The sequence below is a fragment of the Anser cygnoides genome, chromosome 4 (assembly GCF_040182565.1).
Source record: "Anser cygnoides isolate HZ-2024a breed goose chromosome 4, Taihu_goose_T2T_genome, whole genome shotgun sequence".
In the NCBI taxonomy this organism is placed as follows: Eukaryota; Metazoa; Chordata; class Aves; order Anseriformes; family Anatidae; genus Anser; species Anser cygnoides.
Window position 1 is genome coordinate 68,353,613 of NC_089876.1, and position 121,896 is coordinate 68,475,508.

Consider the following 121,896-nt stretch of genomic DNA (forward strand, 5'->3'; position numbering starts at 1 on the left):
TAAAGGCTGACAGTTTTAGAAATAACATCCATTAGGCAGGTCCAGATAAGTCCCAATTTTTTATTTTTATTTTTTGCCTCAAACTGCTAACACATCCAAGAGGTTTAGGCTGCTTTGTCTCCACTACAAGTTGTGAAAACAACTTGGTTTAGAGTAGATACGCCTAACGGGGGACAGCAGTAATGGGGGGAAGGGAAAAGGATATTCTCAGTTGTAATATTACTCAAGGCATACTCAGCATTACACCACAGCAGTTTGCTACATCAATCAAAGCATACAGCCAATGTCCTCCCCAAACCACTGAGATCCAGACATCAGCAAAAATCCTGTACACAGCCTATGCGTTCGCTTTCAGAGAGTAGTTTTATCTGTAGCAGCAAAGATCTCCATCTGCCAGTATAGGACGTGAGGCTCCGCTGCTGGTCTTTGCTGAACTAGCAGTAGGAGCAGTCTTTGTAATGCAGACAAATCCGCCCCCCCTTCCTTCCTCCCATTAAATCATTTGGATTATCACTCTTGTTTGTATCAGCAGCTTAAACACAAATTCACCCCAACAATCATAGCCTCCTGCACCACACAACCTCGTCCCCCCCCCCAGATTTCCAGTTAAGACAAGGTTAAGTCATGTACAAGGGACGGGTAGGGCTTTTGTCACACAGAAATGGTTGTGGCTTTCAATGAGGCTTTATGCCTGGCTACGCCACAAGGGCTGTTTTATAAAGTGCTATTCGCCAAATATTGTGATTTTACAAGCTCATTATATGCAAACAAGCCACCAAAAAACTCTCTACGAGACACTCAGAGAATAAACCCCGACCTGGCAAAAGCTGAAGCAGACACTCAGCTCTATGCAAATGAACAGGCAGAACGACGTCAGTGAACAAGTTCAAGATCACCTCCTTACTAAAGCTTTTCTTCCTGTGCTACTGAAAGCTGTGCTTGAAACAAAATTGCTTCCATCAAACTTCCAATCCAGTGTTGCAAACAAGAGAGATCTCCTATGGCAAACAAAGTAAAAATACAGCAGTTCGAAGCTAGGCACCAAACACTGGGACTGCCTGAAGAAGGCACCTTTTTTATATAGCCCTGTAAATGACTTTCGGTTAAGTTTCCTAGAAATTGTTTCTGGTAAGTAAAATAGAAAAATAAAATAAAATAAAATAAAATAAAATAAAATAAAATAAAATAAAATAAAATAAAATAAAATAAAATAAAATAAAATAACATAAAATAAAATACTGCATTCTGTCTTGCACTTAAGACAGTTCCAGGATCAGTAGTAGGAAGTAGGTGAGGGGGGTAAATCAAGTCCAAACTTGCTCTAATATATCTAATGAGCTCAAATGAGTCAAGGTGGCTCTGTCCCTGACACACAGGAGCCTTTCTACCCCATCAGCAGAGGAAGGGATGGCCTTGAGTATCTCCAGACACCAGGCTCTTCCAGGTGTAGCTTTCCCAGCAGACAAGCTTATGACCTCCTGCGGGATCCTTAAACCACCCCCTGCCCAACGTCCCCCCTGTCTGTCAGCAGCCTATCCCACAGTTTTTAGCTTTTAGTCCAGGACAGACTCACACACACCTGCTTTTCCACAGAGATGCAAGCACAAGGCACGCAGATAACATCCACCTGCTTTCCTGAGGTCCCCAGACACAGAATAGATGCTTCCACCGCCATGCACTGCCCTAGCTTGCAGCCCCCTTCCCTCCTCTGGCATTTGTGTGTGTCCTCATTAAGTCAATTCAGTTCACTACCCAGCAGAAAACAAACTTGGGGGTGAAGAGAGGGATATTTTACTGACATTTTGGTAAGCTGAATCTATGAGAACTGTTATTGCAAACAATGCACATTTACAAAGGAACCCACTTATTTGAAAGATTTTTAGTCAGGTGAGAACAGGCAGAAAGATCTGCATTTGCCAGCTTTTAACTAACAGCTAGCAAAGAGAGTAGCTACCAGAGTGAACTAAAAAGTGCTGAAACCATAATTATTCATTTTCAGCTTAATTAAAACAATGAAAGGACATGACAAACCAAACCAAAAAAAAAAAAAACTTTTTTAAAGGAGAAAAGGGGGACTGGACAATATTCTACATAGTTTAACTTGCCTTTTTCTTTTTTTTTAAATACAGCTCACCAGTAATGAAAAAACAGCAGCACTTGTCTGCTGAAAACTCTCAACTTCAGGGAACTCTGCCTGCAGCTTTGGGAAATTAGGATTGTATTGAATAGTTTCCGCCCCTGATTTTCTTAAGATTGCAGTTCTCAGAGCATGCAGAAAGTTTCTCAGCTCTACAGTTGCTGCTATCACCCTCTACTGCCTTCTCCAACTGCAGTGATAACAAGGTGCTTCCTCGACAAGCACGCATTCAGGGTTAGTTCCCCTAAAACTCAATGAGGGCTTTCAGAGATCGGAGTGGGAACCTGATGTCACACAAACACAAGCAGGGATGAATCTGAAGTCGAGACATATGTAGAACAGGCACCACAGCATGAGCTCACACTTGGCAATGAATTCCTGGGATGATTTATTTAGTTTTCTCCTACATTTTGTCATTTTCACCTGGTCTCTTTCCTGTTATCTCCCACAATACATACAATGAAAACACACTGGAGGACAAAAGGTACCATTTTCCTAACACCTCCTAAAATAACCTTTGTTTACTTGTTTAGGAAAAAATATTGAGACAAGACTGATCTCTAAACAACAGCACACAGCTATTGTTAAGAGAATAGTATGTCTTAACGTATCAAAAATCAAAAGAGACCCCCAGACCCTTTGTCAAAGCAGACACTAAGGCATGCTCCTGAACCCAAACCGCTCCACGGTGCTTCACCACACTTCAGCTCAGGCCCAGCTCCAAGGTCTCAAGCGTGCAGCCCTCCCCTTCCAGACAGCTGCAGAAAACTAAGCAGAAGCCTCGAAACCACTCATGTCAGCAATGCGAAATGTAACTTCAAAGAAGCAATTCGACAGTGTTTTTGTTCACCTCCAGTAAAGGGAACCGAGCCAGGACATCACACAAGAAGCTAGTTAGCGAGTCTGCTCTCCGAAAACCTGCAAGTAAAGTATGAATGGCCCCTCCCCACCCACAAAAGGCATCAGGAGGCAAAGCGATTGTGCCTCGCTGCCCTAAGAAGAGGATGTGGCTGCGACATCCCCTCTCAGACTTGAGCCTTTAGTCAGAAAGGAGTCTCGAGTTTGGCTGCACTTCAGCACTTCCCATGTCAGGGGCTGCGGAGGCTCGCTGATACAAAGCAAGGTATTTCCTAATCAGCTGCAGCCCCAGCTCACACCGACAGCTGCACGACTGAAGGCCCTCTGAATCCATTTGGTATAAATCAGAGCAGAAAGGGGCCTCATACTTTTCCTGGAGATTACAAACTGACGTTAGGAGAAGACAAGAAAACAAGCCAAAGTCTCGCTTGAGGGTTCCCTGTAGGCCAACATTAGTATGCATCTACTTTTGGCTACTGCAGTGATGCAGATCTTAGAAAAAAGTAAGGGCCATTAAGGGAAATTTATTGCCTATGAACACTACTCAACATTTACTATGACTTTGTAGATAGGAGAGAGCACTTTCGCATGTGTGCATCATCTTTGTTCTAGTTACAACTTAGTCAAGATTCAGCTTGGTCTCAAACCACAATTTTCAAAACCACCTATGTGATTTAGGCATCTTTTGTCAACCTACTTGTTTTCTTCTCACAAAACATCAGGACTTTGCAGACCCTGGCAATCATCACACGCACACTTTGTCATGCCCTCTTCAAAAAAGCTGTTTACAATTAATAAAAAGGATGCTCTCCATCTCCCTTTGGGCCCCTGACATTGAGAGATGTCAGAGCCTTCTTAAAATTGCAGACTGGAGCTCAAACCAAACCCCCAATTCACAGGCTACAACCTGGTAGCACCAAGTACAACAAGAGAGCACAGAGTCTTATGAGGGTGGAACAAACTCTGCAAAGAGAAGAATCATGGTTTGCTTCATCCGTTCAGTTTCACAGTACTTACCAAGCTTACATCAAAAAAAGATTAAAGACTTACCTGTGTGAGTTCTAATATGTTGAATATAGTTGTTTTTCCTGTCTGAAAAATAGGAGCATTGCGAGCAGGTATACACTTTCCTAGGAAAGTGATTTCTTAGGTGTTTCTTCCAGTGATATTCACTGACAGTAGTATAAGTGCATATGGTACACTTGTAGACTCTCTCATTTTCTCCTGCTTTGTTGTGGTGCTTCAGGTGAGCCAGATAGTGATCATATCTGTTAGTGTTATAGCCACAACGATCACAACGGATCGGGCCCTTGGAGAAATCCACCTCTTCTGTGGTGCAAGAATCAGACTCCTTGACCTGGGCTTGCTTTTCTGCATTTTCTTCCACGAAGAACTTCTTAGCACTGTGAACCCTGATATGATGCACAAATTCTTCTTCAGACTCTGCCTCATACTGGCAAGGCTTACAACGAAATGGCTTGCTCTTTAAGCTCTTACACTTGTCCTCTGTGCTTTCTGGAGTACCTGGTGCTTCCAACGGGGCCTCTTTGTCCACACTAGGAGTCTCAGGAGCAGGGCAAGCAACTGGACCTCCACTTTCCACACTAGGCACTTCAAGAGAGCTTAGTTCCACACCTTCAGGTGCCTCACGGTCACTCTCTGCAGTCTGGGCATCTTCCATACCCTCTCCATCGCTATCTGAGAAGTTGCTGTCCCCCACCGTCGTCAGCTCCGCCATCTGCCTCTCTTCCCCCACCAGGTAATCGCAGCAGTTGCCGTTCACTTCTCCTGTCAAGGCCACGTTCGCCAGCATAATAAGCTGAGGAGCCGCCAGCTCGGCTTTCGAGAGGTCGTGCAAGTCGTACATGTCGTTAGACAACGCCATGCCGATGTTAGCGCTGCCGGGAAACAGGCTGCTCCCACCGGACTGTCCCAGCACCTGAGTTGCCATAGCAGCAGTCCTGCGGGAAGAGAGAAAAGGCACACCTGTAGGCACCCGGCCTGCGAGAAGGCCTCGCGCTACCCGGGCAGCACTGCAGCTAACGCCGGAAAGTGACACCGGAAAGTTAAGGCGGAGGAAAACCAAACAAAGCGGCCCACGAAGGCCCCGAAGGAGCTCCCTCCGCTCCCTCCCAGGAGCTCGAAACCGAGGAGCCCGCGGCGGGGACGGGCCGCCGGCGGCGGGCTCCCACCTCCCCGGTCCCGCGGGGCCCACACGCGGCTCGGGGCGGCCGAGAGCCCCCGGGCCGGGCCGGGCCCGCCATGTCGGACACGGGGGCGGTGCGGACACCCCCGGTGGGTGCCGGTCCCGACCGCCCCCCCCCCCCCCCCGGCCCGGCCGGCCCGAAGCACATCCGCCCCGGGAGGCAGCCGGGGGAGCCGTGCCCCCGCCGCAGCCCTCCCCCCCGTCCCTCCCTCCCTCCCTCCTTCCCTCCCAGCCAGGCATGCGGCCATTTTCTGCCTGCCCACACAAAGCGGCCCTCCCCGCGCCGATCGCCGCCGCCGCCGGGGGAGAGGAGGTGGGGGGGGGGGGGCCCTCGCCGGGCACGGCCGCCCCCACCGGGCCGGGAGGCGAGGCGAGGGCTCCGCTTCCTCCTCCACCCCCCCGCGGCGGCCCGGCTGGGCTCCGCCGCGGCTGCCGCCGGGGAGCCGGGGCGAGCGGCTCGGCTCCGGCAAGGTCACTGCGGCCGATCGCGGCCGGTGCCCGGTGCGGCGAGAGGGCGAGCGGCGCCGCCGGGGCCTCCGCCCGGGGGCCCGCGGCCTGGGGCGGCGGCACTGCCTTCCGCCGCCGGGCCCCGGCGAGCGCCCCCGCGGCCGGCGCGCTGCAGGCGGCAGCCGCGGCTCCTTAGCCGTGGTGCTGATCCCCCCGCGGCCCGGCCGGGCCCGGCCGCCCCCGCCCCGCCGATCAGCCCTGGACAGCGCCTCTCGGCTGTCCCGGCTCGGCTCGGCCCGGCCCGGCTCGGCTCCCTCCCCACCCCCCGGGCCCGGGCGCTGCCGGTCCCCGCCGCACTCACCGGCGGCTCGAGGCCGCCCGGCCGCGGGGCTGCTGCGGGGCGCGGCGCGGAGCCGAGCGGGCGCTGCTGGCGGCGGCGGCGGGAGGCGCCGCGCATTCCAGCACACAGCGCGCAGCGGCGGCGCCGCCCCGCCCCGCCCCGGCACGGCTCGGCTCGGCTCGGCACGGCTCGGCACGGCTCGGGGGCGGCGCGGAGCCGCTGAGGTGGCCCGGGGGGATCGGTGCTGGGTGGGCCCGGTGGGCAGAAAGGCCAAGGGGGTCCTGCGGGGCGGTAACAGGAGCGAGGCCGGCAGGTCGAGGGAGGTGGTCCTCCCACGCTGCTCTGCCCTGGTCAGGCCTCACCTGGGGTGCTGTGCCCGGTTCTGGGCTCCCCGGTACAAAAAAGACAGGGAGCTCCTGGGAAGAGTCCTGCGGAGGGCCACAAAGATGATACGGGGCCTGGAGCATCTCCCCTGTGAGGAAGGGCTGAGAGACCTGGGTCTGTTCAGCCTGGAGAAGACTGAGAGGGGAACTTACCAATGTTTACAAATATCCTTTCAACCTCTTTTCAGTGGTTTGTGGGGACAGGACAAGGAGCAATGGCCACAAAATGGAGCCCAGGAAGTTCCGCAGCAACATGCAAAAGAACTTCTTCACGGTGAGGGTGGCAGAGCACTGGGACAGGCTGCCCAGGGAGGTTGTGGAGTCTCCTTCTCTGGAGATATTCAAGGCCCATCTGGACGCCTACCTGGACAACCTGCTCTAGGGAACCTGCTTTGGCAGGGGGGTTGGACCCGATGATCTCTGGAGGTCCCTTCCAACCCCTACAATTCTGTGCTTTTTAAAACCTGGTCAAAAACCCGTTCGACAGGACAGGTCTTTACAACAGAGTGCAGGAACAGCCGCTCATCCTGTCTGTATCGATGATGAATTTTGATACTAAATGAGCAGACATCGTACAAACCGAAACTCTTCTTAATGGTCCCTTCTTGTCTCAGGCAGTTACCCGGCTCTTATACATTTATACCTGAAAAGTCACCTTGGGCCTGAAATGGTTCAGATCGAACTGATCTGTAAATCTCAAATCTTTAAGCAGTAGAGTACTTAATGAGCAAACGTCACCAGGAGGCTACAAAAACCCTCTTCTTTTTCATCGCACCAACTTCTACGCATGCTTTGCTGCACCACTGCACGTTGGGCATAAAAAAGGGGGCAGAGTCCCCAGCTGGCAGAAACTGGTAGAAACCCCTCAGGAAATGTCAAAAGCAAATGTCAGTTTTCCTAGATACAAAAATCATTGGAGAAGTCAAACTATGCCAGGACTCGCCGAAGAAGCATAAAGCTTTGTCGGGCATTTAAATAAGGTATCTAAAGAGCATCCCTGATCCATTCAGTTTTAGTCTTTATCCCAAGAGGAATTTCAGCTCAGCTGAGCCCAGTTGGCGCTGATACTCCCAGACCGCTTCACGCATGCCAAGCTGTGGAAAATTATTAAGCGTCTCCCACTGGTGGCTAAGGGATTTTGCACGGCGCTTGTTTCAATGCATTTTCTTTCGCTGGGTTTTGAAAACTGCTTTTTTTTCTAACCCTCGTCAGTAGATGGTATGATTGAACCAGTCCACCGAACGCTTTAAAGTAGGGTTGGAAGAGTTCAGCTTCAAAGCAACTGTACAGTGTTTAATTTAATCTCCTCTCAGCAGAATCTGGCAGTGCAACCTGATCCGGGCAGCCAGACATCATCCCCCCCCTCGTCTCCATCCCTTCCAGGGGCACTTCCAGCAGGCAGAAAGGTCTGCTTGTTCGGCCCTGTTTCACTGAAGTCACAGGGGCTTTGTACAGGTGCTGGGGGCAAGCTGCGAGTACCAGGCAGCGGGGTCCAGACCACTGCTTGTTAACTCTTTGAGGGAAGACACATGCTAATATCTCTTTTCAGAATCCAAGTCCACGTAAGTACGTAAAAATAAAAATATCTATACAAATATGTAGGTTTTAGGACTCATTCTGAAAGTGTGATGAATACAGTTACAGATGGCGAGTGATAAAAAAATTCCCCCTTCTCTAAACAGACATTTGCAGTGTACGCAGAACGTGCATTTCCACCCTCCTTGCCAATATACATGCAGCATGCATGCAACACTACATTTCAGTTTAAAGCATGACTGCGTCAGGCATGAGCCAGCTCTCTGGATCTTTTTTTCAGTGTCTGATGAAAAGTTGTGAGGAAAATACAAAAATGGGATCTTTTATCACCTTTCTTTTCCTTCCTTCCTTCCTTTCCTTCCTTCCTTCCTTCATTTTCTTTTCTCTCTCTCTCTCTCTCTCTCTCTCTCTCTCTCCCCCCTCCTCCCTCCCTCCCTTCCTACAGTTGTTCACTGGCAGTTACGTATTTCTGGTTCCTAAGGGCAAACTTATCTGAGCAACCCCTGCAACTACCTGACTGTCATTTTCTTCATCCAAAAGAGGAAGTCTGTAATGCAGTAAATGTTACGGATTTGTGGATGTGATGGATGCTCTAAAATCTTAACCTTAGGTCCTTTGTAAATGCATCACACTTGAAACCTCCAAGTGTATTTCTCTTGTTTAACTGCTCTCAGAATAGTTTCTCCTGCTTTTAAGAGGAATGGTTGGGTGACAGGTATCTGATCTCCACTTTAGACAGAGAAACCTGAGCAAATAGTAGGACAGATTTACAACAAAACTTTGCCCTTCCAAAAGGCATTGATGTGACTGGCTCAGACTACTTAGCTCCCAAAAAATATAGCCCAACTTTTTGTCCAGCTTTCATAAGATACGGCTGTTCTCTACCCCTGCTCCTAGAGAACTTGCCTTATTTGCACATAGTACTTTGGTCAATGCTCTCCTTATTCCCAGACCAACACAAAAGATTTGTTCCCCAGTGAAAAGCTCCTTTGAGCTCTGAGTATAGCCCCTAAGTCAAGTCCGAGCCATTCACAAGCCCCCTTAACTCTAGTGGCTGCCCCATCAGATTTATAGATTAAAACTCAAGTTACACAGCTCACTAGCTGCTCCAGCAGTCAAGTGCTGTTAGTTCTCCAGTGCTTTCCAAAATCCCCACATGTGCACCCCAAGAAATCTTAGTGGCACACGGAAGTGGCTACAGCAAGTATTTTGTGGTTGGGATGCTTTCAGGCAGCTTGAATGTAGATAATTCTGCAGTGAATATGTACCCTGAAAGAAACGAGCCACATCAAAGATTGTAATGTCTGCAGAAAAATGCAATAGTAAATAAAAACTTCTGCCAAAACAAGAAACTTTAAGATGGATTGTTTCCATTCTGGATGAGCAAGGGAGCAGGGAGCTGGAGCTGGGTTTGTAATAGAAAACATACTTGAATATTAGCATCCATTATAAAAATAAAGGCACTGCATTTATAATGGTTAAAGAATTTACTTGAGGTTCCTACGAAAACTTTGCTTCTTTGTGGATAATTTCAGAACTGGTACTGACACAGGTTCACTCCACAGAAGGGTTTTTTTGCACTGTCTGCTTTCCTTTTTTTTTTTTTTTAATGACCAGCTCCCTCAGGCTTCTCTTAAAACACCACTATTAATATTATCTTAATAGTATTTTAGTGTTCACTTACACAAAAATCTCTTTATCTTATTAGAAACCAGTCTGACCAGACTTCTCAACCTTTATAATCTGCAAGTACACTGATCTGTTGTAGCTTCACCAGCAATTTAGCTCCTACTGAACTTCCAACAATATATTCAGAGCATCACAAGATATATAAAATCCGCAGTAATGTGTTCTGATAGGACTCTCTTTCATGGTCAATGGAGAAAAACCACTGCCACTCCATTTGCTTTGCTGTGCTTCATTTGCTACTCTTATCACATCTTGTATGTGAAGGTCATAACGGACAAAATTTCAAGCCCTACGCAGCATCATTTGTGTTACAGAAATTCTGGCTTTAATCAGTTTGAAAAAGCTTTTTCTACAACTTTCAGAATATGCTGGTGTCACGGCGATAGTAATCTAATAAATCGTTGTTTTCAAATAGTGAACTTTAAAATTCAGTGACTGCCCTTTATGTCTTTTGACTTTCGGACATCTGAAATAAAATGGCTGTTAAAAGAAACAATGAGAATTAAACAAAGAGGTAGTTACACTTTAGCTCCGTGTACTTTTCAAAGTAGCCTAAACCAGCTGTGTAGCCAGCACTGGCAGTCATGCTCTCCAGCTCACAGCCGCCGTTACGGAATCTCCTCCCTTGCTCCAACATGAAGGTTTCTGCATCCATGTGGCAAACAGGATCAGGAAAAGAGAACATTAAAAATACTGTCCCCAAAAGCTCCTATCCTGAGGGATAAACTCAGCAGTGTGAGTTTATCCCTCTGCGAAGGGCTGGTTGAACATGCCACTTTAGCTCTTAGGACCTACACGCTCTTCTAAAACAATGCAGCGGCAGTTTGTGTTAAAACTAGTTTACGAATTGGTATCCAGACCTTAGCTACTCTTTACTAGCTCTTTCAGAAAAGCCCACAGAACTGACTGCATTTCGCTGCCCTCCTGGATGGCAGTGGGTACTGTGAAGAGGCAAATTTATTAATTTCAGTGAAGCCATAATTTCACAGAGTATGAAATACCACGCTCAGATAAGACAAAGTCTCTTCAGATAAGCCTTTACTGAAAGTCACTTTCCTACTCGCATGGCAACACATTTCTGTCCAAGCAATTAGGTTTAAGATATCTACATATTTTTGCATAGCACTTTTACAACCTCCTTTGGCTACTACAGTAAGCCTGCTACCAGCTGCTGTGGCTGTGACTTGACCAAGCAGTAAATCCAGTGTTCAAGCCGCCACTGCTGGATCTAAACCACCACAGTCACTTGACTCAAAACATTGTTTTGGCACAAGCTCGTTCTGTCAAGACCAATTTATTTCAAGATGTTCTAAAAGGTTAACTTCATGCCCTCAGACTTTATGCTAGAGAGGGCATCTCCTGTGCGTGCCACTGCACCTGGATCAGGTATTCCTTGTCCTCCTGCAGGCAGCACGAAGCCAGTCCAAAAGCACCAAAGCAGCGCTAACCCCAAAACGTAGGATCTGGCTGATTTGTTAGAAATGCGATCGTACACCCATCGTGTCCGATCTAGTTGAAACATGTACTGTCAGCGGTAGGTGGCCGAACGTGAGCGATCACAGATTCAGATTCATGGCCTGCAGCTGCAATTACGGCACACAGGCAGCTGGGGCCTTGCCTCCAGCACCGGGACAGGTCAATACTCACTGACAGCAGCCTGTGCTGCTTAGCTAGGTGAGCACCTTTAACAGCACAGAGCTAATTTAGATTAGGTGGACCTTGGCACAGCGTAGGGATTTTTTGGATATTGATGGTGGCCCTGACTGAAGCTCTCGGTGCACGTGAGGTGCCTAAGTGTTACCCTCAGATGGAAGAGCTGGAGCTGGGAGACGAAAGGAAATGCTTTCAAAAGCATCCCGGCACCCAGCAGCTCCCATTCATGTTTCTATGGGTTTCCAAATGATTTCAGGCCACAGCAGAGAGAGCCAGCAAGGTGCCGAGTGCTGTAGACAAACTGCTCTCAAATTTGTAGCTGAAAACTCTGCAATTATGTGTCAGAGGCAGGCGTTACATGTAGGAATCGTAACACCTACACCGCAGTTCCCTGCTCCTAATTCCTACAAATAAAGTTGCCAGAGCAACTGTTCCAAGGGGAGGGCAACGTACTTGTGAGTTAGTGCCACAACCTAAACACAAGTGCAGCTGCCACGTGTAAAACCATTTTTAATAGCCTTTCTAGTACAGAAGAGTTGGTGCTGGCGTAACTCAATCCTCTCTACAGCAGCTGTATTTGAAGCAGTGCAGCTTTTTGTCTTGGGCGATGGCAAAGCAGGGAACAGTGCCTCTGGTATTTGACAACATTTCTCTGGACGAGCAGTTGTTTCTTAAGCAATAGCCCTCTTTGTTGTTTACCCTGCCACTGGCTAATTGACAGCGACAGGGATTATGTTGGGAGGAGAGCATGTAATGGTGACATCAAAGCCAATTATTGGGTAAGAGGAACAATAACGGAGGAAGGCTTTATTCAGAAAGAATATGTGTTTATGTAGCGGGGCTTAGCCAGCTGACTGTGGGCCCTGTACCTTGTTTTTGCCTCCATTCCCAGCTCAGGCTGCACGTCTGTTATCAATAACTTTCCTGCTGGGAAAAGTCTGGCTTATTCACATAAGGGTCAGGAATTCCACCTAACTTTCCTAACCGCCTCAGTTTTTAATCCACAATCCTCTTCTCACAGGGCTTCCCATGCCTACCGGCTTGGAATGGTTCTCACACAGATTCGGCGCGTTCACCCCATCTGTAATTGCATGCTTTCTTCTTCCGTCTCCTGCCTCATACCTTCGCCAGCACACGAGCCGCTGCCTGTCCCCTCCACCTACTGCGCTGCAAGCTCACACTGACAACCAGAAAATATTTCACCCCCAGTCTGACCCTGGAAGAGTTGTGCTTTTCTAGTACCGGGGTCAAAAAGGTCAGGAGTTGAACAGAAGCGAGGAGAAGGTACCCTAAATTATACTGCAATGCTGAAATATTTTTTCCATTGAGAATGAGATCTCCTTTTATCAGTTCAAGTAACCGTTTACTCCAAGCCCAGCTTTCCACCCTTTGCTGTTTGCACAAGTGCAACTATACTGGTGGAAAAAAAATGAAAACATAGCCTAGACAAACATATAAACTACATGTCCTTTCCATTTCACCTTCAGCAGTTGCCTAATCAAGAGAAACTACATTTTAACAGCATGAAACGATCCTTAGGAATCAACACAGTGTATGAACACTTTTCTATGTAATTACACTCTTCTGTACACTTCCCTCGAGTTTTACAGGCATTTCTAAAAGATGAACTCTTAGTGATGCTGTGGTTTCTAGCACTGGTGAAGCTGTTCAGAACAGAACAGCAGTTTACCAACTGGACAAATTCCCTGATGATGGTTTTTGCCTGTGTCCAAGGTAAGCTGTGGGGTTGCAGCACAGGTTCAATAGGGGTTTCACTGTTGCAGCCAGACTAGTCTGATACTAGCTAACGCCCAGATTTAAGCAAGGGCTAAATCTTTTCTTTTGAATAAGGAAAATTATGTGTGGACAAAATGGCTCGTTCGTTGAAAGATGTAATCTCGCTGATTGACCTGGATGGGCAGTTAAGTGTCAAAACGCGGTTATGAACGCATTCGTTTTCTTTCTTTTCTTCTGAGTATCTGTTCAGCTCATCTCAGCCTAACAAAACTCTGCCCACAAGGTAAGAAAAGAAACAGGAAAAAACACATCACATTCATCACAGCGCTGTAATCCCTGCCCCCACACTCTGTTTGGGGGCCCATCAGGACGGGGATTGTGTTTTACTCAGGAGATACAGTGCCCAATACAATTGGTTTCCTCTCCCAGTCTGGGCTGGGGCCCTGAGGCACTACTGCAAGTTCAGGGAAATAATGCTGCTCGTGTTAACTCTTCCCCTGCCAAACAGGCACCGTGCTCAGAGCATCTCATCTGGGACAGATGCAGTCATTTGTCCCCACTGGACTTCAGTGGCGAGGCAAGTCGTTAGGGAAAATAAGCTGGCACAGCAAAGAAAAAGCAAAATGCAAGCTCTATTGCGATCTAACGAAATATATTTCTTCCAATTCTCACCTGGCTTATAAAAGGAGACCACCGTGAAAAAGCTATGACAGCAATCCCATCCCAGGTGAAACTTTGCACTAGTGTAATGAGATTTTAGTTGTGAAGGCCCTGGAGGCTGGTGCTGTGGGCCTAAACGTTCACATGACCAGCAATAGCATAGCACTGACTACAACTATATCTCCTGAAACACCAAGGGCATACTGTATACACAGCTTTGTTTTGTTTACTTAGGACACGCAATAAAAATGGCGCAGTTTTCAAAAACGTTGACTAGGCTTTTCCTTTGAATTTCAGTGAAAAATTAGGGCAATTATTGAGATGAAATGATTTGGGGATTTCTAAGCCAAAGCCACGTAATACCTGTCACTAATGTATTTACCTTCAACTCCATCCTGCGTTTTAGCCTTTACAGTGTCCTGTGGTAATGAGCTTCATAAACCAAATGCCGGGCCTGCACTCTGAGGTGCACATAATCCCTGACCTGGTAAGATCAGGAAAACGCATGGTTATGCCAACAGCCATGTTTCTGGGCAAGGGTGGAAAGGAAGAGAACGGCAAGGAACGCCTGACCCAGCAGCTGAATTTATATGTTGCGCCTATAAGCCACATGCGGACATGGGGGGTGCAACTCCTTTGCAGACGCAGGGCACAAGAATAACCTCCAGTACGTTGCCTGACTTTACCAGTGCACCCAACATCGTTTTTCAAAGATCTCTCATGCTTGCCGTTCCTCGTCTTTGCTTCATTTGTCATTCCATAGAATTAAACATTCCTGTAGCTCAGCTGTCTTCCTGGCCCTCCGCAGACATGCTGCCCAGAGTTTACTGAATGTAATCTTCTCTCGCCCACATTCTCTTCTCTTGGAGGTCTGCCAAGTTTAGGCTAAGCGGTAGCACTCATTGCTCCATAGGAGCTATCAGGTGCTTGGGCAAACAAAGGATCAAGGCAAACAGACGCCCCAATAGCATATCTCAGGCTAGAAGTACTTACCAGTTCCTGTTTGGGATTCCTTTCTCTCCTGCTCTTTTCAGACTGAATGCTTTTGGAGACGGTTTGCATTGTGTCTCTCTCTCTCAGCTGGTGCAGAAGGGGAAAGTTCTGTTTCTCAGTTATGCTCAGAGAAGCTCTGCAATATAAATTAGCAGCTATCCAAATCCTAATTTCTCTTCAGTTCATTTTATGCTGAATTGATAAAGGGCACATATTACTATCTTGGACAAAACTGTTTTCGAGGTTCAAACGTGGTCCTCCTTTCATGATTTATGTTTGCACTGTTTCATCTCTGTTGCTGTTACAGCCTAATCCCTGGCTACTTATTAAAAAGGAAAGAAATCCTCCACCTGTTATGAAGGAAAGCATGTAGAATTATCCAACCAAGTTTGCCAAGAAAGAATCAAACTGCATTGCAACCCACAGGGCCTGGCTGGTTTTGTAATACTACTTCGGAGGATGTGGGATTTGTTTACATAAGGAAAATTACACTTCACTGCTGACAGTAGGTGTCATCAGCAGGTGCTGAACAGGATCTCTGACTTGAAAGCAAAGCCAGAAGCAACTTTCTGAGCTACTTCAGCCTACTTTGAACAGATTTTGACCTCAATTTCTGAAACAGCACAGTTATGCTAGTTCATGCTAGTGACCACATGAATTTCTCTACTGATCCATCTTCATCTGTTATCGCTATGAGCACTCGATTATCAAAGATAATTGATATTGATCAATTGATAAACAAGTTGATTATCAAACTACAGTGAGCTCTAACCTAACCAGACCTTTGTTGAACACCAAACCTGTTACAGATCTAAGTCTCCCATTCTTGATGAAGTGGTGCAAAACGCACTGGTAGCATTATTCAAATCCACTACAATAAAGTACTTCTCCTCCTGTGGGGAGGGGAATAAAAAAGAATGCTGATAAAGTATTCCCAGTGTGAAGATCAGCTCTGCAGTGTTGTCCCACTTCAACATATTCAACCTACACTCATTACACTTTCTTTTCCCCCTCTCAACTATCATCTCTGTGCGTTAAACTAAATGTGATGAATTTACATTGCTAAAGGTCAAACCAAAAGGTGACTGGTAGATGGGTCACTCCCATTACTCAGTAGCAGAAAAAAAAGGTGTTTTGCATATTTCCAGTGCCTCCGCAATAAATACATCCCCACATGCTGATACAAGGGTACAAGTGGCCTACAGAAGATGACTAGAAGTGACCATAGTCAGAAGATCCTGTACAAAGATAACAAAATAAGCAGACTGCAAGTGCCTCAGTACCAGGAGAGTCAAGGCAAATCCAGAAACAAAATTCCTTGTGCAGTAACTCAGGGAACCAGACCCTGGTCTTAAAGAAGATTCTGACAGTATCGTCTTCACCAAATGTCACATCGGATGGCTTGAGGACTGAATTTATCTACAGCTCTTATGGTCCTCAGATAAAAACATACATATCACTGATAATCACCCCTAGGACTTGTTTAGGGATGCAGGATGAACCTTTCAAGCCCAATAAGAATCCCGACACTGCCGCTATTAGAACTACCTAGTATTTCCTGCTGTTGCGTGGCAAGGGAAGGCTCCATCTGTAATCCTGGCTTTGGCTATTGCAGGCGTAAACTTGCCATTTTTCATCATGCTTGTTTGCTGCCCTTTCCATTTCTGTTCTCAGTTCATTTCAGGACACATTCCAGTAGGGAAAAAATACAAACGTGGGGCCAAGTTCCCTTCCTTATGCTTGGTACTTACATAGTGGCATTTTCAGAAGCATCTGAAATCTTAAAAAAAAAAAAACAAACCTGGCCTGAAGCCACTATGTATAGCTGAGCTAGCACATCCTAGGCCAGCTACCTGGTTTACAAGCCTTAGTCATTCCCAAGGTACAATGGAGAGCATGTTTTCAGGTCTTCTATATGCTGCTAGTTCACCAGCCCTTAATCTGCTCCAGTTGCCATCCTTGACAAAATCACTTATCTACCAGAAGGCTGAAAAAAGTTATTTTCAAAGCCATAATGACCACAAAGGTCAATTCACAGCCTGTCAGTTTAGTGTGTTGATTTCCTCTCAACCTATGACAGCCATTCCCAGCTCAAAGTACTTTTTTGCAAGTACTTGTCGCTTCATTACTGAAGAAACATTGACACATAGCATGAAAAAGAGTCAACTATGAGATAGAAGACAGTGGGAGATAAAGAAATAAAGTAACTTTAAAGGGAATCCGCTGATTATTTTCAGTAGCCCTATCAAAACACAGCTGCAATAGAAAAGATGTCAAAAAGTAAAAACTACTGTAATCAGTCAGAATACTGGGAACGCAAGAGAATCAGCTGCAGAAAAAGGTTTCAGCAAAATATACTGAAGGATATTTGAGCTTCTCCCAAGCAGCCCTTTACCTTGGACCACCCTGGTACATATAGAAGAACAAGGGGCCTGAATGTTTCATTACATGCAGCATGAGACAACAGCACTGTCTGTTGGCACCGACCTCTTGTCGTTTTGCTTATGTACTTTAGTTTATAGACAGCTAAGCTACTTCTGTGCCAGAACCACTGGTTGATAGATACTCTGCAAAATATTTAGAACACCAAGTTGCTTTAGTAAGGAGGAAGAAATGCAACACAGCTGATGCTAAGCTCAGTCCCTGTGCACAGATACTGCATTTTCAGCTTTTAGGTGGCTGCGCAGGCAGGCATTGCTTGCTACTTTATTCTAGCAATCATGCTTTGAAACAACTCCCAGTCCTAGTGCTGGAAAGTGTGCCACCTAGCTTTATTTCTGTTTTGCAACTCTGTGATATGAAGTGATGATCATGGAACATTAAACAAAACTTAGAGGGCTTTTGTTTGTTTAACGCATACTTTGCACCAAAAGGAAGGAGAAAGCTGTAGAGCATGAGTCTGCTGAACTAGCTGAGATGTGACCTAGGAGTTGAGTCACAAGACAAAATGGCATAGAGAAAGCTTATCTCTGTGTCTTTTTTCTTTCATCACATGCTTCAGAACAAGTCAGCTGTAAAACTGGGAGTTTCATGCCTGTAATGAGCTTTAGTTTTGTGTGAGGGTATAAGGCATTTTAAGAGTATGAGCAGAAATATTCCTAAGTGCAAAGCAGAACTGCAATTACCACACAAAAGCAACTGAAAAACAGACAGTGCCAGCCCTGCAGGCCTCAGGATAGTGTTTTAAAGGAAGGAATACCCTCTACTCACTTGTTTTTATTACTATGACAAACAGAAGGGCAAAAATATCCAAAACCAGGTTCAGCAGACTACTGTAATTCAAGTTCATGCATCAAAACAGGTTTCATGCAGGATATAAATACAAATGAAAACATTGTCTAAAAATGTATAGCACTTCATTATTTAGACCACTTCAAACTACCCAACCTGTAGAAGTCCAGTTTCATTGTTATGTAATTAGTTGGTGAGTGGAATATTGACTGTAATATGTTTCAACCTGTATATACTTACAAACAAGTAAGAACTCCACCACTGAAATTCATTACTATCCTTGGCTATAAAGATTTCTCATATACTTCCCCTCACAAAACCAAAAACTTTCTAATAGCCTGGTTTCTAGGTTATTAGAACAGGCTGTTTATTAGGCTGTTTCCCCTTAATCCTCCAACAGCTCTCAGCAGCAAAACACTATCAGTTACCAATTTTACCATGACTTTGTGTTTTCATTGAGAGCACCACGCTTCTGTAACTTCTGTTGGCTTCTTAAAGATTCTCATATGTATTTAATGTCTGGCTTAAGCAACAATATAAACTCAGGCATTAACATTTCAGCCAATTATTTTTGCGTACGCGAATGGACCCAGTTGCTTTCTCGATGAGTAACACTGAAGTCACTCACCTAGACTAAACATACCTGCTAAGCCTCCTCGGGGAGGTGCAGCTTGTATCAATAAAGCAGGGCTGTGCTTTCGCTGGAATACTTTACATCAATTCCCACACACTATTATCTCAAGGGTGAAAGCTATGCTTCTCAGGCTGTTGCCAGCATAGAAGAGCTGTGTACGCACATGCTTCTAAGCTGTGCTATGATAAAGGTACAGCCTCTGGAGAAAGTTTAGTGTTCAAGCTGCCCATTGTTCATTTCTGCCCAAATCGAGAATTTTTTTTTCTAACAACTTCTTTCCCATGGTACTGTCAATAATCTAATAACTACATGACACTCTTCTCAGAGCCCCAAAAATATCACAGACCAAAGCAAGGCATCCCTGCTTCCCATTAAAAAAAAAGCACTGTCAAAGGAAGCGCATTCTAGAAAGTTTGTCCTATCAGACAGTGAATTTCCTCTCTCTGATTAGTCTCAAGGCCTGATACGCTCTAGAGATACTACCAGCTTTGGATTAAGAATGTTCCATTTCCATTCACAACAATCACTTTTGGTTTATTGAGTCCTGGACAGGTCATCAAGCAGAGAAGTCAAGGGCTGAGATTTAAACTAGTCTGTATCAGACATTTTCACAGCATTACTAACACCCACAGTAAAAAGAAGAGGGCAATGCAGGCAAAGTGTCCGCAGACATCTTTATTTAAATTACCTTAGTCCCCCAGAAAAAGGCCCAAATTACACATGATCTTGTCTCACTTCAAGTTACTTATGCATTTTTTCATAATTTATAAAAAACAGATTTCCATGGCCACTTGGATAAACTCTAAAGCATGGTGTGGCCTCATAACTGCAAGTCTTGTCTCCAACCATCACACAGCACAGAGACAAACATTAGATTAATGTTATTCTCTATATATATTTGATTTTGCCCTTTTTCACTATGGAAAACCCCATCTGACTGCCTGACAGCACCTACAGTAATATTCACATGAATTCTACACAGACAAACAACAGTAGTTTCAAAGAACAGCAGCCCTTAGGTATCAGGTACATTATACATCAGGCATTTCAGATGCTGGACCACTAAAAACAAACCAAAACAACAAACCAACCAAACCCAGAACCACAAAAAATCTGGGTGAAATGAAACTGACCCCAGAACAGTAAACCACTTGCTCTGAAAATCTGCTGAGGCTACTATTGCATTAATCCATCAAGTATGTGCAACTGTAACATTGTTCTTCTCCACATGGATGAGTTTATTTTGTATCTTATGAGAAAAAGCCATTGTGGTGAAACAGTGGATGTTCCAGCACCTGCAATACCCTAAACCAGAGTGAAGGTCCACATTTCCACGTGAGAAAGAGAGGGATTCTTTGTCTAGTTCTTTACACCTCTTTTCACAACTGCTTTTGAAGCCTACTGCTAATAAAAAAGGGGCTAGTACAGAGAAAGACAATTTAGTTCAATAACTTAGATGTAGTAGCGTCAAGGATTTCATCTTCGTTTTGTGCCCCCAAAGCCTGCAAAGAAGAAGAAAAAAGGCTCAGCTCCATTACGTACTTTCCACTGGGCCCTCTCCAGTTCTAAAGTCTAAAACTTGTGAGATGAGTTGAATATAAAGTACAACGTCAAGCAACAGCTGTGGACTGACTGGCCTGAAGAATGTTCTTTATAGTTGTTTTTTTTTTTTTTTTTTTACAAAGAAGTCACATTTGCACATTTTCTAGAGAAGGTCATGTGTAGCACACAATGAAGGGGAAAGTCTTAAAATAATGAACCTTGCCAATAAAGAAAAACCCACTACTCGTTGGTACCATGCTCCCTGTAGGCCTGTGACGGAGTTTCAAGCCCAGCAACGGTGCTCTGTTTCCATAAGAAATAGAGATATGGTTACACGCTCATCTGTACCCAATTCCTGGCCAAAATAAAGGCAGGAATACTTGCTGAACCTCAACTAATATTCCATGCATTTTGGACAGGTCCAAATTTCTTGAGTTTCAGGAGATTAAAAGGTCTCGTGCCTTACCAGAAGCAGTTCTTGTTCCTGTACTGCTACCTTGCGTAGAATTGCTCGACTGCCCATACATTGGAGGTGCAGCTGGGGGATCTGTCCACATACTGAAATGTGATTGTGACCGTGCTCTGCTGAGAGAAAGAGTAGGAAGACTTCATTAGTAACCTTATGAATAATTATGGTATTACCACTCCAAACAACAAGGGGAATGCATTTGAGGGAGAACTGTAAGCAGGCATTTTTTTCAAAACACAGAAGCTTCTCTATTTAAAAGAATTAACAGCAAGGATGATCTTTATATTTAAGTGCAGCTGTTTGACAAATACAGGAAACTGCTTGGTCTCTGAGAAGTCCCTGCAGAGGTCATATTTTCTCTAGTGAAGACTACGACAGCAACAATTTCCACCCTTAAATAGCTTAAGAGTGATGCATTTTTAAAAGTTTAAAAGTGTTTGGCAATGATCAGATGACCAGTAGATATTTACTCCAGCACTGAAACGGCTTCATTTGTATTATGTCTTTCCAAAAATGCAACTTATGACCTACAAGTCCTTTGAAAAAACTCACAACTCTTGGATTTCCATACATGGGACATTAGGAGACTGCAGATTAAAGGCTGTTTAGTTTGACTGCACTGAGTATCACACAAGAGCAACTGCCATCCATACTAAATTTAAGAGAGATGACACTAACACAAGACAAGCATAAAACTATCTGTAAACAGCTAATATTTTAATCTGTATTTTAAAGCAGTCTGTAGAGAGATTGTTTAAATGCTCATTTTAAATTTGCAGGCCACCAAGCCAGATCTGAGTATGTACTTCGAGCAGAATGAAGAACCTTAGTCTTCCCAGTTCTTCTCCCTGAAAAAGACATTCAGAATATCTTCGCTGCTGGAGTTACAGATTGCACTTCAAAGTTGTTCTAGGAGGGTTTTAGAGCTTGAATGAGACAAGTCTGAAAATTTACAAATAATATAAACGTAGTATATGGTATACCCCCTGAAATCTTGAATACTTAAAATCTGACAGTATGCATATTTTACCTGTGACTGCCAGCCAAGTAGCCTAGCAAGCCTCCTGCTCCTAATCCAGTCCAAAATCCTGGTCCTGAATTGTTTTCATGACTGGACCAAGCCCCAGATCTCTCACCTCCTTAAACCAAATGGAAAAAGGAAAACACATTGGTTAATGGCACCTAATTCTCCAGCCAGCTGTTGCAACAAAATTCTCCCATTAAACATAATGGAAAATTAGACACTGTGTTCCTCTGGATTTCAGTAGATTCTTGATCAAGTTTATCTTGAAAGGCCTCACAGTTTGAAAAGCAGGAAGAAACATAGAAACAAATAGTAAGAACAGTAGTTTTACATTAGCAATTAGCTTCCACCCCATCTCATAGTCTTGATGTTTCCAAAACAGTGCAGAGTCCCTGCCTGCAGATTTTATAAGCAGGCAGTTTAGATTAAAAATAACAGAGGAACTGAAGAAAAATTGATCTGCTCAAGGTCACACAGCAGGCAGACTAAGGCATAAAGTATTATAAAACTTAACAGCGACCCAATCACTAACACACACTGCATCTGACCTCACTGAAAACATCTGCTCGTTTTGAGTAAGAGTGGCTCAGTTTAGCAGCTAACATTACCCCATATTGTTTCTGGTAATTCTAGTCTTGTACTTGGTATCAGAAGAGAGGATAAAAACTTTGCAGTGTGATTGCAGTTATTATGCATGAGTCACTAAGACTGACAAATACCTTGATAAAAATGAAAGCAAATAAAGTGCACTGGGGGGAGGAGAGTCACAGGTTTTATATCTGAACTAATAACGTGAGGTTCTGTCTCTGAACCAGATGTCTTCCATTTATAATTAAGAGAAGGTGCAAAACCAAAGTAAAATAACTTCCTGGTCTAGAGAAAATCGGGGATACAAAAATAAGCTCAACCACAGGTTTAACGCATAAGGAAGCATAAAAAGGCAAGAACTGAAAGCAATGTTACAGTCTCTCTGAAATATGGCATGGGAGAAAAATCTCAACTTGAATCATCAGTTTAAGTCAGACTTCTACATGTAATTTGATGTTGAATTTCATTTTCAATGATTTGGGAGAAAGAAGCTCTCGTTGGGATGATACACCTGTTAAACTACGCTGATACAGGATCCAAAATAATGCTTAATTTACTGTAAAGAACTACATTAATCAGGGAGATGAACAAACTCATTTGTCCAAAAGCACCATGGCTGAACACCAACTCCGAAAGCAATCTTCGTGGAAAAATCCAAGTAAACATTCAAGATGTCAAACCACTAACAGAGGAAAAGTCTAATTTAATTAAGATAGACCAGCTAAACAAGTTTCACAGGACACATTCTGCATGCTAGGGGAATTTGAAATGAGGCAAATTAAATATTAACAGCAATAAGTGAACTACACTGCTTTTTATTACCATTCAGAATTTCAAAGACAAATACATTCTTAATATGCAAAGCCATATGCACTCAGAGACACGCTTTCCTCTGCTGTCAAAACTGAAGGCAGATACTAATTAATCCCTACGTGCTTTAAGTTTTTCAGTTTTCAGAATCAATGAAGAAATTTTCGAAGTCCTACTCCCGCTAGATTTCAGATTCCTCCCCAGTAAAAGCACATTTGTGCAAGTAAACAACAAGGAACAGGACAGAAATAATAAAGCAACCCTTTATTCTGTTTCGACTGTGCCCAGTGGGACAGAACCCTGAAACTGCCACAGTAATACCAGAGGCAAGTGGCATGCACACACAAGGTCACTAGTGCACACACAGCATGAAAGAACTTCCCAAAGTCTGAAATAACCACAGCAAAATCAATTTGCATAGCCACTAGCTAGTAATAGTGAAGCACAACCCTTCTAATCTTCTGCAGCAGGTACATACGAAGCATTTCTGCTGCAAATGCCCTGCACAAGGGTACCTGAAAGAACTAGATTGGCAACCCCTGTTGGCCAAGTGGTTTGAGCAAGCCTGGAAGAAACCAATGTTTGTTTTAACATTACTAAAGCATAAACTTTTGACCAAGTACATTTAATCCTTGCTATTTAATACTTGATTGGACCCCTTCTGTCTCACCAGAGAGACAGAGGGTTAAATGAGTGGGTCAGACAGCAGATCAGTAACATTTCCTTGCCTTACATACTATGACTATCTATTTCAATCCATTATGTGATGGAAAAGTCATCTGTTTTCACGCTTCTTTTGATGTTGCCCAGGATACAGTTGGCTTTCTGGGCTACAAGCACACACTGCCTGAAAGACCCTTCTGTAGATTTTTCAGAGAGCTTCTTTGGCATTACTTTGTTTCTGCCTTTACAATCTCATCTCATCTGGAAGAGATAACAGTAATTACTCTTCCCCTGCTACAATCCTATCCTACAGGGTATGAAAACAATGTTTGGAGAGCACTGCAAGTTGAATTTTCCCAGATTCAAAGAGCAGTTTGCTTCAGTCTGCCTTGAAAGCCAGTGAGAAACAGAGCTCTTATTTTTGTTTTTGAACAAATAGCAGTTGAGTGTTGGCTGGAGGTTTGCAGCCAGTTAAACATAACACCCTAACGATGTATTGGTTTCAAGCCTGTCCCACAGGCACCTATTGCATATAACACAGTACAATCCTGCTTGCTTGCTAGCATTATAATGGCTTGGAGCCCCACCTGTGAAGCTGGGCTTAAAACCAGGAGGAGGAGGTGCCTGATGATTCTGCCAGGAAGGACGAGCGAATCCATCACCATCACCAGACGTCTGCTGAGGCTGCTGGTTACTGAGGAAGAGCTTGTATACTCCAAAAGCAAGAACCAGAATAACAATTATAACAATTGCTCCGGCACCAGAATCAGAAGAATCCTTCCTTGTCTGATAAAAGCCAGAACCGAAGCTTTCAGAGTTCTTCACTTTCCTTTCACCTTCCTCAGTCAGCTCTAACCTGAACAGCAAACTACAGGATCCTCTTAAGATGTAAGGATCATCTGGATAATCATAGCCTTCACAGCTCACTTCAATTTGTCCAAAGCGATAGGTGTTCTCCAAGTCTGCTTTGCACTGCCACTGGAAAAATAAACACAATATAAAATAGCAGCTACTTCTCCAGAGATGAGAATACCTCTCTGTTTTCCCAAACATGCTCAGAAATGCAACTATCATTGCCAAGAAATCATTTAAAAGGCCAGAGCATAAGGAATTTCTAAGTTCTCCTATCCTAAGGACTAGAACTTTGGAATTAACTTAGAATGATTTAAAAAAAACTTAAAAGTTAATATAATCTCAACATTCAGAGCAAAGAAGAGTTACAACTCTGTGAGATTTTCTGAACAGGTTTTTCAAGTATGCCTTATTTAGGTATAACATTTCTGAAAATAATCTGTATTCTGCATAATGAAGTGCACCATTAATAAACACCTGTCCAATGCAGAGTGGAGAGCAGATACAAACATAGCCCATGGAAGTCTGAAAAGCAATGCACACAATTATATTTGTGTTCAGATATGAAAAGCAATTGGGACAGACATGATAAGGAATTCATATGTGATATTTAATAATCAGATTGCGATTCTGTAGGTGAACATATACAGATTTGTCAGTCTCACAATTCTTTGAAGTATCTGAATTTAGGTGTCAACTCTAACTGTAACTGACATACTTTAAAAGAAGTAATTTCCAAATTAATAATTCAGGATAGCAGTGCCCACTGCCAATTCAAATTTGACCATACTTTTACAATACCGTATCAATTTTAATAATAAGCTTCAGCTTGGATTCCTGTTTATTCTATTGCCAGAAGCATAGGTAACAGATAAAAAAGCTCTGTCTTGAAATACCTGACAAAAATACTAACGTGCAAGAGGAAGCCCTAGAAATCTGAACTAAAAGTTTTAAAAGTTAAAGCTGAAGTGCTGAAATATCTATGGTAATTTCTATTTTAAGTATGATGAATCACTGAATGGCTCAGGTTGGAAGGGACCCTAACGATCATCCAGTTCCAAACCCCCTACCATGGACAGGGATGCCACCCACTAGATCAGGTTGCCAACAGCCCCATCCAGCCTGGTCTTGAACACCTCCTGGGATGGGGCATCCACAGCTTCTCTGGGCAACCTGTTCCAGCGCCTCACCACCCTCTGAATAAAGAATTACCCTTTCCTCTTTCAGAAGCTACCGAGTCAGCAAGAGAACTATTTCATTAAGGCTTAACGCCAACTTTAAACACTTACCTGCACGTCGTACCCATCCCAGCCTTTGTTGTAACACTGAACAACCTCAGGGACGCGGGAGCACCCAGCGCTGCCTCCCGTGCACTGCAACTGCGGGACGGCCGCCGTGCGCCGGGACGTGGTGTACTGACCCCTGTGCAGAGTGAGCGCCTGCACCTCCCTCAGCAGAACCCTGCCTGCAACGAGAAGCACGGCGATCAGCACGGAGCGCAGGCCCACCGTAACCACGGGGCAACCGGGAACCCGCCCCCTTCCCCAGAAGGGCCTCCCCGGGCGCAGGAGCGGCTCCGCAGGCCTCACCCGGCTGGGCCCAGCCCCGCGCGGGGCCGGCGGCAGCGCTGAGGAGGAGCAGCAGGAGCACGGCCCCGGCACCACCGGCCGCCATGGCGGCTCCCCGCTAACTGAGCTCTTCCGGGTCCGCGCGGCGCTGCTCATTGGCCGCCCGGCCGGAAGGAGCGGGGAGCAGCCGGGGAGCACGCGCACTGCGCGCTTCCCGCGAAGCCTCGCCCTAGCAACGCGCGGCGCCTTCACTTCCGGGAAAGGGCGGGGCGCGCTCCGCGCATGCGCGCTGCCTTTTCCCGGAAGCGGCTGCTGGGGCTCCGCCGGTGCGCTCCGCGGGCCATGGCCGGCATCAAAGGTGCGCGGGGAGGGGGGGGCGTTGCCACGGCAACCGCGGCGCGGGAACCCCGCGTGAGGGGCGGGGGGGGGGGAAGCCCCTGAGGGGCTGCGGAGGTGCGGTTGTGCCCGTTGGAAGCCTACGGGCGGCGTTCTGTGTCGTGTCTCCAGCCGTTTATCTGTTTTCGGTTTGCTTCCTTACAGCGCTGATCAGCCTGTCCTTTGGGGGAGCGGTCGGACTGATGTTCCTGATGCTGGGATGCGCCCTCCCCCAGTACAAGTAACGTAACGCTTGGGTTGGGTTCAACCTCGGGGTTTCCCTGCCGATACCTCCCCAGGCTGGGTCATACCCACCCGGGAGGCTCTCGGCAAAGTCATCCTTCAGATAACGTAACAAATTTTCCCTTAATGTGCCTGAGGAATCTTGTCTAATTAAGCCACGAGCAACGTAGGAAAGCATGGCTAAGTACGGCGGTGTAATTTTTGTAACGTTGATTGCACTGACATTAAACAAAAAACGTATCAAAGGTTTTGGTGCTCCATGGCTCCTGAATATCAGCTGAGAGCAATACTCTTGTGCTGTGTGCACTGAAAGCTTGCAGGCAAAACGAGGTGAGGACTACGCAAAGATAGCTCTGCAATTCTTGAGTAAAGCCGACAGGTTAAATTTAAGAGTTAAGATCATCTTCTGCTGGGTTTCGGCTTGCTTAGCGAAGCCTTGCTTTATGAACATCCTCTTAACTAGGTCTCTGCTGAAGCAGCTCACAAACATGGTGGGTTGGATTAATGTCATCTTGTTCCAAAGTAAAGGGCTTGCTTTGCCTGGGCTTGTCTTTTCCAAATGTGTATATTGGATGCAGAAAATACCTTATATTGATTTTCAGGAAGAGCAGGAAGTAAATTAACTTTTCTTCTCCTTTCTTTTTCAGCCAGTACTGGCCACTGTTTGTTCTGTTTTTTTACATCCTTTCTCCTATACCATACTGCATAGCAAGAAGATTAGTAGATGACACAGATGCTACAAGTAACGCCTGCAAGGAGCTAGCCATATTTCTTACAACAGGCATTGTTGTCTCAGCATTTGGGCTACCTATAGTGTTTGCCAGAGCAGAACTGGTCAGTACTATTTCAATCTCTGAAAATACTCTTTGCTAGAAAACTTGTTGTTGTTTAAACTGAAGGTAGAGCTCTCGTGCATTAAGTGACTTTTATGAATACATACTTAAAATGCTTGCAGTGGAAGCAGAACAGGAATTCTTTCAGGGGGGGGAAAAAAAAACAAAACAATGGAAGCATGGCAAAAAGTCATGTTTGCCAATTGCCTTACATGGTCATGGAATAAACCCTAACATCCTAGGATCCTATGTGTGATACAGAAAAAATGAGATAGAATATAGCATGAAAACTTAACAGGCAAGTAATCAAATGTACAAGTTTACATCATACCTTGAAGGTAATTTGTAGAATAGTTGGGTTAAAGAAGTATGAATAAACAGTGAATTTTTGCACTCGCTGTGAAGGACATGTGATCTTGTTTTTTTTTTAATCTTCTGAGTTATCATTATAACCTTCCTGGTGTAGGACTTCCCACTAACATCCTGTAAAAGATGACCTTGTTTGTGTGAATTTCAATTTCAAAGAATACCAAATCAAAAAAAAAATAATGGGTGTACTTTCATAACACCTCTTTAGGCAAGAACATTTGAGATGGTCAGTTTGAATGCCTCTCAGCCTTTGACTAATGCACTTAGTCTCCTTGGAAAACATTCGCCTTTGTTTTTTGTTGTTGTTGTAACTTAGTTATCTGCTGACATTTTAAAGGCCTCCATCCTTGGCTGTCTGTTTAAAAACTCCTACGGCTGGCAAGCGTAGCTGGACTGCACGTATGTTTGATGCTGTTGCGTAGCCTTACTGTACTATTGCTGGATGTTAAGTAAAACATCCGTGCCTGCTAGCCAGCACTTAGACTAGAAAAAAACTTCAGTACTGCTTGGCTGACTATTTTTAGGCAAAGCCTTTTTGGGTAAGCCTAACCAGCCTTCCAAGCATAACAAATAATGAGATACTGTCTTCTTTTATCGCGTATCTGTTGCTGAACTTTGTCTATAACATGACATCGAGAGATTACTTTTTGTCTTGTTCAGCTCAGGATGTATCTAACTAAATTCCCCTTGTTCGCAGATTTACTGGGGCGCGTGTGCACTTGTTCTCACGGGGAATACAGTCATCTTTGCTACGATCCTAGGATTTTTCTTGGTCTTTGGCAGCAATGACGACTTCAGCTGGCAGCAGTGGTGAAAGGAAGATAAAGAACTATCACAGACATCTTGTCGTTCAGTGGCCATGCATACAAATGAGAGAATGGGCAATAAGAGAAGTAGTGTAGCAAGCCTCTCGAGTATTCTAGATACTCCTTTTTTTCCTCCTTGTTCATTCTGAATGTACTACTGTTTTCCTGATGGGTTTCTAGGTTTTTATGAAGTGAAGAGATGGTTGATTTCATTTTTACCTTTGGTATATTTTTAGGTGCTGTATTTGTTTAAAATTTTCATTCTTGTTCTGCTCAGTGTGTATGTAAAGCTTTAAAGCTGGAACAAGAATGTTAAAAACAAGGTTTCAAAGAAAATTTCAAGTCTTTTTGTTGTTTAGCATTAATACAGTGCTTCAAAATAACTTTTTTTTAAAATGGCGATTATATACAAGCTGAACTGACATAAGCAATTCTACACCACCATTGTCAATTACCAGATATAAAGACTGTAGTTATATTTTACCAGAGGCAAGGGTGGGGGAGTACCAGTAGCAGATTTTTCTTCTGCCCATACCTAAAACTGGGTGATGAATGTTGATAGCCTTCAGTTAAGGAAAAGGCTGAGAAGCAGGTAGAGTTATTTGGGAAAAATCCTGAATTTAAGCACTGTTAGCACTTTTACCTGCTTCCTTATCAAATTTTGTGTGGATGTGACATTCAAATTCTCTGTAAATGTGTTGATGCTATGACATACAAAACCAAATTGCGTTGTAGGGGAAGAGAAAAATGATGTTTAAATTCCATTTTTAAAATCTTTTTTTGAACTGTATTTATAAGTATTGTATGGTTTTGAGCTTTTATGTCAACTTTTTACCACAAAGAGGGTAAAATGTTCACTTATGGAACTACTGGTCTGAGTTAATTTGAAGCATGTACGAAACTTTTTCCTCATTCCCCTTTTTAATTTATTTTATACATAAATAGAATAAAGCTTTTCAAATGTAGATTAAAACCATGTTAAACTTGCCTAAGAATGATTCCCTCCACCCCTTTTTTTTCCTTTGCACAATGCAGTTGAGCCATGACTTTTTTGGAAGTCACTGGCTGAACTGATTTCACTGACTGTTTTTAAGTTCTTATGCACTATGGGTTAATAAGATTTAATGTTTTGTCTGTAACTGTAGACTTGTGTTCTGTAAGTTTACACATATAGCTTCAAATATTTCAGTCATTTCTGCATACCTCTCAATTGTCTGTATTTTTCATTTAAAGAAATCTGTCATTAGACATTCCATTGTGAAATAGCTGATGAGGGCCAGTTAAGCAGGTTTGGCTGTACCACATACAGTGATAAACCTCTAGACTACATTTTTACTCACTTCTTTAAAAGAGGTGTTTAATTTAAAAAATGTACTGTGCATAATTAAAAGGTGGTGATTGCTAAGATCTTACTTAACAGTGGAGTGGTATGAAAAGGCACAATATCAGGCCTTAGCTGTAATGTTTGTGCACAGATGTAAATGAAACACAAAGCTTGAATATTTGAAGTCAGACAGTAATAGTAGCTACTTACGTGATGTGCTTATGGAACTTATGGGGCAGTGGGGGTGTAGTTACCTACAAGTGCTGCTTCATTAATGTCCTCCTGTGCATAAAATAAGAACTCAACATTATCCACACTGGTAGAGGAACAAATGGTTGTCAAGACCATAGTGCAGAAGCCAGTAGGTAGCATTTCAGCCCTAAGTGCTTCACCAAACTTGTCTGCGATCGTTCAAAGATGCCTAAGAGCTGTAGAGCTGCTCATTTCATGATGGTTTTCAGTGAGATGTCTGCACCCCTAGCCCCAAAATGATGGATTCTTCAGAAGATTTTCTAAACCAATGGTTACATTTGCGCTCTTTGCCCTTGTGAAGGAAGAACAATGAAGACTCGTACAAATCTGAATCTGTTACCAGCTCATTTTTTTTTTTTTTGTGGTCCGAAGCTGTGGTAGTTGGTCCCCATCCCTTGCTCCCCAACTCCTGTGCTGCTAGCCTACTTCTCAATTTGATGCTACTCTGAAACACCAGGACACTGAACTGCGCGTGTATGCATTGGCTATGTATGTTAATTGCGTTACAGTGTTACATTCTTTCCCTTGCACACCAAGCACACGCAGTGTGGCTCTGGTTTGAGCTAGACACTTGGGAGGTATGAACTTTCCGTGTAATAGGCATTGAGACAACATTGCCATCCTATAGAAGAGAATTTTGAACAATAAAAATTTTAAATAGCAATCCCAGTTCTGTACGTTTAATCAAAAATACTCTAATAAAAGAGTACTTTGTTTAAAGTATTATTTTGTTCATTTAATATGATTGTTGTTCCTGTTGGGGAGAGATGTCACAAGGTCATTCAAGTCAGTCCTTCAGTGCGCTTGCTTCATTTACCTCAGATTATGGGCAATACCATTTTCTAAGGGTCTGGTTGGCGTGTGTGGCTATTATACCAAGACAGGGCTGGTATTTATGTATATTTTTGTTCAAACGCGTTCTTTACGAAATTTGGAGCCAGCCCCCGCGCTCCTGGCACCTGGAAGCCGTTGGCAGACGGAGGAAGGGAGGGGAACCGTAAGCCGTAACCCCCCCTAACCCGGGACCGACCGCCCCCCCGCTCCCCGAGCGAGGCGGCCGAGGCCCGGCCCTGCCCGCGGCTGCGGGGCGGAGCGCGGCGGGGCCCCGGTGCCGCCCCCGGGACGTGGCGGGGCGGCCTCAGGGCCCTTCCTCTTCCGAGGGCAGGGCGGAGGGCTCCCGCTGACAAGATGGCGGCGGCGACCAAGGCGGCCACCGCGGCGGCGGCGGCGGCGGCAGCGCTGTGGAGCGAGGTGAACCGCTGCGGGCAGAACGGCGACTTCGCCCGCGCCCTCAAGTCCGTTAACAAAAGTGAGTGCCGCCGCCATGGCGCCCTCAGGCGCGCGGCCGGTGCCCGGTGGGGCTCCTCAGGGGGTGTCGTTGGGCTAGGAGGGGGTGAGGAGCCGGGTGGGGGGGGGCTGAAGGTCCCGTGTCCTGCCCGGGTAGGTCTGAGATTTGGGGTCACGTAATAAAATCGTCAGAATTTCTCCTCGGTCTTTCTCTGTGTCTTTTTTTTTTTTTCTGGCAGGAAGTGTTAGTATGTAAAACGTGTGCTTGTCTAGAGTCGTGCTGTTCTTCTACGTCAGGCGCTTTTCTTCCTGCGTGTGCTTTATGTGGCGCCGAGACAGGTTTTGGCACCGTGTCTTCTGTCTGGAAGCGAAGTGCCAATGAAAGGTTTGTTCAGGTGCGCGCAGCTCCTTCGGTGCAGCTCTGTTCCAGGCATATTAGCAGAGCGGTCATTTCCAGTAAGTTCAGTGTTTACACCAGATTCTTTTACATTAGCAGGATTTCGTTCATGGTCTGAACCAAGGCAAGCCCTGCCAGGACCCATTTAAAATGATGTGACTGTTTTCTTTAAAGATTTTTTTTTCCAACTTTAACAATGTATGTCTCTTATAAAGCACTAATGTGTCTGATAACGAGTGAAATCATCGTGTTTAAACTGTTTTATTTTCCAGTACTGCAGATTAGCAAAGACGATGTGACTGCACTTCATTGTAAAGTGGTGTGTCTTATCCAGAACGGGAGTTTCAAGGAAGCCCTCAGCGTAATCAACACCCACAGTAAAGTATTGTCCAGGTGAGTTGTGTCTTGCTGTGGCCTACAAGACATGAAACTGTAAGTCCCTGAGAAGCTGCTTCAGCTGGAAGGACTGATTGACAGCAAAATCAAGAGCAGGAGGTGCTCAGAGCCGTTGGAACTGGGGTTCTCAGTGAGACACTGATTTGCTATGGGTGTGAGAGATGGTCTTGATCGGTTTGAGACAGGCTAATGGCTTGCTTTTTCTGTTGAAGAGATTGGTCGTGGAGGTAGCTGAAAACTAGAAAAAAGACAAATTATCCTTGTTGACATGGGTGAGTTCCGTAGCTGGGACAAGGGAAGAAGACATATTTCATGGGAGTGAAGAGAGGCAGGAGAAGCCCTTGCCAGTGGGAGCAAGCTGTTAGCTTTGCATGGCTTTCTCATCATACTGCTCCGCAGGGACCTTTTCTTTGCCAGCCTGATAGTATTCAGCTTTTGAGGTGGTGCAAATGGTTTGTGCGTGTTAGCAAAAATCAGGACCTTGAAGACAACTTGTGTTTTAGAACAAGTCAAACTTCTGTATTCCCTTTTAAGTCACTAAGTAGATTTAATTCTCTTCCTAGTAAAGATGCTCTTAGTGCAATGACTAAGATAAAAATTGCTACCCAAGAACTGCCTGGCAGCAACATTTTTGTATTTCAGATGCTATTGTTAAGAAACGTCCCAGAGGAGTGCCTTTTAGTATCAGAGCAATGAAGCTCTTCCATGTTTATATAAGATAATAAATATTATTACCTTGTTCACAAACTCCTTCTTTCCTGGGATGAAAGGGGTTTAATTTAAGTTTGTAGCTTGTTTTTTAGTATGTGATGGGGACAGGAGAAATTTCTCTGAATGTAACTGGCTTCAAGTTTTCTCTTCAGCTTGGCAGTACTGTGTGTCTCTCTGTCCTGCATAGCGGGGAAGGTGGTGGTTCTTGTTCTGTCCTGAAGTTGTCTTGTCCTTTACTTATTTTTTCACTCATTGTCCCACTCATTTGTTTTAATTCTTAAAGCCATTTGTGTTTTTTTCGTGTTTTTTTTTTTTTCAGACTCCCCTAATACTCAGCTGGGCTGAGATCATTTTAAATAGGGAGAGAAATGGCTGATCACAAGTGTCTGTCGCTGCATTTGTGGCACTAGTGATGAACTGAGGGAATTGCTGATTAATTTTCTTTTGGCTTAAGCGGTAGCTCAGGGGATAGCTGGAGCAGAGCACTCAAGGCTCTGCTTGCTTGATGATATTTCCCTGCTGCTGTGAGCTTGGCTTTGAAGCTGATTTTATGCTGACATCAGCAAACACTTTTGCTGCAATTGCACTGTGCTGATATTTCAAAATAGGTTACTGTTAGCTTAATATCTAACAGCTAGGAGGAGCTGTGCTTTATACCACTTCCTTTCTCTCTCTGTGGGAGTAGATTATGTGTCTCTGACAGTTTGCAGTGACAATCTTCTGCTGTAGTGATATGCCTTCTCCTAGGGAAGGAGTCGCATAATGAAGCTTGCTGTTGTTTTGCCTTTAAACTTGTTTCACATCACCAGTAGGAGGTCTGGGGAACTGCTGACTGTAAACATCTGATTTGAAATGGCGCGTCAGGAGACACCAGAAAAAAAGAAGGCTCATCTTTAAGATGAAGTTTTAGTATTTCTTCTCTGGTGGATACCGTGTAGGTTAAAGATAGTTACAGCACTTGACAGATGAATTATTCAGTAATCTGGGATCATGCGCTCACCTCTGGTGCTTGGCTGTTTGGGAACAGTGCCCAATTAGGGCTGCAAGTGTGTTCAGGTGGGTGAATGCTGTTGAATGAAGACTCCGTGTCTGCTATCAGCCTTTGTCTTGTCATTGCAGTGATGTTATTGCCTTCGAGAAGGCCTACTGTGAATACAGGTTGAATCGTATCGAAAATGCTCTCAAGACCATTCAGAGCGCCAGTCAGCAGACGGACAAACTGAAGGAGCTCTATGGACAAGTGGTAATTACAAGCTTTTCTTCCTGGTGGCAGTTTCGTATGGATGCCTTGACTTTAATGTGGGGCAACTGTGGAGACAGAATTACCTTCTCTGTCTTAAAGGTATGGAGGGGTACATTTTCCAGCTGCTCCAGTTTGCGCGAAGCCTCAGCTGTCTGTAGAAGACAGACTAATTTTCTGACTGCCACTGAGCCGAAGCACTACATTCGTGACTCCCTCTCCCTTCCTGGGTCTGGCCTGATCTGGTTTTAAAAGCTGAGAGAATGAAGGGTGGAGGTTGACTGATCAATTTTTTTTTTGTGATTAAGCCCTCTTAATCTTTGCCATCAGATAGTTGTCCAGGAATGGTTTGTGGGACCTGATGTCTCAGGCATTAGAGGCGAAGCAGAAGAGCTGTTTCTCCCAGGTTGATCAGAACAGTTTTGTGAAGACAGTTTTTGGCTGTCTTCTCTCAGTTGCATGAAAGGCTGGTCATTTCTCTTTTCTTGTAGAGAGATTGATTAATTTGAAAAAAGGCTGTCTGAGAACAAAAGCTTATAAAATGCTGCTTCTAAAGAAGCTCCTTCAGGAGTTACAACTCTGCAGCCTTTATGTATATCTGCTCTTATTGCTTGAGTCCTAGCAAATAGAATTTGCCCATACGGGTAGATGCAAACGTTAGTAATGCTCAGCCTAAAGTATATGATGCTGTGCTTCTGTCGATCCATGAGGAGGGAGAAAGGAGGCTGCAGTTACTGGCATAAAAAAAGGCAGGGAAATGCTGTTCTGAAGGCTAACCCCCTCCTGTTCTCAGCTGTACAGGTTGGAGCGTTACGATGACTGTCTGGTTGCATACCGGGATCTCATACGCAACTCCCAGGATGAGTATGAGGAAGAGAGAAAAACCAACCTCTCTGCGGTTGTGGCAGCACAAAGCACGTGGGAGAGAGTGATGCCAGTAAGTGTGTGCTTGTATGCGTGTAAGAGTGGCAGCCAGGGAACAAAGGATCTGGAGTCTTAGATCTCTAAAGGATGGAAATGCATTTCTGACTCTTAATGACTTCTGTGTATATTCAAGATCATCTAGTGTTTTCTCCTCTAGAGGAATAAATGCAGTTATTGTTCATCGGGCTAACAAGTTATACTTCATCTTTGATTTCTAAGAACCTTGTTAGTAGATGACACGGTAGAGTGGGTGCATTTCCCTGAGCCTGCATTAAGCAGAACACCTGTGACAAGTAACATTTTCCTCTGTCTCATTATGCTCTTGTCCAGGGTAAAGCTAACCGCCTAGACCACCCTGTCATGACTGGGAATATTTTTGTTAATGAGTAATGCAGATAGTGATGTTCTTGTTTTTCAGAAGTCTTTGTTTTGGAGATGTGCATGGCACGCTCAATTTTCTGTTCAGTGTTTCGGATCCTCTTCCTAGTTCTCTAGGGTAGTGGTTCTTACTCATCCTCTTCCAGCAGCATAAGCAGTCCCCAGGTTCAGGCTGGAGTTCAGTTGCTGCCTCGTTGATTGTGTCTGACTTCACTGTGCAGTATGAAGGAAGATCCTTTGCACTGTGACTTAAAATCTGCCGGTTGTAGCCCCTTTGAAAATTGCCTCTAAAGTATAGGTTTCTGTAGAAAACTTATTTTGCAAGGAATGTATGTGAAGACTATAGCTTGTGTCTGCAGCCTATCGAATCTGTATAGATAGTTACTGTTTATGCTGTGATATGTCTGTTTTTCATGCTAGGAGGATCTGGGCCTTCGAGAAACTACTTACGAGCTGTGTTATAACAGCGCATGCGCGTTGATCGGGCAAGGAAAGCTGAACGAAGCCATGAAGAAACTACGGAAAGCAGAAGGTAAAATCACGGTGAGGTGTGAGAAGCTGTGTGTGATAGAAGTAGTTACTTGCTCTCTTGACACACTTAAACAGAGAGAAAGAGGTTTGGACTGTCAATTTAAAAACTGATCAAGAGCAGAATTTTTTGTAGGTGTCCAGGTGATTCTGGGCAGAAGTGGTGTTTTTGTAGAAGCGTTCTTCTGCAGCTCTCTTCCAGAGCCGCACTGCATGTAGCATCTCCTGGCTCTTTTCCAGCCCCCTGATTGGGGTGGAATCCCTTCAGCAGTTTTTTTTTGAAGTGGGAAGCACACGTGAATGTGATTTCTTCTTGAAAATGTTTAATCTATTCTAACTCCTGGTTTTATTAGTCTGTATGCATATTTGTGTGTGTGTGTATATATATATATATATAAAACGCTGAGGAAAAAAATATTTTTCTTTCCAATCTGTTTGTTCTTGCACATGAATGTCAGTTCTATCCTCATTTTGATGATAGAATAGCAGCTCCCCCTTACAACTGTTTTGAGCATGTGTAATTTTGGGGGAGTTAGTGAATCAATGTGCTGTTTATGGTAGTCCTTTGGAGAGGAAAACAAGTGGTTGGTTTGAAGGCTGGACCGTTCGGTGGATAAGGAGCTGGCTTGAAGGCCTAACCCAGAGAGTGGTGGTCAGTGGCTCTTGTCCAGGTGGAGGCTGGTGACGAGTGCTGTCCCTCAGGGGTCTGTCCTGGGACCAGTACTGTTTAATATCTTCATCAATGACATAGACAGTGAGATCGAGTGCACCCTCAGCAAGTTTGCAGATGACACCAAGCTGGGCGGTGCAGCTGATAGACCAGAAGGAAGGGATGCCATCCAGAGGGACCTGGACAGGCTGGAAAAGTGGGCCCATGGAACCACAAGAGGTTCAACAAGTCCAAGTGCAGGGTGCTGCACATGGGCTGGGGCAATCCCAGACATGAGCACAGACTGGGAGAACAACTCGTTGAGACCAGCCCTGCAGAGAAGGACTTGGGGGTTCTGGTGGATGAAAAGCTCAACACGAGCCAGCAGTGCGCGCTTGTAGGCTAGAAGGCCAACTGCATCCTGGGCTGCATCAGCAGGGGAGTGGCCAGCAGGTGGAGGGAGGCGATTGTCCACCTTTTCTCTGACCTTGTGAGGCCCCACTTGGAGTACAGAGTCCAGGTTTGGTGCCCCCAGCACAAGAAGGATGTGGGGCTGTTAGAGAAGGTCCAGAGGAGGGCCACAAAGTTGATTAGAGGGCTGGAGCACCTCCCCTTTGAAGAGGGGCTGAGAGAGCTGGGGATGTTCAGCCTGAAAGAGAGAAGGCTCTGGGGAGACCTCATTGCAGCTTCTCAGTACTTAAAAGAGGGGAGATTTAGATTAGATGTTCGGAGGAAATTCTTCACTCAGAGGGTGGTGAGGCACTGGCACAGGTTGCCCAGAGAGGTTGTGGATGCCCCATCCCTGGAGGTGTTCAAGGCCAGGTTGGACGAGGCCCTGGGCAACTTGATCTAGTGGGTGACATCCCTGCCCACGGCGGGGGGAATGGGGTGTTGGAACTGGATAGTCTTTAAGGTCCCTTCCAACCCAAGCTGTATGATTCTGTGTTTTGGTGAGATACATGAGAAAGTTAAGAAGTGACTGATACTTGTACTGAAAGCTTTTCTAGTGATGCGGAAGTTTCAGGATCAGTATCTGCAAGGGATACGTGAAAACAGTATGTGCTCCCACGTGCTTCTAGGCTGTTTTTTTCCCCTAAGCGTTCTAAATTCTGTTCTTCCATTTGTTTTTGCTTCTAGAGCTGTGTCGCCAGTCACTCTCAGAAGACACTGTAAGTTGTTGATGTTGTTCTGGAAAGTGTTTACTTTTCACCAGCATGAATGAGGGTGTGGTCATAAAATGTAAAAAAAAAAATAAAATAGCCAGATGACAGCCATTGCTGCTAACGTGGTATTACCCAGCAAGACACGCCACTGCTGCTGGTACCAGCTGGTGAGGCTGGAGCAGCAGCAATCGTGGTTGTTGCAGAAGTGTAACACCACAAGTTGCTGCTGTGCTTCTTGCACGGTTGCACGTGCTGGTCGAGGCGGGATAGTTACAGGTTGTCTGGAACCTCCCCGTGACCTATGCGTGCTATGGGTGAACATGCTGACTGGGTGATGGGAAACATAGGTGGCTTGCAGCCACTGGTTGGCTCAAGCAGAGGGGTAAATTCAGTGCGTAAACTAAGGGTATCTTCAGACTTAGAGTAGCAGGTGGAGCTTTCTTTTCTCGTGGTTCAACCCAGATGTGCTTGTATTTGTGCTGTGGCTTCACGTGTAGTGGCTGGGGTTCTTTGTTGCTAATGCTACTCAAGACAGCTCATAAACATTTGCCTGCAGAATGCTGAAACAAGGGAAAGAGACTTCAGATTGCAGCTTTTTTTTCCCTTGATTTTCCTTCAGGACGTGACTGAGGAGGACATCGAGGCTGAACTGGCCATTATTCACGGTCAGATGGCGTATATCATGCAACTGCAGGGTCGTACAGAGGATGCCCTACAGCTCTACAATCAAATAATCAAGTTGAAGTAGGAGCTTTTCTAAAACTGGTATTCATTCTTCCATCTGTAGAGAGACCACTGGTTAATAGCAGTGTGTTTTCTCCTTTTTTTTATCTGCAGGCCAACAGATGTAGGACTACTTGCTGTCATTGCAAATAACATCATCACAATTAACAAGGTAAAGAATTACCTTGCTCCTTTCAGCGTGGCCCTTCCTCGTGGCTACTCAAGTCCTCTGTTTCTGTGAAAAGAGGGGGATAATCGGGGAAGACTTTTTCCTAAACAGTAGTTAAATCACAGACCCAGAGAACTTCTCTTGTTGAAGTAATATATTGAAATCATGCTGTGTGATTTTTTTTATTTTTTTTCCCCCCAGGACCAAAACGTTTTTGACTCAAAGAAAAAGGTCAAGCTGACCAATGCGGAAGGTGTTGAGCATAAACTCTCCAAGAAACAGCTCCAGGCGATTGAATTCAACAAAGCTTTGCTGGCAATGTACACTAACCAGGTAGGAGAAACTGATCTGAAGTAGTTGACTACAGACTTAGCACCCTCCAGAGGAGTTTGACTAGGCAAAAATGATGTGCAGCCAGTAGGAGATACAACCACTTGGCTTAGGCACGTAGGTGGGGAAAAATCCCTAAAAAATAGAAGAGCCTGTTGTGTGGTGACTTGAGCGTTGCTGTAGGGAGTACAACGTGGAGATGACTAGGATGAGATGGAATGGGTTTGTGGGGTTCTTAGATGCATCTGAACTGCTACTAAGAGGTTTTGTTCTCGGCTCTCTGTACCTATTTCAGGGAAGCCATTGCTAGCAGCTGATCTAAGGTATAACTGGTAGGTTAGTCCTAAATTAGGTGCTTGCAGAGGTTGAGCAAAGTATATTCTCTTCCCACTCCTCAGGCGGATCAGTGCCGCAAGCTGTCAGCAAGCCTGCAGTCACAGAGCCCTGAGCATCTGCTCCCTGTGCTCATCCAGGCTGCCCAGCTGTGTCGTGAGAAGCAGCATGCCAAGGCCATAGGGCTTCTGCAGGTAAGTTAAGAGAAGTACTCCTTTGGTCTTGCTCCCTTTAAACTTGTTCTGTGTGTTCTCTTGCACGCTCTTACCCTTTGTTTTGTCTCATTTAAATACCCAGGGATATCTGACTGTGCTTATTATGGTTTAGTTTAATGCCTCTGGAAAGCATTTATACCCAAATGAGCCATGCTGCTTTTAAAGGGAGATAGTTCCTTTGCACCTCTGATATTTGTTAGAAAACTTCTTCTAGGGTAAGCAGTGGGCTCTGTGGCTCTAGTCACAAGCAGTTTACAACAGCCTCCTTTTGGAAGGAATGAGCGGCCTGGGATTGAAATCTGAGAGGACACTGGGTCGCTGGCACAGTTTGGGGTCCTTGTCTGCTGCATGCTGAAGCCTGCATGTACTGGAAAGCTTTCCTTGGCTCTTGACAGCTTCCTGGGACTGAGCATGAGGTCCAGTTCCACCAGAGCAGCAGCCTGGTGCCCATGCACGTGCTGAGTTGTTCTATCCTCTGATTCCCAGGACTTTGCAGAGCAGCACCCTGCCAACGCAGCTGAGATCAAACTGACGATGGCCCAGCTAAAAATTGCTCAAGGTATCCAGTGTCTTCCCTTCTTGGGAAACTGCCAATACGTAATAATGGTTTAAGGCTTGGGGGGAAATGGGCTTTAGGGCAATTTCTGCTGCAGTCACTCTTGTGGTAGGTGCAGAGCAGAGATGCTTTCAGTCAGGTATTCTATAGAGAGAGCTATGGCAGGATAGACCTTATAGCTTAGTGCCTGGATGTTAAGGCTCCACAGATCCCTCGCAGAGCTACCCGCAATCTTTGTGAATGAGAGGGCTGAAGCTGTTTTGGGGCAAGGGGTGTCTTGGGAGCATAGTTGGGGCTTCTTGATGGTAACATTCCTGCGTAAAGTCAGAACTTGTTTGCAAAAGGTTGCTCCTGATCCCCTGTAGGATGTGGCAAGGGCAGGAAGGGGGTCCCCTGTGTGAAGGTGTGTCCTTCATTCCTGGAAATGAGGGAGATAGTTTTAAGGAGGGGATTGTTTTGTCCCCATTGTTTACTTTTGGCAGGAAGTAGTGGAAGTTCACAGGCTAGTCCCTTGCCCTGTCCAGCAGCCAGGATGAAGTGTCAGCGTGGCACTAAGGGCATGTCCTTCCCTCTCTTACAGGCAGTGTCACCAAAGCCTGTATGATTCTGAGGAGCATAGAGGAACTGCAGCACAAGCCTGGTATGGTAAGTAAAACTCCTTGCTCTGGGTCACCTCTGGTTGTGTTTAGGGTGTCTGTCCCTCATTTCTTCAGCACTGATTTTTTTTCATGGCTATCGGGGTAGAGATTGGGGGAGAAAAAAAAGTTTCTAGTGAAACTGTGTGCAGTGGCAAGCAAAGGAAGTGCCAAGACAAATTTTTCTGTGAATGCAGTCCTAAGCTTGTACTGTAAGAGAAGGATTGTCGGTGACATTTCTTTGGGAGGGACTTAAGTAGGAAGGTCTTGCCTGGGTATCCTGCCTGTCACCGTAGCTGCTTTTTAGGGACAGAGCAAAAAGCTCACATTGACTCTGTCTTGAGGAAATCTTGTGAATTAAATGCTGACTCTCTGTGTACAGAAAGCTTGTGTGAGGATCTGTTGTAAGCTGCTCTTGAACGTTTGCAGGTGTCTGCGTTGGTGACAATGTATAGTCATGAAGAAGACATAGACAGTGCCATCGAGGTCTTCACACAGGCTATCCAGTGGTATCAGCAATTCCAGGCAAGTCAGTCCTGAGGAGCTAACATAGTCTTTTCTAGGTAGTCCAAGCTCAGCTTTTCCCACTGATGCACAGCCTCAGCAGTTCATCCAGCTGGGGTTTTGGAGAGCTACGAGCTCCTGTTTTGTAAGCATTTGTTTTATCACTGCTGTATTATTTTAGATGTGTTGCAAAGAAGGAGAAGCAGATCCTTGCTTTTCCTGTCAGATTAGGAGAGCAGGAGCTATGGGTGCCCAAATGTAGCAGTCAGGCCTCCTCTCTGATTAGAAAGCACTGTGGATCAATGAGCAAGCTGCCTCATCCCACACAGTCTTGCCTCACGTTCTAGAGTGCAAAGATGGTCGTCTTTCTGTATGACGGTGCTAACTCAGTTCTCCCTGGCCAGGTCTCTGGGGCATTAAAGCCAGCTAGAGCTGGGCTCCATGTTGTGAAATTAAAGACCTAATTACAGCTGCTCTGTCTTTCAGCCAGAGTCTCCTGTTCATCTGTCACTGATAAGGGAAGCTGCTAACTTCAAATTAAAGCATGGCAGGAAGAAGGAAGCAATCAGCGACTTGGAGGAGCTCTGGAAGTGAGTTGTGTGGTTGCTGAACAGGGAGGTCTGCCCACAGACCTCTGCAAGCTGCCTGGTGCCAGGTTGTTTTTGACAATGTTGGTTCACTAGCAGCCCTCCTATAGAGTTGCTTTTGTGCAGAGGTTCCAATGCAAAGCCGTGTTTGTGAAGGCAGGGGATCATTCATTTGGTCTGTAGCTCATGTTCACTTGAAAACCTGATTGACTTGTCCAGGAGGACTCTTACGTGCAGTGAAGGTTACTTAGGTGACTGGGACACGTGTTTTTTTTCTAGTGCTGCATAAACCATGGCTGTCTAAGTTTTCATTTTTTTTAATTCACTTGGTGGGATATGAGGGAGTTCTGTTAATTTGCCTTTGCAACTGGAACTTCAGGGGGTTTTGTCTTTCACTGCCTGCTTTGTGATAGTGTGATATCATCTGCTCCTCTCTCTGCATCAGTGATGTTTGGTGATGGTCTCTGTAGGAGACCACAGACTGGCATACCTGTCCCCACAGATAGTAGCCGTGCTCTGGTAGCATGCAACAGGTGGTGATACCAGGCTTTGGGATGAGTGTATGACTTGATCCTTCGTTTTTTTTTCTTCTCCAAAGGCAAAACCCGAAAGACGTGCACACTCTGGCACAGCTCATCTCTGCCTACTCCCTTGTGGACCCTGAAAAAGCTAAAGTGTATCCTTTTGGTGCCAAGGCATTTGGGCATTGCTTCCTTGGATTTCAGTTGTGTGGGGAACTTGGACTCGTTCTCACCTGAAGAAAGGCAAGGAACATCTCCAGTTGGGTATCCAGGCCAAGATTTCTGGAGCTGCTTTATTTTCTAACTGGTGTGATTACTGTGAAATTCCACGACCATTTTGTCTTTGGCCTCCTCTCTGAGATGTGATAATTTAAGACTATGAGGAACCAAAAATAGGAGCTTCTCCATCTTTTCTGCTGCCGTCTTGGACCTGTGGTAGTAATGCAGAACTGTGCCCAACAGAATATGGCTAAACTCTCCCTGACCCAAAGTGTCAGGTTCCCATACAGCTTTTGCCATCTAGAACAGCTTTCAGAGTAAGTTGCTGCTTCTGTCCCCCACCTCAAAGAAGGGAAAAATGAGGCAGAGGGCAATTAAGCAGCTCACTCCAGGTTGGGCAGGGAGCTGGGGCTGGCCCTGTAGGTCTGCCTGGTATATTGCCATCAGGCTGAATTTGTTCAAGCTGACGTTTTCTTTTGGTACCTGAACAAAGATGGGTGTTTATCTTTGGTTGCTGCTTGCCAGTTGCATGTTACCTGTTGTGGTTTGCATCCCTGAACTCTTCCTTTGCAGTCTCAGCAAACATTTGCCTTCCTCGGACACCATGTCACTGAAGGTAGATGTTGATGCCCTGGAGAACTCCCATGGAGCGACTTATGTTCGGAAGAAAGCTGGGAAGCTCACTGGAGACAACCAGCAGAAAGAGCAAGGGTAGCGTGCTGCTTTGGCTCTGGCACAGTCATTCTTTGGGATGGCACGAGAGCCACACCTGATGTGGTAGGGGTATTGGTGTAGCAGACGTGCTGGTGGAAGGGGAGCCTGTTGTGTAACTGCAAGGAGCTTCGGATAGCAGCAGACCAAGTTTTTGGAGAAATGGGGATGGTTTAGCTTCTTCCAGAACTAGCTTTTGGTTGATTTCTCTGCTGTGTCACAGTGGCTGTTTCCCTGCTTGCTTTTCAGACAAGGGGAGGTGAAGAAAAAGAAGAAGAAGAAGAAAGGTAAGTTGTACTTCCTAGACGTTGGTAAGGCACAGATCCAGGGAGCTGGCCAGATTGTTTCTTCTGGTAGCTAACCTTGAGCTCCCTGGGAGCTGGAGCCCTTTGCTGGGACTAGTGAACTGAGGTGTTCGTGACTGATCGCTCATCCTGTGCGGGGCGTCTCTCCACAGAAGTGAGGGCAGCTCCCTGACAGGACACTTGCAATGTAATGTGTTGTGGCTTGCTGGGGTCTGTGTACTTCCTCTCTGCTGACAACCCCTGTGTGTCCCTTGTTGACGCCTCTCTAGCGTGTTGACCCCCATCTCTCTTCCTGGCACTGGCTATTCTGCAGGAAAGCTGCCCAAGAACTATGACCCCAAGGTAACTCCTGACCCTGAGCGGTGGCTTCCAATGCGAGAACGTTCCTACTATCGTGGACGGAAGAAGGGGAAGAAGAAGGATCAGGTTGGCAAAGGAACTCAGGGTTCAACCACAGCTGGTTCCTCTGAACTGTAAGTACCTATTGCTGGGTTTGGTGTGGGGAATGACTCCTGGGTGGCTCGGAAGTGTGGCTTTGTGCTTTCCTGTGGCTCTGTCGCCTCACCAGCCCTGGGTAGCACAACTGAAGCTGCAGTTTGTCACTTGAACCTTCTACCAGGTGCTCTTCCAGAAGTTCCTTGTAATTAACTGGGAACCAAAATGATATGGTAGGCATGCTTGAAGGTGCCAAGGTGCAAATAAAATCCCAGAAGTCTTTTAATGTGCTTTTCTTAGCTTTGAAGACTAGATGAATTTTGCATGCCCCCTCTCAACCTATTTGCTTTTATCTTTTGGTTACTGGAGAACCGTTAGCCATTATTTGGGAAAATACTATACAACCCTCTAACCTGATCTTGGTTTGAGCTGGAATCAGGGTTTTCCTTTATGTATGAGTCCTCACAGCAAGCTGGTGACTTACTAGCATCTGGGAGAAGGAAGTACGTTTAAAATAATAGCAACATAGGGAACTGATAGTTGTGGATGATACAGCTCTTCTTTATACAGCTGTCTCTCAGAGTGGAAGCGTGAAAAGCCTTTTGTGGTACTGTTAGTTTGAGCAGTGTTTGCATAGAGAGCTGGCACAAAGGTGCCTTTGTCATTAAGGAGAAAAAGATGTTGGTCTGCAACTGCGTATCTGGGGGCCCTAAAAGGGTTTTCTTGCATTTGCATGAGTGTCAACTGTCTGTTCAGAAGTTGAAAGCCTTGCTTTTGTTGTTGGGATTTCTGCTGTCTGATGAGCATCAGTTAGAAGGTGATTGCCTGTCCTTTGAGACAAGTTCCCATCATCCATCAACCCTTCTGTGTACGCTGAAGCTCATTTAAGATGAGCAAGATCTCCTTGCTTGAGTGCTCTCACATCCATGGTGGTGTTGTAATGCTGTTTTATATGATAGCTAAGCTTTTGCTCTCAGCTTCCTGCCCAGCTGTTGCTACAGTGCCATATCTTGCAGGTGTTTGTGAACCCATGCGGTGTGTTTATCTCATGTCCTCCCTGTAGGGATGCCAGCAGGACTGCCAGCAGCCCACCTACCTCCCCTCGGCCCGGCAGTGCTGCAGCTGTATCGGCTGCAAGCAACGTCATCCCTCCCAGGCACCAGAAACCTGCTGGTGCCCCAGCCACCAAGAAGAAACAACAGCAGAAGAAGAAGAAAGGGGGTAAAAGCGGATGGTAAAAAGCAAGATGTGTAACCTCCCTCCCTCAGTAGGTGATGCTGGTTGCATAATAAAGGTCAAAAGCCAGTGGTGGTGAAAGACTCGTGGCATCCAAATCTCTCTGTGCTCTGGGAGGAGATGCGCTGGTATAGACACCATGATATGTCTGCTCACCAAGTTGTCTTCCTTACATTAGTTCCCGCTGTGGCTCATCTTCCTCCAAAACCGTGTTAGTATGGAGCATAAATCAGAATAAGGAGCCCCACTGAGTGTGTTTGGGGGGCTGCTATGCCTCCTGCTCTCAAGCAGGAGGCCTGGGGTGCTACAAGCGGGAGCAGCTGTGGTACTGTCCCAGGGGAACAAGGGTGGGTGAAACAGACGATGGTCTTATTTGGTTCTCTCTTGTGCCTCTGGGGAACTGCATTCCGAACTGTAAATACACACAGAGCTTGTAGCTTATTTCTGGAATGAGATCTGTTCCATATGTGCAGCCCCAGGAGGTGCATGCTTCCCAGCTCCTGCTCCAGCTCCTGTTTTAGTTGTTAGCAGCAATTACTTGCTGGGACAGCATACCGGATTTGCGAAGGCCTGTTTTTGAGAGTAGCAAGCTCCCTTGAAAGTTGGAGTAGTGATGCATTGCATCTCTTCTCTCCAACGCTTTCACCAACTGCAAGTTAGAAGCTGGGTTGTTGGGCTTAATGTTTAGCTACATCCCCCAGTGAGGGTTAGGAAAGTCCTCTTTTCTTCATCAAGCTCTAACAGCCCTCTCTGAAGGCTGATTTTCATGTTTCCCCTTTCAGACTGCAAATCTAACTTCTCTGCTGTTGCACCCCTCCCCAGTCATCCTTGCCACACAGTGCCCTGCAGCCTGGGTAAAATGGTGCTGGTGGCATGGGACAGGGCTTCATACTGCAGCAGTGAGTTTCCTGGAGGTGTTAGGATAAGGAGAGGGGAAAAAAATGATTTTCAAAATATTTAATTTTGCTTTGGGTTGTGTGCTGTATGTATGCCAGGCAGTTCTCCTGGACAACTGCGTGAAGGAACTAAGCAGTTAAGAGCAGTCATTTTTTATCAACAGCTAAGCAAAGAGCAGTCAAATGGGGAAGGAAACTCTGGCCTGGCTATGGCATCTGTCGATTCAGACGGTAAGTATGGAGGGAACTGGCTGTTACCATAAAATTCAAATGCAGCCTGTAGAAAGAAATCTGTCCACGTTGCTTAACTTCCAGAGGCGTGGAATAACCAACAGTGTCTTGAAACATTAGATTTATGCTACTCCAGCATGTGCTAGTCAAAGCATTTAGCAGAGTTATCTGACAGTGTCTCTGCAAGCACTGTCCTCAGTGTTTTGTCCTAGTTAGTAATTGACCACCAAACAGCACAGGCGCAGATGGTCTTGAAAAACAACATACGGACTAGATTACACAGAAGATAATCTGAGGGGGAAGAGCAAGACTTAAGATGAAACATGGCAAAGCGTGTGGTGACTGACCTGGTGTCCCCTTTTCTGCTGCCCTACTACTGGGCACAGCAAAGTGAGAACTAGCTGAAGCGAGGCCTCTGGTTGCGGTGGTTGCATTGAAGAAGCATTGCCCGTTTCCAATGGAGGCCGTCGGTGAGATGGAAGAGGTGCAGCTGCTCTCCTAGCACCCTACCGCTAGCCCCTCAAACACCTCTTGAAACTTGTTCTTTAGCCCGATGCTTGCAAAACCGTTTTTCCGTGCATAGACTCGCAGGGGCTAGAAACAGCGCTTGGGAGCCAGCCGTCAGCTGTGAGCCCAGCAGGTGAAGCCGCCTGTACTGAAGGGATTGAAAGCCCACGCCGCCAGCGCTCCGTGGGTGCGGTGCAAGCATGCGCGCGGGGGCGAGCCGAGGGCGCGCGTGTGCCTGCAGGGGGAGCCGTGTCCCCGCCGGCCCCAGCAGGCTGCGCTCCGCCGCCGTAGCCGGGCCGGCCATGGGCAGCCGCCTGCGGCCCGCGGCGCTCTGCGCGGCCGCCATGGCCATGGCGGGCGGCGCGGCCCTGGCGGCCTGGGCGTGGGCCTGCCTGCGGGGCCGGGCACCGCCGCCCGCCGCCGAGCAGGTACCGGGGGCAGGCCGGGGCGGCGCCTACGGGGCGGGGAGAGCCCCCGAGACCGGGGCCCCTTCCCTTCCCTTCCCTTCCCTTCCCTTCCCTTCCCTTCCCTTCCCTTCCCTTCCCCCCTTCCCTTCCCTTCCCTTCCCTTCCCTTCCCTTCCCTTCCCTTCCCTTCCCTTCCCTTCCCTTCCCTTCCCTTCCCTTCCCTTCCCTTCCCTTCCCTTCCCTTCCCTTCCCTTCCCTTCCCTTCCCTTCCCTTCCCTTCCCTTCCCTTCCCTTCCCTTCCCTTCCCTTCCCTTCCCTTCCCTTCCCTTCCCTTCCCTTCCCTTCCCTTCCCTTCCCTTCCCTTCCCTTCCCTTCCCTTCCCTTCCCTTCCCTTCCCTTCCCTTCCCTTCCCTTCCCTTCCCTTCCCTTCCCTTCCCTTCCCTTCCCTTCCCTTCCCTTCCCTTCCCTTCCCTTCCCTTCCCTTCCCTTCCCTTCCCTTCCCTTCCCTTCCCTTCCCTTCCCTTCCCTTCCCTTCCCTTCCCTTCCCTTCCCTTCCCTTCCCTTCCCTTCCCTTCCCTTCCCTTCCCTTCCCTTCCCTTCCCTTCCCTTCCCTTCCCTTCCCTTCCCTTCCCTTCCCTTCCCTTCCCTTCCCTTCCCTTCCCTTCCCTTCCCTTCCCTTCCCTTCCCCCAGTTGTGTGCCCACATACCGCAGGGCAGGCACAGGGGTCTGAGCGAGCCCTGAGGCACGGCACCACGCAGTACGGCTCGTGTGTCGGAGGCCATACCGCTGAGTGCAGTTTGTTCCTCGTGCATGCGAACGCGCAGCCTCACCCTGAGGCACGCTGCACTTAGCGGGCTCCTCAGATACAGCGAACGATGTACTTCTACCCCAGCGGCCCAGCAGGCATCCTTCCCTTCGGCCTAAAGCGGCTGCCTCTGTTCTCTCCAGACAGGCGTGGATAGATTCCTTGCTGTGCCGCCTCCTTTTTTCCCCGGCCCCACTAAGCTTGGCGTGTGCCCCGGGTGCCTGAGCGAGTGTGCCGCCTCTCGTTTCACAGGGTAAGCGGCAAAGCAAGCAGATACTGGTGCTGGGCCTGGATGGCGCAGGGAAGACCAGCGTTCTCCACTCGCTGGCAACTAACCAGGTGAAGCGCAGCGTGGCTCCCACCCAGGGCTTCAACGCCATCTGTATCAACACCGAGGAGTCCCAGATGGAGTTTCTGGAGAGTGAGTGAACTTATTTTAGTACAGAACGTGGAAGAAGTTCCTATCCTGTGTGCTAGGGATCAGGCTTATATTTTAAAGCCTCATATTTCCTTGTGCCTGCTCCAATAACACAAAACTCTGATTATTTTCTCCTTGGAGATTCTGCTTTCCCACCCTGCTCGTTTAAGAACATTATATGCTGGTGTCAGAGGAGGTCTGTGCTCGTTCAGCTTGTCCTCCAGGGACTTCTGCTCTGAGACAGAGAAGGCTAACAAACCTGATTGTGTGAAACCAGCCCAAAGCAGAGGTGTCCCTGGTAAGGCCTGTGTTGTGGTCTGCAGCTTCTGTTCACTGTTCTGTTCATCGTACAGCTTCTCCTTGGTGCTCATGCCTGACAAGGGCAAGCGTAGAGGAGGAGTAATAAGGTGAAAGAGGAGAATATACAGAGCTTTTCTTTCTGCTTTTTCTTCAAAAACCTATCTAGGGGCCCTGGAGTCAGCTCAGTCCCTGGTATTGAGAGGCTGACATCCTAACCTCATCGGTGTTAGCTTTCTACAGGGACAGAGGCTGCCATTTAGTTCTTCATGTTTCTGTGTTGTGCTGTGCCAGTTCTTGACTGGCTGAGTTGGCAGCTAGCCCAGGAATGCCTCAGTACCTTTGTCAGCAAGCATAAAGCAGTTGTGTTGTTACTAGGCAGATGGTATTTAGGATGTGAGGATGAAGTGTCTAAGGCAGAGTGTCGTTCCCAGTCCTACTGTGGAAGTCTCTGCACCATGCTAGGGAAACCACCTCTTCAGAGATGCTTACAGTCTGTGTCCCTCTCCGTGTTGGTATTAGACACTTGTATGTCTCACTGACTTTGCTGGGAATGAGGTGCTCTCCAAGCTAGAGAAACCCACAGTATTTCTGCTGCTGCCTGGAGGTTGCTTGGGCCCAGTGCAGTGCAGAATTGCTGTTCCTGAGTCATCCTTCCCTCTCTGGTCAAGGTTGGTAGTGACTGAGATGTGTTGGCTGCGATCTGACCCATGGGAGATGAAATGTCTCAAGCCAGTTTCAGACAGGTAAATCCGCACATGGTGCTCTAATCTGTTATTTACCCAGTGTGTACCATTGCCTAGACCAGGGGTTAGCAGCCTGCACTGTGAACGTGTGGCTTATGATGATCTTCAGACAGTAGGGTTTTTATTTTGCTAGCCTGGACAGAAAGAACAGTTCTTTTTCTTTGTACCGTCATGTAAATAAGTAGGTGGAACCTTGCCTCTTCAAGGGATAGGAGCTCCTGGCTTCTGCTGAGTTGCTTCTGGTTTGGGAAAGAAAAAATGTTCACTATGAGGTTGCTGACCCCTGGTTTATGCTATGCATGAATGCACTGAACAAAAAGAACAGCGATGAGCATACAGAACGTCACAGTACAGAGTCAGAGGTATCTGCCCCAAGCGTAATGTCAGTTACAGTGTGTTGGCTCCTTCCCACAGCGGCAGACTTGCATCTGCGGGCAGAACTGCACTGGGGCTCTTGAAGATGAGGCACAAAACCCCTAGCAGGGAATTGTTGTTTCGCTTTGTGTGTTCTTGAAACTGCTAAATAATTTTAACTTAAGGCAAAGTTGCTTTGAAACAACAAATTTACTAAGGGCAGTAAATTTGATAGGCTGGGTAGCAAGTCAGTTTTGAAAAGAGTTCCTAAATAAGACAGGAAACTATTATAGGGAAACCTAAATATATTGCTTTGGAAACTTGCTACAGTTGGAGTCAAGTCACCCCTGTCTCTTGAGCCTGGTGTTGTGCAAAGTACCTTCACACACACACACACCTCCCTGCCTTTGATTGCCTAGAAGTGATAGACCTGGAGAGCTGAAAATATACAGAATCACAGAATGGCCGAGGTTGGAAGGGACCTCTGAAGATCATCTGGTCCAACCCCCTGCCAAGCAGGATCACCTAGAGCACATTGCACAGGACGGCATACAGTTGGTTTTGGATATCTCCAGAGAAGGAGACTCCACAACCTCTCTGGGCAGCCTGTCCCAGTGCTCTGTCACTCTCACAGTAAAGAAGTGCGCTCTCATATTCAGATGGAATCTCCCGTGCTTCAGTTTGTGCCCGTTGCCTCTCATCCTGTTGCCTCCCTGAAATGCTTAATATACTGTAAGCTATTCTTGCTTCTGTTAAACTCAGCACTACCGACGTTCTCAGATGGGAACAGCAATCTGAGCCACATGGCTTCACCACAGAATTGTTATAAGCCCTGGTTTTGAAGGTGAATAGCTTTTTTCCATAGCCAACAGAAAAGAGTCTGGGTAGAATTGTATCCTGTGCAAAGATTTATCCCATCACCTAAGGATAGCTCAAAGAGTCTGCTGGAACTTGATTTTTATCTCTTCCTAAACACCTCTGGTGCTTTGACAGTACGAAAGCTGTGGGAGTTTTGAATTAGTCCATAGCGTAATACAAATCTGATGAGAGCCCTCCCCATGCCAGAATTAAATTTCTCTCTAGGAAATTGTAGGCCTGCTTTGTCTTAAGGTGAGATGGGCATCCCCGTGAAATGGGGACATTCTCACATTGTCCTTCTGGACACTGAACCTTTTTCCACTGTCCCTTCTGGCTTGAGAACAAGACCCATGGGGCAGAAAGCAACCATAAAAACAAACCAAAAAAAATGCAACTCAAGAGCTTGCAGTGGAAAGACTTTTATTTTTTTCTGAGCATACCCATAAGCCTGCCTCAAGTGGGACTTGACTGAGGAAAATAAAGCTATTTCTATTCTCATGTACAGTAACGCAAATTACTTGGGTTTTCAACCCAGAGCCTGCTGTCTGGACCTCCGGGAGCTGTGCTGCTTGGATTATTTGGTGAATCTTGTGTTGCTGTGTTCTCTTCCAGTTGGGGGCGGTGAATCTCTGCGTTCATACTGGAAGATGTACCTGCCCCAAGTGCTGTTGCTGATCTATGTCGTGGACTCAGCTGATCATGCTCGACTGCCTGTGGCGAAAGAGCTGCTTCATCAACTGATCGAGAACAACTCCACCCTGCCAGTGGTGGTTCTGGCCAACAAGCAGGTAGGAGTTCCCTGCCCTTGCTTGAGCTTGGGCTGGCAGCAGCTCCGAAAACAGCAAATAAAGCTTTTCAAAGAAGGCCACATGCTGGGGAGTTTTCTGGGGCACCGGTTGACAGCAAAGGAAAATAATCTGGTGTTGAGTTTTGGATCTGTAAGATGAAGGTCTTGTGCTCAGAGATGGTGCAAAACAAGCTGTGGGTGGAAATAATGGTGAAAACTGCTGTAGAGTTGCAAGGCTTGAGAGCAGCAAGGGAGACCGCAGTTGAACCTGGGATTAGGTTTCTGTTCTGAGTATCTGTCCCTGGGTACTGCTTTACCTAGCAGCCCCCACGTAGCAAAGCACAATTGTTTACTTTCACATTGTCTCTTTAGTTGCTCCTATCGTTGCTTGCTGAAATGTAAGAGAAGAGGAGCTTTCTTCACAAGGCAGTGTTTTCTTCTATGATTTCTGTGAAAGTGTCAGTGACTGATACCTGTAGTAGAACTGCGGTATGGTCAGATGACAGAACAACCCGAAGTCTTTAAGCACTGATTTATTTTCATTTTTATTATTTTTATTTTTGGAGCCACGTGCTTGGTTTGTTCTCTGTTACCACCTAAAGTTCTGGTAACTTAGATGTGTTACTAGCAGTCCTTTGTATTAGTCTTGTAAGTCTTGGCTTCATCAAACAAATGCCACTGCTGATTCTCTAGGTCCCTGAGACAGAAGTGCTGGGGGCTGGGAAGGTAACGAGGGAATGACTGTTGTATATTTGCCCTGTTCTTGTAACTCTGTGTGGAGTGCTTGGGGTCTTGGACCAGCAATACTTCTTTTCTAGCTTGTACAGCTAGTCTTATGTTATTATTGGAAACACTGAAATAACTGGAAGCAGAGCTATACCATTATTTATTTGGGAAGAAGTTAGGTTAAGGATAAACATTTTGGTTCCAAAGCATGTTAGGGCATGGGAACACGATCTCATAAGGGTACATAGAAGAGCAGTGCCCCCAGATATTCTGAGACCCTTCCCCTCCCTGAGGAAAGGCGCAAAGCAGGACTGGTGCCGCCACCTCTTGCAACTAACAGGCTTGTTTTGGTTTTGTGTATCAGGACCTCGAAGGTGCATATTGCATCACAGATATCCACGATGCTCTGGCACTGTCTGATATCGGGGACAAGAGGAAGATGTTCTTGATTGGTACCCACGTGGCAGAGGATGGCTCAGAGATCTCCTCCAGCATGAAGGATGCCAAGGAGCTGATAGCAGAGCTGTTTTTGGAACTGCAGTGACAGCTCTTTTCCTTCAACACAATACTTGCAGCTGTGGAAGATGAGGTGTTAGTATATGGTCGGTTTGCTGCATGGCAGCTGAAATGTAGAAGTACCTTTTCCTTGTGGGTGTGGAATTCCTCCGAAAATGATGTCTAGTTGGTAAGAAAATCTATTTTATAATGTTTTTAAAATACCTTTGGAAAATAATATATTTGTAGCCTATTTGTAGGGGAAAGTGAAACTCTCAGACAGCAGAATTAGGGGTATATGTAGCTTAGGCTGAGATGGCCCCTTGCCAGGTTGGAATTAACCATTGACTCTAATGAGACAAAGTTGTATCCAGTGAATTTAACCTGGCCTGATGTCTCAGGTTTAAATTGAATTATGTTTACTTCATAGGTAATGGATTTTACAGAACTCTGTTAGTAGAGTTGTTCTGTTAAAAATGAGACCACCCCTTGAGAGTGTCAGAAATTTAAAGTCCTGTGACAGAACTGCATTTTTGACAGTGATAATTTTTGTTGTTGCTCTGTAGGGGCTGACTTTCAGGGGAGTGACAAATTGGTAATTTCTGGAAATCGGGCTTGTTTACAGCTTTTTTAGTGGGTAAGAAAGACAAGAAAATTAAAGCAATAAGACATTAAAAATTTCTTTGCTTACAGGGGAAAAAAAAAAAACAAAACAGTGCAATTTAAGGTAGTGACTGAAAGCATTTAAGTTAGGTTGGCACCACAGGTTGGGGGAATCCATCAGTTTGAGTGGCTTATTTTGGTTCAGTCCAGATTGTGCTTCAGCAAGCAGTGTTATGGGTGAAAAATCTATCACTTGGAAAGTGATTTCTGTTAGCACAGCAGATGAGGAAGATGAGTTGGAAAGGAGTGTTACTTTCTCAGTGTCAGTGTCCTTGTAATTACACTCCAAACATGTGATTCAGGTTCCAAGCAGTACTGCAAAAGACACGTTTCATAACCAAATGTATTATACAAATTTTTTTTCTAGTTTTGTCCTTTGTAACAGATGCATAAATCAGAAAATTTTACTCTTAACGGCTGGTCTGGGTTTCATTTACTTCAACAAGGAATGACACAGCAGACCTTCATGGCTTTTCTTGGACAGCTACCTTTAAAGTTGTTCTTTTTGCAATTCTGTAAGGGATGGCCCGTCTCTGTGCAAACAGTCCCCTGCCAGCAGGGCTCAAGCTTCTGCAGGCAGCGGGATTTTCACTGAGCTCGAGGCAGAGAGAAGCCAGCGAGACCCGCAGCAAGGCAGCACGACGAAGCAGATGGGCCTCACACCTCCGAGGCCTCCCAGCGGCGTGGAGGCAGGACAGGAGCGAAGGGAAGGCTGCTGCAGGCAGAGGGGCTGCGGAGGCTCCCTCACAGGCTCCAGAAGAAGGGCAGCTTGGCGGGCGGCCCCGCTATGCTGTCGAATGGTGTGGGGGACAGGCGGGGACGAGCTATCTGCCTCCCTTCGAGGCCGCTCTGCCAGCGGCCCTCCCCGTGTCCATCCCCTCAGCCCTCGGGGCGTGGTGGGAAGGCGCCTCACGGCCCCTCAGGGCCGCCTGTGGCTCTTGCTGCAATCTGGGCTAGGGGCTGCCCGTAGTCTTCCTTGGTTTCCCCACACTTTCTGCACGTTGCCACATCTTTGTTTTTTCCCGTTCTCCGTCTTAAAATGTGACGGCTTGGGTTGTACTTCTGTGGAGTCCCGGTTTAGTACCGCTGCTGAGCCTCCCCCGAGGCTTTCATAACTTCCCCTTGAAGTTACAGCTAAAGGGAGTAATAACTGGTGCTGGCAGTGCTCGGTCCTGTGGTCCCGAGAGCTGCTGGAGCCCTGCAGTGAGGAGCAGTTACCAGAGGAGTGGAGTGCTTCGTGTGCAAGCACATTGCTATGCAACTGCACTGAGAAGGTACCAAGGATACCGTCAACAACACAAATAACTGCCGAGTTATCCTGAGGAGATGCACAAACTTAGCTGCCTCGTCATTATTTCACACTGAAGAGCAGGCAGCCTGAGCTGCAGATGTTACCAAGTGTTTAAATTCGCTTCTTGTCTTTCAAGTTTCTTGCCACTTGTCTACACATTCACACGACAGGTAAGAAACCCTCCCAGCCCTAGCTTCCTAATCCCTAGTGCCCAAGCCATGCCCCAGGCCTCCAGGGGATGGCTCAGTTGGGGATTTATGCTGGATCAGCAAGTCAATATATTGGATGCTGCTGTGATAAATACACAGACAAAAGGATGCCTGGTTTTGTCTTTCCCCCTGCTCCTCAGTACGGACAACATATGACTGTCTTGCCCCTTCAAAACAGAAGCTGTGAACTGAAATTGTAAGGGACTGGTTGTATCAGTTGAATGTTCATAAATCCATGGGGCCTGTTGGGATTCACTCCTGAGTACTGAAGGAGTTAGCGGATATTAAAACTGGACCTCTCAACAATTTATCAAAGGTCTTGGGAGTCTGGAGAGGTCCCTGCTGACTGAAAGCTAGTGAACGTTACACCTATCGACAAGAAGGGCATGAAAGAAAACCCAGGAAACTACAGACCCCTTAGTCTAACCTCAGTATGTAGAAAAGGTATGGATAGGATTATCCTGGAGGATATCGAAAGGCATGTAAAGAACAAAGCTATTATCATGCATAGTCAACAACCCTTCATCAAGAGAAAGTTCTGCCTTAGTAATTAGATGTCCTACTATGGTAAGGCCATCCTCTTGATGGATGTGAAGGGAAGGCAGTGGATATAATCTTTATGGATTTTATAAAGCTTTAAAAAATAAATTTATATTTTTTATAATTTTATAAATTTATATTTTTATAAGGCCTTTGATACCGTCCCTCATGGCATCCTTCCAGACAAATTGTCCAGCTGTGAGATGAACAGGTTCTCACTGTGCTGGGTGATGAACTGAATGAATGGCGGAGCTCAAAGGGTTGTAGTGAATGGAGCTACATTTCACTGGCGGACAGTCACTAGTGGTGCTCCCCAGGGCTCAATTCTAGGTTCGGTTCTGTTCAACATTTTAATCAATGATCGGGATGCAGGAGTTGAACGCATCCTTAGCCAGTTTGCTGATGATACTAAACTGGGAGGTGTTGTTGACTCCCTAGAGGGATGAGAGAGTCCTTGCAGAGGGATCTAGATTGGAAAATCATCAACAGCATCAAGTTCAACAAAGGAAAATGCTGTGTTCTGCACCTGGGGTGAAGTAATGCCAGGCACGAGTACAGCCTGGGAGACAAGTGACCGGAGAGCAGCTCAGCAGAAAGGGACTAGTGCTGGGAGGCTCAGACTGGACATTATGAAATATTTTTTTTTTTTTTTTTTTTACCGTGAGGGTTGTGAAACACTGGAACAGGCTTCCTAGTGTGCTGGTTGATGCTCCAAGCCTGTCAGTGTTCAAGAGGCATTTGGATAATGCCCTCAATAATTATGCTTTAATTTTAGTTTAGTGGTGAGGCAGTTGGGACTCAGTTATCATTTTAGGTTCTTTTCAGCTGAACTATTCTAATTCTAATTTGCTTTACAAGGGGATTGATTTCATTGGCAGTTGGGACCTTTTAAGCAATGAGACTGATTGACCTCCGGCAGCAGAGGGAAGGTATTTCTGTGTCTGGCTGCAACAAGGCCTCGTTTCCCCTGCCAGAAAGCAAAAGCAGGACCAAATGGCAAAGGCTGCCCTGGGACGCTCCCTTCGTCAGAGAGATTGCTTAATTCCCTCAGGTTGCAGAACTGCTGAAGATGCATGTGTGGGGATATCTGTCTACTGGTGCTGAGTTTGGATGTGACTGTGTAGTGGGTCTGTGCTGTCTGTGGAGGAAAACTGATGAGCCTCTGGAGAGCCGCTTGGCTGAAGCTGCTGAAACTGGTTTTGAGCTCCTGAGATGGCTGCTGCCTTCCTGAGCATGTCCCGTCTTGACCTGGAGGCAGGGGGCCAACATCCCACAGGCAGTTCCCACCGAGATCCCAGGGAGCTGTGTTGGCGAGCGGTGGTTAGGTGTGACAGGGAGATAAATCAGGAGGCATCTTGTGAGGGAGTGTGAAGTGAGGATGCCCTGGCAGCAGCCCGCCAGCACGAGGTCTTCGTGGTGCTCTCTGGTAAGTATTTGCCAGCGCTGTGTCCCACTAGAGGTTTCAGTACCATCGGAGGAACCACAGGGGGGTCCCCAAAGCACTGACCATTGTCTGTCAGCAGACAGTTGGAAGTGTGCTGTCTCCATTGTACCTTTTAGTAACCAGTGGGACTGTTGATAGCAGCTCTTTCTGTTTGTCTGGGCTGGCAGACTGTCCGTCTCCTACATGCTGGGGTTGCGTGGCAAGCTATGAACCAGAGAAGTACTTTCCCCCTTTCGTCGTCGTGTCCCAGAAGGTTTGTTTTGCCTGCAGTGAAGACAGGTGGGCAAATTTGTGTCTCTGCAGTCTGAGAGAGAGCACAAAAATCCATAGCCTGGTGAGATCACCGGGTTAAACGGATGGAAGCTTGCTTGGAGAGAGGTCCCTGAAACACACTCTTGCAAGGGGTGGAGGTAAAGACATGGGTATTCGAGAGAGCATTATGGCTTTGAGTACAGCAGTAGTTGTTTTATGCTTTGTTGGTTTTACTGGATGTTTAAGGACACATCTGTCCATTTCTGCACTTTTAGACAGGATACAAGAACTCGCAGAACCCAAGAAAGTGCCTTGTGCAAACAGTCCCAGGTAAGAATGCACCCAGAGAGTCTGGTTTGAGGACCGGGGACTGACAGGGCCTCAGCCCCTGGGGACTCATTGGCTTTGTCATGCTAGTGCTTCCCTCTCAAAGGCACTCGTGACTCCAAGAACACCAAACTACACAGTTTGCTCTTCTCATTTTCAATCAAAAAAACTGGGCTTAACTTTTGCTGCCCCATCCGAGGTGCGGTGCTCAGACGTTGTAAGGCAAGGGGTTGGTTGTGTGGTGTAAGGGGGCTCGACCCCCTCAGAGCCACAGGCTGGTGTATCCTGGGGGACGCAGCACAGCTTTAGGAACGGAGATGATGTCTGTATTACGGGGCCAAGCTATGGCTCAACAAGCTGAACCACGCTGAAGCACCGTGGGTGTCACTGTGCTCCAGAAAGGCTCCACAAACCCTTTATACTGCTGTCCCCTGTTGTGACTGCTCTGGTACTCTCTCCCACCATGGGAGAGTTCATACTGTCCGTTCTCCATGGGGGATGAGCAAATCCAAATTTGCCCTGGGCATGGGAGACTAACCTCTAATGTACTGGAAAACCTCACCCACTTTCCATGGCACACCCTGACCGTAACGTTATTATTGTTTCTACTGTCATACCTGTGGTGTGGCTAGGTGGTAATGGTGAGGCAAGAAAAATGCAATCATGAAACTCCTGCAGGGGTTTCAGAGATGGAACGAAACGACCCTTTTTGCACATCCACTGGGAGCTGTGAAAACAGATGCGTTACTTGAAGCCTCTTTTCTTTTTTGAATTGACAGCAACCCACCTGCACAGCATTAGGAAATTCAGTGCTGAAGAAGGTGAGTGCTCAGGGAAAGGCAGCAGCACTTTACAGCTGTGGGGAGCCATAGGGACTGTGAGTGTGTCCCATCCCAGGCAGGGAAGAATGATCCCACTAAGGACATTTCACATTTGTACATATTTCTAAAGGCACGTTTCACACCCTTGGTGTTCTTGCTAGGCTTGTGTGGGGAAACCAAGAAACAATCTGGACCCTCTCAAGGGAAGCTGCAACAGCTCAGCCATCCCCAAGAACAGTGGCACTAGCCAAACCCAAGCAAGACTTCGGCAAGCACCATGGCAGGTCAGTGACGCAGGAGCACGTTCTGGGGAAGGCTGCAGCTCAGATGCTGCTCTCTCAACAAGGGGATGTTCCTAGGGGAAGGGAAGGTGCCATCTCCTTGCCTGCCTGGGTTGCACAATGGGCAGTTCCATGCTACTAAGACCCACCACGCTGTGCTGGTGAGTGGAGCAGGGGCTGCCTGCAGCAGGGAAGAAAGTGCTATGGGAACATAGCCACCCTGAGTGCTTGGCTTCCAAAATGAAGAGGAACTGAAGAGTGCTAAGTTTTGGTGCCTTTTTATTTCCTCTTCCTGGTTGAGGAAAGGGATTCTGCAGCATGGGGTGGTTGCTGGTTTGACTAGAGCTGGGGGTTTGGATGGGCTGTACTGGTAGTGAGCCTTGAGCTCAGTTTCCAAGCATGTAGGGGCATTTTCTTCTGCTGTAACGTGTGTTGTCCTCCCCCCCCCCCCCCCCCCCCCCCCCCCCCAAAAAAAAAAAAAAAAAAAAAAAAAAAAAACACAAACCTCTGTGGGGCACAAGCCACCAGCTCTCTTCGTGGCAGCCCTGGATGTTTTGCTGCCTGTGAGGCTGATATAGTCACTTCTTGGGCTGCAGAGTGACTTGTCCTCTGTCCAGGGGATGGGAGGACAGGTTGGGGGACTGCTTAGGCAGTAGGTTCTTCTTCTGCAGCTTGTCTGGTGCCAGATACAGCTGTGGATGGGACCATGTCCCATCTATGCGTGATCAGTGGCCGTGAACCTAGGTACGCTGAGCTGCAGGTTGGTCGTTCTTGGATGCTAGAAGCACCTGTGAGGACCTTCCTCCCCATTCTCCCACAGGTTTCCAAGTTTGCTCTGCAGGCCATTGCGAGCCCTCGGATCCTAGAGCTGGCTCGGGCAAAAAGACTGAACCCTGACTACGTGCCCCCGCGGGATGCTCAGTGGCCAGTGACAAAGGCCGCGAAACAGGCAGTGGCCACACCGAGGCTTGTGGAACTGGCCCAGCCTCGTAAAAGGTAGGCACTGCTCCCCTGCCATGGGGAATGCTCAGTTGTCAGTCCCTTCGGTGCAGGCTGTGGCACCTTGTTGAGTTGGGTTTGACACACGTAATTAAGCCCTGTTTGTCAGCTCCCAAAAGACATGGATTTTACATGGTTGGATGTGTCAGTGCTACGGGAATTCTAGTTTCAAAAGCATCTTTGAGGTTGAAGGAGAACTAAAAAAGAAGGAATAAGAACTTTTTAATACTAGTAGGAATTACTGATTGTAACATCTCAATTATTAATTGCAATTTAAAAAAAAATCAACCAGCTGACACAGGGTGAAGTGCAGCACATTCCTTTTGCCCAGCATGGTGTAGCTGGCCTCAGCCCAGGCCCTAGGAAGTCCTGGGTGGGGTGTTTCACAGAGGGTGAGGGCACGCTCGGCAGCTGTGATAGCTTCAGTGGGAAATGGGGTTCCTCCTCTCGCTAGTGTCCTGATGACAGCAGTGGAGGCAACACTGCTTGTTTCCTCCTTTGATAGGGATGGGCAAGACTTGGGTGGAGATGTGTCAGCAGGAAGCTTTGAGAGCCTGGTGTGACCTGCTCTGTCCTCGCTTCCTCAGGCCTCCTATGGACTTGGCTCAGTTCAACCCCGATGCCTTCACGGTGAAGGAGAGTGCTAAGAAGGCAACTTGTTCCGCTCGGATCCACGATCTGGCTCGTCCGATTAAGCGCTAAGCTTCCTCAGAAACACACTGCTGCTCTTGCTGGCTGCCCCCATCACCCCTTGGAAGATCACCTACTTTGGGTTTTGCTGCAGCTGGAAAACCTCACGGACATGCAGTGCAGAGGTAGCACCCAGCAAGAGTGCTTTCTTACAAGCAGCTCCCTGTTACTGGGGTTATCTGGGGAGTTAAATAAAATAGTCATTCCTTAAGAACAAAATGGTTACTGGGGAAAAGAGCAGAATTTGACCTAATGTGGGAAGCCTCTTTCCCTAGGGAGGATTGTGTCTGGGGTTTATCACTCTTGTTTTGCCCTAAACGTCAAAGAAGTAATGAAATAACTGTTGGGGGAGGCCAGCATAGGAACTGTTCCTTCACATAAGTGTAGCAAACCAAAGCTGACGGCGTGCAGGATGATGCAACGCAGCTCCTGACCTTGGGTTTCAAAATGTTTGCTAAAGTTCAGAGATCTTAGTGGCACTCAAAGTTATGTGCTTGTGACAGAAATAGGGTCATGGGGTAATGGTGTGAGTTATTTTTTAGCCCATGTACTGGCCTGCACTACTTGCTACCACCAGCCTCTGCCACCCCAAGGCCTGGGGTGTGTGGGACTGTGTGGGCTGCTGTGGATGGGCTGTGGGTGCCTTAGAAGAAGAGGTTGCCCACCTCTTCAGGCTGTCCCTGTGGCAACAGGGAAAACCCACGGTGGCTGCTTGAGGCTGCCCTAGAGAAGCGTTGTCGTCCCAGACGGGTTTGTCTTCTACCACTGGGGCAGGGAGCACAGGCAGGGACATAACACAGCTCCTCTCACCAAAAATCTTTGGTTTTTATTTACACATTGGACAAAGAAAAGACCCATTCTCTCCCTTTGGTGACATGTAACAAAAATACATTCATCTTGTCTTGATCTGATTATGATGTGGATATGTGGTTTGTCAATATCCAAACACCTTGGGCATCTTAAACTAACCAAGACTTCACAAACAACACATCACGTTTTCCAATTGCCCTACTCTCAGGATCTTCTGCATACTAAATCCTAAAGAAAATAAATCTTTCTTCCTTCCTCCTGTGCTTGAACCTTTCATAGCAGCTTTGCCATCAGCCCAGGACAAGGGCATGAGATGGCCTGGCCTGTGCAGCTCTATTAATGGATAAGAATCGTTAAACTGGTTATGCAACCATCAGAAGCTGTATACACATATACATACATATTATATATATATATAGCATTTTTTCTATAAATAAAAATTATGTTAAATACCAGGGTATTATTTTGTATCTCAAAACTTTTTGCAACAGGAAACCCGCTCTGAACATCTTCACCATCGTTTACAGCAGGCATGGAGACCGGAGCAGCATCCTCTAGTCCCTGACAGAGCCGCTTTCTGAGGGCAGCCCTTCAGACTTCCTCCACTGTGCCAGGCGCTGCTTGAACCATTTCTGGAGGGGAAAAACAAAACAAAACACAACTGAGTGCACTGGGCTGAGTGCTCCTGGGTGGCTCAGAGGCAGCAGGACAGCCCTGTGTTCAGCTCTGGTGAGGCCGCACCTCAAGCACTGTGCTCAGCTTTGGGCCCCTCACTACAAGAAGGACATCGAGGCCCTGGAGTGTGTCCAGAGAAGGGCTACGAAGCTGGTGAAGGGCCTGGAACACAAGTCCTGTGAGGAGCGGCTGAGGGAGCTGGGGTTGTTTGGTCTGGAGAAGAGGAGGCTCAGGGGAGACCTCATTGCTCTCTGCAACTGCCTGAGAGGAAGGTGTGGGGAGCTGGGGGTCAGCCTCTGCTCACAGGTAACTAGTGATAGGACTAGAGGGAATGGCCTCAAGTTGTGCCAGGGGAGGTTTAGGTTGGAAATGAGGAGACATTTCTTCTCAGAAAGAGCAGTCAGGCATTGGGACGGGTTGCCCAGGGAGGTGGTGGAGTCACCGTCCCTGGGGGTGTTCAGCAAAAGGTTGGACGTGGTGCTTAGGGACATGGTTTAGTGGGTGACAGTGGTGGTAAGGGGACAGTTGGACCAGATGATCTTGGAGGTCTTTTCCAACCTTTATGATTCTATGGTTCTCTCCTGACCAAATGGTCTTATCACCTATGTGTGCACTTCTTTCAAGCCTTGCTCATTCCAGACCTTGACAACCTGGATGAGTTCTCATTTTATTGCTGTGAGTCCAGGTTCTTCTTGCAAACAGAGTAAGAGATAGGCTAAGCAGCTACTGAATGGCATCTGTTTAAGTGGCTGGAGCACTGAAGCAATCACCACAGGTCCAAAAATGACAGAACCAAAAGTTAACCTGCTTCAGAAAGGATGAGAGGGAAACGTAGTGGCTCTCTGCAGACTGAAGGACAAATAGATTTTTTAAATGGGTTAAAAGTTATCTTAGTCTTCAAGTAGTATGAATGGCTATGTTATTCTGTAGTGACTTGGCATCCCTAAGTCAGCTCCAAGATCTGCTGATGCCACTTCAACACAGCTGCAATTTGAAATGCTGGATAAAATGGGGGTAGATAAAGGAAGCCACACTAGCTCCATAAGAAGAGAGGCATAACTCGTGTGTGCTGGAAGCACAGCTCGGGCTTGTCGTTGGGAATATGCCTATGACTTCTACAACTTGCTTTGTTGCTGCTCGTTTTGTTGCTATATTTGTTCATGGCTATTTCTGAAGCTATTACAGTCACCAATGACACAACCGTGGTGCGCAGTAGAAGTGTCTCTCTTGCACTAATGCTGCCTTGGACCACATCCAGCCAGATGATTGCCCATCTGATCTCCTCCCAAGAATTTCACTTCCTGTCCTAAACCACCGTGTCCCGTTGACTCAGTACCTCTTTGCATTTCATTTTTACTGGTATTAAAGCGGTTGCTATATCTGGCTGGTAAAGCACTCCAGCTGCCAGGAGGGGTGATTCTGCGTCACACGCAATGCAGGCACTTTGCAGCTCACCACCCCCATCTTCATCCTGTCCCTAACATGACCTTTATCTCCAGATATCCAGGGGCACTCTGGATTTGTGGAAGAAGAAAGGCTGATTTTAAGACATCTTCAGAGGGGTTCTGGGCATATGTGGCCTGAGTTTACAACTTGCTCAAGGGGGAATAAAATGCAATGACATTTCTGAGGTGTTTCAGGGCTGCTGCCTCGAAACATCTGTACACCTGGTGCTAGACAAAAATATCTGCCTGTCACCAAAGGCCAGTAGAGGAGGGTATCTCCTTTTTCACTCCAGCCTGGGATGATCAGTTACACCCAGCATCCTTCCCTGTGACAGATTAAATGCTGGCATTGTCTGCTTGACTCTCATATTCCTGGGCTTTGCTAAGGGAGAGCCAGACTTGGCAGCTTGCTCCAAAATGCTGCTAACATTTTTTCTGTTTGATTTCTTTTCTATAACCCTGAAACGCACCATGGGGCTAGGAGTTTATAAAACATCTGCATCAAAACCAGAGCTGCACTGCAATCTGCAGGCTGGAAGGAGCTCTTTTCCTTTGACTCCCAGCTCAGCCTGCAGGTAGCCAGATGCGAGTCCCCGACAGGCACAGCCTGTCTGTGTGGATGAACATTTGGAGGCCTCTGTGTCTCCTGGAGAGGCTGACAGACTGCCCAATATGGACGCTCAGGGATGCTGAACTAATGAATTGCAGTGATGGGAAGCGTGCAGAGCCTGAGTGTGTCCCACAGCACATCCTGCAGGCGTTGCATCTATCCTGTTTTAAAATGATTGTAGTTTCTTCCAGCTACAAAGCCAGCAGTCATGTGGGCACTTGGGACTGTCAGAAACGGGTTGGACGGAAAGGACAGCATGCACAGGTGTAAGTTAATGGCCCTAGAGCCAGTGACACACAGCAGATGTCCTTGCTCTGGCTACAGGGAGCACTAGCTTGGCCTCCTGGTCCAGGCTGGGGCTGGGGCTCGGGGGCAAAGAGACAACAAGGAACCCAGTGGGGCACCAGGCTGCTATGTGGAAAGCCGTGGCTGTGGGCCAAAGGGGCTGTAATTACAGGGGAAGGGGCTTTGGAGATGCAGGGGAAGGGTAGGAAGGGGGCTTGTGGAGAGCTTGTGGGGCACAGAGGCATGCAAGGGAAGCAGAGCTGGTGTTAAGGTGGGGGCGAGGGGTGCACACTCACCAGGGTCTGCTCCTCGGAAAGCCCGGTTTCAGCTGCAATGAGGCACAGCGTGGTGGGGTCAGGATGCTTGTTCACCTTGCAGAAGTTGTACTCCAGGATCTCCAGCTGCTCCTCGGTGGGAGTCACTGGCTTTTCTGCGTCCATTTCCTTCTGGGCTATGGGGCCAGGCACTGCAGAGAGAGGCCAGGGTTATTGCCAAGACCGAGTGGACAAGGGGTCCATACTTGCTGAGCTCCACCTCAGGCATCCCAATCACCACCAGCCCCCTCTTCCCCAGCAGCCTCTGGCTGTGGCAGGGCACATCTCCCTTCCCAAAGGTCTCAGCTGGGAGCCCTGTCCCCTGCCAGCAGCACCTGCCTCAGTTTCCTGGCTGTGGCAGCAACACTCCCAGCCGAGCTGCCTCACCATCCCGAGCTGGCAGGAACTGCAGCCTCTCCTCTGCCGAGCAACCTCTGTTGGTTGCTGTATTTATAGCCGGCGTGACTCCCGCAGAGATGATTCCTGTTTACGGCCGTATTTAGGCTTGGGCGTCACTCGGGAGTGATGTCACAGCAACGAGCATGTTGGGGGTGTGTGTGTGTGTTACTTTCAAGTTAACAGTTAAAAAAAAAACAACCACATTATTTATCTTTTTATCTTTTGGGACAGGGGACGGCGTCTGGCATCCAGCCTAGTGATTTTGTTTTTTCTTTTCTCCCCAGCCACCAGGCAAAATTGTGCAGGGGACTCATGAGTCAAAGGATGCAGGGTCTGTTAGGAGCACAGGCTTGGGCACAGCAATCACTCTGTTTTCCCTCCTGGTCCTCTTCCCAGCAGCATGGCCGGACAAAACTGGAGATGAGCAAGTGAGCTGCTTTGTTTTTACTAATATTTAATGCTATCGTGCGTGGGGATACACAGTTAGTCACGTTGTTCCTGAGTATCCCTGGACTGTTGGTTTTTCAGTGTTCAAGTAAGGGGTCAGTCTTTGGACGACCATACCACATGTGTCTGTGCCCGAGCAGTCACAAAATTTGCCAAACTTTGCACAAATTTCTGGCAGGCTTGGCACAAAAGCACAAGCAAAATGAGTCACATCTCGGGTAAGTCCCACGCCCCTCTTCTGCAGGGCTCCAGGTTTGCTCCCAGGTGGCAGAGGGTCAAGCCTGCCAATGCGGTCAGCTAAAACAAGAGGACACAGAAGTCTCCTGACAGTGAACTGCCTCGGTGTTTCCGAAACCAAACTGTGGGTGGTGGCAGGGGAGGAGCTGGATTCAGAAATGTGGCTTTTCTTGATCTGTTCTGCTTTCTGAGTCACTCAGCCTGTGTCTGTCAGGTGGGCTGGCTGGTGTTGCTGGCTCCCCAGTGCTGCCAGGAGCCCTTGGCCCGCTGTGGGCCTCCTCTGGACCACCTGCCTCTATGTCACAATCCAGCTTCTCCTTCTCTTTCTCTCTGGGGATGTAGCCTAAATGCCTCCATCATACTGCACCCCTACTGTGCAGCATTACACCTGCCTGTTATCCCAGCTGAAGGATTGCCACAACCCACCCTGCAGCCTGGGGTGTACCGAATGCCTCAGGGCTCTCACTTTCTGGCAGCACTGCTGGGACAGGGCTAAGGTCCAAAACTGCTTTGCAGCTTGCAGGGAGCCAGCTGTCCTGTTCACAAGGGGCTGGGGAGAGCTTTACCCCGAAAACTAAATGCTCCGCTGAGCCTTATCTGCAAAAAGTTGCTTTGACTAATAACAGGATCTCCTGGCATTCACATGGGGCTAGAAAGACCAGAGTTGCTTATGAAACAGCCCACTCTTCTTCTCGAGTCACTTGGTAAATACTGATTGTAACACGGTGGTTGCATAAGGTCGGAGCTCCTTTCAGTGCGATGGAGTGTGCTGGAAAACGGCATCGTTCACCGCCAGGAAGAGACCAGGACGAGATCACCCCTAGCACCCAGGCACCGCAGGCCGAGCTGCCCTCCTCCGCAGAGTACTGCAGCCACCGGCCTGTCGCAGCAGCTGGCTGGGCTCTCCTGCCACGGACTCGGTTCAGAGGTGTCCGTACAGGCAGAGGTCAGGCATCACGCATCTAGCCTGGGCTCCCAGCAGCAGCAGGGCCCAGCGGTTCATAAATCATCGTCTGCAGCCTGCTCCATTAACGTGCATTAACGCGTGTGCGTGGATTTGCATAGCAAACACGTGCCTCGTAACTCTTCCCGTTTCATCTTCCTGGCTGCTTCTATTTCTGATAATCCGCAGGTCCCTGAGGCGTTTTCCCATAGGGCACAGATCTTCTACCTGCCGGCAGCTCGGGGTGCCCTGGCACATGGAATAGGACACCTGATGTTGGTTTTTTTCTTATCCCCTCTCTACCCTTGCTCTGGAGGGAGAACGTTTGCTGCTTCTCGAGGCTGTGAGATGGCTTTCAGGAAAAGGTCAACATCCTGCAGGTCCTGGAGGGCTCTGCGGGTCTTCTCACGTTGCTCCCCTGGGGCCCAGAGGTTTTCAGAGGCCACATGCCACGTGTGGCACCCTGCACAACACCTTTTGGTTGCTAAAAACAGGCAGTATGTGACAGGACTGGAGTACACCAAGAGTTCCTAAATATGCTCGTTGGCCTCACCTGGACCCCTAGACCCATTTAAGCCCAGTCCCTGGCTTGGAGCCCGGCCTTCAGGCTGTACAGGACCATTCCCTTGTCCAGAAAAGATGTTTTTCTTACTTACATTTCTTAAAACCTGGCAGAAATACGGAGAATTGTGACTGTTTTGCTCATCTGCTGAAAAGCACCACTGCTAGCTTTTTTTTCTGCCTATTTTTTTTTTGCAGGCTTTAGAAAAAAATGGCCTTTTCTAGCAGAAAGGATGCAAGCTATCTATGCAGCTCTCACAAAAGCTGGGGTACTGTGGTACTTGTCGAGATCTGTGAACAGTCCCATGCCTAATGTTGTCTTCCCTCGGCACCACAGGCTTGAGTTTGGTGGCAGAGGGTGACACACCCAGGCAGAAATGGTGGTTCCAGAACCACAGTGAAATCACAGCACCAAAACAAAAAGTGTCTGCAGCTACAGAGCCCGGGGGAAGTCACACTTCATTCTGACCATCTTGGTTTTAGGAAAGGCAATGTGACAGCAGCCACCAGCTGAAGCTTGCAAGGGATCTGCCGTTGCAGGTGGCTATAACCAGCACTGCTGTGTGCATGGAGACCGTGCAGGGAGCACCTGGTTGTCTTAGCATGGCTGGTGAGTTATTTAAATGTACATCCACATCCACCTTGTAGGGAACTGACAACAAGCAATGGCCACAGGTTGCAGCAGGGGAAAATGTTATTACACCCCGGGGGTACTGGCTGGGAACCCAGCTCTGGCCTGAGATAGGGGAGGGCATCAACCCTCTGCCTCCCAGGGGGGCAGCTCCTCAACACTGCTGGTGCTTGTCAGCACCTACTGTCCTGGCAGAAAGCAGCCACTTTTCCAGAAAAGAGATGATCTCTGTTTGCTCAGCTTTGCTTTTTTTTTGAAATACATGCACAATAGCTGTCTGGCTGCACAGCTTTCCAACCATTTACTGCACCTGAAGCCCCTGGAAAACTCTCTGGTCAGAAGCTCCTGCACAGCTGATGGGACCCCGTGGCCCCTTCCCCAGTGCTCTCCCCACCGTTAGGGCTGAGAAGGGACTGGAAGCATCTGTTTTTAGCTTGCAAATACTTCCTGCCACTGCAGGACAGAACAGCGAGCCGTCCTCAATGCAAACAGGCTGTCCTGTCCTCTCTCGCTCTGCAAAGCTGTGTCCTGTCCCAAGCTTTGCTCTGCCTCCTGCTGAGCCAGGGCACGGTCGTGGATAACATCAGCCAGCACGGCACACAGGATGAGGTGGGGCTGAGGCTTTAAAAATAAACCAGACCCCACCATAAGGAAAAAACACCTGTCATGCATCCTGTAAGCCTCCCGTTCAGCCTTTTCAAAGATAATACCGGATAGGAACAGCACGAACAGTGCAGCAGCTGCTGTAGCTGAGATAGGTCCCCGTGGTACACCTAGCCTGGGCTCTCTGCCTGCCTGCGTGCTCCTCTCGTGCCCCAGCCACAGGGCTTTCCCGTTACAGCCCTGCTGGGTACTGCTCCAACCTCCCCAGCAAGTCGCTCACCCCGTCCCCCAACCCGTCCCCGGCTGCGAGTCTCCCCAGTGCCCCCAGCTCAAAGCTCACACTTACCTGGAGCTGGCAGGCACCAAAAGCGCGTAAAAGAAAAAAGAAACCCGCAAGTCCTTGGGTGACTGCTTAAGTAGCTGCGTGTGCGTGTGACAGGCGGGGGCCTGAAAAACCTGCCGCAAATCGCAGGAGCTCCTAGGATCTGCAGCTACTCTCTGGGCTGGTAATTCAGGTTTGGCATCTGCTCTCCTTGGCAGAGCTCAACGCATGGTTCTGTGTGCTCCGGGGCTCTGGGGTTGGGTGGCACAGGGAGACGTCCAGGCTTGTCACCGCTGTGCTGGGGGACTGTGCCCTGCGGCGGCTGCTGGGACCTCGTGCCCAGGGGCTGCTTCCTGCGGGTTTACAGGAAGGGTGAACAAACGCTGCAGCAGCGGAAATGGTGCTCAGAAATTCATCTGTTTCAGCTGCTCCTGCTCGCCTCCATGGGTCCTGCACGACTGCACCCTTGGCCAGGCTGCGCCCAGCTCCCTGCTGTGGGCAGCCCCGCTTCTGGCTTTGCTGATGGAGCGTGGCAGCAGAGTCACTGTTGCGCAGGGTTTTATTCTCATCTTACTTTAGTTCCCCGCAAATGGTTTGTCCAGGCTTGATGTTCCTGGCTTTAGTATGCGCTGTGATTCTGCCAGGCTTGGGAGGGGCTGGATCAGGTCCTGGATCAGGTCCTGGATCAGGTCCTGGGTCAGGTCCTGGATCAGGTCCTGGATCTAAGCTGCTGCCGCAGCCCAGGTGCCCCTGTGGGCACAGGGCAGGGGTCTGGCTGGGGATGGGAAGGGGCAGGACACCCCCTTTTCCCAGGGAACTGTCCTCTTCCTGATGGAAGGTCAGGGGGAAAAAGAAAAATCTTGGGGCTTGGGAAGGAGTTGATTTTCTCTCAGCTCACAGACAGCTGGAAGTAGATGCTGGAAAATCAGGAGGAGGGAGAAAGGACTGACAAGAATCACAGTGAAACACAAATATGTGTTTCAGTGGCTGAGCTTATCTGACAGAGCAAAGGAAAACTGGCACTGCATGCAGAAAGCTGTCTAGCTGGCTGGAGCCTGGGGCAGAGGGGCAGGGCTCTCTGGACAAACCCAGGCAAAAACAACAACAACAACAAAGCAACTGCCATGTGTTTAGCAATAAGCCGAAACTGTCCTGAACTTTGAGTGGTTTTGTAGTGTGAGGGGACACGTGGGCCAAAGCATGGGTATTGCAAAGGCATGGGTATTGCAAAGAGATCTGTGCCAAAGGGCTGAAAGACCAGCGCCAGTTTTCCTAGTGGGATGATGCTGACCAAGCAAGAGTGCTTTTGCTGCAGTTACACTGTCTGATAAACCAAGCGATGCTGTTCAGTTGCTGCTAGAGGAGGTTTTGGGGAGAAGACTTGATCCTGCATGCCTCAGGCAGGCACCCAGCCAAGGGGATATGTGGTGTGTATCTGTGGTGCTAAGCAACAGCAGCATGGCTTGCGATGGGTGGAGGCAAGCAGGTTGGAAGGAACGTCTGGTGTGACACCTGGGTGGCTGGAGGAATGGGGATGTGGTCAGGTTGCAGGTCCCCTGCTGCAAGATACAGCCCTAGAGTTTGACCCCAATGTGCGAGGTGCAGGCAGAGACCTCGCAATGTGTGATGCCACACGCTTGCAGTAGCTGTGGTGGGTATCGCTACCTGCCTCTGCTCGGCCCTGCCACCTGCTCTTGGTCACTTTTGGCAACAGGACAGCTGGGAAGATAGCCCAGCCCACAGAGGTTTGCTCATGTTTTTATGCTGTCTGTTATTTTCTTCCACGCATGTGCCTCAAACATTGCCAAATAGGAGTACCTGGTCCTCAGGAACAGGAAGAACTCCTCTCTTCCCTCGTTTAATTACTGTCAACAGAGAGAAAATCTCTAATGTGGAAAAAGAACCCACAACAACAACAAAAAAACAAACAAAAAAACCCCACACCATCTTACTTAGCCTCTGAATCCAGCCCAGACTTGCACTAGGAGTACTGGCAGCAAAGTGTTTCAGGCTGAGACAAGCTGCTGAAATGCTGGGAGTCCTGCAGCGACAGCGTGAAAGTCACATCCCGAATCTGTCTGTGTCCGGATGGCAAATGCTAATGCTTTTCTGATCCTGAAATCTTTCAGGATTTCTCTTCCTGGCAGGAGATCAGAGTTCTGCTGGGGTTTGTGCCTGACCTGTTAAGAAGATATCCTGGCCCCAGAGGAAGTCCCTTTGGCAGGAGAGTAAAAGGAACAATATGCAGGGTGCCTCTAGGCCCATCGTGGAGTCTCCCTTCCTTCAGGGGAAAAAGGCAGCTAGTGTGATGCACACTTGACAATTTTGCATGACACTGTGGCATTGCAGGGAGGATTTGGCATTTGCAGCATATGTTTGGCATCCCACTCATCTGGACTCAGCTCGCAGAGGCCTGGGTATCATCCAGGCACTTGCACTACGGCAGCATGTTGGCTGGAGACACTTTGTTGGGGCAATTATACACGTAGCTCATGGCTGTCCTGGCCCAAATGTCCCTCTAAAGCAGTGAGGAGGCAGGATGGAAAGAAGATTAAGAGGAGAGAGGAGAAGTGACCTGTCAATCCATCAGGAGAAGAAAGGGGTATATTCAGGTTTCCTGAATGTCTAACTCGCCTCTTTGGCATGCACATGTCTTTCCTGAATTTTGTCACGTTTTCTTTCTTGTAAATGAGGGTTAGTACCAGCATCTCTTTTCTGGGCATAGAGCAGAGATTTTTTTTTTTTTTCCTAAGTATGCAAGTTAAAAAATGTGTGCTTTCCAGAAACTCCCTCCACCCCCTGAAAACCAACCATAAGAAAAAGACCCAAACCTTCCCTTTTCCCTGTAACATACCAATGCCCAGGGAAGCTGCAAAAGACATCTTCTGCTTTCTTTTCCTCTTGTTTTGTTTTGTGTTGGGGTTTTCTGGCTACACAGCTTTACAGAATTTGTTTGCTTCCATTCAGTTATAGCAGTATTTCCTAACCAGTCAGTACTGACTCAAAGGATAACTCTTGCAGTTGGTGAGCTGCTCTCTAGGGAGCACCTAACAATTGCCTTTGCTTGAAACACAAGAACTTCACTGAATCATTGATCTTTTGATCAGAAAGCTGGCAAAACAGCAGCAAGAGATGCACAGAACGACCGTATTGAAAAAGCCTTTCCCCAGAGAAAGGATGTTTATAAGGCAATGCTGTGTCCCTACGGCCATGCCTTCCAGGCTGTCTCCTTGCTATAGCTCTGAAGGACACCGGTCAGCTCACTATACAATTCCACCCCGACCAAAGAGGGGCTTCCCAGGAGCTTTTGGCTCAGATGTAAAGTGCTCAAAGCTGAGCCAGAATGTCTCTTTAGTGCATTTTCCTTTTTGTTTTTGTTTTGGTAGGCAAGGTTCAGCCCGTCTCTCCTCAGCATCAGAACTGATTCAGGCCAGACAGATACGAATCAGATGTGACTTCCAGTGGAATCAGTGCCTTTTCTTTGTCCACTGGCTACAGCCACGCAGATGGAAACTGGGATGTTTTATTGTTCCTCCAGTTGTGCCAATAATTCTCAGAGAACAGTGTCATCTCATTGGCATTTCCATGTGCAGTCTCTGCCTGGGGTACAGTCTTTCTCCATCCTTTCCTCCCTCTTACTAACCAGATTGTTTTGAAGTGACTAAAATAGGCTCTGATACTTGCAGTTCCCTGCCAGGAGGCTTTTCAACAGCCCTGCATTGCTTGTAGGCAGAGCATGCCCTAGCATGCAGAGAGCCAGTTGGGCATCACATGTGTGAGCTGCCTCTTGTACCCAGCCCAGGAAAACACTGGCTACAGTACTTGTGATTATAAAAGCAGGGAAGAGGCAGGAGGAGACAAGCAGATCTGCTCTTTACTCCTGGAGTGCCAGAGGAATGTGAAGAGTAGCGTGTGCCCTTCCAGAGGTTCAGATGGCTGTACATTTTTTAGGAAAGAAGTCAGGGAACTGGGAGGCCTGCAGAAACCTGTCCTAGTCAGAACCTCTAGGCCAAAGCTGTCAGATTTCCAAAGTCCCAATTCACTTAAATACAGGACGACGAAAGGACTTTATTTCTCACTGGAGCAGGGTCATGAAGGGCTGGATGAGTGCCCCTCACTATGGGTGTTTGCTTCAGGGCTGCGACAGCTGCCTGGCCTCCTTGTTCTCCTTGTGATGGCAGTGACGTGCAGCCAGCAGCATCCTGGTTTCTGTCAGACCAGTCTGAGCAGGTAGCCTTGGGCCACCACAGGCTACCACCTTGCAGGTAGCCTTGGGCCACCGCCTGCAGAGAGATGACCACCAGCTGCTGTGGTGTCATTACAGGCCTGAACGCTGGGGTGGGTGACCGTGATGTCTCCATGTGACACACCCATGGTGGCTGGGGGCACCATGGGGCCCATGTGGCACTTAGAGATGACCAAAGACTCCCTAGCTGGCAAGGAGGCTGCAGCTATCATCTCTGCAGCACCACTGTGGCTGTTCCCTCCTTGCCTTACCAGCCTAGCATGGCCCCTGCCCCAAGCTAGCAGCCTCTCCTGACATGGGGATGCAGGGACTATGTGGTGTCCTGGGCCAGCGCAGTCTGTGGCAGGGTGGTCAGGGAACCCATACTGTTTCTTCTGGTGGCTACAGGGGAGGCTGAGACACAGGATCTGAGGCACAGCCTCATACCCAAAGTCTAAGATCCCTGACTACTGGCAGAGCATGTATGGTAATTGTTGAGTGATCTCCCTGTCCTTATCTCAACCCTTGAGCCCTTTTCATCGTATTTTCTCCCCCTTTCTCTTTGAAGAGGGGGAGTGAGAGAGCGGCTGTGGTGGAGCTCGGCTGCCCACCTAACACCTCCACAAAGGCTCAGGCCGAGTCCCCGGCATGGGTGTCTGCTAGACTCTCACTGGAGCCCCAGACTCATGGCCAGCCCCACACCAGAGGAGCAGAGAGCACAAGGATGGCCCTGCTCTCAGGGTCCCACAGTCCCATTGCCCCCTTCCCCTCTGCCAGGGCCCTTGCATGGTGTCAGCTCAGGCACTGCCCAGCCAGGCCTCAGGGAGAGGCTGCTCCATTTGCTCACTTGTGGGCTGGGGACTCTGTGGGGCCAAAATGATGTTGTGTCCAACCCCAGCACCAGCTCCGTGGAGCTGCAGAGAACCAAGAACTTTGATGAAAAAGAGGATATGTCCCTCCTGGGGACACTGGGCTGCTCTTCTTTCCCTGCTCTGGAGGGCCACCTCAGACACATGTGAGCAGCTGCTGGGAGCTGCTTGCTGCCTCTCCCTGCTCTGCACCTCTAGGCTGTATGTGCAGTTATTAACTCCACACAGCTTTCTCTCTGTCGAACACATTTCTAGAGGGCAGTTCTTGGGAGCCATGGCTCAAGGCTCAGCTCCCCACTGCAATGGTCAGGCACAGCTCTCCTGGTCTTGGCCACTGCCCTGCCTTGGCTTCAGCGATGTCTCTGAGGGTGGATCCCACCTCCTAAACCCTCTTCAGCTAGCGCCAATGTGCTATCACTGGTAATCTATGAAAAAGCAACATTCTTCATGCCCCTTGTCAGCAGCAGCTTCCTTATGCTTCCTCAGCTACGAAGTGTAGGACATTCAAGAGCTTCTCACTATTCATGCCTCTAACCTCCCTTTTTAACCATTACTTCCAAGGGTTAGTGCTTTTTAAAAACAATTACAGAGTAAATCTTAGGCCAAAGATGCCCATTTTGTCCATTTTTCCTTTGTATCTGTGCTGATTTCAGAGACCGGAATGTGGTCCTACCAAAAAACATTTATTTTTTCTGAATCTGTTCAGTCTCTTTTAAGTCCTGAGCAACTTTTCACCAGTATCTTTTCAGCTGGGGGCTGCAAAGTCAGTTTCACCTTCACAGGTGCTCCACTGACCACCCTGCCCAGGCCTCTCACTGCCATCTGCTGTACAGCACTGTGTATGTCCCACAGTTTCTCCATCAAGTGACCAAAGACAGGCTTAAGGGACTTCCTTTTCTTTAGTGCTGGGTCTTTCATTAGCTACAATAAAGCAAAATGTCCATTAGCGTGAGGATATACGCCAGTCCAAATACAGCACGTCAATAGCAACATGCTTAGACTCCAGATAAGAACATGTTGGGGCTTATTGCAGTTTCTCCCAATAGCACATTGCTTTCTGCAGGAAAGGAGAGTTCACAGTAACATTAATTCAGCGTGACTGGCAGTAATAGCAATTGCGGGATGAGAGGTTTGCAGGAGAGCAGAAATGAGATCATATCCCATGTCACCTATGTAAACCAGGAGTCCTTATGGAAGAATTTGGACACACATATAACACAGCAGGATTCATTTGCCTTGCATCACCATGCTCATTTAACAAGGTTATGCTACTGCCAAAAGTGCTGATGGCTACAAAGGACAGACTTTGTCACCCTGCCTCTGTCCTTATGGTCCGTAGCTCTGTAGAGGTCAGAACTGTAAGTCTACATGAGTGAAATGATCTGAAAGGAAACAGTAAGTGGTTCTGCTGCCTTTGGGCATTAGCATCAGTTAGGGGAAAATGTCTCCTCTACATTAGAGAAATCCTTCCCCTCAGCACTAATTCAGTGTGCACTCTGTATCAGCAAGAGTGCAACCACAGAAATAAAGGAGAAGATTCTTCCCATCTATTGCGCCTGGGTGAGAGCAAGTCTGGGTATGGGTCCAATTTAGGCTCCCCAGAAAGACATTAACAATGGAGAGAGTTCAGTGCAGGGCCACCGAGATGCTTGAGGGACCAAAGCACAGGATAAACAAGGTAAGGCTGGGAGACCTGGATGTAACAGAGGGCAAAATGCAGAGCAGGGAGTCTGCTGGGGTTAGGACCTATAGACTCATGGGATGAGTGGGTTGTACACTGGAAGTGGCCATGAGACAATCCTGCTTTCTCCTGCAGCTGTCTCCCCTTGTGCAAGCACGGGACTTAAACACCTCAGCTGCAGGCCTGTTTAACTGTTGTGGGGGAATAACTGTGAGTGGCTGTGCCATAGCTCTCTGATTCCAGACCTTACCAGTCCCCTGAGAGGCGTGTGTCACCAGCTGCACTGAGCTATAGAGCTTCCCCGCGGATCCTGGAGCTTGCCCGGCCAAAGGTGCTACATCCAGAGTTCCTGCTGCCTAAAGTGGTAAGGTTCAGACCTTCTGGGGAGGGTGTGTGTCTCTGTGGGCTGCTGTGAATGAGCTCTGTCTCCGCACATCCCTCCTCCCAATCTGAACCTCTGTAGGTGCCGGCACGGGTTACGAATGCTGTGGCCTTGTACAGAGCATCCTCAAGGTTACAGCGCCTTGCAGAGGCCTGGGTTGCAAAGCAGAGAAACTGCCCACAGAGGCTGTGGAGTCTCCTTCTCTGGAGATATTCAAAACCCGCCTAGATGCCACGCTATGCAACGTGCTCTAGGTGATCCTGCTTGGCAGGTGGGCCGGACTAGATGATCTTCAGAGGTCCCTTCCAACCTCAACCATTCAGTTGAGCAGGCAGCGTGCTCAGGTGGCCAGGAAGGCCAATGGCATCCTGGTCTGCAATAGTGTGGTCAGTAGGACTAGGGAAGTCCTTGGACTAGGGATTGTCCAGGACTAGGAGTCGTCCCCTTTTACGCAGCACTGGTGACACCATACCTTGAATATTGTGTTCAGTTTTGAGCTCCTTACTATGAGAATTATATTGATTTGCTTGAGCGTGTATAGAGAAGAGGGTCTGAAGGAATCGGGATTGTTTATTCTGGAGAAGAGGTGGCTGAGGGGAAACATCATTGCTCTCCACAGCTATCTGAAAGAAGGTGGGTGTTGTACTCTTTTCTCAGGTGACAAGAGGTAGGATGCAAGGAAATGGCCTCAAGCTGTGCCAAAGGGAAGTTTAGATTGCATTTTAGGAATAATTTCTTCATGTTGGTTAAGCATTGGATCAGGCTGCACAGGGAAGTGGTGGATTCGCCATCCCTGAAAGTAAAAGACACGTGGACATGGCATTTAGGGACATGGTTTAGTGGTAGACTTAGTAGTGTTGTGTTGTTGGTTGGACTTGATGATCTTAAGGGTCTTTTCCAACCTAAATGGTTCTATGATTCTATGACTAGCCATCTGAAATGACTGTCTTCAGTCTCAGAGGCACAGGAACGCCTCCAGATCAGAAACCGCAGGCCTGAAACTGAGCTGACAGAACCCAGGATGCTGTGAGCAGTCCGTGACTCACACAAGGTTTCTCCAGGCAAGGTACATGGCCACCTGTGTGTGCCCACCCCCAGGTCACACAGACTGATAGGGTGACATCAGGCAGGACACTGACAGCAGAGATAGTCCCTTAGTCCTGAGGGCCCCAAATGGCCTCCTCCTGTTAGGTCTCCTCACAGAGAGCACTGGTCTTTCCGTGTACCTCCTCCCAAGACTTGGACTCCTAAGGAGGATTGCCAGCCAGCATGTGCATAAGGGACATGCTGTTGGACACTCACTGTCCCTAGTTGAGAGGGTAGCAAACAAGGATCAATATATAAACAAATAAAAATATGAATTTCCCTGTCTTTCCTAAAGCTGTGAGGCAGCGATAGGACAAGAGGGAATGGACTCAAATTGCACCAGGAGAGGTTCTGGTTGGAAATTAGGAGAAATTATGAACAGGAAAAAAAAAAAAAAAAGATCTGTAATTTACAGGTGACTCAAACACATCTTGCTGCAGAAGTTGGACATATGCCTGTGCAGCACACATATCTTGCCCTAGGATTTTATGGCTTGTCCCTTTCCCTGATCCCAAGTGTTTCTGTCAGCGATTTATCAGGTATGTCCTGGGGAAGCCTGTGGCCATGCTTCAAACCAGCAAGCAGTTAAAGCAGAGGATCCAGTATTGCAACCTATATTATCCTTTCCTCATTGCCTTTTCTCCACAGCGTTGCTGCATTTCATTGTCATCACTACGAAGCAGTAAATACACCAGTGATGTTACGCGAATAACGCAACCTTTGGCTGCTGTGCAGTGTGTGTGGCAAGCCAGCATTCCTCAAGAAAGCAAGTCCTCCTCCCTGCGTCTTGTCTTGTTTCTTACCCTACTTGGCCAACAAAAGGCCTTATGTGACCTGGCAGACAACTGAATGAGGGAATTGATTACTCTTAAAAAAGACCCAGATCTTTTCCCTTAGCTGCTCTATCCCAGGGAAATACCCATTCACCCAGCTGGCTCACTAGACAGCTGACAGATGCTGGCACTAGCATGTGGAGGTTGGGCTAAATGCTTTAGGGCTAAATGTGATTCGGTCGGCTTGGGACTTCTGTTTTCCAGCTGGGTATTTTTAAAGCTTCTGTCACAGGCTTGCTAGCTAAAGCATGAGTGATCCCATGTACTTCTTCTGCATAAAGTGAACCACTTCGCTGCAGAGCAAAGAGGACAACAAAATGAAACAATGCTGAACTCTTCATTTGGCATGTAGGCAAAAATCCTGGCGGGGCCAAAGTACAAGTTCCTACCCTTTCATTATTGCCTTTGGTTTGGTGTCTATCTACCTCCACTGTTACATCCTCAGGACCCACCAAAAAAAAAAAATCAAATCGAGTGTCTGTATGTCAGAATTGGCAGATTCTCTGCTAACAGCTGCACGGTGCATCAGCAGAGCAGTGGCGGTGGGAAAAAATCTCAGGAATGTGCTTAAGACTATTTTTCATTGCTTTCTTTCAGTGTCCGGAGATCAAACATACTCAGAGTAGCAGAATGGAGCGGAGCCCAGAGCTGTGAGAATGCGCAATCACTGGATTGTTGAGTGGACAAAAAAAATCAGTGTTCCTGAAAGACTGAGATCATCCCCTCTCTGTGTTTTTCTTGTGCATCACTGAGTATCTCTTTGGTTTTCTATTTCGATCCTTTCAACCTTAACAGGACAAGAGAATGAAATATGCACATATGTATGGATTTCCTACTTTTTTTTTTTGAACTATATTTTAAGTTTTGGACCACTTTTCTTCCAACTGTTCATTTGCACTACCTGACAGTAAACCTTCAGTGAGAGAGACTTCTTCTAGATCAGGGAACTAACACATGGTGAAAAGGAGGAAGGAAATCCCTTCTTTCTTACAGCCCAAAGACTGACTGCCAGCAAATTACCAGAAAAGCAACTCTGGCAACATTCCCCTGGCTACTTGATACAGGAACATCTCATCTGCTTGTAAGGTAAAAATCAATTCTTTTCATGATGACTGAAATTGTATACAAGAACCCTGTTCTAGTGCATTATTCCATAAATGTGTCTTCTGGTTTACTGGTGCATTGCAGAGTCTAAAAGCACTGTGAAGAGATGATGTAACTTAACAGAATTAACTGTGAAGAGTAGGCAAATGTTTGTTTCCCTTCTCATCAGCCCAAACACCTGGTTTTCATTTCAGAGTTTAAATTTTTTTTTTTTTTTTTTTTAAGGGCACCTTAAGGGCATCCTTCTTCCTCTGTGTAGAAATGAAGGAATTCCCAATATTATGCAGCTTTTCCCCCCTTTGGGCTCAACCAGATCATAAAAGAAAAGGTGCTACTAAGAGTTTACAGACCCTTATAGTACAAACTTAGGAAATCTTTACCTTGGCTGATCCAGACAGACGAGTTGCTTTGCTGTCTTCTCCTATTTGACTCTGACATGAGTATTATCTAGCTCTCAACTGATGACAATACATATAATTTTTTTAAATGTTGATTACAGTTGCAAAGCTACCTAACTTCCAAACACAGAAATTGCCATATTGTCCCGAGAGCTCTTAGATAAACTTAATCACTGAACTGACTTCCCATTCACAATCACATCATTACCACTTCGTATTTTCTAGCTGTGTTTATGTCTCCCAGCTTAAGCTTAGGGAAGGCAGGCACATTGTAGGGCAAGCATATTGATAAATTTACAGAACACCAACTTCTGCATTTAAAAAATCCCCAGGAGAGCTCTGACTCACATGTAAGTGCAAAGCTGATTTTCCTTTATTCCCATAGAGAAAAAAAAAAAAAGATATTTGGAACTTCCAAAAGATTATTGGAAAGTAAGACTGTGCATGTGGATAGCTATCACAGAGCAGCCCCAAAGTTTTGTAAAGGATCCACTCCTCAGTTCGAGAGATGACTTTCAATTACAGATGAAGGGTGAAGGCTCAATTCAGCTTCCCCTTTAAGGACATCTGCAGCTTCCCGAGTATCCAAAATATCTGAAGCTGGGAATGGAAGATAAGACAAAGGATTTCCAGGAAAGTCAGACCCTTCCAGGGCACAGTTTGACGCTCGCTGAAATATTCTACAAGACCCATAAGGACACCAGACAATTACAAGACAAGTTTAACATCTCAGTCTGCTCTAGAAAGCATCACAGTAGGATTTTTCAGTACCTTTGCCTCTCTTACTGGTAAACAGGAACAGACTAAAGTAAGTAGGTACAGTTTTAGGTCAACTTTAAATGCTTCTGTATATAACGTCAAGGAAAAAAAACAACACATCTGTGTAAATGTTAAAATAAAACAAGTGTACCAGAATCTTAAAAAATTTCTCACTGATAGATAAAAAAGCACTTCAAAAAGAGTAATTTTTTCTTAATGTAAAGGTGAGACTCAGTTAGAGGAAAATGACTTTTTCTAGGTTATTTAATTAAGAATGCTTTAACCAGAAACCTATGCTGCTTCCATAAATGTTTTGAAAATGCAACTTTCAAAAATTGCTATGTGACCAGCACCAAAAGTCATGAAGCTAAGACAGAACTCAATGCAATCGTAACCATGTGAGTGAATGCCACAGGTATCTGCCCACCGAATAGAGTTATTACAAAATACTACACTGTAGTCTCTTGCAGCAAACATCCTTGGATTCGATGATCAGGAAAAAAAAAACAAGTTTATTCTGCCAAGTAAAATGAGTTTGACTACGTACCAGGACTGTAATGACACTAATAATACAGATGAAAATAAACAGCTTCTAACAGAATATTTATGTGTACAAACAAAAGTTATTAATAGACTTCTGCTACACCTCTACCAAGAACGTAAAATAAAATGAGATTTGAAAGAAAAAAAATGCTGCCACCTAGTGAGCAATATTAAAACCCACAAGTTCATGCCTTTCATTCTGACTAGTCTCCTATGGGATTCAGACTGTGGTTCTTGCCCTTCAGCTCTTGTTCATGGTCCAGTGCAACCCAGGACAAACACAATCACTATTTAGCAGTACAGGCTAACAAAATACTGGTAATGAAAGGGAAAAGAGAAGTCTTTGTTGGGTGACCGCTAATGGCCAGCACATTTGGATATATGTTTTCCAGTAGAAAAGTTTTCAACTGCTAGCAATATTTTTTTGAGCCTTAAATGTTTCATTGAAAGCATCGTGGGTTTGATGCATTTTTATCACAGCCAAGCGAACCTCAGGACATCAGTCCTGAAAGAATCTGCTAGGAATTCAAGGAGAGACACTTTCCATCTTGTTCAAATCAGTGTTGTACAGCTTCTGGCTGAGAAAACCTGCAAATCCACAAAACAGTGCCTGAAGAAAAGTGCCTGAACATTTCCAAACCCACCACAACTAAGTTGGGAGCTGCAGTGTAGCTCTTCCTGAAAACACACCCACATTGTGTGCTGGGTAACAGTGCATGAAGCCTAGTGAACATTTTGGTTACAGATTTCCTGAACATTTTTTTTTTAGGGGGAGGGGATTGGAGGGCGGTTGAGGGTATTTCCACAGGAGGAAGAGTCAGGAATTTAATCAATAAAGAAAGCCCTTGTTTTCCTCATTGAGGAACAATACCATTCACATCCATCTGACATTTCTCTGGAGTCAGGCATGTTCCTTCATGGTCTACTTCCATCAGGCTTTGAATTAGATCTCTGATCTAAGGAAAAAAATCAAGAAACTGAAATATTTGATTGAAATATTTTATTTTAATGTGCAGAATATGAAAAACAGATGTCAGGGGCAGATTTGGTGAGTTCACATACTCTTGCACTGCTGAATTATCTCTTTTAATGCAGAAAAATAGGAAGATTTAAAAACACATCTAAGGTTTTATCTTTAAGCATTCCTATGCTGGAAGCAGTGCTCTAATGTAATTATAACTGTCAGCCTAACATGCTATTTTTTGTTTGGATTTGTTTTGTTTAGTGGTGTTTGTTTATGTCTGAGTTTTGCAAAAAAAATGCAATGCTATACACACTTTCTTCAAATACTGAAGGGACATTTCTACAGCTAAGAACACTGGAGTTGTTAAAGTTCCTTTGCAAGCACAGTTATTTATCAAATAACCGTCATGCCATGAGTGAGATCACTCTGTCAGCGACTGTTCTTTGCACTGACGGAATGAAGACAGGCACGTGCTGTAATGTAAGGCTGAGTCTGGCCCTTTGAAAGGAATGCAGGACAATAGCATCGCTGTTTTCAAAGCACAAGTCACCAGGCTGTGACCCCTCACCAGGCAGGAGGCACGCCGTGCACCTCTGCCCAGTGAGGCCTGACAAAGGCCTCGGCTGGAGGCAGGACGAGCGCAGGCCTTGACCAGAGGTAGAGGGCCTGCCAAACAACCCAAATGCCATCCGTTCAGAGGTGCTTAGCAGAGAGGCAGTGAGCTCCATGTGCTCGTTTGCACGACAAGGGGTCTGTGGCAGAACTGAACCCCAGTGTTTGTCCTGCAGGCAGCAGGAGGCCTGCCAGACCCGCTTCATGCCGCACCCTTTTACACCAGTCTTCATGTTCCCCTGTAATTTTCGCTGTCACTTCTACTGCAGGAAGCGACGCCAGTTCAGGTTATAAACATACTATGGCTATGAGGTTTAAATACACAAACAGTACCTTGTTTAAACAGGCAAAGCTATTTATTAAGACAGACTACATAGAAGGTACATTGAAAGTATTGTTTCTATTTGAACTGGTTTTGTCCTTCCCATTTTCTTCATGAGGTTCCATCTGACATATCAGCATGTTCCCCTCTTGTAAATTTGGACATCCTTTTTATTTTCACTGCAAGCAAAAGAAAATTATTTTAGAGGAGAAGCACCGTAACAGAGACATTTTATAAAGTGGACTCTCCCATGTGCCCAGTTAAATGTAGCGATGGATTTAATTGAATCACTTATAGCAAACCTTACTGCAGAGTAACTGATGAAAAGATTTATGAGTCAGACACACAGAACAAATAACTTACCAGAGACAGCCTCACTTCAGGCTAATAAGAAGGCCTATAAGAACACAGTAAATCCAACTGCAAGTCTGAGATGCATCAAACCACCTGACAAAGCTTGCCATGAGGTCTGAAGTGTCCATTAAAAAGCAGTAATGCAAGTCAAATTCACAGTGCTCGAAGTGGGAACCAAGTCTAACACTGACAGAATGTCTCCCTTGCATTTGGGAGTTCAGTGCACATCCTAGTGCATTTCTGCAGCCCAGAGTCGCGACATTTTGCATGTCTGGTTCTTGAAATGATGGAATATTCTTAAAGGAGATTTTAGCAAAGTCTCTGTTAGTTTGGGAACATTTTTTTTTTAACCAGTCCAATAAATGGTAGTTTGCCGTGCTCCAATTGCAAATCTCTGTTTACCAAGTAAGTGTGGATGCAAGAAGAAAGTGATATAATGCAGACTGCCCTAGATCTTCAGTTTGTCTCTCTATCTTAATAGAATCAAGCTATTTTACTCCTCATGAAATTCAAGTGGTCTGTGATTACCCAAAGGTCAGGAAAATCTGTACTAATTAGGGATCTTTTAACCAGAAGGTAGAGGAGCAACTTGGGAATATAAAAGAAAAAAAAAAATCAAGCCCAGGAGACGCAAAACCTCTCCTGCAGCACCGTAATGCTTTTCAGGACCTGGGGCTTTCCAGGTGCTCACACAGTCTTGCTAAAAAAGCCCATGGGTGGTACTGCCTTGGCCATCAGGGAAGTAAGTCCTTCAATGGGCTTAAACAGGGGCTGGAAATGACCTGCCAGATGACTGCTAAGAATCACCTAAGTTAATTTAGAGCTGAGTGGTTTGTAATTCACTATGGGATATGCCCATGTATCTATTTCTACATCACCAGATTATTCTATTTATCTTGGCAGCTACTGGTCATGCCGCTTGCTAAGAAGAGCAGAAAGACCTCTTTGTTCTCCCCTCTTGAGTTACGGACTGTACTCTACACTCCTTGAAGTGAAATGACCATTGCTTACGACCATTTTTCAAAGCTGAAATCATTCCAGTAAGACCAAGTGTTCTCTCCTTGTGTTCATGCCAAGTAAAACACTTCAAAACAAAGCTCTCCAGGCTGCACTAGAAAGACAATGAGTAGGCCAACTACTGAATTATGAAAGAAAAAAAAATCAAGATAGTATCTGACCACCTTGTGTCCCTTTAGATGAAAATACTTTTCTGATCATGTAATAAGCCAGCAAAAGAGATGGCTAAGTCAAAACCTATGTTGTGTAAGCGTCTGACATCCTATGTTGCAAATTTCACACAAAACATGCACATTTATTACAAGACGTAAGCCCCATCAACAACTGCTTAAGGAATGGAGTGGAAACAAGTAGCAAATTTGCCTGGAGATCCCTTTGTGCTGTATGCAGCGCTGTATTCAGGAATTCAGCATGCACGCCCCTGGAGCTGAGGGATCATGCCTAAAAAAACCAGTATCCTAGAAATGGATAAAAAAAAGACTGGATCTCAAAACCCATTATTCTATTCTGAAAAAGGATCGAATATCCTTTATCAGCTCAGATAGCTGCTTTTCTGACATGCTCTTAAAAATATCCTGCAAAGGACTGCAAAGTTTATTAATAAATATGCTCGACAACTTAACTTTTCCTTATGTCTAGGCTTCCTTTCCACCTACTTAACTGTTTTGCAAATTAAATCAGTAACAACCCATCCCAGCATGTGGTGACCACCACGCAGTGGTCAGCTGCTATTGGTCTCTTTGCCAGCCTTGGAGGCTCTGTTTTCATTTGTCCACGGCATGCAGCTCTTCCTTACATCTTGAATTTTTAGCATTTCTGATGCTTTCCTCCTGACCCCTAGGAATTCTGATACTGCCCTGCACAGATCATTGTATCACATGTAATTTTGCAAATTTTTATTGTCTTTATTTCAGTATCCAAATCATTACACAAATATTAAATTATGTACTGCAGCTAAAGGAAATCCCATTTAATAGCATTTTCCAGTTTGATTACTGCTGTTAAACTCCAGCATTTCAAACTGCTCTCTCTTCCTCCTTTAATTTTGGTTGAAAAACTATTTGTCTTCTTATGTGAATGTCAAGTGGAGCTATGTAAAATGCCTTGTTAATGTCAAGGAGTAGCACTTGTGGTTTCTTCTACTCTGCTAGGCCAGTTATCTTGCCAAAACCCCTAAATCTTATGGATTTGATTGGATTATTTCTGACAAATCTGTATCAGATTTGCTTACACTTTTTTTTCCCTCTATCTACATGTCAATCACTTATTAACTTACTCCGTTATCATTTTAGGTAGCAAAGATGAGCAGGTTCTTAACAATGTAACATTGTTAACATTGCACCTCTTTTCTCCCCTTTTCACAGGTAGCACCACGTCTGCCCTTTGATTTGTTGGGGTTTCCAAACTTTTCCCAAACTGTAGGTTTAACAATTGGTTTGCCAATTTTCTTTCAATTTTGTCATTTGCTTGGGTAGTTTGTGAAGTACTCTAGTGAAAATGTTACCGAAATAAACATGATATTTAATGGCAATGTGACACTGGGTGAACGCTACAGGCAACATCCCTCCCCATCTCCCCGTCTCCCATGATGCCCCTCCTTAAGAATTACAAAAAATAATATTCAGTACTCCGAGATGATGCAATCCAAGCATTTCATGGTTATTGACATTTGAGAAAATGCTAAAATTGCAATTAACAGACAGTGAATGACTCGAAGCCACTAATTGTTCAGTTAATTGGGATGTGAGGGTGCATGTTTTACTTGTAAAGGAAGCCAATGTGAAAGAAAGGTTAGAATTACCTGTTTGAAAGGCAGAGCACACACTCATTTGAGTAGGTCTCTCCATCGGTCCCACAAACCGGATTGTAGTCCTTTGGACATCCAGGCACACCATACATGTCGCATGCAGGCTGGAGAATACAGATACACAGCGAGTCATACACTAGCTGAAATGGGTTTCTCTAGTCCTCCCAGTTCAGCAGGATAATTTCTGAGAGCTTCCAAAGGATACTGGCATATTCACACACAGAAACGAGAGCTCAACAAGGGGTGGCACAGCATTATAAAGTGCCACGTTATCTGTCATGCTTGTATGGGAAATTATCACTTGGCTTCTGCTGCCTAGCACAGATTGATCTGCAAGCGTGTGGCTGTGTCAGGGCATATTGACAAATCGGTGGCGTGCTACAAAACGCAGCTCCTTCTGATGTCTTGTGTCAGAAGTGGGCAGCGGACATCCCAGGAAGGTTGTCTACAGACCTAGCTGATAGGGGATGGGAATTAAGAAGTGATCTCCCCATGGCAGGCGTGCTGCAGCCCTGTAACAGGCAGACTGGCTGGGGCAGGTGCCTCGGGGTGCTCTGCAGAGCATCTCCTGGGGTCACAGCCCCTGACAGGCACAGCCTCTCTGCAAGGAGGTCCTGAGCGGGGGTACCAGAGGGGTGGCCTGGCTTGGCAGGGTGCTGAGGCTTCCCCCTCAGTGCCTGGGATATAGAGGGTAGCGGCTGCAGTGCCCCGGGAGGCACACGGAGGGCTGTGGGGTCTCCCTACCCAGGGGCTAGGGTTAGGGTTGGGGTTAGGGTTTAGGGTTTAGGTTTAGGGTTAGGGTTAGGGTTAGGATTGGGGTTAGGGTTAGGGTTAGGGTTAGGGTTAGGGTTAGGATTGGGGTTAGGGTTAGGGTTAGGGTTAGGGTTAGGGTTAGGGACGGGGGGGTCTCTGGGTCCTCGCCCGCGGTCCCCAGCACGGAGCAGGCTGCACCCACCGGCACACTCGCAGCGGCTCCGGGACGCGACAGGAGCCCTGCGGAGAGAGAAGCCGCCGTTAACGGCGCCCGGGTCCCGCCGAGATTCCCCCCGTCCCGGATCCCCCCCCAGAGGCTGAGACAAGCCGGTCTGGTCCCCACGGCCCTGGACCAGCCTCTGTCTGCCCCCGGTGTCGCTCCCCACAGCCAGCCCGGTACCGCCCGGTTCCACCCGCGGCATCCCCCCGGGAGCGGCTCCTGGCCCGTACCCTTTACCCGGTACCGGCTCGGGCTTTCCCCTTCCCTGCCTCCGGTCATGGTGCGGGACCCTCCCCGCTCCCACGTCCCCGCAAACGAGAGCTCGCCGCCGCCCCGTGTCGGTACCGGCGAGGAGAGCCGGCAGCAGGACGAGCACCGGCAGCGCCACCGCCATCTCCGCCAGCGCCAACGGCAACGGCAACGGCAACGGCAACGGAACGGGGGGGCGGCGGGGCACGGGGCACGGGCACGGGGGGGGGCACCGGGCAAAAACCGGGGCTGGGAGAGCTGCGGGGCTTGGCACGCCGCCCCGGCTGCACGGGGTGTCTCGGCAGCCCTAGGAGCATCCTGTGTTGGACGGTGATAGCACGGGCTGGCTCTGCGAAACGCAGCGGTCGGCTTCACGTAGCGTGAAGGGCGCTGGCCCTGGGGTCGGTTGTACGCGGTTGCCGAAACTCTGGGCTCCTGGTGAAACGGGCTGTGGTTGTGTGTATGAGCTGGGGCGCAGAGCCCAACGATAGCTGATGAACCCGATAATATTTGGTTTGTGTAGAACCCAATAATGTTTGACAAACCCAATAATATTTGACGAACCCAATAATATTTGATTTATATAGAACCCAATAATATTTGACGAACTAATATCTGATTTATATAGAACCCCAATAATATTTGACGAACTCAATAATATTTGATGAACCCAATAATATCTGATTTATATAGAACCCAGTAATATTTGATGAAACCAATAATATTTGACCAACCCAGTAATATTTGATTTATATAGAACCCAATAATATTTGATGAACCCAATAATATTTGATGAACCCAATAATATTTGATTTGTATAGAACCAATAATATTTTAAGAACCCAATAATATTTGATGAACCCAATAATATTTGATGAACCCAATAATATATATATAGAACCCGATAATATTTGATTTATATAGAACCCAATAATATTTGACGAACCCAATAATATTTGATTTATATAGAACCCAGTAATATTTGACGAACCCAATAATATCTGATTTATATAGAACCCCAATAATATTTGATGAATCCAATAATATCTGATTTATATAGAACCCCAATAATATTTGACAAACTCAATAATATTTGATGAACCCAATAATATCTGATTTATATAGAACCCAGTAATATTTGACGAACCCAATAATATTTGATTTATATAGAACCGAGTAATATTTGATGAACCCAATAATATCTGATTTATATAGAACCCCAATAATATTTGATGAACCCAATAATATTTGATGAACCCAATAATATCTGATTTATATAGAACCCAATGATATTTGATGAAACCGATAATATTTGATGAACCCAATAATATCTGATTTATATAGAACCCAATAATATTTGAGAAACCCAATAATATTTGATGAACCCAATAATATTTGATTTACATAGAACCCAATAATATTTGACGAACCCAATAATATTTGATGAACCCAATAATATTTGATTTACATAGAACCAAATAATATTTGATGAACCCAATAATATTTGATGAACCCAATAATATTTGATTTATATAGAACTCAGTAATATTTGCTGTGTCTCATATGGGTACATACCACGCTACACACGTCCTTCCCGTCCCTGTGTTGGCCTCCAAGATATCCCAACCATGGCTTTTCTTTATCTATGTGCCCCCACAGGGCATCATAGTGAGATTACATTGTTATCTGACAAATATGTTATTATTCCTCCAGGTGACCTCTGCAAGCTGATTGAGGTATTTGATTCGTCAGAACACACCTTTGACATTGATACCTGACACAAGGGATGTTTGTTGCCCAATCAACTTTTAGCTTGGCTATTTTAAGCAAGATGCCTAACCAGAATGTTTCACGGCTGGTGGAGCATTTAATGGGGTATTTCTCTGTGCTTGTCTCCTTTCCCAGCCCTGCCTAAGTTTTTGCCCCAGCTTTGCCTGCTAAGCTGTTTGAGAAGGGAGCATCGTTCTGTTACCATGTTATTTTCCGGATGGTTGATGGATTTGCCTTCTCTGGGGAATCTTTAACTCCTGGAAAGGTTTTACGTGGGAGAAGTGTAGTCCCAAAGCTGGGAAAAAAATATGCACATCAGGGAGTTTAATACCGGAAAGTTTAGGCTTGCATGAGTTGCCTTGCTTCTTTGAGGTGTGTTTTTAAAGGAAAAGGTACTAGCAGAATGAAATAAGAACAAGGGGATTGTCTAGGTAGGAGTCCTCTCTTAAGATATTAATTTCTTAGGTGCGTGTCGCTGAACAGTTAAGTACAAAATTCTTGGAGAGAGATGTTTTTGGGACAGGATCCCATGGAAAGCATTCGAATTAGTGTATTAACATCTATTTAGGGCATCTCCCAGTGCCTCCAGAGAGTAAGACCGTTGAGCCTACTAAGAAAATACATTCTTTCATGAAGATGGGACAAGTGGAGAGCTATTTTGGACCCTTGTTTAGTGAAATCAGGTCTCTGCTCACAGGGAGTCAGTCTGCCCAAGGACATGATTATCGACTTTGCTTGAGGATGTGAGCAGCATGGGCTTGTTGTCAGTGCAAGGTAAGTAGAGGCTAGGAGGCACCAGTTCTCAGTGTAAAATTATTTCACAATTTTGAAATAAGCAAATCTACCACCCCATCCACTTAAAACAGATATAGGGAGAGGTCTTAGCCTGCTATGGTGCCAGAAGGGCTGGGATTAAGGCATCAGATTTCCTGATACCTTAGACTGTAAGATTCAGCTCTGTGGTGTGGAATATGCTCTTTGCCACAGGTGGTGGTAAATGGTAAAAAATTATAAATAATAAAAAAAATAGAATTACAGAGCAAGAAACCATAAGGGGCCTTAATAGCACAAAAATTCCCACTGGAACAGGTTCCTGCTGGCTGCTGCAGGCTAGAAGAGGACACAAAAGTCTGGCTGTGCATTTGCTCCAGCTTGCCTTTGTCTTGGCCATCATTGCTGGGCTCTCTCGAAAGGAGGCTGGTGAGAAGGATGCTACAGTCACCCATAATGTGTATTTAATGTCCTCTTGCAGCCCGCAGTTATAGGGGGAGGATTTTTTTTTTTCTACTGAAGCAGCAGCGTGGTGCAGCTGGCTTGCCTGAGCTGCTTCAGGCAGTGCTGGGACACAACACAGCTGTACCGACACCAGATATGTGAGTCTCTTGCCACAAGTACAGGAGCATGCCTATCCCTCTGAGTAAATACAGGGGCAAAAACAAATGACAACTTGGAAGTAGCGTAGCACAACACGAGGGGAAGTGCTGAAAGCCTCTTCCCAGAGTCACTAGAGGGCCCATGCTCTTGGTGAGATTAGGAACACCCTGAAAATAGTTTGGCGCTGGTTAGTTGACCATTTCTGCCAGCTTAAACCTGGCACAGAAGGAGGACAGAGAAGGATGCAGGGGTAAGAGTTGAGTTTTCTGACCATTTTAGTCTCCCTGACAAGTGTTCTGATAAACCTTTGGTGTAAGCCTGGGTTTGTGGTGCAGAGGGGACTAATGCCAGCTGACAAGCTGACTCCCAGCTCAGGTCCAGGGTGCTAGCTGTGGCATCATGTCTAATTTTGGCAGATTGTTCCAGGCTGTTCTCGTAAGGGCTGTGCTCAAAGATTTACAGAAGGATGTAGATGAAGCCCCTCATCTCATCAAATTCCCTCACCATACTGTCAGTGGCATTCCTACCTCCAAACCCATAAAATATTGCTCTGGGGGTCCTGTCTGTCACACGCACACCATGAATCATTCAGTTCAGCTGTGCTTCTGCATTTGCAATCCCATGTAGCTTGAAGACAGGATCCAGGCCTCAGGGATTCAATTATGTGCTTGCCACTCAGGCTCTCGTTCCTTGATCCCTCTATGCCCATTCATTTCACTCCGTCCTGCGCTGCTCTTTGCTGTATCAGCCCCAGATGGGCAATTTATTCTCTCCTTTTTCCCACGTGAACCCCGTCTATCACCTGCCTGCCTTTGAAATTAATTTACTGGCTGGCCAGCTGCCCACGTTTTGTCCCTGGCTCCCTCTCATCTGCGCGTAACATGGTGGGGTGCTGCCTGGAGGGGAGTGAGCTCCTTGTGGTGTCTGCATTTACTGCCTCATACCACGGCCCGAAGGAGTGTTTCCCTCCTGTGGGCAGTGCTGCTGGATAGGAGCTCTGCAAATGTTGCAGGATGGGAGGGAAGGAGCTGTTGTGAGTTACCCACATGCTCCTGGGATATCTGTTCATGCCAACAGTCACCATCATGACACAAAGCAGCAGCCTCCTGCTTGGTGGAGAAATATGTATGTACAGTTGTCATAGGCTTGAAAAAGGTGTTTAGTAATCCTTGGAGCCTCCAGAAAGCTCTTGAAAGGGTGTTCTGGTGTTCAGAAACCACCATAGTCTTCCTCTTTTCACTTTTCTAGATGTTCTTTCTGCTGCTGTTTTTAACATCTGTCTAGTTCATCTATCACAGGCAGATTTACAGGTGCTGGCTTGGACTTCTGCTGTCTGTCTGTCTGCCAGTGTTAAGGATGCATGGCTGACCTGGGCAACACATCCCACTGGAGGGGAAATGCACTTCATTTTAGCGTTTTGCCCTGGGATCAAAACCACTTTGAAGGCAGGTGACTGGTCCCAGTGGCATTTCTTAAGTCAAAAGTTACCTCAAAGAGCAGAAGCTTGCAAGACAGGCTGTAAGATCTTCTCACTGCAGAAGCTGTAAAGGACACAGTGTTAAGGGAACCTGCCTGGAAGGCTGGTCACCTATTTTGGGTGCTATAGCTAAACCCCATGGATGATCTGCAGTAACAGTGAAGTTGGTGGATCAGCAAAAACTGTTTACAGACATCAAAGGGCAGAGATTGTCCACAGAAGTGGGAGCAAAGCTGCTACTGAATCGGTGCAATGCACAGAAGTAAATTGATCCAGCAACACAAGTCTTATTTCTGTATAGGACAAGACTTTGCAAACTCAAAGGCAGATGCCTATGCCTTTAATGTCCACCTATTTCTCACAAAGTGGTTGGAGGCGAGGTGAAAAGGAAGACGGGCAGTCATCTTCATTTTCCCTGTACTTTGTTTATGCAGCACTTTGCTCTGAGTGTGTTTTATGGCAGGATGTGTTCTCTCGGACCCCATAACTGAAGGTATGCGTATCCTGGGAAAACCCACCCAATGTACTTTAAGATTTTCAGGAGCGAGGATGAACTACAGACAAGAATTTCAGAGTTGGCTCATATCTTGCAGTCAGGGTCAGTTAGGCTAGTCAGTATAAAAGTTATCTGAACTGCTCTGTAGTTCAACATGAGGGGTCAAGGCTCCTCAGCTGTTATTTGAAGTATCACGGATTTGGATTAATTCCATGCCCACTAACAATGTGAGTTTAGGATCTGCAAGACCTTTTTATGCTTTTGTATATCAGTGCTGTCAGGATCCCCTGAGCTCAGACTTCTGTGATTTTTGGGGAACTCTTTCACTGGCTCACTTAATTCAAATTTTCCCTGCTGTGAATAGCCAGATCTCATGTATTTCTTAGGGCTCCCCAACTTGCAAGACTCTGCTGGTTTCTTTGCAAGAGATTTTAATAACTTGAAGGGGTGGGAAGGGTATCAGCACTTTGACTATGTGCAAGAGCAACACTTACTGACCAAATTAATTGATCAGGCAGAGACATCAAGATTTGGCTATAACTGTCTAAAGAGGCCAGGGTTGTTTGGAGGTGTGAGGTTGGTTTTCCCCACTCCTGTTCTGGGTTTGTCCTTGTACCATGTGGTGGCAGTCTTGCTCACAGTACATCCTCCTGCTTGCATGACTGTTTCTGTGCAGCACGGAAAAGCTCAGTGAACCATGTATGCTATCAGCTGGATAATATCCTACTGTAATGTACTGTGTTCATCCCCACAGCATCAGCAATGCACAACTGCTTCCTTTCCTTGCCATGCTGGAGACATTTATAACTCAGTTTGAAAAAAAACATTCCACTGGCCTGGGTGCTCCAACATACATAGTCAGGGCAGCACAAGTGACAGGGGAGGATGTGACGCTGGGGCATGTGGCACATCACCTGGCCTTTCAGACCTCTTCCTGGCAATCTCAGAGGTGGTAGAAGCTGTGAGCGAGGCTTGGTAGCAGGTAGCAAGTGTCATTGCTTGCAGATCCCCTCCCCTTTCCCCCCGCTAATTCATGCAGGGCTCATTTTTGTGCCTCTCTCTGAGCCCCATTTTGAAGATCTGGGATCTCTTCTCTGGTTATGGGTTTTACTGTGCTGGTGGTTGTGTGGAGGAAGGAGATAGGTAGTATTTATTCTGATGAAGCTGCAGTGTTGTGTTTGGTGGGGCTTTCCAGCAGCAATGGCTTAGCAGGTTGTGTGCAGTGAGTCACCAAGCACTAATAACAGCAGGAAACAGGGGCAGAGAAATGCTCCAGAAATTGTTCAGCTTCTCCTGTTGGGAACCAGGCACAGGGACATGGTTTAGTGTAGTGGTAGGAAATATCTAGACTGGAAGGTTACCTGACATGGTCTGGGGACATGGCTCATTTAAGGTTTCTGTCTTGAATCCTCAAGCATTGCTGTCACCAGCTGAGGTGGAGACTTCCTGACAGACACATACGATACTGAAAGGAGAACTTTTTGCCTGTCAATTTGTCTATTCAGCAAGAATCAAGCTTGAATTTCTTGCTGGTAAGTGAGACCACGCAAGCTCTTTACCCTGCTGCATCTCTCCGTGGGAGATGCTCGCTGTTTTCCTGTGGTTCCTGATCGTTTCTTGCACATTGCTTTGGTTATCAACTAGACCCTGGAATTTAACCCTCATTTTTGAGGTCATCCCTAAGGAGCCTAACTGAAGTGCCTGGAGGAGAGGCAAGGTCCTTAAAGCAAGTTGTGAGAGGCAAGGAGCAAGCGACACTCTCTGGGTTTGTGTGGAAATGCTGAGCTGAAACCAGCCATAATACCTTTTAAAAAATCCTTCAACCCTGGGTCAGACCTGACATGTTTGGAGTGGTCAGGGTGACCTCTGTGTTAGAGGGGTTTGGGGATGTGGGTTCTCTCTGTTTTGGGAATGGTGGTTTTGGAGAAACAGGACATGGCCAAGGGATACCTCTGAAGTGGCAATGAAGAGGCGTGAGGGACACATCCTAGCCACTTAGCTCTTATTTCCTCTGATTGCTCCCAGCTCTGAGCCTGAGCAGATGGTGACCAGGGGCTGCAAGGTCTCATACGCCATGTGAAGGGAGTCAAGAAGGTCTGGGGACAGCCCCAAGCTCTGCGATCCTCCCAGAACTGTTTGGGAAAGAAAGACCTCTTGCAGTCAGAGTAATCCTTGTGCATGTGCAACCATCCTCAAAGTTGAAATGACGCTCTCTTCTCCTCAGAGTTTTTTTTCAGTCCCTTCTCCTCCTGCCCATTTGTGTGGTGACCACAGCTGACACAGACAAGAGCACACCTCTGCAGTTTCTGGGAGGTATCAGCAAGCCTTTTCCATGGGCAGCTGGGAACCAGATACAGAATAGAAAGATGCAATGCAAGCACGGTGGGAATTTGGGCCTAGGACCGCTGTTCAGAACAGCTTAGACACTGATTTGAGTAACTCAAAATGCAGCGAGAGCTAGAAGGGCTCTTGCTCTATCCTCTTTCACCTCCAGATCTGGAGCACCCAACTAACCCAGAGCACTGCTGAGAGTTAGAGCTTTGTCTAGAGGTTTTGGAGAAATTCAAAATTTTGTCTCTGAAACAAAGTGAAGCTGCAGCCTTGTGTCGTTCTGGTGTAGCAGGACAGTAGATATCTACTCAGTTGCAGGTCTGCCCAACCTGGGGAGCATGAAGTAGGATTCATATCAAAATATGTTCTCCCCAAGGAAAGAAAGTGATGTGAGTCAACTGTGTCTGCTCCTCGGTTATATTATCCTCTTAGAAAAATGAGTAAGCAAATCATGAACATTTGCAGCAGTGGATGAAAGAGATTCTGCATGGTGTGGGAAGGGAGGTGGACAGGAAGGCCAAGCAGCAGATAATTTGTCTAAGGGGCAAGGAGAATGAAGGGAGTTACTCACCATTTTCACAGTTGCTGCAAGCTAATTAAGAGATTGAAGTAATTCTGCAAACTTCTGCATACATCATGGAAAAGCAGCTAATTAATTAACAGTGCAAATCATAATCATTAAGGAATTAATCTTTCATGAACTTAATTGGGAATGGTGAGTGTACATGGGAGGATGACTTTTGGAGTATGAATTACAGTTATTTCTTTCCAAATCACTGCTAGTTAATGACGAAAGAGAGCACTATTCTGAGCAAACAATGCAGAAGGGAACACGGGCTGTGTAATGATCACAGCTACGAGTTGTAATTGATTTGTGTGTTGGTAAGGCTCACAAATTGGAGTGGTATTTGGTGTGATGGTTCTGTTCCTAGAGACCACCATTTGGTTATGGTAATGAAGGGTTACATCGTCCTTGAGCTGGACCACGAGACTTCCCTATCTGGGACTACCCTAAGGGGCATGTTCTTGCTAAATCTAGATCTAAAAACTCCAAGTGGTGTTTCCCAGGGTTTTTGGATGCGCTTGTGGCTTTCCAGACTATTACAAGTGTATCTTTCATTTTATGCCTGTGTTTGGGATCCAGTTCCCACTGGCTGACCCCCTTCTCCTCCCCTCTGCCATACAGAGGTCGTTTCTGCACCAGGGTGTTGTGAGCGTGTCAGGGTGCTCCCAGTACAGAAATCCCTGGCTGTGCTTTGGAGAGTTTTCTGCCTTAGATAATCGTCTCTGTTTCCTCTAAGTTCTAGCGCGGGGGTCTTGGCTTTAGACTGCATGCTGCTAATAATCGTTCTTAAACCAGGCAGTCGTACAGACTGCGAATTGGGTAAGCCTAAAGACGTGTTCAGGGTGGGGGGAGAGGCAGATCTTACTGAGATTTACCCTGGGTAGCACATGCCAGTGGAGTCACACTAATGGAAAAATGTGGGAATATTTTATATATATAAAAATATATTTTTCTTATATAAAAATATATTTTATTATATAAAATTCTATTTTTATATAAAATATTTTTTTATTTCTGGTTAGGGAGTCTGACATAAGGGTCCTCCACAGACCAGGAAGCTACAAATTGGAACAAAAACTAATTAACAACCTTCCTTATTGAAACATGACTTAAACTATATAGTTAGATACCCATTGCTATGATAACACAGCTCTTCTAGGAGCAACTGATAGATTCATTGTTCATTAAAGTCTTTAACAATCTTATTCTCCTTGTTTATTTATTTTTAGTGGATTTAAAGTGTTTTATTCATTTTTATTTTTATGTTCTGGACATAGATAACAGCCTATATCAGAAGCCAACACAGTCTAAGAATAAAGGCTGCTTACAAATATCACTCTCCTCTGAAAACATTTCCTTCCGGATGCTATGCACCTGTAGTTAGGCTGTGCGTCTGCACAGACATCTGTTTGCATTCTCCCCTTCCAGCAGAGTAGGAAATGTGTCTTTCAGGTGGAATTGCTAGGAGGCACAGGATATTTTCACACTTTGCTCTTCCAGGCTTTCTTTGACATTCCCAGTCCCTTCTGTGAGTTCCAGTAAACAATAGCCTAGCCAGTCCTCTTCGGTATGCAGGCACTTGGTTCTTGTGCAGTGCGGTAAGGATGGCAGCAGTGGAGGCAGTGGAATCAACCTTTTGTATAATGGGTGGTGAACTGGAAAGAAAACAAGCTACTCATGGACCTTGCTTACCAGATTTGGTGCAGAATGTCCAGCACAAACCAAAGGATGTGGTCTTATGAATTAGGAATTAGAGTCCTTTCAGACTGAGTGTTTTACTTTGCTTTGATAAAGGGCATATCTATAAAGTTCAGACTTCCTTCTGGCATGAGTGCTTGGACTGTTTCAATGTTTCCCCACAAAACTTGTGCCTTTTCCAGGGTTCCATGTGATATTGGAGAGCATGCAATAGTCCATGCCCTGCATGATGACTGGGAACCAGACAAATGCCAACTCACCTGTTCTTCAAGCAGGAGACCCATGCAGAATGAAGCAAAGTAGCTTTTTTTTTTTTTTAAAAAAAATATATATTTCTCCTATGTACATATTTCATACTATATACATATATACATCTACATATATATATATTCATATATATACACATACATATCTCATATTTCTCATATATGAGAGCAGGTTGTATTAATATGGGCTTTAGGCTCCTAAATGCCTTTGTGAATTTGGGCTTCAGATATTAGGGAGAACGAAATATTCATGGCTTGATGGAGTAAACCAGTCCCATGTATTCTTTATGGATTTTACTGAAAGAAATAAGTGAGCAAGTATGTGCTTATCAAGAACATTGCTAGGCTAATTTATTACAGTTTCATGAAACTAATTAAAGAGGAACAAGACAAGGATGAAAATGAGGTCACAATTAAGGCTGAAACAATAAATCACTGCATTCAGAAATGTAATATAGAAAAAAAAAACCCACATACACGCAAAACCCCACACTGAGCTGAATTATGAGTTTGGCACCAGAAAGAACTAAATCTTTGTGTAAATTCTGTTCAGAAGAAGATAACGTAGACTAAGCTCTGTTTGAGCCAAAAAGTACAACTCATTTCCTTGTGGATTAGTGCATTGGGCTTTGCTGGGGAGAACCTGATGCATCATGAGCACAAGTCTCTGTAGGATCCAGGCACCAGGTCTGGTTTAGCCCATTGCTGGATGGTGTTGCTTAGCGTAGCATCTCTCTGCCCAATATTCTTCCCATAATGAAGGAAAAAACATGACTGCTCAGAGCTGCTCACTTTTAACATGCTCTCCTTGAACATCTCTGTGCTTACATGGTTTTATGTTGGTCCTTATTTCCCTCTTTCAGGTATGTACAAATATAAATTTTTTTTTTCCTTTTCTTTTTTTCCCCCCACACCCTTCAGACAAAGGCAATTGCCAAATCAAGCTAAACAGAAGTTTTAAGTAATAGTCTTTTTAATAGCCTATATTTACTGACAAACCGGGATATGCACATGCTCAAGAATAAGAAATCGGACCTGCCAGGGTCCTTTCATTAAAGCAAAAGAGAAGATAGACATGCTTTATCTCTGCGGTTCCTTCCCCTGTGCTGTGATCAGATGGAGAAGTACTGTCCTAGGACAACTTCTCCAAATGACACGAACCTTTCTTTTCTCTTTCACTGAATAGCTTGCCTGAGGAAGGGAGAGACATGCAAATTCAGATGTTGCCCAAGCTTTTGCCTTCGCATGGTTTCATATTTACCTGGCAACCTCCAAATTTACCCATATAGGAATGCCTAATGAAATTGCAATATTTTAATCCTGCCTTTTCTCCATCACATGTAGAATTTACCTTTATTTCTGCTGTAAATTCTATTTACATTTTAAATAGGCAGTGAGACGGTGGACAATGGAGCAAAGGAACAGACCACAAAAACTAGAAGGAAATGAAAGAGAAAAGAGATCCTGCATGGTGTGGAAGAGCAGAATTTTTTACTATTCCGTGTACTGCCTGCTGCATAATAACAAACGAGGTCACTATTCTTGTGAAGCAAAGTTGATTTTTCACATAGAATAACACATGGAGGGATGACTTCCGTGCTGAATGCAAAGGCTAGCTTCAGAGAGCTTTCTCCAACCTCCCCCTACCACATCCTGCTCCCCTCTAATGAAAAAAATTTATTGCACTACTTAGGAAAAAAAAAACCAAACACCTCTTAAACAGTGTAGAAATAAACATGCTTTGTGTCTCTGCGGTACAGATGATTGCACCCTACTGTAGGCAAGGCAAAGACGTTACTTAAAGCACTGCAGCCCATGCTGTTAGGGTGGGGTGTTGTACTGCATTCTGCTACTTCCTTTTCTCTTCTATATCTTTGGGCTCTGTTAAGGCTCCTCCAGCCCCTGGGTACGTGCCCCTTCCAGGCATGCATGGATCTGGCTTGACCAAGTGGAGTTGGCTTGGACCCTTCTGATTAAATTGTTTTCCCAGGCTTTGAGTCGACTTGCTAGGATTGCTCCAGCTCCGTTTTGGTCCTGGGAGCCTCCCATACAAACCTACTTCTGAATTTCCCATGAAGAACTGATGGAGGAGCAGACTTCCTCCCTCCCTTTCACAGCTGGTATTTTTTGCTGAGGGGTGTCTGCGTGTGTTTGTGTGTGGTGGCTGCCTTATCTCCTGAAATAGAATAATAAATGTGTCAATCCATAGACGGAGACAAGCAGGGAATAGCCCTGCTGCTGTCTCTTTGTCCTATATACTGCTCGCTGCATTAATTAAACTTCATGCAGGAAAAATAATATGTTAACAGTACTAAAACAGCACTAATAGATGACCTGGCCAATTTCTTTAGTGGCAAAGTATAAATTTTAAGTGTTTCTCTTCATTAAGAGATCTTCAAGATTGCAATGCTGTAGATTACTGTTCCAGGACACTTGAGATTATGCCCTAACAGCAGATTTCACACTGAAATGAGGGACAATTTAGTACTTACATGAACTTGCAACTTTAAATGGTTATGTACTACACATAGTGACTAGCTACTGCTCTTGCTTCATCATTCCCAGGCTGACACTATAATGGCAAGCTGTCATTTTCCTGGCTGTTGGCAGCAGGATAGAGTGCTTAGGAGTGTGCCTTTGTGGTGCTGACAGCTGTGAAGCACAGGAACAAGGCTAAAAACAAACCAAATTTGAACTGTAACCATGCTGTACTTAACAGAACTGGAAACTTGGTTTTCTTCAGCAATGTTTGCAGCTGACTCACCTTCAAATGTGATTTTTGTTCAAACAGAAACCCAGCTATTTCCTGAATTTTAAGCTGAAATATCTGCATGGTATCATAGAAGAGAATTAGTCTGACGTCGCTAAATTCCAAACCCAAGCACACCTTTAAAGATGTGAAATTGCCAGAGAAAATGCAAAACTTTCTCTAAAATGTTTGCGGTTAATTGTCTCTTACTGTGGGAACATCTCAGACTTTTTTTTTTTTTTCCTAATGCTCTTGAGATTGAAATGGGGAGAAAAAAAGAAGAAAGAAAAAAAGAAATAAATGAAAATGAAGGCTCCAAGGTTCAGTGCTTTAAGAAAAATGTCACTCTTGGGTGAAATTGCAAGTGTCAGCAAAACTGTCAAGGACTGGTGGAATCCATAACACCCATAATTAGTGTTGCATTAAGTGGATGCTGATCTCAGCTCCAGTCCTTAAAGTGAAAGTAACTCCTTTGATTTCAGTAGAGTTACTGAAGATTATTCTAACTATAAATGAGATCATACTCACAGAGAAGCAGTAATATTTGTCACTTATATATCTTATTAGAATGAGAGAGATCTCCGAAATAACATTGTTCAGAAGAAGAACTATCCAGGCGTTTGTTCCCATTTATTCATCCTCTGCAGGCAAATGTACAAACAAGACAGAAATAAAGACAAATAAAGAACAAACTGCAAGAAAGTGTTAGAGCATAATCTCAGGAAGACTGCTAGGGAATTCCCAAACAGAGGTGCATGTTAAAGTGCTGTGATCCTTGCAGTTCTTGCAGCTGGCATGATTTTTAAACTACTTCTCTTGCTCTGCTGGCCGCTCATCTAATGTAGGCCAGGACGGGGTTTGCTTTATTTGCAATGACAGCACACTGCCAATTTATCACCCCAGGGTCTTTCCAGTCAGGGCTGCTGGTGGTAGGAGGGCTCAGAGCTTCTAGTTCACTGCTCTAACCCCTCCACTGGGCTCAGCTGCCCTGGACTTGCGGCCAACAGCTTTCCAAGGAGATTTCTGCCCATTTGCATGGGGCTCATCTTGTCAGCTCATCAGCATTAAGTACCGTCCATGCTCAAACCCTTGCCCTGTGGGAATCACCCTGAAGATCAGAGACATCAGGGAGAGTGCACAAACAAAGTTTTCTTTTTTTCTGAAAAGAAAATTGACCTTTTCTAAGGGAAAATTTTGAGGCTTCCTTTTTAAACTGTATATAGAATAAGCCTTGGAGCTGGAAAAATGTTTCTCTTGCCTTTTTTTTTTTTTTTTTCTTTCACCACAGATATTAAGACTGATTCAGTGGTGTCAGAATAGGGCCAGGGTCACTGAGTTTTTCACAACACAAACTAAAGTTTAAGGTAGTTGAATTTAATTTTTAATGTATCTGAGCAATGTTGCAATGAGACTCCTGTGTAAGAAATGTCAGTGTGCAACATTAAAAGGTGAGAAAAACCCTGGTATACACACTTTTAGCGTTCTTCTCTACCCACACCTTTCAGGACATCAGCTAGAAGAGTACCTTGTTTTCAGGTGTGGATCTCATCTTGAATGCTCAGATTTGGCAGCAGTAGAGCAGTCAGGCTGAGTGTTTGCAGTTGAGTTAAATGTCAGTGTGGTGAGATTTTGGATGCTGAGGATAGATATATAGCACTTTGTTTCCACCTAAACATTGCAGTAGATGCCTAAATCCATTGCCAAGTGTAACTGTTAGTGTCTTTTGCAGGGTTCATCTGTCCAGATTGAGATCTCCAGTACCATGCTATTTCTGTGCTGGCAGGAGCTGAGAGCACATAGTAGTGCAGACCAGTGGTGTGATGTGTTTTCAGCACTTGCATTATCATGCAGCCTCTTCTTGTCTGAGGAGGACAGGTAAATCAGGTGACCTGATGCTCACCTCTAGCAGCAATTTTCCTTTATGAATCTCATCTATGGCATCTTCTATTTATCTTCCTTACAGATGGAATAGCCCTTGGAGCGCATGGCACATACCCACCTCTCTGAGACCTCTTTGTGCTTATCAGGAACTCTCTTTCCGCTTGAGATCCCCACACAGCTGTTATGCTGTTGTCTTCTGGTGTGAAAAGAGAAATCCTCCAGCTGGAGAAGCAAATCACCTGCTCACTTGCTTCTTTTCTGTATCATCTTCTGGAGGCTGAAGGCATAGCAGGGAGGAGGACAACTAGCTCTGCAGGCTGCTTATGAGTGCTGCCTGTTTTTGTGGCATGAGGCCAGCTGGGTTGCCCTTTGGTGGTGTGGGACTGTAGAATGGATCGGATGGCGTGTGGTCTCCATGCTCGAGTGCTCAGGGTGCTGGCTCAGAGGAGTAATGGAGCACTCTCCGAGACACGCGCTCTCCTCCCATTGATTCAGCAGGCTGTTCTCTTCTGTCTGTCTGAGCTTGCGGGCTTTTCGAGGCCAAGGCTTGATGAATGAAACTCTGGTAATTACTACAACATGAATTCAGGAGGATCCTATTGGTAGGGTTCATCAGCAACTCATTAATTAAACTGTTGCCATGGTGCCGGTTGCCCTGGTAGCATGAAATCCTTTCTCCTCCCTTTCCCCTCCTCCTCTGCAGTTCACAGGCTTCTCATTCATATTCTTGTACTTAACATGAATGAAGCCAGAGAGCACGGGGCTAGGGGAAGAGGCACTTGAGGAGAGAAGATGCTTTTTCCCCCACTGTGACTACCCCCTCATGGGCCTGAATAATCACTCAGCTCTTCCTCTGTGTTTTTCTTTCCTTGGAAACACAAATTCTGCCTCATACACATCCTGTCTTTTTTTTTTCTATGGTTGCTTACAGCTCAAATCCCAATTACCCCAAGCACCTGTGTTCTTGGAATGAGCTCCTGTGATTGACAGTGGTGCAAGTAAAGGGCTGGGCACTTTATCTACAGCCTAATTGCAGAGGCTTGGCAGTTTTCTAGAGGTAAGCCTTTGCCTGTGTGGGTTTTCTCTGCTTGATTAAATCACAATATTTCCTCTGTCTCTGAAGCCAGAAAGGACCATTAACTCTTCCAGGCTGTCCACCTTCATAGGACACAGCAGTGACTCCCCCCCATGTCTTCTGCTTTGTGCCTGAAAGCTTCTGGCTGATCTGTGATTTCCTTGCCAGAAGATGCCTCATCTTTGTATAAATGTTGATAATGATGGAGAACACAGCACCCTGTGGCAACCTGTCCATCCAGGTGTCTAACCACTCCTTGTTGCCAAGAATCAGCCCCCCCAACATGCATGGTAGGTCTTGTATGACATTACTTCTCTCTTTCATGTTTTTTTGCCTGTGGGTGCTTTCTCACAGAATCTAGCAGCTCCCTTCTTCAGAGATGAAATCCCATCTCATCCCTGTGGATGTAGATGGATGGTTGATGATTTGCCCTCAGCCCACCATTCTGGCCATGTCTGGCTGTAAATATTTGCAGAAGAAATGCATCCATAGGAAGACATGGTTGTATTCATTCTGTAAGGGTGTTTTTCTGGTTCAAAGGGTTTGAAGTAATAATGATAGGGCTGTGTTTCAGCATCTAAGAACAATGTTTTCATAGCACAAAACTGAGAGTATATGGTATGTATGAGTGTGAGGAAGTACAGCCAGCTGGGGTGGTGTCAGAGGAACACACATGATTAAAGAGTCAAACCTGACCTTGTCCTTATAGCTGCTGGGAGTGATCACTGGTGTGTGCTGTCCTTTGAGCTCTGTTCTGGGGAAAGACACAGTTGTTATGGGCCAAAATCACACCTGTTGTGCAAGAACAAGTAGGTAGTTTGGACGACTAGGGTTCTGAGGTCCATTTTTCTCCCTAGCTCTGTTTTATTTAACAGTCTAGACATTGCATTAGAAGTAGGGATGAAATTTATCCCATGGGCTAGATTATTCCCTGTCTGCCTGCTACAAGGTGTCACCCAACTTCGTCCAAAGTCTCTGGCAATGGCAATGCTTTGAAGGAGGGCAGTGGAGCAGATGGGGCTAGGGTCTGAGCAAAAATGAAAATTCAAAGGTCCCTGATTTGGCCCTACCTAGAAATGTGATAAAGTGCTAAGTCTGTCATATCAGTTCTGTTTTCTCCAGGCATTATATGTTCTGCTTCACTCCCTGCCCATTCAGATGAATGTAAAACCCTTGTGAAAGTGCCATGAAAGCTGGAACCCCTGGCAGAGGACAGCACCTTCTTCCCTGGTAGCTCAGAGCCAGCACGTGTGACTACACTGGTGTTACTGTGGAGCTTCTTGAGCAAAATACACAGACAAATAGAGACAGACCAACTGCCCATTGCAGTCTGTTGCCAAAATAATTTCAGCCCATCTGAGGACAAAGCAAGAAGGACCCCACTTGTCTCATTGCCTCTAAATTACTATGTGAGTAAGAAATGCTTGTATCTGTGGGGAAAAGCTGCCTGTCCTAGAGATGAGAAACCTGGTACAGCCTGGCCTACCTCTTTGTGGGCTGTTACTTGGTTTCTCACTGTGGTTTTCCTTCCCCTCGAGTTTTCTGCACTAATTTTGTAATAACAGTTAGTGCTGGGTTTCATAAACAGACATACAACATGCAATTAGAGTTTGCTTTGTGTGAAATAAAGTAGCTGTGAGTCATATCCAGACAAGTGAATTATCTGTGATTATTCAGCCAAGAAGGGAGACAGTGGTGTGCAGAGGAATGTGCTATGTATCCTTATTAATATTTTGCTATATACCATGGCAGGGCTGGCTCCTTGGGATGTCTGCATACAAACAGCAACACGACTGACTCCTCAGAGGCCATGTTCCTCTGCTACTAAGACTTATGCATCATGGCATTAACATTGCTTGGTCTTTCTCTGTTCCTAAAAAGAATAAAAGGAGAGTTACTTGGTAGACACAAGTGTCTTTAGGAGTCTGAAGTTAAATGAAGCAAATCATGTATGTGGGGAGGAACACATATGAAAGAAGTCCCTTGAGGGAAGATAGCAAAAAATAGGTTTTCAGCAGTGCCCTTGGTTGATGTGCCTGATGAATCTATTCCTTTTTGTCCTCTGGGAATGAAAAGATGTCCCAGGAAGGGGCCTTGGCATGCAGAAGGGACTGGGAAGCCTTTTGGGGTGAGAAGTTGCAAGCTCAGTGAATCAAGGTGTTTTCTGCAGTGGCATCACAGCACATTTCTTATTTATTGCCAGGTAGGAAACTTACAGGCTGTGACTCTGCAGTGAGGGAAGCACAGACACACGAGCCATTTCCTGACGGCAGCCAGGGAGAGAGAGGGACGAGGTGTGGGCAATGTGGGCAGGGAGCACGCAGGCTGCCCGCTTCACACAGTTGCATACTTGTCACAGGAGGGGTGATTTTGAAACCAGTGGTGCTTCTTCAAGGGCAGGGTCACGTACAGGGAGGGAGTAGATAGGAGTTGCTAAACAGCATCTTCCCAGTCCCCAGCGCGTAGCTTCAACTGCCCAAAGAAGCTTGTTTGCCATCCATTGCAGGGAATCTGTTGACCCTTCCTCATCCAGTTGCAAACGCCTTCATCTACAAAATGACAAGGAGAAATGCTTAATCCTCCACGATGAATCTAACAGATGCTTCTCCCAGGAAATGAACTAAAGGTTGCAGCTTTGCTTGAGTGATTGTGAGTCAGGTATGAGTCATTCCTCCCTTGAAGGGCATATGGATGGGCTTTGCTGATAAACACACAAAGAGCACAGAGCCTGGGGTGAAAGGTTATCACAGGAAGGAGGAACTAAAAACAAAAAGAAACAAAACCAAACAAATAAATGAGAAAAACAAAACAACACGACCCCCCTGCCTCTGAGATCGTATCGGTATACTCCGAACTGTCTTCTGTTGACAGCACAGTGCATTAGCTGGAGGTTTTAAAGACATTGTCTCTTCCCTCTGCACTTCCACTGCGTAGTAACTTGTAAAAAGTGGACAGGAACTTTCTGTTTTAATGGTATTTGGATATTTCTACCATACAGATAGTTTATATTGAATCTGATCACTGCAAGATGCCTTGAGCCCAGGGAACTGGCAGTTGTGGATAAAGGACATCTGCAGCTGTTTTTGCACACTAGAGCCAGGTGGTCTGAGTATAGATTAACAAACCACTGAATGTGACAGCACAGAGTACTTGAAACCCCCGTAATTAATCTGTGTTTAAAAAAAAAAAAAAAGTCATTTGCAGGGGATAACTTCATACTGGATGGCTTTCCAACTAGCAGTGAGCATAAATGAATGAAATCAGTACAGAAATTGCTGGCCAAAATTACCTAACTTTGTGCTATGCCAATAAGAAAAAAGGTTTGCAATAGTTGTGTTGGGTGTAAAACTGGTTCCTGGAGCAGACTGCAACTGTTTTCAGATGATCCTGTTAGCTCAGTGGTAATCCCTGATCCCATAGGACATCAGAGGCTGGAAAGCTGGCTGCAGCAGCAACAAATTAGCATTAATTGTGCTTCATCTGATGGAGCAAATCCTACCCGAGTGCATCCAGACACCAATTTTCATACGCAGCCATTCTGACCATTTTACTGTCAAGCTGTTTCATAATGATGTACATTTATTTATGGCAAAGTGCCTACGAAAAGCAGTCTAGCATCCTACCTTAGGAGGCCAGTGGACTGTGATCTGTAGGAACAGCTCAAATCTTTTACTAGGCTGACTGCAAGGAGAGGACAGATGTGCTTGTTAGCACGCAAGTCCATTCCTGGGTCAGGAATGGAAGCTGCTGCTGCTTCCAGATAGAAGCAGCTCAGGACCAATTCCTCTGGGTTCAACTTAATTATGCTAATCATTAGAGGGATAAGAGTGGGTGACTCGCAGGACTGAAGAAATAGCTACCCTTTCTGGGAAAAGAGAGTAACTTGTAATTAATGTGAATGGAAAATGGAGAGTTTAATTTGGGCAGAGAGAGGACGAGGTGGTGGGGAAGATTAAAATTAAAATCTCTGACTCAAGTCTGTGGTGTTAGCTGTCTGGGAAGGTTATGATTTTTAGATTTTGGGCTCATAAAGAGCTTACACTTTGCCATGTGGTAGGAAAGTCCAAGGAGATGCTGTTTCTCCTGGCTGCTGACTGTTCCAAGCTGTTGCTGGTGGATGCTTGCAGTACCAGTGTTCCTTTTTGTATGTATTTGTATTGCAGGAGACCTCCTCCTTGTCCCAAGTCTGAGAGAGGAAAGTCTGGGACCAGCCAGACTGTATATTTTTTTGCATGGGTATGTAGAACAGAGCTAATCTTTTCACATTTGTCATCACAACAACCAGGGGGATTACAGGTTTGGACCACCTCATAGCCAATGTGTTGGGCATACCCTTGGCCTACGCAATTCCTCCTGTATCAGTTCAGAAAGTGCCTTTCACCCACTTAACAGCATTTTGTGCCTAGCATAGCTAATGGGTCCAAACCTCCAGAAAATGGGAGTCAGCTCAGAAAGTTACCACTGCTGGAAGGTTAGCCCTGTTGTCCTGCTCCATGGAGGAGGTGGGAGATGCTTTTGGGGGTTTCAAATCTGCATGGCCATGACATTGGTATGAAGGAATAGCACAGAGAAGATCCTGTTCTGGCTCAAGTATCTCTTCCAGAATGGTGACTCTGTTGAGTAAGTCTTAACTTGAAGAGCTGAACCATTTACTGTGTCCCTTGAAAGTCATTTTACTATGTCAATGACCTTGACTGGTTTTTCCTAAAGGGCAGGGGAGAGCACATCCTTCTTAGAGCAATGGCTGTTGCTGGATAAATGACATGGTTTTGGTTCTTCCTCAGGTCTGAAATAGAATCAGCAGACTTTAAAGGTAAGCGCTTTAAAGTAAATTAAAATCCACTTAATATTTAACAACTTTTGTATCAGTGAGGTCATCTCTGAAAGAAAAAGGTATTTGATACCTGTGAAATAGAGGATGGAAGAAAGAGTGGAATGAGGTATTTCTGAAGGGAGCAAGACTTCAGTGTGTCCTTCTGATGAAGAGGGCTTTAGTGACTGCAGCTTTCCCCGCCTGGGAGGGAAAAACATCAGTAGGCCAGGATCGGAAGCAAAATGTGTTGGCCTGCTCTGCTTTCTCCTCCGAACTTTGCTGTCATGGAAGGGCTTTGACAAAGCAGCAGCAAGGCATACTGGAAATCTTCCTCAGAAACAGAAAAGTCAAGTTGCATTCCAGTCAAAAAACAGCTTCCCAAGGCTGGTGACGTACTTCAAGATAGTGAATAAGTGACCCAACAACAATATCTGCTTTTCCCTCTGGCAGGCTTCAGCACCTTGGGAGATGGCTCCGCTGAGTCATTCAGAAAGCAGTTTTCAAAACGTGGCTTCTTGGCCTGGATCTACACAACTTCTTTCTCTGTGAATTTTGGCCCAGTTTCACTGATCAATGAAGGCGGGGTAGGAAACCTGCCCTTCTCCTGCTGCACTGCTCTCATCTGGCAACCAGCTCAGATCTTTTGGCAAAGGCAGCCCCAGCTCCTTAGTGTCCAATTAATTCTGATAAGTCCAACAATTGCTAAAAAAAAACCCTGGGATCTGATTTTTGCAAGTCTCTCCAATGGGATCTTCGTCTCCTGTGCTCTACAGTAGCGAGCCATGTAAGATAGTTAATAAATATAAATATGAAATAGAAGAGATTGCTGGGTTAGATCTTTTCCATTAAGTATTTGGTTTTCAATACATGAAAGCTGGAGCACAGTGCAATGTAAATACAGCTTCATGTTTTAAATATAAAAATTCTGTCCTAGGATGGGCCCTAAGTTACCTGGCAAGTCGTAACAGGTAAGAGGTGTCTCTGTGCTTGTCTGGTTATAGGGAGGCAAGGTGCTGGCAGCATGGCACCTTGCATGACCCTTTTTGTGCAGGTGAATTAGGAGTCCTATATCTAATTTCAAGCCAGAGGATATTCTAGTATCTGTATTGCAGGCGCTAAGATTTTTTTTTGCTTGGGCATAGCTCAGGCAAAGCCACTGGGGATGTTAGAGCAGTAAGAAGACTGTGTCAGAGGACAGCCAGAGCAGGACCACCTTTCCTCTGAGAGCTCACTTTGGAACCAGGACTCTCAGTCTGTGTGAGACTTTTAGTGCTGGCACCACTGCAATCTCCCCCACAACCTGTGATGGGGAAAAAAACACCTGAGTGGGAAAAAAAGAGAATTTTATTTGCACAGCTCTGGGCAGGGCTTGCTCTGCCCTGAAGCAGAGATCTGTGCTGGAGGTAGCATCCAGCTCCTCGAGGTTGTCCCCATGAATTGCCATCACTTTGGCATGGTTGGTGAAGCAGAGAGGAAACAGGAGAGCCCCTGTGGGAGCTGCTACTGCTTCCCATCTGATCTGTAGTGTCAGAAGCAGGCTCTTGAGCCTCAGTGTGAACCAGTGTGTGAAGCATTTCATCCCTTGCCAGCTTCCCAGGAAGTCAATTGTTCTTCCTCCCTTTACAGGCAGCCTCTACAACCAAGGGACTGGGGAGCAAATAGGAGTTGGGGCCTGGGCACCTGTTTCACAGGACATTGGGTCAGATCTGAGAGGCTGGCTACTGGCTCATCTCTGTTCCTGGCTGATGACAGCTGACAGCTGTGGAAGACAGAGGGAGAAAGGAGGAGACAGGCTTGATGTGAAAAAAAAAAGGAATTGGGACTGTAAAAACACACCGATGATGGTTTTTCTAGTAGAATTCCAATTTCAAATCTACATGCGTTGAATCAGTGTTTAGCAAACCCCACTTGCCAGGCCAAATTAGCAGCCTCATTTGTTGCTAGTAGCAGCTCTTTAAAACTCTTAAAGAGGGGCTCCTTTTAAAATGTGGCATAAATAGGATGTTTTTTCAACAGTAGCATTTCCTTGCTTGAGTGCTGCAGTAATTTTTTTACCCTTTGGTCTCCCACAGCTGGTATACCAAAAGAAAATGATAGCACAAAACCCAGCCAAGCTCCTTGGAAATGTAAATAGACCGGAAACACTGATGTCCTCTTAACACAGCATCAATCATTGCCGGGTGCTGGAAGTGGCAGCACATTCATTATGGTCTACATAACCATCACAGGCAGCAGATGGAGCACGTTTAAGACCTAACAGTGGAGTGTTGGAGGTATGCATGATTCTCTGCAGAAAATGGAGCACAGATGGAATCTGTCTTGACCTACTCACTCAGTAACTGCAAATTCCTTATGTTTTCAGAGCAGCTCTCTATTTATCAACAGGCTTTGTGATGAGGTTTGGAGACCATGCATGTAGTCCCTACTCACACTGGTCTCTATTGACTGTTAGCTGGGTGTCCTGTGCATTTGCAGTGAAGTAGCAGACAGTAAACCAAGGCAGGCCGTTAACTTCCACTGGCCTTTTCTCAAGAAAAATTAACCCATTTACCTTTTTTAAGCAGGCTGTTTCCAAAAATAGCAGGCTTTGGAGACACTTCTGTAGGTAAACCATTGCTTCTGGTGCTCAGCACCACATTCTTCAGCCACAAGAAAAGAATCAGATCAATCCATACTGGAAAATTCCTATACCACAGAGCCTTCTCCCAGAATATAGAGGAAACTTAGAAAGCATGATGGGCGGTGCTAGGGCCTCTGTTTGAATGATGGTGGTGTGAGATGCTTTGACCTGGTGATGAAGTGTAGGGTGGCTTTTAGCTATTGTATGTTCTGACTAATAAATATTGTCCCTACCAACGAAAGAGTAAGATGAACTCTGCTTCTAGCTGCAAGACAAAGGGAGCAATTGTTTTAAAGAAAAAGCTGACAAACTGAAGGAATATAATAAATACTCTGCTGTACTCCTTGTTTCAATTACAAGCCTTGCAGGGTGCTTCTTATTAGGAGACATTTGCAGATGTAATTTTTTGGGTGTGCCATCTTTGTCTGAAGGGAACAAGCAACAGTCACTCTCCAATGGATGGACCTTTTTCAGAGGTCTCCCTCTTGAGGAGCTGTCTCTTACCACCTCCTCTTCCCCACTGACTATCACGGGAGCCTGTGAGAACACATAAAAGAAATGCCTGTGTTATAGGTGTCTAAAGGAATGCAAGATAAATCCCACTTGCAGAGTCCTGATGGGACCTTGTCATGTATCCAAGCCTGGTGGGCTTCGTGTGTCTTCGTGTGTCTTCAGCTCTAACTAAATGAGAACAAAATGAGTCGCTCCTTTCATTTCTCCTTGTGCACTCAGACTTCAGTGAGGTCTCTGGTGGATGTGTACCTGAAAGACATGATCCATGGAAGCCATTAACTCAATCAACACATTCATTCATACATCGGCAAATCTCATTTTTTTTTCAGTAGTGCATCACCAGTCTATATAGACATTTGGGCAGAAATCTTTCTTCATTCTTCTTCTCCTTTGAGTCCTGATTGTTATGTCTGTGTGGACAGCTCTGGTAAGTATTTCCCAGGAGACACCAAGATCTTTAATTCTGGGTTTCTCTTGGCCATGTCTACATGGCACATGCCTGACTGCATTTCTCTGTTGATCAGTGATGTAATATGTGATCCTAATGGACACAGGAGGCCAGAATACTGTGTTGAAAGTTATGTTGAGGTTGTAGTTATACCAGCAACACTGTTTTCAGAGCTTGTTTTGCTGAACAACTCTAGGGATGAAGTTCGGCCTATGCTCAGACGAATAAAACATTGTTATATTATCCTGACTGCCTGATGCAGGAGCATGCCAATTCTTTGATGGCCTTGTGGGATGCTTGTTTCTCAGCCAATTGCTATGGGAAAACTTGCTTTTTCCAAGTACACCAGGTGGTTATGCGAGTCATTGCTTTTCAGGTTACCGTCTTTTTCATGCAAAGGGGTACGTGATACAGCTGCCCAGAGGAACTGCCAAGGAGTCGCTGTCACTGAGGGTTCTTACATGGTAGAACTGATTAATAGCTGTGCTGGCAGTAAAACAACTGAAGAATCAATCCAGCCTGTGTAGAACCACAGCTTAGAGTAGTGAAAGACATCTTGCAAGTGTAGGAGGATATTCACTCCACCTTTGTCTTTTAAGATGCTTATCCCACCCAAGAAGGGTGGTTCGGAGCTGTTATATATCCTTCTCTTCTTTGTTAACTACAGAGCTGAGGGGTCTCTAACTTAGGGAATAGTTTGACAAGTCTTGCCACCAGAAACGTTATAGGCTTCTTTTCCCCTGAGAATGTCCTCCTCTTCCTCTCTATCTCCCTTCAAATCACTGTAGTCTGGGAAACTGATTCCACTTAAAATTAACCTTTTTTCTCCCCCCTGCTTTTTCACTTCCCTGAACCTGCTTATTGAATGATCACACAAATATCAGGTTAGATGCAATGAAAGTGGTGGTCAGAACCAGGTGGCAGAGCAGTGGCCTCAGTTGCCAAAAAAACAAGAGTTGAGCTAGGCCATAAAACCCCAAATGTTACATGATGAGACAGGTTGGAAAGGATGGAGGGCTACCCTTGCCCCCAAAATGAAGAAGGATGATAGGAAAAAGAAGGGCATGCCTGCAGTATTCAGTGTTTGGTAGAAGTGCTAAAGGATCTTCAGCCAAGTACATAGTCAAGGATGGCAGTTGCTCTACGCCAGCATGTAGCATCACATTAACAGCAGGCTGTTGTGAGCCCTGTGAGGTTCTGGCACATCTTACACAGCTTTACAACTTTCCTACCATCACCAGCATGCACACACTGGGTGAAGGCTTCTTGTGCAAGGATAAATAAGCTCCACCTTAACTAAGAAACAATCTCAGTTGAAATTTAGAAGAGGTGAGAGCATTCCCCACTTTGTGTTGTGCAAGATGGTCCCCAGGGAGACATGCCTTCAGTGTCCATCATATGGCTCCTGTGTGTGGGAATCTGGCTCCACTGGCAGGCATCCAACAGCACTGGGGAGGCTGTTTACTTCCATCCAGCCTAGTTTCTGTGCAAAATCCAGTGACAATTTAGGAAAAAGCAAGGCATCCTTTATGATAGATAATGTAATTCCATGAGCACAGTGTAGGAGGGAAGTTAACAGCTGTGTTCAGGACTCCATACCTGCAATTGAGTTAGTAGGACAAAGGGTGACAACACCACCATCAAGGGAAACAGACATGTCTTTTCGGATTTTCCTGTCACAGGAACTAATCCATCCTACGTGGTTTACAGAAAGCATCTGGGCAAGCCTACCTGATACCCTTTGGGGATTTAGCAATCTGTGGTAGAGACTGAGCTAGGCCTGACCCAGATGCACCCTTTGTCCCAGTTCTCCTCAATTTTTCTATGCCAAGCAAGGGTGGCTGCTGGCCTGTAAGGTAGATGCCCTCCCAGAGTTCCTCTCTTGTTTGGCAGTACAGCTCTCCCAGGTACAAGGTGGGAGCAGGGCAGAAGATAGACCTTGGATGTAGATACAATTAGTTATAGAGGATGTAAAACAAGCAGCACTATTTAGTTTCTGTCCAGAGCGGAAAATACACCCTCTAAACTTCACCTTTCCACGCAGTGTTGCAGTCAAGGCTATTGTATTTATTATTATTATTTTCTTCCTGGTTGTTAGAAGACATGATTTCATTGTTGTTATATTTAATCTGCTAGTTCTGAAGCTTTAGGATGCTACCTGCCGACCCTCTACTTCAATTCAAATCATACCTTTTTCTTGGTATCATTCATATCACAGCAAGAAGCCTGCTTCTGAGAACAACAATGGTGTATTATGCATTCTTTGACTTCTTGGCTGATGCGAGATAAAAAAGTGGGGAAGGTGAATCATCTTCTCTGAAGCACTGATGAATACACACGAGGCTTTCAGATCACAGCTCTGTGTGGTACAATGAGTGAGTGGAGAAAGGGAAATAGTAGGAGATTCAGACAAATCAAGAAAAGCAAAGTGACCGTATATGCGGGTAAAAGGGTGTCTTTTTCCATTCTCTTGCTGGACTGTCCTGCTAGTACTGGAGCATTATCATGGTGTTTTTTCTTTTTTTTTTCTTTCTTTTTTCCTTTCTTTTTTATTTTTATTTTTAATTTTTTTTATTCTGTCTCATGGTGGATTCCATGAAAAAAGGGGATTGGTGTGGTGCAAAGATGGAGGCCCTTGTCTAGCCAAGTGGTCACTCACTAAGGTTGTGCTCACTGCACAACAAAGTGGGTGAATGCATGGAGAGGATCAAGAAAGAACTTTGAGAAAGAGTTCCTGAATATACCACAGCATTTACGGCTTGGGGGACATCTTGAAATATCAGAGTTTCAAATTTTTTTTTTAAAGACATATGATTTTCCTTCCTTAAATGTTAAAGAAATGGGGAAGACCCTCTTTTTTTTTTTTTTTCTTTATCCACTCTTTCCTTTGCTTCTCTCGCCTCAAACCTCAGGAAAATGTGTTTGCTTGGAGACTTTTATTAAGCCCAGAAAAACTGAGAGGGTGGAAAGCTCTCTATTTCTTTATTTTCCTTCATTTGTAGGGCCCATAAAGACAAAAGAAGGTAGTGCTTCAAATTATTTATTTATTTATTTATTTATTTTTAATGTTGCTGTCCTGCAAGACATTTTCTTCAAGGCTGAGAGCAAGCTTTTTTGAAAATTTATGGAGGAAACAGAGCATTCAGAAAACAAATCTACACTTCTCTGAGTGCCAGACCATATCTCTGAGGTAAGAATCTTGAATGACATGAGGAACTTCTTTAGCACTAAAATGGTGCCAAATCTGCCCATTTTAGTGAGAAATCCAGAAACTGACCCGAATATGGTGTCTCCATGTGCTGTCAGGGGTGAGACAATACATGCCAGAAAGTTTCTTCAGCTAACAGGGACATGTCCGATGCAAAACAGACATTGAAAAATAATGATAGGAAATAAAGTCTGCATACTATATAATAATGTGGGTAGTGAACCACTGCCATGAGAAGAGAGGGAGACATCTTTCTGGTCTAATTTGTCTCATCTCAGCTTCCTCAGATTTTTATTGCACAGTATGAAGCAGGTTATTTTTAGGGAGAGAGAGAATGACCAATGACTTTATATGACATCAGATTTCACTGCATGGCTGTTGAAGCACTTGCTGTGGAAGAAATATAACAGGTCCTCAACCAATGTGGAGACTAAACTATTTGTTTATGCGTACATAAATAAAACATTGTGAAAGCACTGGATGCACCAGAATAAATTCTTCTGTCATTTGCAGCACTGTAAAGACAATGGACGTGAGTGATCTTCCTCCCAACATAAAAAGTGCAGAAGAAGGTGTGAAGCTCTTACCCTCGCCGTTGAAACAAGTCCCAGAAGAACTGATGTCATTGTATATGGAACAGCTGCTATCTGCCCGTGCTGTGTGGAGAGCCATATTTCGGCTGAGTCACCAAGGCCCGCCACACCCCGCTCTGTAGCACTCGCTCTCCATAGCGATTTAATAACTCACATTTACTGCAGAACTGTTATTCATATCTCATTAGATTTTGTGGGAGCTTCAGCAGTAAGCAACGTACATTGTCATGGTTCACAAAGCTGTTGTGATACTTGCCAACCAAGAGGAAATTGCATTTTCCCCTGCTGTAAAGCAGCTACAGAGATGGAAGCTATGAAATTAGTCAGCCTTAACATGCATTAATCAAGGAAGGGAAGTTGAAGATGCCCTTGGAGAAAGATGGGCTGAGAGGCTGGGCCTAGAGGCTGGGCCTAGATACTGGGCCTGTCTTGGGTATGAGCGGTAGGCAAGAGACTAAGTGGCCGGTCTGGAGAGACCATGCTGTCATGAGAGCAGATGAAACCAGGAGAACGATGAGGACAGCACCATTAGGAGCAGCAGGAGAGGGAAACTTGGAAATAGCAGGTCTGACAGAGGCTCTCCTGAGCCACCTGGGATTTCAGACTTTGTTTTGTGCTCTGTGGGACAGGTAGAATATGAGCACTGGAAGGGACACATTTGGCTCTGCATGTTTACTACTCCAACGTTGTCCCTGTAAATGTGGCAGGTGACTGGTCTGCATGGCTTGTGTTCCCTGTAAGTGTGTGTCTGCAGGTGCCAGACTACAGGCAAACCTCCTTTGCACAGGAAGATGCTACATCCTCCTTCCGTGCAAGTAATGTTGTGCTTTCTTATGGGGTAGCTCTGACACCAAGACACAGAGACTTTCTACATATGTCATTGTGCGGGAAGAAAGAAGAACCAGGAGAGAAAAGCTGGTGTATGCTTCCTCTGGGAAAAGTCCAGAGGTTTAGTATTGCTGTGTTGGAAGAGGAGGCACACAAAGGAATCACAAGCCAGCACATGGACTGCCAGGAGCGCTGGACTCCAAGTATGGCAAGAAAGAAGTTATTTCCTGTAACTTTCCTGTAAAACAAACAAACAAAACAACAAAAACACACCACCACCACCAAAAATGAAACAAAACAAAACACAACAATAAAAAAACAGCTTCCTCCTTTTCAGCTTTTTTTTGTCCAATTTATTATTCAGCCCCACCCCCTAATCCTCACTCCAGCTTATAGTTAGAGTTGTGATATTTCTTCCCCTGTGTATTAAGATCCCTTTGTGGAAGATGATTGTCTCTGGTGCTGAATACAGCTTTTGGGGGTTGATACAAGAGTGATTCCATTCACGAAACTTGAAGTGACTTTGCTCTAGCAATATGAAATGGGAGTACAGCTCACCTTGCAGATGGTTGCCTAAAATATTAAACAGTGATTCACCATTACTCACTGTCTCATCAGCTCATAAATTTAAAATAACTCCCCTTTCCTTTCTTTTTATTTAAGGAAAAATAAAAGAAGTAAAGGTGTATTATGTATAACTCTGCAAAATTGATCATACAGAAAGGTCTGCTTAATAAACTTTTTACTGACTTCTGCCTCTTGACATTAGTTGAGAACTGAAGCAGTGGGAGGGGAAAGATTTAACATATAAACACATTTATGTATATATAGAGAAAATAAGGATGGTGACATCTCTGGCAAAATAAGGGAGTGGAAATGTCCATTTGGAAATGTCCAGTGGAATTGTCCATTATATTACTTTGGAGGATAAAAATAACAGCTGGACACTGTGATCACAGGCAAAAGAGAATAAGGAAGTGCTGTTTTTTTTTTTTCCTGGGGTCGCTATTAGCTATCATTAGACACTGCCCAGGTAACAATTCATAACTACTAAAATCCTCATAGACTTCCGCCTGTAAGACAAGCAGGTTCTTTTTTCCTACAGCAAGCCTCTTTCCCCTAAGCTGGACACTACTTACTACCTCTCTGGGCAACACAAGAGCTCCAGCCTGTAGGCACTAGTCCCACAAGTTTCCTCCCCCTTTTCTTTCCTTTGAATGTTCAGTATTCTGCTTGCAAGCCCTGTTTCTTAGGTAGGTTGGGCTCTAAGTGGGAAAGCAGAGGTGACTCAGGATGCACAGTCTTGGACCAACGGGACAGTGATGGGTTGGTCCCTTCTTTCTTCTTTTATTGATTTAACTAACCCTGAAAGCTTGTCCTCCTTAGGGAAATGGTGAATCTGATCCAAAAACTCTGGAGAGACAAAGCCAAAAGGAAAGAGAGCCCCCAGCTTGTGCCCCCTTTAGTGTCTTCATGATTCTGGTTCCTCTCTCGTGTAGGAATGAAGCCAGAGCTCATTCAGAGAATACGCTCTGGTCCACTAGGCTTCTAATGAGTAATGAAATTATGCCACTATGTAGTTGTATTCGTTGCATTATATCTCAGTTGCTGTCTTGTGGCTTGCCAGTAAATCAAGTCTTTAATGATAGAGTCTCAACATTGACTGCTATATCATCATACCAGCAAGCTCATTCTTCAGTAGGGGGTGGGCTTGTCAGGTGCCTTGGCAAAGGAGGGAGGAAACTGGTCCCCTGGAAGCCCTGTGAGCAGGATTTGACTCACACTGCACAGTCTTCATTGTGCAGCCTGGGCCTCACAAATAAACATGATGTGTAGGCACTGAAGAGCTAGAAAAACACCACAGTGCTGAAGCTCAGACTCTCCAGGGCCTCTTTTCTAGCTTTGCAGCTTGCTATGGTCTTTAATATCACTTGTCTCTACCCCTAGCTCCTCTCTGCAAGCTATTACTGTGCTGTGTCGGGCTTGTTTGGATGAGTAAGCACTGCCATAAATTTCCAGAGAAGCTGTCATGCTGTTGTGCTCACGTTAGCTGAATCTTTCCTGTGGTGCCTCTCACTGGTTGAGGTGCTGGTGACTTGCAAGGTGCCTAAGCTTGTCACAATCACGCAGCCAAGGAGTTTAGGCACAGAACATCAGGGTTAGAAGAAGGCAGGCAGTGGTAGCACGAAGCTGCCTACTTCTGCCTTGCCCCAGGTTCTTGCTACCTGTAAGAGGCCATGAATACAAATTTGAGAACCACTGTAGACGTTGCCTGAGGGAAAACTGCCTGGAGAGTGGTGTATTTGTATTTGGGTGGTGGATGCTGAGTATGGCAGGAAAGGCAGATGGTCCTTCCCTTCTTCGTGCTCTCACCTCTGCCCTTAGACACTGTGGCAGCGCCAGAACAGCCTGTCTTTATTTTGGTGACTTGGCCTCTGCTGTCCTGATGAAGATTGAGTCCTGTTTGATTCTTTCTGTCCCTTCAGGGTTCCTGTGAAGATTTCCTGCTTTGTCCCATTAAGGGGGCCAAAATGCTTAAGGATATGGCTGTTTCCCAGACAACTACACTCAACGATTTCATCAATTAATCAAGAGGAAACTAAGGAAGAGAATGAGAAGCAGATGCTCTGAACAGGACAGGGCTATGAATGATTGATGCCATTTAAGAGACAGGGAGGATTTACTCCAAGAGAGACCCCAGCCTGGGGCTGAAGTGATTTCCTGTGTGAGAGCTGGTTACTGCAAAATGATGGCAGGGAGCCAGGAACGGCTCCCAAATGGATGTCCAGTCCAGCATTTAGAAAATCACAAGGCATGTTGCAAAGTATAACCAGGTTGACTAACAAGGGCACAGAAAGACTCAAGGAGAGGTGGAGCAGGATTAATATGCTGGTTTTCCCTACCACATGTGGCAGTTCTCCTATTGAACCAAAGAAAAATAGATTTCTGATGCTCCCCAGCCAAAGTTAAGGGTAGGTGTGATCTTTTCATGATGTTCATTTCCTTCTGCATTTATGTCATGACTCTTCATGTGTCTATATGTTGCAGTTCAAGCAGACACATCTAACAACCAGTATTGCTTTAAACTACTGTCTGCATGTGCAACCCAGCAAAGGGAGAGACTAGAATTCTCCTGCGGGTTCATAGTCAAATTAAAGGCTATAGAGGTCTTAAAATATATCAGTGCTTTTTTCAAGCCTTGTTGAAAATCATAGAATCATTTGGATTGGAAATGACCTTCAAGATCATCAAGTCCAACCATCAGCCTGACCTTCTGAGTCCCATAACTAAACCATGTCCCTTAGTGCCACATCCACACATCTCTTAAATACCTTCAGGGACTCCACCACTTCCCTTGCAGCCTGTTCCAATGCTTGACCACCATCTCCGTGAAGAAATTCTTCCTAATATCCAATCTAAACCTCCCCTGGCACAATGGCAAGAAGAGGAAATCAAGTAAAGATTCTCCAGGCGTTGGCATTTTCTCGCAACTCAGTTAGAATAAAAATGAAAAAATCTTGCAGAATCTCCCCAGACAACAAAGTCAAAACTGTCTTGGTTTGATAGAAGTTTGTTTTAGTAACTTTGAATCCATTTTTTTTTCCTTTGCTTTTAAAACAATTTTATATTTCAAGTTTTTTTTCTTCATGGATTTTTTTCTTTATAACTTTCTATTTCTTCCATTTCCCTTCACATTTAATAACCCACCTTTTGTCTCTGGTAGGTGCAATTAACTGGAAGACAGCAGTGTAAGAATCCTTTTTTCTATATTTTTTTTCTGTATGTATTCAAATGAAACTGTATTCTTCCCTTGGCACTTTTATTTAAGTGAGTGCTGCAAAGGTTTATTTATAAATCAGCAAGGAAAAAAAAATCTCTTGCTGTAATAATTTGTTTCTTTTACCTTGATAATAAATTCTTCCTGGGTATGACTAGCTGATGTAATTTTTCTGTTGCTCCTTGTAATGAACATTGAGGTAATATATTTCACGTGTCTGGAGTGTATCTTTTGGTTAGAACAGACCTCAGGTTTCTGTTTGTAAAAGCAAATGAAGAGATTCTCTCAATAGCAAAGCTGAAATGGGTATTAATTGCATTAAAAAAAATCAGTAAGTAAAAGAACAAGATTCAAACAAAGTGTTCATAAGGAGAAAAGCTAATCAGAACTGTCAGAGCCAGATGACATCTGTCGTCTTTACTGGGATGGATTTGCTGGCTGAATGATATCAGCCACTCTTCCTTGCTGGCTTCTCCCTTTCTGAAACACTCAAAAAACATCGAATGCACTTTCTGGCTTGCGTTATGGGTTCCTGAAATATAAGACGTTTCAGTCTCAGCTTTCTTACAGTTAATTCATTTTAGGCATTTCCTTTGGTAAGGAGTGGGAAATGGTATTTCACACAAACGAATTGGATTTGACAGCCTTTCCAAAGCAAAGTAAGACCTGTTGGTCCTTCCAGATGCAATTTTCCCTTGAACTTGCTCAGAAGACACATAAGTGATTATTCCAGGTTTCTAGGCTTAGCAGGGACATGCATATTTCTCCATCTGTTGTGTCAAGATGGTGGCCCATGATGGTTGAACATTGCGGGTGTCTCAAGTCCCATGACTTCCCACCTCTGCTGCAGCTGTACAAAGAAGCGTTTTTCCTAGTTACAAAATTATCATCGTCCCTTTTGCAGGAAATAAAATGTTTCTTTGTTTTTTTTTTTTTTTTTTTTTTTTTTATTCTGGGCCTAATATGAAAAACTCATGAGAAACTGGTAGCTGTAGCAAAGGAAATGGGCCCAAAGTCTGCAGTTCTGTGCTAAGAAAAAAAAAAAAAAGAAGAATCTAAGCACTCAATTTACCCATCCCAAAGCGAATGTAAACCACAGTCCCCCAGGGATAAGAATGAAACAGGGGCCAAGTGCCTTCCTTGGAGGAACACTGCATGGAGGGACACTGCAGAAAATTGACGTGCATAGTTTTGCTCTCTGATGCTTAACATGATTAGATTGTCAGAGGAAACTCCTGTCATCTCAGCATAAATCTGAAACACCTCATGGGCAGCAGTGGACTCGCTTGGATTAATCCTGGTATAATCAAGGTCAGAAATAGATCAGAGGAATGCGCCTGTGTACACACAGGTACCTACCACTCACATGACTAGAAATACTGCCAGAAGGCTGCCAAACTGCTGAATTAAATAAACTTCAAGATATCTTTGATTTCCCAATAAAAGTGACGAGATGTGTCTCTATTTTATTTTATTTTATTTTATTTTATTTTATTTTATTTTATTTTATTTTATTTTATTTTATTTTATTTTATTTTATTTTATTTTATTTTATTTATTTTATTTTATTTTAATTTAATTTTATTTTATTTTATTTTATTTTATTTTATTTTATTTTATTTTATTTTATTTTATTTTATTTTATTTTATTTTATTTTTTCTTTACTATGTGGTCCTTAAAAATATGGATCCGGTTGTTGTGGTCAGATGCTAAATGGCTTTTAAAAATAAAGATCAGTGGTATTAGCCTTTTTTATTTTTATTTTTATTTTTTTTTTAAATCACAGGGCCTTGCCTTTGAGGCATGCTAGGTGGTACTTACTTGTGAAAAGCCAGGAAAAGCAAGGCTGAGAGAGCGATTACAGAGGCTGCATTTTGAACACTTGGGTGTGCACTGTCACCTGGGGAAGCCTTTTGCTGTGGTTCTGCACAGTGCTAATGAGCTGGGTAGCAGTGTTTCTTCCTCCCCCTGAAAGAGTGGTAGTAGCCCAGGTGCAGAAAGGTGCATAGAGATTTCTTTGACGCTTTAATTTAAAGGACCTTGTCTGCGGGACTAAGCTCGAAGCAAAGCATTATTCACTCAAGCAGCAATGTCCTTGGTGTCTGCATGGCCCAGGCTTTACCTTTCGTGGAAAGCTGCAGCTCAGGTGAGTTGCCTATTTCGCAGGAAGATGTGAGCCAAAATGTTGCTTTAAAAAAATCTCTGACATCTTCAGGACTGCTCCTGTTTTTAAGCAGAATGTGACAACTGGTAGAAGGAAGCCAGCCCAGTCTGGCTTTCCTAGCTCTAGCTAGAGGTTGCATTGACCAAAGCTTTAATTTTTTTAGTCAAAACCTCCTGCTGTAAATACATCAAGCACTGGGGTAGCCTGAATCCTCTGCTTAGCTCAGGTTCCAGTTGCCCCTGTGTTTTGGTAGAAAGAGCATCGTGATTTTGAATGTTTCAGGAAGAGTAAGGAACAGAAGGAACTGAAGCGCTGTTGGTGGTCATGGACACACAATTGGTCTTGGAACTGCTGTCACTAGTTCGAAGGA

General features: G+C 45.8%; 8 protein-coding genes and 1 long non-coding RNA gene across 18 annotated transcripts in view; 5 read left to right on the plus strand and 4 right to left on the minus strand.

Moving 5' to 3' along the window:
* Window positions 1-6,131, minus strand: part of REST (RE1 silencing transcription factor) — a 15,387-nt gene extending 9,256 nt beyond the window's left edge. Inside the window, exons 1-2 of one of the 2 annotated variants that reach the window (XM_066996334.1) lie at window positions 6,010-6,131; window positions 4,046-4,956 (exon numbers count right to left, since the gene is read on the minus strand). In XM_066996334.1, the coding sequence (XP_066852435.1) occupies window positions 4,046-4,946 (901 nt within the window). In that variant the 5' untranslated portion in view covers window positions 4,947-4,956; window positions 6,010-6,131. Of the gene's footprint in view, window positions 1-4,045; window positions 4,957-5,464; window positions 5,481-6,009 lie in introns of those variants that run through there. The other variant, XM_066996335.1, reaches the window with a different exon arrangement.
* Window positions 6,132-19,153: 13,022 nt separating this feature from the next.
* Window positions 19,154-26,200, minus strand: SARAF (store-operated calcium entry associated regulatory factor). Of its 2 annotated transcripts, none has more exons than XM_048067763.2 (6): window positions 26,042-26,200; window positions 25,742-25,917; window positions 24,188-24,578; window positions 21,546-21,654; window positions 20,513-20,628; window positions 19,154-20,006 (listed from the first exon to the last, which is right to left on the minus strand). In XM_048067763.2, the coding sequence occupies exons 1-6, from the start codon at window positions 26,124-26,126 to the stop codon at window positions 19,981-19,983; spliced, it is 903 nt and encodes a 300-aa protein (XP_047923720.2). In that variant the 5' UTR covers window positions 26,127-26,200; the 3' UTR covers window positions 19,154-19,980. The 2 variants fall into 2 exon arrangements, with proteins under 2 accessions (XP_047923720.2, XP_047923719.2); XM_048067762.2 differs by having other exon boundaries at window positions 20,513-20,631.
* Window positions 26,201-26,221: 21 nt separating this feature from the next.
* On the plus strand, window positions 26,222-30,945 carry LEPROTL1 (leptin receptor overlapping transcript like 1). Its single transcript, XM_048067768.2, has 4 exons — window positions 26,222-26,378; window positions 26,561-26,636; window positions 27,286-27,472; window positions 28,538-30,945. The coding sequence occupies exons 1-4, from the start codon at window positions 26,303-26,305 to the stop codon at window positions 28,652-28,654; spliced, it is 456 nt and encodes a 151-aa protein (XP_047923725.2). The 5' UTR covers window positions 26,222-26,302; the 3' UTR covers window positions 28,655-30,945.
* A 415-nt stretch (window positions 30,946-31,360) lies between these two features.
* Window positions 31,361-45,457, plus strand: SRP72 (signal recognition particle 72). Its single transcript, XM_066996336.1, has 19 exons — window positions 31,361-31,531; window positions 32,179-32,299; window positions 34,133-34,256; window positions 35,047-35,190; window positions 35,976-36,087; window positions 37,870-37,901; window positions 38,515-38,639; window positions 38,733-38,790; window positions 38,989-39,120; window positions 39,516-39,644; window positions 40,152-40,224; window positions 40,802-40,866; window positions 41,286-41,385; window positions 41,851-41,950; window positions 42,546-42,623; window positions 43,261-43,398; window positions 43,648-43,685; window positions 44,017-44,176; window positions 45,202-45,457. The coding sequence occupies exons 1-19, from the start codon at window positions 31,411-31,413 to the stop codon at window positions 45,374-45,376; spliced, it is 2,025 nt and encodes a 674-aa protein (XP_066852437.1). The 5' UTR covers window positions 31,361-31,410; the 3' UTR covers window positions 45,377-45,457.
* Window positions 45,458-46,438: 981 nt separating this feature from the next.
* On the plus strand, window positions 46,439-53,978 carry ARL9 (ADP ribosylation factor like GTPase 9). Of its 3 annotated transcripts, none has more exons than XM_013196921.3 (4): window positions 46,439-46,501; window positions 48,473-48,641; window positions 51,506-51,681; window positions 52,771-53,978. In XM_013196921.3, exons 1-4 carry the CDS (start codon window positions 46,454-46,456, stop codon window positions 52,948-52,950), a joined length of 573 nt encoding a protein of 190 aa, XP_013052375.2. In that variant the 5' UTR covers window positions 46,439-46,453; the 3' UTR covers window positions 52,951-53,978. The 3 variants fall into 3 exon arrangements, with proteins under 3 accessions (XP_013052375.2, XP_066852438.1, XP_066852439.1); XM_066996337.1 differs by lacking the exon at window positions 46,439-46,501 and adding an exon at window positions 47,255-47,436; XM_066996338.1 differs by lacking the exons at window positions 46,439-46,501; window positions 48,473-48,641 and adding an exon at window positions 49,663-49,681.
* Window positions 53,979-54,351: 373 nt separating this feature from the next.
* Window positions 54,352-84,006, plus strand: SPMAP2L (sperm microtubule associated protein 2 like). The gene is made up of 10 exons (XM_066996574.1): window positions 54,352-54,364; window positions 54,953-55,025; window positions 57,576-57,630; window positions 58,407-58,448; window positions 58,610-58,732; window positions 59,550-59,725; window positions 60,316-61,957; window positions 65,241-65,384; window positions 78,374-78,862; window positions 83,736-84,006. The coding sequence occupies exons 1-7, from the start codon at window positions 54,352-54,354 to the stop codon at window positions 60,428-60,430; spliced, it is 597 nt and encodes a 198-aa protein (XP_066852675.1). The 3' UTR covers window positions 60,431-61,957; window positions 65,241-65,384; window positions 78,374-78,862; window positions 83,736-84,006.
* HOPX (HOP homeobox) lies at window positions 61,223-69,756 on the minus strand. 4 transcript variants are annotated; one of them, XM_013196919.3, is made up of 3 exons: window positions 68,725-69,756; window positions 64,540-64,709; window positions 61,223-61,860 (listed from the first exon to the last, which is right to left on the minus strand). In XM_013196919.3, the coding sequence occupies exons 2-3, from the start codon at window positions 64,681-64,683 to the stop codon at window positions 61,783-61,785; spliced, it is 222 nt and encodes a 73-aa protein (XP_013052373.1). In that variant the 5' UTR covers window positions 64,684-64,709; window positions 68,725-69,756; the 3' UTR covers window positions 61,223-61,782. The 4 variants fall into 4 exon arrangements, with proteins under 4 accessions (XP_013052373.1, XP_066852441.1, XP_013052372.1 ...); XM_066996340.1 differs by lacking the exon at window positions 68,725-69,756 and adding an exon at window positions 64,945-65,119; XM_013196918.3 differs by lacking the exon at window positions 68,725-69,756 and adding an exon at window positions 64,897-65,047.
* SPINK2 (serine peptidase inhibitor Kazal type 2) lies at window positions 82,491-87,083 on the minus strand. The gene is made up of 4 exons (XM_048067769.2): window positions 86,975-87,083; window positions 86,612-86,649; window positions 85,651-85,760; window positions 82,491-82,657 (listed from the first exon to the last, which is right to left on the minus strand). The coding sequence occupies exons 1-4, from the start codon at window positions 87,021-87,023 to the stop codon at window positions 82,612-82,614; spliced, it is 243 nt and encodes an 80-aa protein (XP_047923726.2). The 5' UTR covers window positions 87,024-87,083; the 3' UTR covers window positions 82,491-82,611.
* Window positions 87,084-87,091: 8 nt separating this feature from the next.
* On the plus strand, window positions 87,092-120,797 carry LOC136790749 (uncharacterized). 3 transcript variants are annotated; one of them, XR_010831261.1, is made up of 4 exons: window positions 87,092-87,334; window positions 88,592-109,646; window positions 114,038-114,144; window positions 114,676-120,797. It is a non-coding gene; the product is annotated as an uncharacterized lncRNA (long non-coding RNA). The 3 variants fall into 3 exon arrangements; XR_010831262.1 differs by having other exon boundaries at window positions 87,092-89,422; window positions 101,334-109,646; window positions 114,676-120,795; XR_010831260.1 differs by lacking the exon at window positions 87,092-87,334 and having other exon boundaries at window positions 101,343-101,479; window positions 101,568-109,646; window positions 114,676-120,795.
* The last annotated feature ends 1,099 nt before the right edge of the window (window positions 120,798-121,896 follow it).

Bases quoted from the DNA above. Each gene is read 5' to 3' on its own strand.
- HOPX (XM_013196917.3), bottom strand. From the start codon at position 64,947: ATGGTGAGGCAGCTCGGCTGGGAGTGTTGCTGCCACAGCCAGGAAACT. The intron at 64,710-64,892 runs GTGCTGCTGGCA...CTCTCTCTGCAG, and splicing joins CAGCCAGGAAACTGAGGCAG to TGCCTGGCCCCATAGCCCAG. The intron at 61,861-64,539 runs GTGAGTGTGCAC...TTTCCCCTCCAG, and splicing joins TTTCCGAGGAGCAGACCCTG to AAATGGTTCAAGCAGCGCCT.
- SRP72 (XM_066996336.1), top strand. From the start codon at position 31,411: ATGGCGGCGGCGACCAAGGCGGCCACCGCGGCGGCGGCGGCGGCGGCA. The intron at 31,532-32,178 runs GTGAGTGCCGCC...TTTATTTTCCAG, and splicing joins CCTCAAGTCCGTTAACAAAA to TACTGCAGATTAGCAAAGAC. The intron at 44,177-45,201 runs GTAAGTACCTAT...TCCTCCCTGTAG, and splicing joins ACAGCTGGTTCCTCTGAACT to GGATGCCAGCAGGACTGCCA.
- SPINK2 (XM_048067769.2), bottom strand. From the start codon at position 87,023: ATGGCGGTGGCGCTGCCGGTGCTCGTCCTGCTGCCGGCTCTCCTCGCC. The intron at 86,650-86,974 runs GTACCGACACGG...CTCTCTCCGCAG, and splicing joins GCTGCCGGCTCTCCTCGCCG to GGCTCCTGTCGCGTCCCGGA. The intron at 85,761-86,611 runs GTGGGTGCAGCC...TGTATTCTCCAG, and splicing joins GAGCCGCTGCGAGTGTGCCG to CCTGCATGCGACATGTATGG.
- SARAF (XM_048067762.2), bottom strand. From the start codon at position 26,126: ATGGCGGCCGGTGGTGCCGGGGCCGTGCTCCTGCTGCTCCTCCTCAGC. The intron at 21,655-24,187 runs GTGGGGCTCCAA...ATTTGGTTTAAG, and splicing joins TTTTAAGCCCAGCTTCACAG to GAGGTGAGAGATCTGGGGCT. The intron at 20,632-21,545 runs GTAAAATATGCA...TCTTTCTCTCAG, and splicing joins TACTTGGCTGGCAGTCACAG to CAGAGCACGGTCACAATCAC.
- ARL9 (XM_066996337.1), top strand. From the start codon at position 47,311: ATGGGCAGCCGCCTGCGGCCCGCGGCGCTCTGCGCGGCCGCCATGGCC. The intron at 48,642-51,505 runs GTGAGTGAACTT...GTTCTCTTCCAG, and splicing joins CCAGATGGAGTTTCTGGAGA to TTGGGGGCGGTGAATCTCTG. The intron at 51,682-52,770 runs GTAGGAGTTCCC...TTTGTGTATCAG, and splicing joins TGGTTCTGGCCAACAAGCAG to GACCTCGAAGGTGCATATTG.
- LEPROTL1 (XM_048067768.2), top strand. From the start codon at position 26,303: ATGCGCGCTGCCTTTTCCCGGAAGCGGCTGCTGGGGCTCCGCCGGTGC. The intron at 26,379-26,560 runs GTGCGCGGGGAG...GCTTCCTTACAG, and splicing joins GGCCATGGCCGGCATCAAAG to CGCTGATCAGCCTGTCCTTT. The intron at 27,473-28,537 runs GTCAGTACTATT...CCTTGTTCGCAG, and splicing joins TGTTTGCCAGAGCAGAACTG to ATTTACTGGGGCGCGTGTGC.
- SPMAP2L (XM_066996574.1), top strand. The intron at 58,449-58,609 runs GTGAGTGCTCAG...TGTTCTTGCTAG, and splicing joins GAAATTCAGTGCTGAAGAAG to GCTTGTGTGGGGAAACCAAG. The intron at 58,733-59,549 runs GTCAGTGACGCA...ATTCTCCCACAG, and splicing joins TTCGGCAAGCACCATGGCAG to GTTTCCAAGTTTGCTCTGCA.